The sequence below is a fragment of the Rhinoderma darwinii genome, chromosome 1 (assembly GCF_050947455.1).
Source record: "Rhinoderma darwinii isolate aRhiDar2 chromosome 1, aRhiDar2.hap1, whole genome shotgun sequence".
Classification (NCBI taxonomy): Eukaryota; Metazoa; Chordata; class Amphibia; order Anura; family Rhinodermatidae; genus Rhinoderma; species Rhinoderma darwinii.
In genome coordinates this window covers 201,882,004-202,026,182 of record NC_134687.1, presented here as the reverse complement: position 1 = coordinate 202,026,182, position 144,179 = coordinate 201,882,004, and the positions used below count along the sequence as shown (strand labels likewise).

At 43.8% G+C, this 144,179-nt stretch overlaps 1 protein-coding gene across 1 annotated transcript; it reads right to left on the bottom strand.

Moving 5' to 3' along the window:
* Positions 1-49,864: 49,864 nt before the first annotated feature.
* SDAD1 (SDA1 domain containing 1) lies at positions 49,865-122,091 on the bottom strand. The gene is made up of 22 exons (XM_075849806.1): positions 121,816-122,091; positions 109,517-109,621; positions 109,101-109,199; positions 107,143-107,253; positions 105,128-105,199; positions 104,945-105,045; positions 101,138-101,195; positions 90,935-91,006; positions 90,751-90,852; positions 86,088-86,157; positions 80,635-80,738; positions 80,079-80,136; positions 78,347-78,405; positions 63,497-63,573; positions 62,337-62,434; positions 61,770-61,846; positions 60,932-61,061; positions 60,753-60,844; positions 54,555-54,745; positions 54,177-54,264; positions 51,222-51,383; positions 49,865-50,172 (listed from the first exon to the last, which is right to left on the bottom strand). Exons 1-22 carry the CDS (start codon positions 121,903-121,905, stop codon positions 50,122-50,124), a joined length of 2,067 nt encoding a protein of 688 aa, XP_075705921.1. The 5' UTR covers positions 121,906-122,091; the 3' UTR covers positions 49,865-50,121.
* Positions 122,092-144,179: the final 22,088 nt, after the last annotated feature.

The window sequence follows — 144,179 nt, the reverse complement described above, 5'->3', positions numbered from 1 at the left end:
GTCGGCGAGAGAAGAACTGGAGGAAGGTGAACTGGACGTCTATCGTCGAGGTCAGGATGGTCCGGCTGACGGGAACACAGCGCCTGTGCAGCCCGGTGAGTGTATAACTCCATTATTGTCTTATCCAGCGATTTTTATGTCGGGTGTCGGCGGGGGGGCTGCTAGCATAGCATCGGGGGCCGGTAGTGGCGCGGGCGGACGCGACGGAGCGGGTATGGCAGAGTTAGTGGGTTGCTTACGGGAGCTGGTGGGGCGCCTGGATAGGGCCGCGGCGCCGGTAGTAACGGAAGTGTCCCCTGCGGTAGTTTGGGAAGGCCCCAGGGACGTGGGATCGTTGCAGGCGCGTCCTGTGGTGGCGGTTAGAGAGGCGGTCGCGGTGTCGGTGCAGACTGAGGCACAGAAGGACGGCGATCGAGTGCGCATGGACGATCGTGCTCGGGGGGAGGTGTATGTTTGTTTTGAGGGTCCGTTGGGGGCGCATTTAAAGCAGGAGGTGCGTGATCGGATCTGGAAAGATGAATATGTTGAAATTTTTTCTCTCTTGCCGCTGGCTAAATTCAATTTGGATAAGAGCAAGCGGGATGAGAGTAAAAAGGACGAGGAGGAACGGCGGCGGTATAGGCTTATCCCGCAGACGTTCGTTAATTGGTCGCAGGCGTTCGCCATATTGGCTAGTGTGATAGGGGAAAAGGCGCCGGAAAATTGTTCGGCGTTATTTTGTTATTTTGATGCTATTGGGGAGGCTCATAGGGCGTATGGGGGTCAGGCGTGGCTGCGATATGATGAGCAATTCCGTCAGCGGAAGGCGGTTCGGCCGGCGATTCGGTGGGACCAGAAGGATATTGCTCTCTGGTTACGGGTTACGGCTCCGGTTAGGCAGCCCTTTCCCGGGAGCGGTGGCCAGGGAGGCCAGTCTAGTCAGAGTGGACCAAGCGGCGGGGGAAAGGCGGGGTTTTGCTGGCAATTCAATGAAGGCCAGTGCAAGTTTGGGGCCACGTGCAAGTTCAAGCACGTGTGCTCCGAGTGTAATGGTGCATCACACGGGGCGGCAAAATGTCTGCGAAAAAAGAGGTCCGGGAACCAGCAGGGGGCTGGTCAAGGGGGTGTCGCCGGTGAGGGTGGAAAGGATGGCCCCTTATCTAAATGAGTATCCGGATAGGGCGGCAGCTAAGTTGCTTTATGAAGGGTTTAGTGTTGGTTTTGTTATTCCTCCGCCTCCTTATGAGGTTCCGGTTACGCGGAGAAATTTAAAATCGGCTTACTTGCATGCGGAAGTCGTGTCGGAAAAGTTGTTAAAAGAAGTTTCGTTGGGGCGCATGTCGGGGCCATTTGTGGAGTCGCCGGTGAAAGATTTAGTTGTGTCCCCTTTGGGTATTGTCCCTAAACGCGAGCCCGGAAAGTTTCGTTTGATTCAACATTTATCGTATCCCAAAGGTTCGTCGGTAAATGACGGGATTGATCACGAGTTGTGTTCCGTAGTTTATACCTCATTCGATAAGGCGGTGGGGTTAGTGCGGGCTGCGGGTCCGGGGGCGCTGCTAGCAAAAACCGACATCGAGGCGGCGTTCAGGTTGTTGCCGGTGCATCCAGAAAGCCAACGGCTGTTGGGTTGTTTTTGGAATGGGGCCTTTTACGTGGATCGGTGCCTTCCGATGGGGTGTTCTCTTTCTTGTGCATACTTCGAGGCGTTTAGTAGCTTCGTGGAGTGGGTAACGAGGGGAGTATCCGGGGTCGATTCGTTGATCCATTACCGGGGGGTTCGCCGGTTTGCGGTAACTTGCTTCATGCCCTGCAGAAGGTGGCGAGGGATTTTGGGATCCCTTTGGCGCCGGAAAAAACGGAGGGCCCGGTAGCGACGATTTGTTTCTTGGGAATCGAAATTGACTCGGTGGCAATGGAGTGTCGGCTCCCGGCGGATAAGTTGGGTGCTTTGAGGCTGGAGGTGCGACGGGCTTGTAGAAGGAAGAAAATGTCGCTGAGGGAGCTTCAGTCGCTGCTGGGGAAGTTGAATTTCGCCTGCCGGATTATGCCGATGGGGAGGGTGTTTGGTAGAAGGTTGGCGGCGGCAACGGCGGGAGTGCGGGCGCCGCATCATTTTGTGAGGCTCAAGGAGGAGCACCGAGCTGATCTTCAGGTTTGGGATGACTTCTTGGGCCAGTACAATGGTCGCTCGCTATGGATGGCCCCAGCGCAGGATACGAGTGATCTGAATATTTTCACGGATGCGGCTGGGGCGGGTGGCTTTGGAGCTTACGGGGGAGGTCCGTGGTGCGCAGGTCAATGGCTGGCTAGCTGGGTGTCCAGTGGATTGACGCGGAATCTGGCCCTGCTCGAGCTGTTTCCCATCGTGGTGGCGGCTACCATTTGGGGGGACAGGCTCAGGGATAAGAAGGTCCGTTTTTACTGCGACAACATGGGGGTGGTGCTTGCCATTAATAACATCACGGCGTCCTCTCCTCCGGTAGTTCAATTGTTGCGACATTTAGTGTTGGTGTGTTTGTCGTTGAACGCGTGGGTGGTGGCGGTGCATGTCCCGGGTGTACGGAATTGTGTTGCTGATGCTCTTTCTCGCTCGCAGTGGGACCGGTTTCGGCAATTGGCCCCGGGAGCGGAACGTCTCGGTTTGGCTTGTCCGGATCATCTATGGGATCTGGTATCGGTCCCGTAGAGCAGCTGTTACAAAGGTCTTTGGCGCGCACGACGTGGAGGGCTTATGCTGCTTGTTGGAGGCAGTGGGAGGAGTGGGTAAGAGAGTTGGGTGATGTCAATACGGATAGAGACAGGTTGGTGGCACTTTTGTATTGGTTAGGGGATGCCTGGGAGGGGGGGTTTTCAGTAGCGAAGGTGAACCGGTTTATATCCGCGGTGGCGTTTGGGCTTAAGTTGCGGGGCTTGCGGGATGTATCGAAGGAATTTCTGGTATCGCAGGCTTTGAAGGGGTTGCGCAGAGGTAGGGTGGAGGCGGATAGTAGAAGGCCGGTGTCGTTTGCTTTGCTGGGCTTGTTGGGCGGTTCATTGGCATCGGTATGTCGTTCTTCAGATGAAATGGATTTGTTTCGGTTGGCTTTCTCGTTGGCGTTCTTCGGAGCATTTAGAATAGGTGAGTTGGTGTCGCCAAGTACTAAACAGGCAGGGGGGCTGAGATCTGGGGAGGTGAGCCTTTTTGCAGATCGGTTGGAGGTATGGTTGCGTAGATCAAAAACTGACCAATTAGGGAAGGGAAAACTGATAGTTTTGTTCGCTCTCCCGGGGTCGGTCATGTGCCCAGTAGAGTGCATGCGGGGTTTTACAAAAAACAGGGGGTCTCCAGATTTGCCTTTGTTACGTCATGTGGACGGGTCGTTCTTGTCCAGGTTTCAGTTTGGAGCTGTTTTTAAAAAATGTTTGACGGCGGTTGGGGTTGCGGCAGGCTCATATTCATCTCATTCCTTCCGGATTGGCGCAGCAACGGAAGCAGGGCGCTGGGGGTTGGATGATGAGGGGGTGAGGCGTATTGGTCGTTGGGAGTCTAAAAGGTTTAAGTCCTATGTCCGCCCCCATATGTTGTAATTTTGTTGTTTATGCTTGCAAATGTTATATGGTGGTGCCTAACTGTGTTTTCCGTTTCAGATTCGCCTCCTTGTCTGGTGTGGTTGATGGGTCATTCGTACGTGCACTGGGGGGCTTTGAGGGCGGACGTCCGCCCGGATGGTCGCCAGTTGCGCATTCCGCGACAGGATGCGGTTGTGCATTGGCTGGGGTTTAGAGGTATGTCGTGGAACAGGGTGTTGGCGGAATTCCAGACATATGTGCGGCTTGATAGGGTTCCGGAGGTTTTAGTGTTGCACGTGGGTGGGAATGACTTAGGAGTCCGCCCTTTTCGTGAGTTGGTGCGGGATATCAAACATGATTTGTTGTGTTTGTGGGTATCTTATCCCAAGTTGGTGGTAGTGTGGTCGGACATAGTCCCAAGGAAGCATTGGCGGTTAGCTAGATCGGTGGAGAGAGTCAATAAGGCTCGGATAAAAGTTAACCGGGCGGTGTCCCGTTTTGTGGCGAAGAACGGGGGCATTTGCGTGAGGCATAGGGATTTGGAGTCAGGATTGGGGAATTTCTGGAGGAGTGACGGGGTTCATCTGACCGAGGTTGGCATTGATATTTGGAGCTTGGCTATAGCAGAAGGCATAGAAAGGGCGGTGGTGGTGTGGAGGAACTCACAGGCTTAAGGTGGTCAAGGCCTGTTTCGCGGTGGCGGGGGGAGTCCTTGAGGCCAGTCAGTACAAAATGGTGGGGGGGTCGCATCGGGGGTATGCATCCCCCAAAAAAGGTACATGGTTGAAGACTTCATCGGGTGTTATCCCTTTGAAGTGGTCTTCTGGTAGAAGGTATGTCACTTGAAGGCTTCATCGGGTGTTATCCCTTTGAAGTGGACTTCTAGTGGTCGGTATATCACTTGAGGGCTTCATCGGGTGTTATCCCCTTGAAGTGGACTTCTAGTGGTTGGAGCCATCTGCAGAGGTGAACGGTGCTTCCGAGCTGGTTTACGGCTGGAGGTAATTAGTGGTTTGCAGATGGCTAATTCGGTGTGTTCTTGAAAGGAACATCTGAAGGGGCTTCAAGGACTTCCTCTGCTCGGGTTAATGTTAACGTTTAATTGTTATTTATGATTCTGACCCATGTTGGGTCATGTGAATTATTAGGAGGAATTCTCTGGTGGATTCCTAACTAGTTATCCGAATGTTTCGGATTTAAATTGTTTTTATAAAACTGTGAAATTAATAAACGGCTGCTGTGGCCATTTCACATCCAACCTCGGTGTCATGTGTCGTTACTAAATGGGGGTGGGGGATAGTATGGTTTAAGGTTAACACACGACTCTACCTAGGCAGGTCAAGAAGAGGCTGGACGCAGCTGCAGGCTTAAGGGAAGCCGACATGACCGTCCTGGTAGGGAAAGGGTTAATGTTACGAGGTGAGGGAAAGTTGAAGGAGCTGAAGGAGGGACGGGGAGGAGTTAAGGGGGGCGGGGGGGGGGCCGTTACTGCGCTTCCCGCTGTTTCTCGGCATTGAGCCGGAAGCAGCGGGAGGAGTAACACACAGTAAGCAAAGCTCCCACCCTCCCACCCTTGTTTTGTTACTCCTTAGGTCTTATGTACGTCTGTCTATGAGCGTTGTGTTTTATTTTGTGTGCTTATTTAACATGTTTTTCTTTTTTCCGGAGTAGGTTCTGTTGTCATGGCAGCTGGCGGGGGGAGTCCTTGAGGCCAGTCAGTACAAAATGGTGGGGGGGTCGCATCGGGGGTATGCGTCCCCCAAAAAAGGTACATGGTTGAAGACTTCATCGGGTGTTATCCCTTTGAAGTGGTCTTCTGGTAGAAGGTATGTCACTTGAAGGCTTCATCGGGTGTTATCCCTTTGAAGTGGACTTCTAGTGGTCGGTATATCACTTGAGGGCTTCATCGGGTGTTATCCCCTTGAAGTGGACTTCTAGTGGTTGGAGCCATCTGCAGAGGTGAACGGTGCTTCCGAGCTGGTTTACGGCTGGAGGTAATTAGTGGTTTGCAGATGGCTAATTCGGTGTGTTCTTGAAAGGAACATCTGAAGGGGCTTCAAGGACTTCCTCTGCTCGGGTTAATGTTAACGTTTAATTGTTATTTATGATTCTGACCCATGTTGGGTCATGTGAATTATTAGGAGGAATTCTCTGGTGGATTCCTAACTAGTTATCCGAATGTTTCGGATTTAAATTGTTTTTATAAAACTGTGAAATTAATAAACGGCTGCTGTGGCCATTTCACATCCAACCTCGGTGTCATGTGTCGTTACTAAATGGGGGTGGGGGATAGTATGGTTTAAGGTTAACACACGACTCTACCTAGGCAGGTCAAAGCTATCCACTACACTATAGAAAGCTTCAGTCAATGCCTGTGAAACTGTAGTACTTGAGGGTTTATTGAATGACAGGCACTATTAGTCTCTCCTGTCTCTCTGCTGCGTGTGGGTGGTGACTGGTCAGAGACTCACAGTCAGACTGGCTGCCGCAGCTGCCACATTCAGTGTGCACTGTGAGTGACTGTGAGACTCACCAGTCACTGCCCTGATTGTAGCTTTCCCACGCTAATTAAGAACAGGAAAGCTACAAAGCCAGGAGTATACTGCAGGGGGGGGGGGGGGGGGTCGTTTTACTGACAGCAGAGGGCTCTATAGGGGGGAATCATCCCCCCACCATAGAGCCCTGACTAGTTACTATACTGGAAGTTTAGGGGGGTCTGAGCACTGGCGTAGCTATAGGGGTCGCAGCGGTCGCAATTGCGACCGGGCCCCGAAGCCAGGGGGGCCCACGGCCCCCCGCACCACATCAATAAAAAGTTACTATAGTAACTCGGGCCGCGGGCCCCTGTTACTATAGTAACATACTTTACTTACCTTCCTGGTTCCGGATCGCAGCGGAGGTCCTGATGTCAGGCGCTGTGCGCAGCGCATGACGTCACAGCGCTATGCCGTCGCGCACAGCATCGAGACTACAGAACTCCCACCGCGGCCGAAGAGGAAGGTAAGCTTAGCCCTGACTGGCGGGGTCCGACTCCCGGGACCCGCCAATCAGCTGTTTTGAAGGGGCCGCAGCACTCGTACGAGAGCTGCTCCCCTTCATTCCGGTCACACTGTGAATCGGTGTCGGCGATTCACAGTGTGAGCAAGTAGTGAAATGAAGGGGAAGCAGCTCTCGTACGAGTGCTGCGTCCCCTTCAAAACAGCTGATTTGCGGGTCCCGGGCGACACATCAGCTATTGATGGCCTATCCTGTGGATAGGCCATCAATGTTTAGGGACTGCACAACCCCTAAGCCTACGATGTAGCAGGCTTAGGGGGCCCATGAGACAGGATCACAGATTGTGTGATCCTGTCTGCTGGGCCCTTTATCTAAGCCAATCACATGGTAGGCTTAGATACATGGCCCATGTGTGATCCTGTCTGCTGGGCCCTGTATCTAAGCCTACCACACTAGGTTTAGATACAGGGCCCCAGCACACAGTAATCTTATACTGTATAAGATTACTGTCTGCTGGACCCTGTATCTAAGCCTACGTTGTGGTAGGCTTAGATACAGGGTCCCACAGACAGTATCACACATGGGCCCTGTATCTAAGCCTTAGGGTATGTGCACAGACACTAATTACGTCTGTAATTGACGGACGTATTTCGGCCGCAAGTCCCGGACCGAACACAGTGCAGGGAGCCGGGCTCCTAGCATCATACTTATGTACGACGCTAGGAGTCCCTGCCTCGCTGCAGGACAACTGTCCCGTAGTGTAATCATGTTTTCAGTACGGGACAGTTGTCCTGCTAGCATCGTACATAAGTGCGACGCTAGGAGCCCGGCTCCTTGCACTGTGTTCAGTCCGGTACTTGCGGCCGAAATACGTCCGTCAATTACGGACGTAATTAGTGTGTGTGCACATACCCTAACACATGTGTTACTAATCATTTTTTGTGTGTTTTCTTACAGGTTCGGTCGTTGGACTACGGCGGATTCCAGGACTACTTCGATGACAGCTTTTTTTTTTTATTAATAAAATGGTTAATGAGGGTTGTGTGTTTTTTTTTTTTATTTCAATAAAATATTTTTTCTATGTCTTTGTGTTTTTTTTTAAACTTTATTATCACCGCCTTAGTAATGGCCGCCGGCTGATTGACAGCATCCATTGCTAAGGCGGGGCTTAGTGTTAGCCGATGCAGAGGCTAACACTAACCCCCTTTATTACCCCGGCACCCAGGGGTGCTGGGAAGAGCCGGGTACGATCCAGTACTTGACCATTTGTAGTGATGGTCGGCCACTGGGGTGGTCGCAGGCTGGTATCAGGAGGGGAAAGGCCAGATACAGTGGCCCCTACTACCCTGGTGATGCTAGGCTGCTGCTGCTTTATTGTATCTGGCTGGTTATGAAAAATGGGGGGGACCCCACGTCATTTTAAAAAAAATAAAAAATTGGAAAGAACGATGTTGGGTCCCCCCCAATTTTCATAACCAGCCAGATACAACACAGCAGCAGCAGGAAGCATTACAAGGGTGGGAAGGGCCACTGTTTTTGGCCTTCCCCAGCCTAATACTACCAGCCTGCGGCCACCCCGGTGCCTGCCCGTCACTACAGATGGTCGGGTACTGGTTCGTACCCGGCTCTTCCCAGTACTCCTGGTGGCGGTGGGTACCGGGGTAATAATGGGGGTTAGTGTTGGCCTCTGCACCGGCTAACATTAAGCCCCGCCTTAGTAATGGAGGTTGTCAATCAGCCGGCGGCCATTACTAAGGCGGTGATAATAAAGTTTAAAAAGATACAAGCACATAGAAAAAATATTTTATTGAAATAAAAAAACAACCCTCATTAACCATTTTATTGAGAATAAAAAAAACGCCGTCATTGAAGTCCTCGTATCCGAAGTCCAACAACCGAACCTGTAAAAAAACACAAACACACAAAAATAATCAGTAACACATAAAGAAGCAAAATTATTATTCTTACCTTTCCTGGGTCCAGCGCTGGAGCCGCAATGTCAGCGAGCTGGGCCCTGTATCTAATACTATCATGTGTGATACAGTCTGCTGAGCTGTGTATCTAATCCAATCATGTGTGATACTGTCTGCTGGGCCCTGTATCTAATCGTATCTTGTGTGATACTGTCTGCTGGGCCCTATATCTAATCCGATCATGTGTGATACTGTCTGCTGAGCCACTGTATCTAATCCTATCATGTGTGATACTGCCTTCTGAGCCACTGTATCTAATCCTATCATGTGTGGTACTGTCTGCTGAGCCACTGTATCTAATCCTATCATGTGTGATACTGTCTGCTGGGCCACTGTATCTAATCCTATCATGTGTGATACTGCCTTCTGAGCCACTGTATCTAATCCTATCATGTGTGGTACTGTCTGCTGAGCCACTGTATCTAATCCTATCATGTGTGATACTGTCTGCTGGGCCACTGTATCTAATCCTATCATGTGTGATACTGCCTTCTGAGCCACTGTATCTAATCCTATCATGTGTGATACTGTCTGCTGAGCCAATGTATCTAATCCTATCCATAGTTTATAGGGTCGTAGTGCTATAGATATGCTATGCTGTCTCATATACACACTTTTTTTGGGGCGGACACATATGTATTGGAGCTATTTCCCTGACATTTTAAGCCCTGAGGGTATGTTCACACGGCAGCGTCTGTTATGGCTGAAATTACGGTGCTGTTTTCAGGAGAAAACAGCACCGTAATTTCAGCCGTAATGGCATGTGCAGGCGTCTTTTGCTGCTTCCATTACGGAAGTAATTGAAGCTGGTTTTCCATGGAGTCCATGGAAAACGGCTCTATTTACGTCTGAAGAAGTGACAGGCACTTTTTTTTTTTTTCTTATTCAAAATTTTTATTGAGTTTCAGAACACAAAATTTACAAAACATAGTGGAGGGAAGGCCTCCACACCTTAAATAAAAACAAACAAGGTCAGTGGACCAAAGCAAAAACAAACAAAACACCAAAAGGAAAATCAATAATGTGCAACACATCTCAACCTGAAAAAGAATGGTCGGTATACAACAGTAGCATGAGTAATCCTAGAGGCATAACAACAGAATGTACAGCGAGACCACTTAATTCAAACAGAGAAGAAGAGGCACATTACCCTAGACAGGGGAAGAGAAAGTATAGAAAAAGGCCCCAAGAGAGGGAGGGATAGGAGGGAGGGGAGAGGACAAGGGGATCCTGGACTCCAGTTCTGGCGTATTATGAATGAAAATCAGCAGCGCGCAAAAGCCATAGTACATTTCACAGGGGCATAGGCCGACTCAGGTTACCGCCGTGAGGTAGGAAGGAGAAGAAAGAAACACTATCCAAGGAGACCATGTAGACGTGTATTTTACCACAGCTGCCGGGGAGTGAGCCACCAAGTGTTCCATTCGCTGTATCAAGGCAACTTCCCGAAACCACTCATCTAATGTTGGGGGTATGGCCGTTTTCCACCTGCGCGGGATCACTGACTTTGCCGCCTGAAGGAGATGTCTAGTTAGGGAGCTTTTATAAACGTGTATTGGCATCGGGAACATGAATAAAAGTGCTGCTTCCGGAGAGTTGGGGACATAGACTCCAGTAACCTCCAATATTAATTTAAGCCCCGCATCCCAAAAACCCCTCAACAAGGGGCAACTCCACCAAACATGAGACATAGAACCTCCTACAGCACCACAACGCCAACAATTGTCAGGCACAGACGGATACCATTTATGAAGCGCAGCTGGGACCCTATACCATCTAGAGACAATTTTGTAACTAGTTTCCTGGGCCCTAATGGCTATAGAGGCTTTTTGTGAGAGGGAGAAACACCGCTTCCATTGTGCGTCAGTAAATGTAGTATGTAATTCTCTCTCCCAGGCCCCGCAGAAGGAGGGGAGTTGTTGGGAATGCTGTGAAAGGAGTAATTTATATATTGTGGATATGGTATGGGTAGGGGGCTGGGAGGAGACACATAGGCGCTCAAAGTCCGTCAACAACCTGTGAAGGTGTGCGCGTCGGTTAACTGTTCCATAAAAATGTTTTAACTGGGCATATTCATATATATGGCGAGTGAGGGGCACGGCATCGGGGCAGATGGAGGTTAGGGGGAGAAGAGAGGAAGCGGAGAGGACCTGAGCAAAATACATGGGGCCGGTGGGCGGCCTGCCTAGGAAGGAGCGACCAGCCTTACCAGCAGGAAAGGCTGGATTATCTGTGATAGGAGTTAAAGGACCCAGGGGGTCTATAAGCGAACTTCCAGGCCCTAAGGACCTCAACGCCATGAGGGTATGGTAAACAACAAAGGAGGCTTGAGTCGGTCTGTTCCCGGACAGGATCCACGGCAGGGACGATAGGGTACTGGGACATAATTGTTGAGCCAAACGGACCCATAGTTTTGATTCACGGTTATGAAAAAATCTAAAACACGTGCGTGAGTTGATGCCAGATAGTAGAGCCGACAATCCGGCAGACCAACCCCACCCGTACCCCTGGAACGAGTCAGCAGAGCCCGGCTCAGACGTGGACGACCAGTCGGCCAAATGAAGGAGCCGAAGCATCGCTGAAGCCGCAACCAATAGGAGGATGGAATAGAGATGGGGATCGTCTGCAGGAGATAAAGTAAGCGGGGGAGGAGAGACATCTTAATAATATTGATACGACCAAACCAGGAAAACTCAGTCTTATGCCAGGAATTAAGATCAGTGCGAAACTTGGCCAGTAGGGGGATAAAATTATTTGTAAACAATTGTGTAAGGTCCCCACTTATACGGGCACCCAAATATGTAATACCCCTGGAGGGCCATGAAAAGGGGAAATTACTTTGGAGAAGCGATACTAACGGGCCTGGAAGAGAAACATTCAACGCCTCAGACTTAGAGAAATTGATTTTGAAATTAGACCATGTTCCAAAACGAGACAACTCGGACATCAGTGAAGGAAGAGAGACATGAGGGTCTGTGAGATAGACCAATAGGTCATCAGCAAATGCCGAGCACTTGTATTCCTTCCCTCCAATGTTAATACCCTTAATATCCGTGTTGCTCCGAATGGAGGCCATGAGGTGTTCCATAACCAGGACATATAACAGGGGGGATAGGGGACAGCCCTGTCGTGTGCCATTGTAAATAGGGAAAGGTGCCGAGAGGGAGCCATTTATTTTTATTTGGGCCGAAGGCGTGCGATACAATGCCATAATTTTTGCCAAGAGAGAAGGTCCTATTCCCACATGCCGAAGGGTTTGGTAAAGGGCAGGCCACGATATTCTGTCAAATGCCTTTTCAGCATCCAGGGACAGGATCATGAGCGGGATTCGGTTAGTCTGGGCGTGGTGAATGATATCGAAAGTTTTAAGGGTGTTGTCACGGGCCTCCCGACCAGGCACAAACCCCACCTGGTCCGGGTGGATTAGTTCAGGCAGGTATTTATTCAATCTATTGGCGAGCAATTTAGCGTAAATTTTTAGGTCTACATTGAGCAAGGAGATGGGACGATAACTGGAGCATAATTGAGGGTCCTTACCCGGCTTAGGGATCACTACGACATGAGCCAAGGTGGAACTAGGAGGAAACAGGACCTCCGGGGAAATAGAGTTAAAAGCTAACAACAAAAGCGGTAGCAACCGGTCCGCCAACACCTTGTAGAACTTGGCAGTGTAGCCATCCGGGCCAGGACTCTTCCCCCCTGGAAGATCGGTTATAACCCTGAGGAGTTCCGAGGAAGTGAAGTCCGAATCAAGTTCCTCAGCTATCTCCCCAGACAACAGTGTGAAGGGGGATGAGAAAGAATCCCGGTCCGGCGGATGAGAGGGGGCGGGGGTGGGAGGGTCAAGGTTGTAAAGATCAGAGAAAAAGCTATGGAAGCACTCCGCTATCTCTGGGGTCGTGTGAACAACTTGGCCAGAAGGAGCCTTAGTATTTGGGATGTGTGACTGGGCAATTCTAGTTTTTACAGCTCTGGCCAACATACGTCCGCTCTTATTGCCAAACTCGTAGAATTTACTGCGACAGACTTGGAGAGCGCGCTGCTGGGCAGAGTCCAACAGCCGTCTGGCGTCCTGTCGGGCAACCTGTAACTCCCGTAAAATCGGAAGAGACAGCGCACGTTTGTGAGCCAGTTCCAGAGCGCTAATTTTTTGGAGAGCAATTTTAAGGGAGTGGGCCCTTTCTCTTTTAAGGCGTGCCCCGTGTTTTATGAGGACCCCCCTGAGAACGCATTTAAGGGCTTCCCAACGAACCAAGGGGGACGTGTCATCCTGGGCATGATCAAGTGTGAAATGTTCCACAGTTTGAAGCAAATCAGCATGGCACACCCCATCCAGGAGCAGGGACTCATTCAGTCTCCAAGTCCAGGGGCCTTTAGTGATGAAGGGGAGATGTAAAGTACAATATACCGGGGCATGGTCAGACCACAGGATACTGCCAATGGACGTAGAGGCTACCCAGGGGAGAGCATGTTGCTGAAGGAAAATGTAATCCAAGCGACTGTAGGTGCCATGCGGATGGGAGTAAAAACTATAATCCTTATCCGTGGGATGTTGAATGCGCCATGCATCACACAGTTGAAGTTGTAGGAGAGCTCGCCTCGCCCGCCTAATAGCACCGTATGCAACACTAGAATGACCAGTAGAATTATCCACCGTCGGATCCAGAGTAAGGTTAAAGTCTCCGCACAGCACCACAGTCCCCCGGACCACCGGAAGGGCGGTTTCTATAAGTTGAAGAATGAAGGGCACCTGACCCTGGTTAGGAGCATAAGCGTTAATCACCGTGAATTCCCTCCCACCAATATTAAGCACTAAGATGAGGTATCTCGCCTCGGGATCCACAACAAGATTGACAACCTGATGGGGGAGAGACTTGTGGAGGGCTATGGCAACTCCACACGATCTGGAAAGGGGATTATTACTGAAATGCCAAGTAGTGTAGTGTTTGTGCTTGATAGTAGGGGCATGTCCCTCCTTAAAATGTGTCTCCTGGAAGCATGCGATGTGTACCTTACGCTTGTGTAGATGGTGTAAGATTTGCGCCCGCTTTTCAGGAACATTCAGCCCCTTCACGTTGAAGGAGGCAATATTAAGGTCAGCCATGGATGCAGACTAAACGGCTCACTGAGGTATGCCGGGTAGCGCACGAAGGATCGGAGTCCAGGATCACCAGGAGGGAAGCAGAGGAGGGAAACAAGCTAGGAGTAAAGAACAGAGCATTAGAGAAAAACACAGACATAAAATCAAACAAAAAAGGCAGTACGAAAACAACTGCCGCACAAGCTAAGCGCACAATTGCGGAAGACCAAAAATTCGGTCCAAAACCTACAGGGGGAAGGTGACAACTACGCATAAGAGTTATCCGCACTCCCTAGCGTACAATAATATAAGTATTAACAGCTTAACATCATTTGCACACTTTAAATAACGAGAGAGGAAGACATTGGAAGGCATCTGAAGGTAATACTCAGAGCAACAAGCAATCTTGAAATCAGACATCAAGTAAGTAAGTAAAAGGAGGAATTCCAGGAGCGACAGTCCGGGTCATCATGCCGAACGGGCGGTCTCCATGGGTGGAGTAGGGTCACGTTCTTGTCGGCGTCTAGATCGTCTGCGAGGTCCACGCGGAGGACGACCCTCCGCCACAGCTAGGGGCCCAGAGAACGGGCGTCTCCCCCGCGATCCCCCACCAGCAGAGGATAACAACGAGGGCCACTCCGGTAATGCAACATGAGGAAGGTTCAAGTCCCGCAAGAAACCAGGCAGGTCGGCCGGGGATCGCACAGTATAGGTACGGCCCTCCTGTCGAACCATCAGGGCAAACGGGAAGCCCCACCTGTAGATGATGTCCCGGTTCCGGAGCACCTCCAGCAGGGGTTTGAGAGCAGCTCTTTGCGCCAGCGTGTGTCGAGATAAATCCGGCAAAATACGCAACTGCGTGCCTTGGTGGAGAATGATGGGCTGCCGTCGGATTTTTTGGAGGATAGAGTCCTTGATTGCGTAAAAATGGATTCGGCAGATGACATCCCTCGGCCGAGGATCATCAACACTTACAGGGCGGAGAGCTCTATGTGCCCGGTCGATCTCTATATGGGTATTCGGCGGACGGCCTAGTAAAGTATTGAAGATGGTGGAGAGAGTCGAAAACAGCTCAGACGCAGGAACAGATTCGGGCAATCCTCGAACACGTAGGTTGTTCCTCCTATTACGGTTTTCAATATCATCAAGGTGCTGCTGCAAAGTGAACAACTGAGCTGAGTGCTGCTGAATAGTGGATTGGATATCTGCAATAGTGGCATTATCAGCCACCCGGTCCTGCGTAAGAGTGTCCACCCTCGTAGAAAGTGAGGAAAGTTCAGCACGAAACTGTGTAAACCCCAGCTTGCATTCTTCAACGATCTGTCTGGCAAAGGACGTCATATCAGCCCTAGTAGGCAACAATTGAACAAGCTGGCGGATATCTGAGAGAGTCGCCGGCCGATTTTCACATATAGATCCAGACGACGGGTCAGTAAAACTTAATCCCCTACTGGCTGGGGTGTCCACTTCAGGCGACGGGAGTGGGTGCAATTGAGGACCTTGGCCACTTGCAGGTAGTGCAGGCATAGCCCCAGGGTGCTGGGGAGCTCCCATAGGCAGGGTCGAGGCTATGGTTGTTGGGGCATTGGGGAAGCTGTGCCATGCGGAGCCAGAGGACCAAGAGGGAGAGGCCCCCACCAGCCCAGGGTCCCTGGGTGGGAGGGGAAGATCTGGAGCTATCAGTCCCATAGCGTGTGAGGTGAGCTGGGTGATGGGAGGCTCAGGGCCTCGGTACTCACTGTGCCTCCTAGCTAGCTCCTCCAACTGCAGCACTGCAGGCAGGGCAGGTGTGGTGTCTCTCACTCCCGGGGATGGTAGTAGGCCGCTGTCGGGTCTCGGAAGGAGAGGGCCCGCAGGCCATGAGAGCAGTGACGGGGGAGGGTGGTGTCCCGGCATGCGCAGGCCCTCCGGAGAACGCCGGCCGCCATCTTGAGAGGCCACATGGTCCTGTGACAGGGGAACGGCGTCCGCCGCTACAGGGGCCCCTAATGCCTCCCAGCTAGACCGGGGATCTGGTGCCTCTGGGTCCGGTACCTTCTGCGTTGGCACACTCTCTTCCGGAGCAGCTGAAAGGAGGGCCGTGCTCTCCAGAGCAGGCCCGCATCCGCACGCCTCATGGTCCCGGCGGCCATCTTGGAGATCGGCAGGCGCTGTCGGCCGTGCCGCAGGATACATCACAGCCCGGGAAGGAGACAGAGGACCGGGGACCTTCAAGATCTGCACCTCAGAGGGTGAGTGGACGTGTCCTGCTGCCATCTCCGGCACCCCTGTGCACTGGTCCGTTGGGGATGGAGAGGTCGGGCGGCCATCTTGACCACCGGCCTCGGCCCGCGTCGCAGCCCGCAGCTGCATCTGGGGCTGTCGCCCAAAATAATCCCCGATATCGCGCTGGGGCGATGAGGGGCATGTAGGGGCTGCTGCCTTCGGTTTTTTTGAATTCTTCCCCATAGCTGGGAGCGGATGTCAGCCGATTTCGGGAACGCTAAGAGAGGAGCTGGAGAGAGCACGTCTTCACTCTCCCATAGCTGGCCACGCCCCCCGACAGGCACTTTTTTGACGCGGGTGTCTTTTTTACGCGCCGCCTTTTGACAGCGGCACGTAAAAAAAATGACCATCGGCACAGAACATCGTAAGACCCATTCAAATGAATGGGCAGATGTTTGCCGACGCTTTTGAGCCGCATTTTCGGACGTAATTCAATGCTAAAACGCCCGAATTACGACCGTAAATAGTGTGTGTGAACCCAGCCTTCGTGACGCCCCCGGCTGCTAGTGCTGCATTGTTGGGTCACTTAGGAGACCCAGCGATGCAGCTGAAAGCTGCGGACCGTCGGCCATGAGAAGTTTGCGGGGGGGGGGGGGCAGTAAGAATTTTTGCATCGGGGCCCATGAGCCTCTAGCTACGCCCCTGGGTCTGAGCATCTGACTGACTGCTCTAAAGTGGGGGCAGAATCCCCCCTATAGAGCTCTCTGCAGTAAGTCAGACAGTCAGACGCTTAGACCCTCCCCCACCCACACTAATCCTTCCATTATAGTGATGTGAGGGCTCTATGGGGTGGATTATTCCAGCCCCATAGAGCCCTCTGCTGTCGGTAAAATGCCCCCCCTTGCAGTATACTCACGTCCCGGTCCCAGCAAGGCAGGCACTTACCTCGTGGTGCTGGTGCTGCTCGTCGCTCCTCCTGCAGACTTGCTCCTCTCTGGCTGAATGTACTGTGTACAGCGTCAGAGAGGAGGAGGAGTATTACAGACGTTCGGCGCGTCTGCATGGCCCCTCCCCCCGGTCCAGTCCCAAGCTGAAAATGCCCCCCCCCCGTTTGGGTAGGTGGTGCCGCCTGAGGCCGTCGGCTCACCTGGCCTCATGGCAGGTTCGGCACTGGGGACAGCAGGCTAGTTCTTTTGAAGGTAGTGACACTGTTAAAGTGGGCAGCAGATTGAGGAGTTTGTGTTTTTAGAAAGTACAAATGATAAGGAGCCATCTAGGTGGCAAACCCTGCAGAGACGAGTGGTGGTCTAAAGAAGTCATCATGGTGATTTGGTTCAGATGGAGAAGAAAAGAGAGACTCCAAGCAGAGAACACTTCAGCTGTGATTCACTGAATGTCATTGTGTACTCTACCTCTGACTGCTTTGGATCAGTACCGTTGTCACTGTATGGTCTGCAGCGTAATGATCGGTAAAACCAGAACTCCTAGCATATATTTGCCATTGTTCAGGCCATTCTGGGAGCAATAGTTTTACACACCAGAGGTTACACTGACTTCATAATTTATCGCTCTACTGACCTTTGCTCTAGTACCATATTTATTACACTGCTTGTTTTTAGTACTGTATACACCATTCAGCCATAACATTAACCTGTTTCCACACCCTGACGTGTCATAGTTTTAACTAACTACCTTAACCACAACGTACAGTTTCGTCACAGGAAGTGGGCTCAGGAGCTGTCAATAGCAAATGCGGCATATAATTAGTTTAACAAAGGGGGAGGGGGGGCTCCCATTGTTACCCCATCATCACCTCCGCAAAATGATCGTGTGGTGCCAATGGTTGTCATGGCAGCCGGGGCCTAACAAAATTCTATTAAAAAATATGATTACTCCTGCAAAAAACAAAAACATACGCTACATCGACAGAAAAATAGAAAGTTATGTCTCTTGGAATGCGGTGATAAAAACAATATTTTTATTTGAAATGTGCTCTTTTACAAAAATAGTAAAACATCAAACGACTATACATATTTGGTATGATATAATCATACCGAGTCATAGAATAAAGATCACATGTTATTTATGCCGCACAATGAACGTAAAAAAACAAACCTGCATAGGGCTACATTAAAATAAAAATAAAAAGTTATGGCTCTTGGAATTTGCAGGAAGAAAAAATTGGTGGACCATAAACGGCGCTGCTGATAATAAAGGTAAAGCAGTTCCAGTGTTTTGAAATACAAAAATAAATAATTTATTGTAGAAGACTACGCGTTTCAACGCTGAACCAGCGGCTTCATCAGGCCAAGTGTGCAATACCATAAAACAGTCATCTTATATAGTCATTGTGGTCACATGCATAAGAGGTTTAAAAAAACTGCTAAGTCATAGGTCAAAGTTCAACTCTGACATCGCAAGGGATCATGGTGATCCAGCTGCAGTTCAGAAAAAAAACTTCACTCAATGCAACAGAGGAGTTCAGAAAAAGAACTTCACTCAATTCAATATAGACCACAATTTACATTTAAAATGTTAATACTTCAAACAAATAAAAGTGCAAATACACTAGATGAGATCATTAAGAGCCAAGAAGGTACATAGAGTATACAAAATAAAATAAAACTTATGCCTTGGATTGGGCACAAGGGCGTTGGTGGCCCAGTGGCAGAACTCTCGCGGTCACTCTCAACGGGCTTTATTCCGATGCAATTGCCTTTTTACGGCATTGCTTCGGAATAAAGTAGCGCCGCTGGGGGGAGGGTTAGCTCCCTGCTCTCACCTACTGGAGGTAGCTAAGGGGACCGCTGTTTGTGGTTCTCATACCGGCGACTGCCGTTACAATGTACACTACCGTTCAAAAGTTTGGGGTCCCCCAGACAATTTTGTGTTTTCCATGAAAACTCACACTTACATTTATCAAATGAGTTGCAAAATGACTAGAAAATATAGTCAAGACATTGACAAGGTTAGAAATAATGATTTTTATTTGAACTAATAATTTTCTCCTTCAAACTTTGCTTTCATCAAAGAATGCTCCATTTGCAGCAATTACAGCATTGCAGACCTTTGGCATTCTAGCTGTTAATTTGCTGAGGTAATCGGGAGAAATTTCACCCCATGCTTCCAGAAGCCCCTCCCACAAGTTGGATTGGCTTGATGGGCACTTCTTGCGTACCATACGGTCAAGCTGCTCCCACAACAGCTCTATTGGGTTTAGATCTGGTGACTGCGCTGGCCACTCCATTACAGATAGAATACCAGCTGCCCGCTTCTTCCCTAAATAGTTCTTGCATAATTTGGAAGTGTGCTTTGGGTCATTGTCCTGTTGTAGGATGAAATTGGCTCCAATCAAGCGCTGTCCACAGGGTATGGCAGGGTGTTGCAAAATGGAGTGATAGCCTTCCTTATTCAAAATCCCTTTTACCTTGTACAAATCTCCCACATTACCAGCACCAAAGCAACCCCAGACCATCACATTACCTCCACCATGCTTGACAGATGGCGTCAGGCACTCTTCCAGCATCTTTTCAGTTCTGCGTTTCACAAATGTTCTTCTTTGTGATCCAAACACCTCAGACTTCGATTCGTCTGTCCATAACACTTTTTTCCAATCTTCCTCTGTCCAATGTCTGTGTGCTTTTGCCCATATTAATCTTTTCCTTTTATTAGCCAGTCTCAGATATGGCTTTTTCTTTGCCACTCTGCCCTGAAGGCCAGCATCCCGGAGTCGCCTCTTCACTGTAGACGTTGACACTGGCGTTTTGCGGGTACTATTTAATGAAGCTGCCAGTTGAGGACCTGTTTGGCGTCTATTTCTCAAACTAGAGACTCTAATGTACTTGTCTTGTTGCTCCCACTTCTCTTTCTACTCTGGCTAGAGCCTGTTTGTGTTGTCCTCTGAAGGGAGTAGTACACACTGTTGTAGGAAATTTTCAGTTTCTTGGCAATTTCTCGCATGGAATAGCCATTTCTAAGAAGAATAGACTGTCGAGTTTCACATGAAAGCTCTCTTTTTCTAGCCATTTTGAGAGTTTAATCGAACCCACAAATGTAATGCTCCAGATTCTCAACTAGCTCAAAGGAAGGTCAGTTTTATAGCTCCTCTAAACAGCAAAACTGTTTACAGTGGTGCTAACATAATTGCACAAGGGTTTTCAAGTGTTTTCTAATCATCCATTAGCCTTCTAACACAGTTAGCAAACACAATGTACCATTAGAACACTGGAGTGATGGTTGCTGGAAATGGGCCTCTATACACCTATGTAGATATTGCATTAAAAACCAGACGTTTGCAGCTAGAATAGTCATTTACCACATTAACAATGTATAGAGTGTATTTCTGATTAATTTAATGTTATCTTCATTGAAAAAAACTGTGCTTTTATTTCAAAAATAAGGAAATTTCTAAGTGACCCTAAACTTTTGAACGGTAGTGTATATATATTTATTTATTTTATATATATATATATATATATATATATATATATATATATATATATATATATATATATAGTGGAAATTTGCTTACCAAAAATTATTACATTTTTATTTCCTGTAGTCCAAATGCAGCACTGGAGGGTTACGTTTATACGATCCCCAAATGAACAGAAGGTAATAGATTAATTAGCAATAATATTAAGCAGTTTGACTCCCTTTATAACCACCTGGAGACAAGGATCACACCTGTTTATTGCAGCAGTGAAAAAAATGTATGGGGGGGGGGGGGGATATAGCTGTGCTGTCTTTGGACTACAGGAAATAAAAATTTCTGGTAAGCAAATTTTTACTTTCCTGGACATCCTTCAGGCAGCACAGAAGGGACTTGAAAAGCAATACTTAGGGTCGGGTACTTAGATTCGCAGCTCTGGAAAGCACCACTCTACCAAAGGCTGAGTCGACCGCATTGCCCACCTCCAGCCGATAATGCCTAACAAAGGTATCTGGTGTGGACCAAATTGTGGCCTTGCATATCTGATCCAGGGAGATGTGTGCATACTCTGCCCACAAAGTAGAAGTTTTTCTAGTTGAGTGAGCCTTTATCTGCCTGGAGGCCTTCCAACCTGTAACAGTGAGAAATAGTGTTACGACTCCATCTAGCAAGAGTAGCTTTACTTGCCTTCTTGGGACCTTGAAATGGTAAAAACAAAGCTTCGGACTGCTTGAACTCTTTTACCATATGAAGGTAAGCCAAGACTGACCTCCTGACATCTAGTGCATGCAACTTAATTTGTTCTTCTGAAACTGGGTCTGCACAGAGTACAGGGAGATACATTTTCTTGATTCACAGCAAGCTGGGATGGAACCTTGGGTAGAATGCCGGGCATATTTCTTTAATACTAGACAGTCAGATAGATCTCTAAAGTAAGGTTCTCTTTAAGAAAATGCTTGTATCTCGCTAATTCTGTGAGATGACAATATTGCCACTAGGAATAAGGCTTTCCAAGGAAGGTGCTGAAGAGAAACTTCATGTAGTGGTTCAAATGGAGATGTTTCAGCACAATAGTCAAGTCCCAGGATGGAGAAGGTGAGTGGAATGGAGGTCTGAGTTTTTCAACAACTTTGTAGAAGCGTTGGATTAATAGATTATTAGATAATAGACCATTCAGAGAGGGATTGAAGGCCGTGAATTGTACCTTTAAGGTACTGAATTTTAGGCCTTTTTGCTGACCTTCCTGAAAAAACTGAAGAACAGCTGGTACAGATGTGGGACTGACGTTTTTGGATGAACACCAATCATAAAAAAATACTCCAAACACGGTTGTAGACCCTGATAGTATTAGGTCTTCTGGAAGCTGCCAAAGTATTGATGACCTCATCAGAATACCCGGCTCTTCTTAGGTTCCCCCTTTCAGCTTCCAGGTCGCGAGATGAAGCCTCTCTGGATTCGGATGGAGAAGATCGTTCTGAGATAAAAGGCCCCTCCTGAGGGGTAACTTCCAGTATTCCCCTTTCGCCATCTTTAGAAGTAGAGGGAACCATGCTCTCCTCGGCCAAAATTGGATAATCGCAATCACTGTGGTCCTCACCTGCCTGAATTTCTGCAGAACTCTCATTATTAGAGGGATAGGAGGAAAGATATAGATCATTCCCTGTAGCCAACTTATTGAGAGTGCATCCACTGCAAATGGGCGATCTGTGTTGCGGAGAGAACAAAAGATCGGAAGCTTGGAATTCTGTCTGGTAGCCATTAGATCCATTTGTGGCATACCCATTCTCTGAATTATCTGACTGAAGACTTGGGAATTGAGGGACCACTCTGATGGCCTGATCGCATGGCGACTGAGCCAGTCGGCTCTTGCATTCAGAGAACCCTTCAGGTGAACTGCAGAGATTTTGTATACCATCTTCTCTGCCCATAACATGAGAACACACTTTCTGGATAGTGCTGGACTTCTTGTGCCACTTTGTTTGTTGGGATAATAGACAACCGCTACATTGTCTGACCTGATAAGGACTTCCTTGCCCCTCAGAAGCTGTTGAAAATGCTGCAGGGCCCGTCGGACTGATCTCAATCCTTTGAGGTTGGACGGAAAATGTTCTTCCCAAGGATTCCACTTTTGTTGGACCCAGAGATCTTCTACAAGCGCACCCCAGCCCGACTTTGAGGCATCCGAGGTGAGGAATACCTGAGAATGAGCGCAGAGAGACCTGCCCTTCAAATGGTTGCATAGCCACCACATAAGGTCCTTTATTACAGACAGTTGGAGAAAGATGTTCTTGTCCAGAGCACGAGGGGATCGGGACCATTGACTCAGGATACACCCATTGAAGTTTTCTGATGTTTTCTGACGCCATCTATAGAGGAGGTAAGTATTCCCAATACTGACATAGCTATGCGAGTTGTCACCATTGTCTGAGAGATTAGAGATCTGACTCCTCTTTTGATACTGGAGGATCTCTCCTGGGACAGACAGAGTGTCATCAGTCTTATGATAAACCCCAGAAATTTCTTCCTGGTTGACGGGATCAGACATGACTTCTCCTTGTTCACCAGGAGTCCATGATCTTCTAGGATTTTTAAAATAATGATGCAAGAGGAGACGATCCCTGGACTGAGCCACTATCAACCAATGGTCCAGATAGGGTATGATAAAAATGTCTTGCAGCCTGAGACTGCCGTTAGGATGACCACTACTTTTGTGAATACCCTTAGCCCAAAGGGTAGACACTTGAACTGATAGTGTAGAGTGACACCTTTTCACTGAACAGCTATTCTCAAGAACTTCTTGTGGGGTTTGAGAATTGGGATGTGTAAGTAGGCGTCCTTCAAATCGATGGTGGCCATGAAGTCTCCTTCTAAGATGATGGCTATGGCTAATCTTATTGTCTCCATTTTGAATTTCTTTTTTACTATGTAAGTGTTGAGATATATCAAGTCTATTATCAGCCTCCATTTTCCACCGGGCTTTGGTACAGGAAAAATTCTTGAATACACGCCTTGTCCTTGTTCTAAAGCAGGAACTTTCTCTAGCGCACCCTTTGCAACAAACTCCTGAACCTGGAGGGGGACCACTGGATTGGTTGGCATGTACAGAAGGAATCAGTTTGGAGGATAAGAATTAGTTAAAGCGCATAGCCCCTCTGAATTATTGATGATACCCAGGCATCTGAAGATGTTGTGGACCATGCATGCGTGAATAGAGAAAGCCTTGCCCCCACTAGTGGGGAAGGCCTGGCATCAGGACTCATTGTTTTTGGGTGGACCCCCTAAAGATTATTTTATTATAAGCGGTCCGAGGTTGGTCCTTTTTGCCTCAAAAATTCCTTCTTCCTCCAGCCCTAAAACTTCGTCTATCTCTGGGAGATCCTCAAAATAGGGAGCGGAATGGCATTGAATTCTGTTTCTTTTTGGGTTTGGGAAAAGAGGAACCCTTATTGTCATTGAGGGCCTCAAGGATCTTGACCAGTTGTGGACCAAAAAGGCTATCTGGTTGAAAAGGAAGACCACAAAAATTCTGTTTAGCTGGAACATCACCGGACCAAAACTTAATCCATAACGCTCTACGGGAAGAGTTGATGGTGGCCAGATTTTTGGAAGCCTGCTTGAGAGAGTCTATGTGTGAGTCACAGAGAAATTCAGAGGCCATTTTCAGCATAGAAAGACTTTCTAGGATAGGATCCCTAGGGACCCCTTCCTGTAAGTCGGCCGAGAGTTGACTCAACCAGATCCTGAGAGCCCGGGCGACTGGAGGCAAGGGCTGTTTTACATACATTGGCAGTTACAACTTCTCTTGAGAAAAATGTCAACTTTTCTGTCTAAGGCGTCACTTTGAAGACATGATTCCTCAGATGGAAAAATAGATTTGTTAGCTAATTTTGCTACAGCAAAATACATTTTAGGTGGCAACTCCCATGCTTCGATAGACTTAGGATTTAGTTTGTAGATAGATTTGAATCTAATACCAAGATCAGTCTAATTATCTGACTTCTGCCAGCTTGTTTCCATCATAGCTGGATGTTGGGGTATATATCTTGCCTTAGCTCTAGGGAAATAATATAAGGCATCATTTTTTAGGCATTTTCTCTGTACTTTTGCTGGATTCAACATTTTTTTAACTGCTTTGAGCAGCTTACTAGAGCGTTCTCTGTTAAATAAATAGTAATCCTCTGGGTCTGTGGTAGAGCCATCAGACAAAACCTCTCCTTTTGAAAGCACCTGCACATGAGAAGCAGGCTGAGAGGGCCCAGAAGTAGATGCCTGCTCCAGCCTCCTACGCTTTAGATTATGAGTTTGAGAAACTTCAGAGAAAACCTGAGACAATTTTGTCTTGAACCAAGAAAATAATTGATTGGATTCAGGCTGAGCCACAGATTCCTCTGTAATAGACATGCAGTTGTCCCAATTATCACGTTCCCGGTCATCAGGTAGTGGCTGATGCATGATCTGTGCCTGCTCTTTCTCTGACTTTTCCTATGAGAGTGCATCCAGGATAAGGCAGACAAAAAACATGCGTCAGAAGCAGTGATAATAAAACAGCTCTAGCAGTTTAAGTGAGCAGCAGCACCTTACAACAAGATACACTGACAGACACTTGTACAGGGACTTACTTTAACCATGGATAGACTCTGCTGCCAGGGCTGTGTGCACTGAATATAGCACCAAACATACTTTTTAAACATGTTCCTTGAACAGATGTCCTGACACTGATTCCAGCCGCCGCCCTGTAACCAAATGAGCTGCAGCAAAGGAAAGCCTGGAACAGGCATACCTCCCAACCGTCCCGGTTTCTCACTGCTGTTCCGCCGTCCTGGGCGGTCTGCAAAATGTCCCGCTGGGCGCTGCAGCTGTATCAAAACAGCTGATCGCTGTTGACAGGCGCCCTTCATGCCAGACGACTGCAGCAGCGATCAAAAGAAGGCAGGAGTTTTGCGGCGGTGTTCTCACTGGGATTGATGCTGGCACGGGAGTGGACCAGTACAGTCACCTTACCTGTCATCTGACCTCACCGGTCAGGTGACAGGTCAGGTGACTGAACTGGTCCACTCCCGGGCCGGCATCGACACCAGTGAGAACACCGCCGCAAGACTCCTGCCTTCTTCTGACGGTGAGTGAAAGCAGAGCGGAGTAGCAGCAGTAGGGCCGGCTACCTCTTATAAGGGGGTTGTGTTTGGAGATATCTACAGGGGGGCTGTATCTGGAGCTATCTACAGGGGGGCTGTGTCTGGCGCTATAGACAGGGGGGGCTGTGTGGAGCAATCTACAGGGGGCTGTGTCTGGAGCTATCTACAGGGGGGCTGTATCTGGCGCTATGTACAGAGGAGCTGTATCTGGCGCTATGTACAGAGGGGCTGTGTGTGGCGCTATCTACAGGGGGGCTGTATCTGGAGCTATCTACAGGGGGGCTGTATCTGGAGCTATCTACAGGGGGGCTGTATCTGGAGCTATCTACAGGTGGGCTGTGTCTGACACTATGTACAGGGGGCTGTGTGGAGCAATCTACAGGGGGGCTGTATCTGGAGCTATCTACAGGGGGGGCTGTATCTGGAGCTATCTACAGGGGGACTGTATCTGGGGCTATCTACAGGGGGGCTATGTGTGGAGCTATCTACAGGGGGGCTGTGTGTGGAGCTATCTACAGGGGGCTGTGTCTGGCGCTATGCACAGGGGGGCTGTGTGGAGCAATCTACAGGAGGGTTGTATCTGGAGCTATCACAGTGGGGCTGTGTCTGGCGCTATGTACAGGGGGGCTGTATGGAGCAATCTACCGGGGGGGCCTGCATCTGGAGCTATCTACAGATGGGCTGTGTGTGGCACTATCTACAGGGGGCTGTGTGTGGCGCTATCTACAGAGGTGCTGTGTGTGGAGCTATCTACAGGGGGGCTGGGTCTGGCGCTATCTACAGGGGAGCTGTGTGTGGAGTAAACCAACAGAGGGGCTGTGTGTGGAGCTATCTACAGGGGGGCTGTATCTGGAGCTATCTACAGGTGGGCTGTGTCTGGCACTATGTACAGGGGGCTGTGTGGAGCAATTTACAGGGGGGCTGTATCTGGAGCTATCTACAGGGGGGCTGTGTGTGGAGCTATCTACATGGGGGCTATGTGTGGAGCTATCTACAGGGGGGCTGTATCTGGAGCTATGTACAGGGGGGCTGTGTCTGGCACTATGTACAGGGGGGCTGTGTGGAGCAATCTACAGGGGGGCTGTATCTGGAGCTATCTACAGGGAGGCTGTGTCTGGCGCTATAGACAGGGGGGGCTGTGTGGAGCAATCTACAGGGGGCTGTGTCTGGAGCTATCTACAGGGGGGGCTGTATCTAGAGCTATCTACAGGGGGGCTGTATCTGGCGCTATGTACAGAGGGGCTGTGTCTGGCGCTATCTACAGGGGGGCTGTGTGTGGAGCTGTCTACAGGGGGGCTGTATCTGGAGCTATCTACAGGGGGGCTGTATCTGGAGCTATCTACAAGGGGGCTGTACCTGGAGCTATCTACAGGTGGGCTGTGTCTGACACTATGTACAGGGGGGCTGTGTGGAGCAATCTACAGGGGGGCTGTATCTGGAGCTATCTACAGGGGGGGCTGTATCTGGAGCTATCTACAGGGGGGCTGTATCTGGGGCTATCTACAGGGGGGCTATGTGTGGAGCTATCTACAGGGGGGCTGTGTGTGGAGCTATCTACAGGGGGCTGTATCTGGAGCCATCTACAGGGGGGCTGTGTCTGGCGCTATGCACAGGGGGGCTGTGCAGAGCAATCTACAGGAGGGTTGTATCTGGAGCTATCACAGTGGGGCTGTGTCTGGCGCTATGTACAGGGGGGCTGTGTGGAGCCATCTACCGGGGGGGGGCTGCATCTGGAGCTATCTACAGGTGGGCTGTGTGTGGCACTATCTACAGGGGGCTGTGTGTGGCGCTATCTACAGAGGTGCTGTGTGTGGAGCTATCTACAGGAGGGCTGGGTCTGGCGCTATCTACAGGGGAGCTGTGTGTGGAGCAATCTACAGAGGGGCTGTGTGTGGAGCTATCTACAGGGGGGCTGTATCTAGAGCTATCTACAGGTGGGCTGTGTCTGGCACTATGTACAGGGGGCTGTGTGGAGCAATTTACAGGGGGGCTGTATCTGGAGCTATCTACAGGGGGGCTGTAATGGCAGGAAGGAGGTGAAGGGAAAGTGAGCCCTAATCTACCCACCGCCCTGTCCCTGCCTACTTGCAACGACCCGCCCTAGGCGACGAGGTACAACTGGGCGACGGTCCCTACGCTGGCTAAGTGCACAGGAAGACAAACAGGGAACACGCAAGGGAAGGGGCAGTAGCCACGGAACGCCACGAGGAAACGGGGCGGCGAACGAACAGTCAGGACCAGGACGAAGTGAGTACACCCGAGCGGGCACGGAGACAGAAGCAAGCCAGGGGCAAAGCAAAGCAGGTCAAGCAGAACTGCAGCAAGGCAGAAGCACGGCAGAAGCAGGCTGGAGCAAGCAGCAGTGGGGCCAGGAATCCAAAAGAATTACAAGCACTGAGGGAGAGCACAGGGCAGGTAATAAAGGGCAGGGGGCGGAGCTAACTCCGACAGACCAGGCCGCGATAGGCTCTCCCACTCCTGAGCCTGCCACCCTGGTTGGTGGGAGATGGTGTCAGTCGAACAGGTCTGGCCTCAGGTGTGGATTGATTAATCCCAGGAGTATAGCTAGATGAAGTACCTGGCAGATCCCTAACAGTACTCCCCCTTTTATGAGGGGCCACCGGACCCTTACTAAGGGGACCCGGTTTAGTGGGGAAGAGGAGGTGGAACCTCCTGATCAATACCCCAGCGTGAACATCACGGGCAGGTACCCAAGTCCTCTCCTCCGGCCCGTATCCTCTCCAATGGACCAGGTACTGGAGGGAGCCCTGGACCATCCTACTGTCCATAATCTTGGCCACCTCGAATTCCACCCCCTCAGGGGTGAGAACGGGAACAGGAGGTATCCTCGAGGGGGACCAGGACGGGGAGCAGCGTTTAAGGAGAGAGGCATGGAAGACGTCATGTATGCGAAAGGATGGGGGGAGCTCCAGACGGAAGGATACAGGGTTGAGGACTTCAATGATCTTATAAGGTCCAATAAATCGGGGAGCAAACTTCCTGGACGGGACCTTAAGGCGCAAGTTCCTGGACGACAACCAGACCAAATCCCCGACGACAAACCGGGGGTTAGCAGAACGTCTACTATCCGCCTGAGTCTTTTGTGCGCTCTGGGACGCCTCTAGGTTCTTCTGAACCTGGGCCCAGACAGTGCACAGTTCCCGATGAACCTCCTCTACCTCAGGATTATTGGAACAACCAGGGGAGACGGAGGAGAACCTTGGGTTAAACCCGAAATTACAGAAAAACGGGGAGACCCCTGACGAGTTACTGACCCGGTTATTCAGGGAAAATTCAGCAAGGGGAAGGAATGAGACCCAATCGAATTGACAGTCAGAGATGAAACACCTTAAATATTGTTCCAGGGATTGGTTGGTCCTTTCCGTTTGGCCATTAGTTTCGGGATGGAAGGCGGAGGAGAAGGACAGATCAATCTCCAACTTTTTACAAAAAGCTCTCCAAAATAAGGAAACAAATTGTACCCCTCTGTCAGAAACGATATTGACTGGGGCCCCATGGAGACGCAGGATGTGTTTCACAAACAAAGAAGCTAACGTCTTGGCGTTAGGTAGCTTCTTAAGGGGCACAAAGTGGCACATCTTGCTGAAGCGGTCGACTACCACCCACACCACCGACTTGCCCTGAGATGGAGGCAAATCAGTGATAAAATCCATGGAGATATGGGTCCAAGGTCTCTGGGGGATGGGCAAGGAACGTAGTAGGCCCGCAGGTCGGGACCTAGGGGTTTTGGACCTAGCGCAAACCTCACAAGCGGCGACGTAAGCCCTAACATCTTTAGGCAACCCAGGCCACCAATAGTTTCTGGTAATGAGGTGTTTGGTGCCCAAGATGCCAGGATGACCAGATAGAGCGGAGTCATGGTTTTCCCTGAGTACCCTCAGCCGGTATTGCAGGGGAACAAACAGTTTGTCCCCAGGGACGTTCCCGGGAGCTGCACCCTGATCAGCCGCGATATCAGAAGCTAAATCAGAATCCGTGGCAGAGACGATTATACCAGGGGGTAAAATACAAGCAGGATCCTTCTCGGAAGGAGGATTGGCCATGAAACTACGTGACAGAGCGTCAGCCTTAATATTCTTGGACCCAGCCCTATAGGTAACCAAGAAATTAAATCTGGTAAAGAATAGTGCCCACCGAGCTTGTCTAGGATTAAGCCTCCGGGCCGATTCTAGGAAAACCAGATTCTTGTGATCCGTAAGGACCGTTACCTGGTGTCTGGCCCCCTCCAGGAAGTGCCGCCACTCCTCAAAAGCCCATTTAATGGCTAGAAGTTCGCGGTTGCCAATATCATAGTTACTCTCCGTGGGCGAAAACTTCCTAGAGAAGTAAGCACAGGGGCGGAGATGGGTGAGGGAGCTGGTACCCTGGGACAAGACGGCCCCCACTCCCACCTCGGAAGCGTCAACCTCCACAATAAATGGCTCCTCTTGGTTGGGCTGAATCAGCACGGGGGCCGAGATAAAGCACTTCTTGAGAGTCTCAAAGGCCTGGACGGCCTCAGGGGGCCAATGGAGGACATCGGCACCCTTGCGGGTAAGGTCCGTAAGAGGCTTAGCGACGACCGAGAAGTTGGCAATAAATCTCCTGTAATAGTTGGCGAACCCTAAAAAACACTGTAGCGCCTTAAGGGAGGCAGGTTGGACCCATTCCGCCACAGCTTGAACCTTGGCAGGGTCCATGCGGAATTCATGAGGAGTGAGGATTTGCCCTAAAAATGGTATCTCCTGTACCCCAAAGACACATTTTTCAGTCTTAGCAAACAGATTATTCTCCCGAAGGACCTGGAGCACCTTCCTGACATGCTCCACGTGGGAGGACCAGTCCTTGGAAAACACCAGTATGTCATCAAGGTACACTACAAGAAAATTACCCAGGTAATCTCTCAGGATTTCATTAATAAAATTCTGGAAGACAGCAGGGGCATTACACAACCCAAAGGGCATGACCAGGTATTCGAAATGACCCTCGGGTGTGTTGAACGCAGTTTTCCACTCATCCCCCTCTTTGATGCGGATAAGGTTATATGCCCCCCGTAGATCGAACTTAGAAAACCATTGGGCTCCCTGAACCTGATTGAAAAGATCCGGAATCAAAGGAAGTGGGTACTGGTTCCTTACGGTGACCTTATTCAGGTTACGATAAGACCACCATCCTTCTTCCCCACGAAGAAGAAGCCAGCACCTACAGGAGAAGTCGAGGGGCGAATGAAACCCTTGGCCAGGCATTCTTGGATATACACCCTCATCGCTTCACGTTCAGGACATGAAAGATTAAATATCCTACCCTTAGGAAGCTTGGCACCAGGCACCAAATCGATAGCGCAATCGTAATCTCTATGGGGGGGCAACACCTCGGAGGCCTCCTTAGAAAACACATCGGCGAAGTCCTGAACAAACTCAGGAAGCGTGTTTACCTCCTCACGGGGAGAAATAGAGTTAACAGAAAGACATGACATAAGACATTCATTACCCCATTTGGTGAGATCCCCAGTATTCCAATCAAACGTGGGATTATGCAGCTGCAACCAGGGAAGACCTAATACCAGATCAGACGATAACCCCTGCATCACCAGTACAGAGCACTGCTCCAAATGCATGGAGCCAACCAGGAGTTCAAAAACAGGAGTATGCTGAGTAAAATAACCATTAGCAAGGGGAGTGGAGTCGATTCCTACTACAGGGATAGGATAAGGTAAATCAATACAAGGCATCTTTAGAGACATAGCAAATTCCACAGACATGATATTAGCAGATGAGCCAGAATCCACGAAAGCACTGCCCGTGGCAGACCGGCCAGCAAACGAGACCTGAAAGGGAAGCAAAATTTTATTGCGTTTCACATTAACGGGAAATACCTGTGCGCCCAAGTGACCTCCCCGATGATCACTTAGGCGCGGAAGTTTTCCGGCTTCTTATTCTTGCGCCTGGGACAGGTGTTCAGTAGATGCTTGTCGTCCCCACAGTAGAAGCAGAGACCATTCATTCTGCGAAACTCCCTACGTTGTCGAGGGGACATGGAGGCCCCGAGTTGCATAGGTACCTCCGAGTCCTCCGTGGAGGGGCGAGGAGACAGGACCTCGGGGGGGATCGCAGAAAAGTCAGAGGGGAGCACACTGAAGCGTTCTAGCTGACGTTCCCTGAGACGTCGGTCAAGTCGTACTGCTAGGGCCATAACCTGGTCAAGGGAGTCAGGCGAGGGGTAGCTAACCAGCAGATCCTTCAGGGCGTCAGATAATCCTAACCTAAACTGGCACCTTAGGGCCGGATCGTTCCACTGAGAAGCTACGCACCACTTCCTAAAATCAGAACAGTATTCCTCCACCGGTCTCCTACCCTGACGTAAGGTCACCAGCTGACTCTCGGCTAAAGCAGTCCTGTCAGTCTCGTCGTAAATGAGTCCGAGGGCAGAGAAAAAACGATCAACAGACGAAAGTTCAGGGGCGTCAGGAGCCAAGGAGAAGGCCCACTCTTGGGGCCCTTCCTGGAGTCGGGATATGATGATACCCACCCGCTGGTTCTCGGAACCTGAGGAGTGGGGCTTTAGGCGGAAATACAGTCTGCAACTCTCCCGGAAGGAGAGAAACGTCTTACGGTCCCCTGAGAACCGGTCAGGTAACTTGAGGTCGGGTTCTAGAGGTGAGGTGAGGGGTACTACTAAAGCAGCGTCACCCTGATTGACCCTTTGGGCCAGGGCCTGGACCTGTAGGGAGAGGCCCTGCATCTGCTGGGTCAGGGTCTCAAGGGGGTCCATGATAGCGTCAACGTAGGAGAAATGGTAGACTAGGTAAGGGCTTGTAATTATGTAATGGCAGGAAGGAGGTGAAGGGAAAGTGAGCCCTAATCTACCCACCGCCCTGTCCCTGCCTACTTGCAACGACCCGCCCTAGGCGACGAGGTACAACTGGGCGACGGTCCCTACGCTGGCTAAGTGCACAGGAAGACAAACAGGGAACACGCAAGGGAAGGGGCAGTAGCCACGGAACGCCACGAGGAAACGGGGCGGCGAACGAACAGTCAGGACCAGGACGAAGTGAGTACACCCGAGCGGGCACGGAGACAGAAGCAAGCCAGGGGCAAAGCAAAGCAGGTCAAGCAGAACTGCAGCAAGGCAGAAGCACGGCAGAAGCAGGCTGGAGCAAGCAGCAGTGGGGCCAGGAATCCAAAAGAATTACAAGCACTGAGGGAGAGCACAGGGCAGGTAATAAAGGGCAGGGGGCGGAGCTAACTCCGACAGACCAGGCCGCGATAGGCTCTCCCACTCCTGAGCCTGCCACCCTGGTTGGTGGGAGATGGTGTCAGTCGAACAGGTCTGGCCTCAGGTGTGGATTGATTAATCCCAGGAGTATAGCTAGATGAAGTACCTGGCAGATCCCTAACAGGGGCTGTGTGTGGAGCTATCTACATGGGGGCTATGTGTGGAGCTATCTACAGGGGGGCTGTATCTGGAGCTATGTACAGGGGGGCTGTGTCTGGCGCTATGTACAGGGGGGCTGTGTGGAGCTATCTACAGGGGGGCTGTGTGTGGAGCTATCTACAGGGGGGCTGTGTGTGGAGCTATCTACAGGGGGCTGTATCTGGAGCTATGTACAGGGGGGCTGTGTCTGGCACTATGTACAGGGGGGCTGTGTGGAGCAATTTACAGGGGGCTGTATCTGGAGCTATCTACAGGGGGCTATGTGTGTAGCTATTTACAGGGGGCTGTATCTGGAGCTATCTACAGAGGGGCTGTGTTGGGGCTCTGGTGGATGATTTTTCCATTGACCGGTAGCAGAGTTACACAACTGAAAAAAAAAAATCTCCATCATGTAACTCTGCTACCTGTCAATTGAAAAGTCATCAACCACAGGGTCTCCCTCTTGACTTTCATTGTTTTCAAGGGAAAACTGCTCCTGATTTTCAGACGTTTTTCGCGGCATTTTTTACGGCCGTCTTTGGAGCTGTTTTCATTGGAGTCTATGAGAAAACGGCTCCAAAAATGTCCCAAGAAGTGTCCTGCACTTCTTTTGACGAGCCGACATTTTACGCGCCGTATTTTGACAGCGACGCGCAAAATGACAGCTCGTCTGCACAGAACATCGTAAGACCCATTGCAAGCAATGGGCAGATGTTTGTCGACGTATTGGAGCCATCCTTTCAGGCGTAATTCGAGGCGTAAAACGCCTCTATTACGTCTGAAAAGAGGTCGTGTGAGCATACCCTTAATGTTATGCCCAAGATAGGAAAAGTAACATAAAGACGATACAACCTGATCCATAATATCTGTGATATCCAGACAGTCTAGAGATCCACAGTGACAATGTGCGCTTGTTATTTGCAGAAGGTTTTGGCCGTGATTTGATGTGTTGATGCGGGATATTGGGCGTGGTTAGGGGGTGTGGCTTAAAGTGTCCCTCTTTTCCGAATTCAAAAGTTGGGAGGTATGGAACAGGCAAACATAGCAGCAGAGCATATAACCCAGGAGGGGTGAAAATAATTCTTGCCTTAAGCCTCATGCACACGGCCGTGCCCATAATCACGGCCCGTGATTGCAGGCACGGCCAGCCGCCGACGGCCGCAGGCCGCCTTTTTGTGCTGTGCACGGCCCGTAAAAAACGAAAAGTAGGGCATGCTCCATAATTCCTGGCACAGTTCTATGGCACGGACCAATCAGTGTCATACACTTTTCCCCATTCATTTACACAGCACATAGTGATATAGCTATATCGCTATGTGCAACCACAGTGTCCTGACAATTAATATACATTACCTCCAGCCAGGACGTGATGTGCATTCAGAATCCTGACACTTCGCTAATACAATCCCAACACTACAGCACAGCAAGCGTAATCTCATTTTAAATGACAGGTTACAGCGTAATCTCGTGAGATTACACTTGCCTTTCTGTAAATCTCACAGAAACGCTACAGATACAGAAGTGTCAGGATTCTGAATAGACATCACGTCCTGGCTGGAGGTAATGTATAGTCATTGTCAGGACACTGCAGTAACGTTATAGTGTGTTTATGTGGCTGCACATAGCGATATAGCTATATCACTATGTGCTGTGTAAATGAATGGAGAGAAGTGTATAACGCTGATTGGTCAGCGTCATACACTCCTCTGTACAACGCCCACTTGGCCAAAAAGTAAAACACGTCCAGTTGTTCATTAAGAAACTCATTAGCATAAAATGAATATAGGTCATAACTCCGTCAAAAATGATCGTTTTTCTAAATAAAAAACACTGCTGTACATTACTACATTACAGCGCCGATCACATTATGTACAAGATAGGCCACTTATAATGTGGAGACAGAGCCTCTTTTAACATCTTACATGTCTTAACAAATTACGTCAGAAATTACGGAGCTGTTTTCACGCGAAAACAGCTCTTGAATTTCGGACGTTTTTGCAAGTACTCGCGTTTTTCGCGGTGTCCATTACGGACGTAATTGGAGCGGTTTTTCAATGGAGTCAATGAAAAACGGCTCCAAAAACACCCAAAGAAGTGACATGCACTTCTTTGACTCGGGCGAATTTTTACGCGCCGTCTTTTGACAACCACGCGTAAAATGACACCTCGTCTGAACAGAACATCGTAAAACCCATTGCAAGCAATGGGCAGATGTTTGCAGACGTAATGGAGCCGTCTTTTCAGGCGTATTTCGAGGTGTAAAACGCCCTAATTACGTCTGAAAATAGGCCGTGTGAACATACCCTAAGAGTTGATCTATCACCAGATGAGCATTTATTTTAACAATTGACAAAGGTTGGGTTCCCATCAAGTGCCAACAAATTTAAACCAAAGACTTATCAATTGATCAATTCCAGGCACAGCCTGAATACAACGTGCTTGTCATGAACTGAAGGCAGTGTTACAATTCTAAGCAGAAATCCAAAAATATACCTGATGTAGAAAATAATAACACCAAGTAGGCACAAAAAAATAAAATATGTAAATCTTTATTATCCTATACGGGAAAAGTTACCCACAAAAAACATACATTTAAAATACAAAAAACTAAAAACACCCCAGATGGGAATGTGCCTCAAGTCCCACGGAAATGACCATATGTTATGACAGAATAATAGCATGAGACATATCAGAAAAATAGCCAGTATTCCCTATACTCAAATATTCAACTAGGACGGCAGGATATGAATCTATATAAATGCAGAAAGTACATCACTAGTCATTTACCTGGAGTGGACATATCGGAGAGACACACACCGATCTAAGGACCAACTCGACGCGCGTTTCGCTTCCTTCGTCAGGAGGTGAGGTATGCCTGATATTTCCCCTCTTAAATACACCTCCAAATGAGGTGATGTGCAGCGGCGCATAGCAGGCCACGCCAATCCCCAAGCGTCAGACCATCCGCGTCACGGCCGGAAGTTCGTACCTGGAAACCAGGACTCGTTCTCAGACCCAGAGACAACTTCCGGTCCGACGCATGAGAGATCACGTGACCCGCATGCGCACCCATCAAGTACCCAACAGGTGAAGTAGGAGGCATACTGTCATAAGGGGAAAGTGTCCTAAGTCATTCCGATCCCTGGAACTATACTAATGCTATCTATAATGCACATACACATGAAGACAGAACCGGAAAATTACGACGATATCATAAATACATTTAACATTATTAAATCAAACAAACAATTATTAAATAAATAAATTATTTAGATAAATAAACATGGCTGACCACAATTACCCTAATTATATATTGATTCACAACAAATATATAAAGAAAATATATAAATATAAATATATATAAAAATCACTTATAATGTATCGCGCACATAATAATAGATGTGATAAAACGCAACATCCAAATCCAACATAAATTGTCATGTGTATTCAACCCTAAAAAATATATATAATAATTAAGAGGACCAAAAAACGGACCAGACCCTAAATTGAATAAAATATAAAGTGCACAATGGTAAGTAATTGGATTCATAGATGCTGATCCCAAACGAAACCCGCAACAGAAATTATTCACGGGTACCGATCAGGATGAGCAGCATGGATCCAAAAATAAAGTGAAATTAACATACACTACGTTACATACACATAATTCAATAATATATAATATATTTAAAGAATTAATAATATAATGACAAACACATATACATACTTATACATACATATCCCCCACAGTGATAACCGTCAATATTACATATACATATATATCAAATTCAGCTCAAAAATTTAATATAAATAAACCCATAAATTTATACAGAGTAATTATCAAAAAATTAATAAATAAATATCCAATCAGTGTAGATACACATAAAAAACTATTTTAGTGTCAAAATTTATTCTGTGACAAAGTTTATTATTAAATAGTATACAAATATATTCCACATCTCATACATACATATAAATATACAATTAATATGACCACTCATACTTATATAAAATCATACACATGTATACTTCATACAGATACAGCCATGTATTATATTCAAGTCTTCGCCTCTTCCAGCTTATATGATCATCAGTGCTAGTCCATATATAGCAGTTTCATTCTCAGTATCACTCTCGACAAGGATCCATTATATAGACACTAACAGCAAAATTAAAAACAGCATTAGTCTTACATATAGTAATTTACAAAAAGGATGCAAAACTTTGTGATTCGTTCAAACCCCTAGGGGACATGGTGTCCAATGTGACAATCCATTTCATTTCCTTTCTCATTAGATTCTTCCCAATATCCCCACCGCGGTTCCCAGGATAGATCCGGTCAATGCCCTTAACCTTCAAGAGTCTCCAATTGCTATCATGAAAATCTTTGAAGTGCCTTGCAAGAGGCTTACTCCTATCACCAAAAAGAGAATCATCGGAACCATCGTGTCTATATTGAATACCTTTAATGTCCCTAATGTGTTCCATTATCCGAATTTTTAGGTCCCTTGAGGTCATTCCTATATATATCTTGTTACAAGGACAACGTGCGTGGTAGATGACGTTCCTAGTATTGCAATTGATAAAGTGTACAATTTTATACACTTTAGTGCAATCTGAGCCGGAAAATGAATCAGTTCTCTCCATATTTTGACAGGCTCCACATCTACCACATGACACGTTGCCCCATTTGGGCCCCCTTGATCCGAAAAGATACTTGTTAGATGTGGAGGGAACATAATGACTCCTAACCAATATGTCACGAAGGTTAGGACTACGCCGCGGTGTCATAGCCGGACCAGGGGTAATGATTCTAGACAGACGCTTATCTGTTTTTAGAATCGACCAATGTCTATTAAAGATCCCTCGCATGATGTTCCATTGCTTATTATACCCTGATATGTATCTTACCACATTATCCGCATCTTTTCTTCCCTTCACTTGAGATTTTAGTAGGTCGGTTCTAGTCTTTGTTTTGGCATACTCATATCCACGTTTCACGTCTGATTCTTGTTAGCCTCTATTGAGAAATCTGTTCATCAGATCCTTGGATCGATGCTCAAACCCATCTTCAGTGGAGCAAATCCTCCTAGCCCGAAGAAATTGTCCCCTAGGGATAGCCCTAATGATGTGTTTGGGGTGGGAGGAGTCAGCTGTTAAGTAAGAATTCACAGAAGTGGTTTTTCTAAAAATATCGGTGTAGAGCTTACCGTCAGCTTCCACCTTTATCCTTAGGTCCAAAAAATCAATTTCAGTCTTACTGTACTTGCTCACGAGTTTGATTCCCATATCATTGATGTTCAGATGGTTTAGAAATAGGTTGAACTCATCTTCAGTCCCCTGCCAAATGAACAAGACATCATCGATAAAACGTCTCCATGATACCACTTGCCACTCGTTATCATTTGTTGTCAAGGACCTTTCCCAAAATCCCATAAACAAATTTGCATAGGATGGGGCACAAGTTGCCCCCATCGCAGTGCCTCGATTTTGTACGTAGAATTTGTCCTTAAAAACAAAGAAATTGTGTCTCAGTACATAATCTAGCAATTCTAAAATGAGCTCAACCATTTCATGTGCCAGATTACCTGACTGTAGAAAAAACCTGCAAGCACGCAAACCATGATCATGATGTATTGATGTATACAAGGACTCAACATCACTTGTGACCAAGTACATATCTGATTCCAATCTCAGGCCCTCAAAGGATACAAGAATATTGGTTGAATCCCGTATATACGATGGAAGGGTTTCCACATGGGGTCTGAGATAAAAATCAATAAATCTACAAGTCATCTCACAGATCCCACCGATACCCGAAATAATCGGTCTGCCAGGAGGGCATGTTACATTTTTATGTACCTTAGGCAAAAGGTAAAGAGTAGGTACTTTAGGTTCTTTAACAGTTAAACTCTCAAGAACCTCCCGTGTAATAATGCCCCTGTCCACTGCTTTCCTCAGAATAGTATCGAATTTCGAACTAAATAGAGTCATTGGGTTGTGATCTAAAACCCTATAAGTATCTCTATCATAAAGTTGTCGCCCAACCTCTTTTTCGTACATATCACATGGCCACACCACGACATTTCCACCCTTATCCGCTGGTTTAAATATGACATCTTTCATCTGTTTCAATTCCCTGAGTGCCTCCCTCACACAAGGTGCCAAATTGTCACCAAAATTATTGGAGATAGATCTCAAATCCTCAGTTACCAATCTAACAAAAATGTCAACCTGCGGACAAAGGGAAAAGGGTGGAAATGTCGTGGATTTCTTACGGGCACATGGGGGAAGTTTAGATGTACTAATCGATTCAACAGAACCCTCCTCCCTTAATTCCTCCAATGCTCTAAGAGTCTCCCTTTCAGTATCATCACATGGTGTAAATTCACCCGTATTGGAAAAATATCATTTAAGCATAAGTTTACGGGCAAAAAGATGTAAATCTTTAACCGCTTCGAAAAGATCAACGTTAGCAGACGGTGAAAAGGTCAAACCTCTACTTAAGACAGAAATCTGTGCATCTGAGAGGTGGATATATTAATAGATAAATTACTAGATAAATTAATTACCTTTAATGTTTCCGTACTTTCGTTTGGTTCTCTCTGGGACCTTAATTTTTCTTTTTGTAATAATTTTCGGGTATGCATTCGAGATCGATCCATTTCCTCTTGATTTATTGAGGTTACACGTTTGTCTAATAAACGTTCCCCTACATTGCTTCTGGTAGATGAGACCGAAGATGATCGCGATGAGGACACAGGCCTCCCTAATCTTTGCCATTTATAGGCAGTATTAGACTGGTAGTCTGCAAGATCTCTTTTGAATTTTCTAGCTTTATCAGCTTGAACCTCACTCTCCCACTTTTTGAAATCTTTATCCAGTTCACTTTCGAATTCTTTAAGTGATTTCTCACTCAATTCTTTCTTTAATTTGTCGTTTAATTCCTCAATTTCCACTTCAGTGACCTCCAAGGTCTTCTTATCTAGACCAATATGAAGTTCCAGGAAATTCTTAGAGCAATTCTTACATGACTCCTCCCACTTACTCCTAAAGGTTGTATTATCAACCGGAAAGGAGGGGAACAATTGGACCCTTAAACCACAGGGAATAATATCCTGTTGTAAATAATTATCAAGAGAGGCTTTGTTCCACCACACTCGAGTTCTTTTTTTCAAAAGATATTTCAAAGACACTTTAATCTCCTTCACATCAGTATTTGCATCCTCATAGGGTAACTCAGTACCATCAAAAACATTAGCTAGTTGTGTGACCCATGTTCGGTCGCGTAATTTATAATCCATATAAGAATTTTTATCTGCTACAAAATACAAAAAAAAAAAAAATATATACAAAAAATACAAAAAATACAAAATTATCAACAGAATATGTACTTAGAGCATATATCAAACCATCAGGTATGACAAAGATAATCAGAAATCCAAAAATATACCTGATGTAGAAAATAATAACACCAAGTAGGCACAAAAAAATAAAATATGTAAATCTTTATTATCCCATACGGGAAAAGTTACCCACAAAAAACATACATTTAAAATACAAAAAACTAAAAACACCCCAGATGGGAATGTGCCTCAAGTCCCACGTAAATGACCATATGTTATGACAGAATAATAGCATGAGACATATCAGAAAAATAGCCAGTATTCCCTGTACTCAAATATTCAACTAGGACGGCATGATATGAATCTATATAAATGCAGAAAGTACATCACTAGTCATTTACCTGGAGTGGACATATCGGAGAGACACACACCGATCTAAGGACCACCTCGACGTGCATTTCGCTTCCTTCGTCAGGAGGTGAGGTATGCCTGATATTTCCCCTCTTAAATACACCTCCAAATGAGGTGATGTGCAGCGGGCATAGCAGGCCACGCCAATCCCCAAGCGTCAGACCATCCGCGTCACGGCCAGAAGTTCGTACCTGGAACCAGGTATATGGTGTATTTAAGAGGGGAAATATCAGGCATACCTCACCTCCTGATGAAGGAAGCGAAACGCGCGTCGAGGTGGTCCTTAGATCGGTGTGTGTCTCTCCGATATGTCCACTCCAGGTAAATGACTAGTGATGTACTTTCTGCATTTATATAGATTCATATCCTGCCGTCCTAGTTGAATATTTGAGTATAGGGAATACTGGCTATTTTTCTGATATGTCTCATGCTATTATTCTGTCATAACATATGGTCATATCCGTGGGACTTGAGGCACATTCCCATCTGGGGTGTTTTTAGTTTTTTGTATTTTAAATGTATGTTTTTTGTGGGTAACTTTTCCCGTATGGGATAATAAAGATTTACATATTTTATTTTTTTGTGCCTACTTGGTGTTATTATTTTCTACATCAGGTATATTTTTGGATTTCTGATTATCTTTGTCATACCTGATGGTTTGATATATGCTCTAAGTACATATTCTGTTGATAATTACAATTCTAAGCAGCCTTGCAGACAAGCAGAGGAAGAATACTTAGAGGCGGAGTATTTGTGGCAGAATAATAAAACCCCACTAATCCGCCTACGAGGGAACTCGCCCCAGGCTCACAGTACAAAGTGCTGTGTACAGCCCGGTGTCTGACAGATGAGAAGCACCATACCAAGTACTGCTGACATCAATCAGTGCAGTAGCATCCAAGTGTTCGTAGCGGGAGACAATTAAGTTACCGGGAGGTGGCTTCTAATAAATCCCCTGCTGGACACCATGTACAGTCTGACTCCACAACTGTGTGGTTTGCCGTACGGGTGATAGTCAGTGAAGTACAGAAGAGGATGATGATGTACAGGACTTGTCAATGCACTAATCGGACCCAAACCTGGGGGGAAATACTGAGATTGGTGATAGCATGATATTGGTGATAGCATTATTTTATTAGTTGAGGCCCTATTGTTTATATTGTTTGAGGTTTATAATCATAATGTATGTAAATATGCCACAGTACTGCAAACTACAAAGTTTTAAAGTGTTTTATTATGTGGAGGTATGAGGTGAAGGTCACTGGTTGTTGTAACTCATAAGTAAGAAGTACATGGCAGCAATGACAACCCTGAAGTTATGTGACATTACTCGTGGGTATCTTTAGGTTTGGGAAAAAAAATGCTGCCCACCACCTGTTCTATCCATAGTGGTAAAAGTTCTGTTAATAAAATCCCAAAGTATTAGAAACTAACCAACATACAATAGTATTAGATTATTTGACAGCCTCCCAAGGGGGCAAGTGCCAAGTAGTTGGCCCAGCATGTTGCCATTATATAGACCCTTCTGTATCATGCAGGTCAAGCATGACATAGAGCAAGCTAAGAAAATAAAGGAGGAGTTCAGGAAAGCCAATTCCAAAGATGATTGGAACCTGGAGTGGCCAATTGGTTGTCATGTTTCAACCCCTCTTAGTGGTTTAAGGCTGTTGGGGGATGGATAATGGGGTTGCTCCAGAGTGTCCTGCAGGTTGTTTTATTATGTATCACATATTTGCTTCTGCTCCTCATATTTTGAGGCCTGCCAAAACTTTTGCAATGCTTCGCAGCAAAGGCTAAAATTATTATTAATGAACTGGGTATGGTGAGGAATTTTGTTGACATGCCCAGGGGATGAGGTGAAAAGGTTAGGAAAGTCCTCAAGGGGGATAAGCCCTCCTTTAAGTACCTGGCTTGGATACAAAATATCATTAAAATAAACAAATGTTGGGAAATGCGAAAGTGAGCAAAATAGGTTTGTCTGACTCCATTTGGAAAGTGTAATTATGTGACTCCATCTTGTATGAAGAATCCATTTTGTGTTTTGAAGAATCGTCTGTTTCTCTGTAAAATGAATTTCATGCTGGGATTGTCTGGACATTCATCAGTTTAAACGTTCTTAGCTATGTTTATCATTCTTTATCTGGGTCTGCTAGGAGAATGTACGTATTGGCCTTGCAGCAAGGTTGTTATGACTCTAGTCTTACTCATTATTTCTTGTGATAAGTTCCTGTCTTACAGTAAGTTTCCATAAGATGCCTTTCTTGCTCGTGATTGGCTGAGCTAAAGCCAACATCCCATTGTACGTGATTGGCTGAACTAGAGCCAATGTCCCATTTGTAAGTGATTGGCTGAGCTCAAGCCTACTCCCCTTTGATACTATTGTAATTGCATTTTATCTGTTATGGCTATGGGGTATGTGGACCCACTAGGCCACTCTGCCGTAGCGGAGTAGCAGCTGGCCAAACAACAGTCAATAATAGTCTCTAGGACAAGAGTACCTGGATAGAGGATTAGGCAGACACTTGGCGTAGCAGACCTTTGATGTAGCAGTTGTTTGATGTAGCAGACGTTTGGTGTAGCAGACACTTGGCACAGATGATACTCAACTCCGATACTAGACTTTGCACTAGAACAAACACAATTACTGGATACGTGATACGGGAACACAGGATACAGGATACAGGATACAACTAAGGGACCATTTGCAATAACAAACATGGGCAGATGAAATAACGCTCAGGCAAGGAGGAAGTGGGCAGAGTCCTTTTTATTGTTCCTGGTATGCTGGGCTAGGATGAGGAAGATTTTCCTGGGGCACTCTTTGCACAGCAGCAGCCGAGGGCAGTATTGTGTGCCGGTGTCTCTGAGGAGGGAGACGCCGGCAAGAGCTCAAAGGTCTGTGGTCATGGCCGTTGGTGTGTAAGTAATGCCGGCAGTCTGCGACCGCGGCCATTACACTATCAATAAAGCAGTGAAGGATTTGCGTGTCTCTGTCTTAATTCTCTCCGATATAACTAATGGATTTTGATCTGGATAAGTGACTGAAGGGTGTGAGTTGACACACTCATCAAACATTCAGTCTAATATATTTGGCCGGGATTACGTCAACAGTGTGCAACATTTCAGTTTCATTCTACATACTCAGGGTATGCTAGAGTGGTCAGTGTTTTGGTACATCAGAATGTTAAACTTCAGAAAATTAAGGAACGTATTGATCCATTGGGAAGATATGTTTTCTTGTTATGTCAGCTAGAAGGTCAGCACAGTCTCCTGGCATTCCTATATATATGTCCTCCTTTTAATCCTGAAGTGTTGATACATTTCCATCAATTCTTGTTGGGGCATAACAGTATTCCAATTTATGTATTTGGGGACTTTAATTGTGTAATGGAGGAGAGGGATAGGTGAAGAATGCTGGAACAGTTCCAGGGGAAACAAAGAAAGCCACCATGCAAAATAATGCAGGAGTTTGGTTGGGTGGATGCGTGGCACCATTTGCATGGGGAGAATAACGAGTATAAACGTGTTTAAGCACGACTCAATGTTTTTTCTAGCATTGATATGTTGATGGTAAATTTATTCAGCATCTCAAGGGTACGTCCGGTCACACATGGTCTGAGAAGTGTGTCTGATCATGTACCAATGTGCGCAGATCTGGATTTTTTTGGAGGCTTGAGAAAACAAGAATTTAAATGTAGCCCTTATTGGTTGAAACTGTTGGAGGCTCGTTACAATATCAGGGAGGAGGTGGTGTTAGACGTAAGGATAGTTTGGGATGCGGCTAAGGCATACATTTGCCGAATATTATTTAGAGAAATTTGTAGGCTCAAAAATAAGTTTGGAGTCATGCCTCATGCACATGACAGTGTGCGCCAGCCAGGTCCTGTCCGTGGAAAGATAGGACACAGAAGTGCAAAAGGTAACACCAGGAGGTTCTTGTAGATATTTGGGGGTTTATTTTTCAGCTGACCCCAGGTTATACACGAATTTGACCGTTATTATTTATTTATTTATTTCAGTTACTTATACCATCAGAGGAGCGTTGCTCCTATGATGGAAAGTATTAAAAGCAAAATTGGTACATGGACCAGACATACACTTTCAAAGGCAGACAGAATAGGATTACTAAAGATGGTATTGCTCCCGCAAATAATGTATATTCTCAACAATTCCCCAGTGTGGCTTGGGGATAAAATATTTTAAAAAATAGATAAACACAATAGCTTGAACAGCACAGTCCAACAAAATGAAACAAAACGTGTATACAGGTGCAAGAATGCCTGTGACTGCAAATTTATGCAGCACACAAGAAAATGGCGACAGCACACTGTGAACACTAATGCCAACTAGGCCACTAAATATAAAAATAAATATGCATTACTGCTAAATCTACTTACAATAGGGAGGTTCTTAGCGTGCATTTTGAGCAAATTGTGTGAGCCCACCTGCCATGACAAGGCGACCTCTATGCCCTGGTTGATTTTAAGCAGTTTAATTCTGGTTCCTACCATCCCCGGGAATATGTAGGTTTAGTCCCAATGCTGGGGGTATGTGCAGCGTAAGTTCCCACCTCATAGAGGTTGCCTTGTCATGGCAGGTGAGCTCACACTATTGGATCACAATGTGCGCTAAGAACCTCCCCATTGTAAGTAGATTTAGCAGTAATGCAGATTTCTTTATATTTAGTGGCTTAAGGTGGCATTAGCTTGCAGTGTGCTGTCGCCATTTTCTTGTGTGCTGTTAAAAAATAGATTGATCAGTGAGTGGATATGGAAGAGGGTTCATATTAAGTTGAAAATCATGACACTCAGAAGAAAAGGGGGAGGGGGATTGGATATACCTTATTTGTTTCATTATTTTCTGGCTGCACATTTGTCTTCCCTAATAAAATGGAAAAATATAGATTTTTTTGAACGCGCAAGTTAAAGAACAGGATGGAGTGGCACAAAGTGTTTTTGATGTTTTAGTAAAATGGCTCCTAAAAATTCACTGATGGGATTATTGGGGAGGATTTGGAATACTAAAAAGATAGTTGGAGTGGAAGGACCCTTGGATATTACACCGATATTTTTTTATGTTTCTCTTCCAGAGGTTGTAAAAGTGCCAGATCCAGCTTATTGGGTTGCCAAGGTGTTAACAAAAATAGCACAATTTTGTGATGGAGGTGTATTCAAAACGTATGCAGTTTTAAAAAGAGAAAATACACAAATTTGTGCTTTGAGATATTTGGCTAATGGGCACAAGGTGACAATTTTTGATAAATAACCGTTGGTATTATTCAGCACGGTTGTTATAAAAGATTGGCTGTAGCGAAACCACAGCCTGTAATAGTTGTTTAAGGGGAGAAGGCGAATTAGAACACAAATGGTGGGACTGTGATACAGTCAGGAGATATTGGGATAAGGTTTTTGAGAGAATACAAAAAGTTGTTTGATGTACAGATAGTAGACAGATACAAATTCACAATTTGGGAGATATGGTAAATACGAGTAATACGAAAAAATAAGTGGTTTACAAATTGGTATTTGCTGCCCGACTAATCATAGTAAGGGGTTGGCTATCAAACAAAAGGACCTAAGATAAAAGGAATGAATATGGAATTTCTTAAGATATGAGAAATGGATAAATAAGAACAGGAAACAAGATATAAGATTGAGTGAATACATTGAGGAGTGGTTCAAATACTGGAGTACTTACGGATTTATGCATAAGTGGATAGGGCTTTACTATTATGTAAGAGGAAAGAGAGGAAAGGGGAGGAGGGTTGGTGTTTTTTTTCCTCTTTCTTTCTTTCTTTCTATCATGGTTTGGCTAATTTGGGAGGGTACTAATGAAACATGCTTTCGTTTTGTATTTTATTTAATGTAGGTTATATTTTTAAAATAAACAATGATCCTAAACCTCAATTTATTATTGATCCTAGTCGTATTTTGTTAGTGGCACCTGCAGAAGTTATTAACATTCCCTCCAGAAAGACTTCTGTTACACTTCGCACGACCGTGTCCGTAATCACGGTCCATGATTACAGGAACGGCCGGCCGGCCGCAGTCACCCGCATTCGTAAAATAAAAAAAAATAGGACATGTCCTATTTTTTACGGATTTCTACAGCCCGGATAGATAGATATAGATATATATATATATATATAGGGAGGTGTCTGTCGGCTGTAGAAATGATGAAATCTACGGTTGTGTGCACGGGACTTTAGCCTACGAAAGCAAATTCTTCATTGGGGGTCATGTTTCCGAGTTCTCTGGACATCTAGGACTCAGGAAAACACTTGATCTTATATCTCATCATTACTGGTGGCCCTCTATGTCCCGGGACTTTAAAGACTTTTGCGCTGCATGCACAGTCTGCACTCAAAATTAAGTCTACCAACGACCCACTGGGTTACTTCATCCCTTACTTACCAGTACCAGATTCCCCTTTTGACACATATAGCTATGGCCTTTATTACGGACTTACCCTCTTCTTCAGATTGTTCTGTGATTTGAGTTGGTGTTGAGTGTTTCTCGAAGATGGCTCACTTCATTCACCCTACAGGTCTACCTTCAGCAAAATATCTGGCTGCTCTTTATCAAAAACATTTTCCGCTTACACAGACTACCTAAACATATTGTATCTGACAGAAGTGCAGTTCACTTCTAAATTTTGGTGAGCACTTTGCAGCTTAGTAGTGAAGTTTGAGTCTTCTTCTGCTTATCATCCTCAATCCAATGGACAAGTGGAGCGGATCTACCAGGTTTTGGAAAACTCTCAAATATATTTTCTCCCCTGCAAGATGCTTGGACCAATTTCCTTCCATGGGCAGAATTAGCCTATAATAAATCATACTGAGGGAATCTACACAATCCTTTTCTTTCTTACTAGTCTACGGGCAACATCTGAAATGTTCCTCTACCAGTCCCAACATTATCTGAAGTCTCAGAAGCTAATCTGTTTTATGCTCACTTCCTACGCATTGGGCAGGAGGCTATTGTTAAAGCTGTAAGTCGCTACATGAAAAACACAGTCAATTTGGTCCTGGTGACAAAGCCCGGCTGTCTTCTAACCAATTTAATTTAAAAACTCCACGCTTTAAACTTGCACCCCTCTTTCTGGGCCCCTGTGTCATCTTGAGACCAATCAATACGGTCTCAAACTTTGTCTACCTTGCTCATTAAAAATTCCCAATTCCTTTTTCTATATCAATTCTCAAGCCATTGATTTGGAATGGCTACTCTAAATGCCTCCTTCCTCTACTCCAGACACAGAGTACAAGGTTAATGAGATTCTGGATGCTAAAAGGGTTAGAGGTAAACTCATGTTCTTGATAGATTGGAAGGGAGGAGAGATCTTGAAAACCCTCATGCTCCATCTTTCCTCAGGGACTTTTATCGTAAGTATCCTCTCAAGTCTAAAACGTGGGGGCGTAAGGGAGGGTACTATTACGATGTCGGCTGGGGGCTTCGTACTTACCTTTCCCCGGCATCTTGGTCCTAGTTGCCATTCGCTTCCTTCTTCGGCATCTGCCGGAGCGCTCCACTTGTCCTAGTGTGGCTGCGCCGGCCCTTGTATTCTTAAAAGGGCCAGCGCGCACAAATTCTCTAATTGTCACCTGAACCTGTATTTAAACGCTGCATGCTCTGGTACCCATTGCCAAGGCAATTAGGTTCCTAGCGTTCCTTGCAGTCTTGTCTTCTGATTTCCTGTGTACTGACCTTTGCCAGTTATTGACCATCCGTGCCTGCCACGATCTATTGCTACGTTCATTGTTCGGAATCACTGGCGCCTGCCCAGACCCATTGCTTCATCTACCACGCTGCCTATGCCAACGGCAGCCATCAAGGGAGACTACTCTGGGGGTAGCGACCTGGGGGTTCCCCCACAGCAAAGTCCACATCCCTGTACAGGGGTTAAAAGGTGAGGAACGAGGGTTCCCCTAGACTTTGCTTCCTGGAGAAGCCCCAAGTCAAATTCGTTTGTGACAAGGAGCATTCACACTGTCCCTTGCTGACCCTATTTCAGCCCAATACTAGGGCTGTCATTACAGGTCATGTTTTTTTTTTTTTTTATGGTGGTGAACAATCATGGAGATTTTATCTAGATTTTTTCATATATGTTACATGGTATTCTGTCACCTTGAAGGCAGCAGCAGCTTATCTCATGATGGCCATATTGGTAATATGAGAAGACTGCTATCATGTATCTGTAATTTTTACTATTTTCATCTAAGTTACAATGGAGGTGTCTGGTCAGTAGTAATTTGCTTGATACTGTTATTGGGCCCTTGGATACCGAATTTGCACGTGTAGATCCCTTAACCTGGATTTGGTAAGGGCAATAAAGAAAGATGCGACGCTGGTGCTATTGTAACTCTCTGGAGGTAAAATTGTTTCTCTGAGATGGTAGCATGTTTATTTTGAAATAAAGACCAATAACTTTAGGAATGTCTGGGGAATAAAGAGGTCTGCATTTTTTTCGGGAACTGTGTAGATGTTGTTATCTGGCACCGCTTGCTGGTAGGGAAGTCTTTAGAGTTGACTTTCACGTTATGGTGTTCACGATTTATTTAGTTACTTCTAACCAGTGCCTCCATGGTGAATTGGTGTTGTGAAGTTTGCCACCAATCTCCTCCTGTGTACCAGAGTACTATGTAATATCGAACAGTGGTTTGAAACTAGTTATTTTTTTTCGGATTCTGTACTAACTGGATGATCAGGTCCTAGGCTATGGTTTGATGCTATTCACAGTAAGTGAGAAAAAGGATTAGTAAACACATCAATTTTGGAGATGGAGGCAATGCTGAAGGGGAGGAGGCGGCCTTTATTTAACACATAAAAATTCAGGTGTCGTGTTCAAAAGTCTAATCCAGTAAATTTCCCATAGCTCGCTATATTTTTGTCCAGATTCTTCACGCACCCACATCTTACCAATAAAACGGTAGTAGCATATTCCCTAATATTTAAAGAGTTATTTGAAAAAAAACTTCGGTCTTATGTGTATGGCTACCTCGACTTCTTACCGGTGTGGTCTCATTAGGATATCACATACCAGAAGCCCAGTCTACAGCCGAGAGAGAAGGGGGTGTTTCACCTGCATCAGATTTCAGCTCTAGTGCAGACACCATAACTGCAGATCATATAGTAACTGCAGATCATATAGTAACTGCATACCCTGAACCATCAATATTCTATTACCTGTGACAGTGAGGAATACATGTAAAAGGGTCAAATAAAGTCCAGTTTAGGCTGAAAATAATCATAGGGTAAGCAGACGACACCATCTATCTAGCTCCTAGAGCTACATAAGCAAAAAAGTGTCTGCAGCGGCTTTGGGAAAACAAATGAGGCCCCACAAAGAATGATTGCAAAACTTGTATTTTGGAGAAATATTCACTCCATAACGGAATTATTCAATCCATTTATTTTTCTTAGCAAAGTCCACAAGCAGATCTCTTCCAAAAGCCATTAGTCATATTTTTTTGGAGGTTTTTCAGTGTTCTCCAACAGATTTTAACAATATACATATACAGAAGTCTTGGGCCAGTGTAGTCCACGAGTAACAAAACTGTGTGCACAAGAATGACTAAATTACATTGAGACAAGAGAAAATCCTTTCATTTCATAAGCCGTTTCCGTTTCTTCAGAAGTGAATCTCGCAGAGCAATCTGAGGGAAGAAAACAAAACAGATGTTAAGAAAAACGAATGAGGCAAGACAATATAACTTTTGGCAAGTTAGAAACGTAAAGAGGATCTGTCACTAGTTTAGTAATGCCCTATCTCCCAGCTAATCTAATAGGCGCTGTCACACTGATAATGCTGGTGAGAATTGTGTCCCAAAACATTATTTTAAAAGTTATGAGCTTTTTCCTAAATATGTAAATGAGCCTTTATTAGACAAGTGGGAGGTAACAGCAGCGATTCTCCTGAGGTGGAGCTTCCTCACAGCCTCTGACACTGTTCTATCAGAATGAAGCTTCTTCACACAGTATGTGAGACTGAGGCTGCAGGGAAGGTGGATCACTTCAAACAGCCATATCTCAGGCTGTGGACCACCTAGAACAGTGGCGGAATATGAACGAGAAGATTCTAATCTTTCATATGACACCAGGATCGCAGTTCTAACTGTGACATAACTGGAGATATCGCCACTTGAATACACAGTCGGGAATGGAAGCTATATACTATATGATAACGCTGTGTCGCTGGGCAGGGAATGGGGAGAAGCTGTATGCTGATTGGACAGCGTTATACAGAAAACATCACACTGCCCAGAGTGAAAAGAAAGAGTCACCTCCTATTTGGCTATTAGAGCCACATCAGCATATTTAGAAAAATGCTCATAACTTTGCAAATAATAAACTAATACCACACTGTAGTTCTCAGCAGCAAAGCACCTATTAGATAAATTAGGAGATAGGGAATTAATAAACTGGTGCCTCTTTAAGTTGGCCACACACATTAGATAAAAGTCTATGGCAGTGACCGAAAATCAATAGCGTATAGGGGTAGCTTGACTGTTCCCCCTGTGTCTGCAATAATCCTTTGTTCCCCCAGGAGATGTGGTGTCTGGCATTGGCTTATTCCCCTTTTGCTATTGAAATTAACACACATGCTCAAATCCAAATGAAGAACGTATGTTTGGGGGGTGCCACGAGAGATAGCCGTCAGCTGCACGCTGAGGGGTATGGGCTGCATGAAAGTTATCGCCATTACCTGCTTATCTCTGAACGAACGCTTGTTTTTGGATCGGACGTTCTGGCTATATCTCATCATCATAAAGCTTTTATTCTTTTTCTTTTCCTTGTTGGTGGTGCTGGCATGAGGATTCATTTTCGTTTTTTTCCTCACAAATTCTTTTCGGTCTGTTTTACCAGCCTATTAAATGAAATGCATTGTGGAGTGAGAATCAGTCAGTCAAACATACAAGGTCATTATTATGTAAAAATGTTTAATAAAAAGGCTGATCAAGTCATCTGTGAGGGGCACTTTAGTGCAGAGCTAAAGAACATGCAAAGTCAAATGTCATGGGTATAATACAAAGCAATAAAGAAAAAAAAACAACCAAAATTATGTAATCTTGTGTTTAGACAAGATTGGTTATCAACATTTTTCTCAGTTGGTAAAATATTGTGTTACACTGTGCTACTTCTTTTTGCTGTGTGTGTCTAAGAAAGGGTCTTCTTTGGCCCCATGCACACGACCGTAAATTCGGCCGTCATTACGAACCATAATTATGGCCCCATTCTGTTCTATTCGCCTTAACGTATCGCTACGGATGGGTGTCCGCGCCATAGAACTGTGTCGGGAATTATGGAGCATGTCCATTTTTTCGTGTTTTACGGGCTGTGCTCCCATACTTTGTATGGGAGCACGGCCCAAAAATGTGGGTGACCATCAGCAGCCGGCCGAGCCCACAATCGCGAGCCGTGATTACGGGCACGGCCGTGTGCATGGGAAATTAGCAACATAATTACAAGGCAATTTTTTAACATTCTACAACGGCTCCTGTACAAGACAGCCAGAGACAAAACAGAAAAAAACAAAAACCGTAATAGTATACAAAGGTCTTCAGTGTATATGTACACATGCACTGTTTCAGGCAGTTGTGGAAAAATTGAAGTGATGATACGGCCCCCACAGAGCGCTGATATCAACACAGAGTCTGTCTGGGATGACATGAAGAAGCAGAAGGATTTGAAGAAGCCTACATCCGCAGAAGATCTGTGGTTAGTTCTCCAAAAACTGTGTGCAAGTGTTTATAGAAGAATTGATATGGTTTTAAAGGCAAAAGGGTGGTCACATGAAATGATTTCTTCTCTGTTGATTTTTTTATCATGTAACAAAATGCCAAGTGAATGAACGCTTCTTTTTTAAAGCAAAAGTTAAGTGGAATTGCAGCACTCCAGCAGGTTTAGTGGAAGAAATGGACTTTATTCACTTTGCAGCGTTTCAGCTCACTCAATAGAGCCTTTTTCAAGCTTGAAAAAGGCTCAATTGAGTGAGGTGAAATATTTCAAAGGTGAATAAAGTCCATTTCTTCCACTAAACCAGACAGTCTTCTTAATATATCCATCTCTCTCCTTGGTATAGAACAAAAGGCAATAGTAGAGGACAAGTAACAGCACCAGGACTTCAATGATGGAGAGATGTTGGTTTATTCCCCACAAAGTAAACAGAATGAGCAACGTTCGGTTCACACAGAGCTTGAGAAAGGTTCAGTTCAGGTGTAAATTAGTTATATATATATATATATATATATATATATATATATATATATATATATATATATATATAATAAGAAAAAGAGTAAAGCAGCACAGCAACAGCAGTGAGTGCAGGCCTCCTAGGTTGAGGCTAGGAACCCTTGTTAATGAAATCCAAAAAAATGAAGAGGCAGCACTCCAAGGAAATTGGTGAAAAAAAGTGGTGTGTTTATTCACCCCAGGCAGGCAACGTTTCGATCCGCCTCTATGGGATCTTTGTCAAATATACATATACATACACACACACACACACACCATGTTCGCCAACTACATTTGAAAAAAAAAATAAAAAAATGTATATATATATATATATATATATATATATATATATATATATATATATATATATATATATATATAATTTCCTTGGAGTGCTGCCTCTTCATTTTTTTGGAATATATATATATATATATATATATATATATATATATATATATATATATATATATATATATATATATATATATATATATATATATATATATATATATATATATATAAGAGGCAGCACTCCAAGGAAATTATATATACACACATTTATTTTTTCAAATGTAGTTAGCGAACATGGTGTGTATATATATATATTCCAAAAAAATTAATATATATATATATATATATATATATATATATATATATATATACACACATATACACACACATACATACATACACACACCATGTTCGCTAACTACATTTGAAAATAAATAAATATATATATATATATATATATATATAATTTCCTTGGGAGTGCTGCCTCTTCATTTTTTGGGAATATATATATATATATATATATATATATATATATATATATATATATATTCCCAAAAAAATGAAGAGGCAGCACTCCAAGGAAATAATATATATATAAATTTTTTATTTTTTTTTCAAATGTAGTTAGCGAACATGGTGTGAACAGAGCCTTACTTATGCAATGTAACAAGTGCTGTAATACACACGTTATAATACCCCTTGAGAAAGCTACACGCGAAACGCGCGTCGGGGCGCTACCTTATCCACTGGGTCATACCACTCACTACACTACGGAAATATGGGTAAGCAGAATATGGAGGTTGTGTTAGGTCATTTAACTTTCTTTACACTGTCTATGCTCATTCAGTGTAGACTCTAACTTCACTGCCTGTTCTATCTGACACATACTCTCCATTTTGGGCATACCTTGCTAAATTTTGGATTAATGTTAGCTGTCTTTGTAGACTATTTTGTCCACCCATATTTGTAACATACTGTGTCATATTGTGATCCAGTTATAAAGACCCGTTTTAGATTCTCATGTTTTTTTGATTTGTAATAAAGAATATCTATTTTTCAACTTTTGATATCCATTGACTCTTTGTTTCTCTTGTTCATACACGTTATAATACGGCAACATAATAATAAAACTCACCATTACGGTTGCAAGCCTTGTTTCTTTATCAGACTTGGGCTTTTTGTGTAGATGTTCAATATCTCGGAGTGACAGCAGTTCCCCGTTGCTAGAAATAAGAGATGCATATATAGTCAATAAGTGCAATACAAAAATCTGCCCTACATTTATATGAACACCCTGTTGGTTTCTCTCCAGAAGATACCTTAGGACATGAATTGGATATAAGCCAACCAGACACACCCAGAGGTCGGCCTTCTACCAATCAAGTATTTACAGCATATAAAAGGGATACGCTACAAGAAATTTTTTAATACTGTTTAAGCTATTTTTTTAGGCTAGAACAGAATACAAAATCAGTACATTATTAGTCAGGATATGACAAAAGACAATACAAACCTATTTTCCTCATCACTATCTATTTCAATATTCTTCCTCTTCTCTGCTTTTCCAGGTGCAGACTTAATTTCTTTCGCCAACTGCGCAACACGGATTTTCTTGAATTCTTCTTGCGTGAGGAGCCTGCTAATGCTGACAGCTGCAGCCTTTGCATTTCGCTCATCTTCTGGCATTGCTCGAAGCTTTTCAGCCTATAAAAATCATAAAACACTTAATTTAACCCCTACAGGACTGAACCTGTTTTGGCCTCGAAGACGAAGTGTTAATTTATGTGGTAATAACTCTGGAATGCTTTTACCTATCCAAGCGATTGTGAGAATGTTTTCTCATGACATATTGTACTTTATGTTAGTGGAAAAATTTGGTCGATAAATTCGGCATTTGTGAAAAACACCAACATTGAGAAAACTTGCAAAAATTAGCATTTTTCTAAATTTAAATGTATCTGCTTGTAAAACAGGTAGTTGTACCACACATAATCGTTACTAGTTAACATTTTCCATATGTCTACTTTATGTTCGCATCGTTTTTTAAACATCCTTTTATTTTTCTAGGACATTACACAGCTTCAAACTTTAGCAGCAATTTCTCAAATTTTCAAGAAAATTTCAAAAGGCTATTTTTTAGGGACCAGTTAAGTTCTGAAGTGATTTTGAGGGGTGCAGTTTTCAAAATAATATCTAAGGCTCTCAAAGTATTCAAAACAGCATTCAGAAAGTTTCTTAATCCTTTAAGCGTTTCACAGGGATTAAAGCAGTGGTGAAATTTACAAATGTCTTTTTTTTTTGCCGAAATTCATTTGTAATACATTTTCTTTCTGTAACACAGAAGGTTTTACCAGAGAAACGCAACTCAATATTTATTGCCCAGATTCTGTCGTTTTTAGAAGTATCCCACATGTGGCCCTATTGTGGTAATGGACTGAAGCACAGGCCTCAGTAGTAAAGGAGCACCTAGAGGATACTGGGGCCTCCTATTTTTAGAATATATTTTAGGCACTGTCAGGTTTGAAGAGGTCTGGTGGTTCCAAAAGAGTGGAAACCCCCCAAAAGTGACCCCATTTTGGAAACTATACCCCTAGATAAGTTCTTTGAGGGGTGTAGTTCGCATCTTGACCCCACAGGTTTTTTGCTAAATTTAATGGAATTAGACTGTGAACATGAAAATCTACTTCTGAAAAAACGTAGACATTTTTATTTTTTAGAAGCAGTAAAGAACAAAAAAAACCACTAAAATTTATAAAGCAATTTCTCCCGATTACAGCAATACCCCATATGAGGTAATAAAGCTGTTTGGACCCACGGCATGGCTCAGAAGGGAAGGAGCGCCATTTGAATTTGAGCGCAGATTTTGTTGGAATCTTTTTTGTGTGTGAAGTTGCCCTGGAGGGACCCAGACAGTGTAACCCCCCCAAAACTTTCCCCATTTTGGAAATTAGAATTAGGCCGTGAAAAGGAATATCAACATTTCTTCCACTAAAATGTTGAATTTTCTCATTTTTATAAAGGATAAAAAGCAATTTCTCCAGATTACGGCAATACACCACATGTAGTCAAATGTTCTTCCATTAGAAATTAACCCTTTCAGGACTGATCCATTTTTGCTTTTCACTCCCAGCCTTCAAAGAGGCATAACTTTTTTATTTTTCCATCAATAGAGTGGTGAGAGGGCTTATTTTTTGTGGGAGGCGTTGGAGTTTCCATATAATGTAGTGGTAAACAGAAAAAAAATGTGTGTTCTGAAACTGGAAAAAACGGATTCCCCATTGTTTATTGGGTTTCGTTTTTACGGCTTTCACTGTGTAGTAAAAATGAAAAACTTACATTTATTCTGTGACTCAATACAATTACGGCGATACCAAATTTATATATATTTTTTTATATATTTTACTACTTTTACAAAATAAATTGTATTTGTTAAAAAAAAAAAATAGTTTGTTCATGTTATGCTTTGAAAAAAAAAAAATACAAATTAAAAAAAAAAAAAAATGAAAACCAGCATGGATTCATGAAAAACAGGCCTACATGCCTAACCAACAGGCTCAGTTTCTTCAGGTGAGTGCAAATCTTGAGGAACATGTATGTACGTAAGTAAAGAAGTGGTTAAGGGACCGAAAACAAAGTTGTTATAAATGGTACTTACTCAAATTGGGCAGAAGTTAGGAGTGGGGTACCACAAGGATCTGTATTAGGCCCAATTCTTTTTAATCTCTTTATTAATGACCTTGTGGATGGGATTGATAGCAAGGTGTCAGTTTTTGTGACAATACACTACTTAGTAGGACACTTATAACTCAGTTTGATTATGAAATATTACAGAAAAACCTAGATTAGCTGGGAGCATGGGTAAAAGCATGTCGGATGAATTTTAATGTTGATAAGTGTAAAGTAATGCACTTAGGCCGCAATAATAGTATCAATGCATACACATTAAATGTAATAACGGGGATAACTGAGCAAAATAAGGACCTGGGTATTCTGGTTATAAAGAAGCTAATATGCTCACAGAACCAAACAAATATAGTGGCTTTGGCAGGCCAAAAGTATAGTCTGTGATTATGTAGTCTAAAAACGTGATTATAAATAAGCTAAGCAGTAGTACTCAATGTCAAGCAGCAGCTTCAAAAGCAAATAGGATTTTATGGCGTATAAAGAGATAAAAGACGGATTCAAATATAATAAATCCCTTGTGAGGCCACAACTTGAATAGGGAGTTCAGTTTGGGCTCCAAATTGTGAAAAGGGCAACTGAATTACTAAAAAAGGGATGGGAGGCATTTCTTACAATGAAAAGCTAAAAAAAATAGGATTTGTTCAGCTTGAAAAAACCAAAAAACACCAATTAGGTGATCTTTTATTAACATATAGAAGTATAAGTGCAATTAATACAAACAACTAGTACATAATCAGCTTTTTCAGAAGGACTTTACAACGGACCAGGGGACATTCTTTGTTTGTGGAAGAAAGACGTTTCAAACATCAATAAAGGGAAGGGTTCTTTACAGTTAGAGTATTCAAACTAAGGAATGCCCTACCCAAAGAAGTAGTAATGAAAGATAGGTGAGCATTAAAAAAAAAAAGAAAAAAAAAAGGACTAAATGTTTATTTATTGACAAATGGCATGGAGGGGTTTTAACTAATACAGTAATGAAAAAGGAGTACGGTAATTGACTGTGAAAGGTTGAACTTGATGGACCTGTCTTTTTTTCAACCTATTTAACTATCTAACCGTGCTCTTGGGCAGCAGGAGAGGAACTGTGGTGCCATGGATGTGAAGAAAGGCATATATCATCAATGGAATAAACAAGAGGAAGGACCACGATAGGTAGGGGGTCCACACTGTGTGGATTAGGAGGGGTGCAGGGAAATCAGAAAAAAAAGAAATAAAATTGTGGCCACTAGCTCAGCAGAATACAGCCTAGTAGGCCATAATGAAGCCTGGGGGCCTCAATTAGTGATCCCAAGCTGCATGGAGATGGGACGTTCAGACTAGGGAGTAGGGGCATAGCATAGTAAGGCCTGTGATGTATGGGCATCAAAGGAAGAGGGGAAGCTTTGCGCCTTATGGAGATGGTTGTCTAGTAGGCTGCAATAGAACCGGGTCTATAGTAGTTCCGTGGCCTGCCCATGTAATGGCTCTTATAAAGGCGGGGATGAAAGAACAAAAATGAAATAAATAAGACTGGCTGTAGCAGTAAGGGGTTAAACAGAGCTCCAAAACCCCTGCATAGACAGATTTAAAAGAAAACCATAATGGCTACCTGCAGATGCCAAGGCAAGCTTAGGAGTTTATTGTATACTGTGTTATTATAGAATTCAATGTAGAACAGTGTGCTCCCTCTAGTGGTGGTCACAGGTAAACTGAATGGCATCAACCATGGCTGTTCTCCTTTGCCTCCCATGCAGGGCCGTATTTTCCACTAGGCACTGGGGGTGCAGTGCCTAGAGTGTCCAGCAGGAGGGGGCTGCCGAAGGATCGTTTTTTTTTTCCTAAAAATTGACGTTTGTGACCTGACCGCCTGAAGTGCATGTGAGATTTTTTGCCATAACTAGTGCCACAGAGCCCCCTGTAGGAAGTGCCACAGAGCCTGTTGTAGATAACACCCCCCCCCCTGTAGATGCGGAATCCCTCTGGCCAGAGATTCCGCTTCAGGGGGTGTCCCTGACGTCACTGTGATATCAGGGACTCCTCCTGAAGCTGAATCCCCGGTCAGAGCATTGAAGACGCTCTGGCCAGGGATTCCACTCCAGGAGAAGCCCCTGACGTCACTATCCATATATGAACAGTGACATCAGGGGCTCCTCTTGAAGCGGAATCCCCGACCAGAGCGTTGCTGACACTGGCTGGGTATTTGGCTCTCAAGATGGAGCCCCTGACTTCATTGTCCATGTATGGATAGAGACATCAGGGGCTCCCTCTAGGTGTAGAATCCCCAGCCAGAAGGACGCCACTCCTACAAGGGGGCCATGTGGCACTATCTACAGACTCTATCAACATCTGCTTTTGCTGTCCGAATTGCCAGAGAAAATCTGCCAAAACTGCTGTACACTGTTCAATGGTTGTGAGGACATGGTAGCAAGTAAAAAATAGCAGAGAAAAAGCCGGAAGCCAATGCAAAGAAGCAGAGGGATCAGACAAAGCTCTCTATACTCTGAAAGCACGAGAAAATGGTGACTGGGCGATCATTTGACCTCTCTGTGGGTGTTTTTAGTGGGTTGGGACCCAAAAATGTTTACAAATTAAATTCATCCGGACAACGAAAAAACAGATGCAAAATGGGTCACAATCGGCCGTTAAAAACCGAAACATGGCCCGGAGTGGAAACGGAACAGATGCAAAACGGCTGAGAAAAATCAGACCATAACGGTCGCTTTTATCGGCCAACACCCGGACCCTGACGTATGAATAGAAGAGCTGTGGGGAACGGACGACAGAAGAGGAGGGCACCGCACCAGGTCAGGTATGTATAAATATAATGTGTAATGTAATGTACTTCAATTGTATCCGCGTCCATAGGAAGCGGATACAATTGAAAGCGCCGTTGAGGCAAGGGAACCATCAGTTTCCAACCTTATCATTCGGCGCTTTTCTTGTGGCGGCGCGATTACATCATTGCGTATGCGTAGTCTGTGTTACAGCAGCACACGTTTCAGTGTAACAAGCGTGATCCCGCTCGTTTAACCCTATTAAAGACCACAGTCAATAGCGACCGTGGCATTTAAATGACTAGAAAAAGGGGGGGGGGCAACCCCCTGTAACGTTTCAACACACTCCCACCGTGACGCGATCATGGGGTGCCGTTGGCATGGCAGCTTGGACGCTTCATAGGAGCGTGTCAGTATCATGATGTACTGAAATACATTGGTATTGCAGTATATCATGCAAGCGATCCAAGTTGGATCACTGGTTCAAGGAAAAATTAACACAACTGGTATCGACGCGTCCATAAAGGTCTGAACTATTACAATATATCATTATTTAGTCCGCATGGTGAACGCCGTAAAAATCTCAACACACCAGATTTGCTATTTTTTGGTTACTTCATCTCCTACAAAAAAAATGTAATAAAAATTGATCAAAAAAATCTCATGTACACGAAAAACGGTACCAATAGAAAACGACAGCTCGCCCCACAAAAATAAGCCCTCATACCGCTTAAATGACGGAAAAATAAATAAAAGTTTCTGGTGCTCAGAATATGGCGACAAAACTCACATTTTATCTTTAAAAGTCAGTTTTTTCCTTGTAAAAGTATTAAAACATAAAATAAAGCGATATAAATTTGCTATCACCGTAATCGTATTGACCCACAGAATAAAGTTAACATGCCGTTTTTACTGCCTGGTGAACGCTGTAAAAAAAAAAAAAAAAAAAAAAACCCTCCCCAAAACATTGAGCAATCACTGTTCTATTCTATTCCACCCCGCAAATAATATTTTTCCAGTTTCCCACTACATTATATGGTACAATAAATGGTGCTGTGAAAATCTACAACTCGTCCCGCAAAAAATAAGCCCTCATATGGCAATATTAATGGAAAAAAAAAAGTTATGGCTTTTGGAAGGTGGTGAGTAAAAAACGAAAGTGAAAATCCGAAAAATGGCTGCGGCGGGAAAGGGTTAAACAGTTAGTTATCAATTTAAATTACCTTGTTCCAGCCTTAAAATGAGGAAGTATTAAACCATATTTTAATACTTACAACTTCCTTTTGCTCCTCATCAGAAGAGTGATGGACATCAATCCACTCCCCATCTTCGTCATCATCACTGAGACTTGCACTTTCCCAGCCATCTGAGAACAGAACATATCCTACATTAATACATTTGTAGGCAAAACTCTCAAATTTGTGTCACTTGTTATTTTGTGTTTTCCACTTACCATCTTCCCCTGCCTCTTCTGTCGCATTATTTTCAACTTCCAAAACCTCAGCTCCAGGAATATAGTCTTTTGCAACCAACTCTCCATATGCATGAATTTTTGCCTCTGTAGAGGCTTCTGTTGGTTTTCCCTGTGTAGAGGAATTGGTTGCTTAGAATTTTAACGACGCACGTACTACACAAAAACAGCATTTTACATTATTCAAGCTAGCTCGACCAAGACTTATACATGAAAGGCTTCGTTCACATCTGCGCTAAGGCTCCGTTCCGACTTTCCGTCTGAGCGGAGCTCTGACAGACACAAATGGAAACCATAGGTTTCGATCAGCAATAGCGTAGTCGACTACGGTATGGATTCCGTCAAAACAACGGAACCCTTGCACAACGGAGACAAACGGGAACCATTGGCACCGGGTCCGTCAGCCTTTGAAATCAACGGAGATGGAAACGGAAACCTATGGTTTCCGTTTGCGTCTGTCAGGGCTCCGTTCCGACGAAAAGCTCAGACGAAACGGAGCCCTAACACAGATGTGAACGAAGCCTAAGCAGTAAAAATGCTCAGTAGACGACAAATAAGCAATTCTAACATATAATGTAACATATGAAGATGCAGATAAAGGAAACAATTAGTTACATTGGTTATTGATAATTTAGTTACTAAGAAGTACCATGCTAAATATAGCCATAGTTAAAGTTGAAAATTTTACACAACCTGACAAGATCAAAGGATTGAATTATATTGTTAATGTAAACTGGAATCACCTAAGAAAACAGACCATAAACTCTCTCGCCATGGAAAGGTCTATGTAAAAACACAAATAAAGCAGATTAAAACTCACCCGAAATCTCTTTTGCAACATTTGAGGGTTTAAATTACGGAAGAGCTGTATCAGTGCTCTGGCGGACATAGAAACATCTAATTGAGAGACAAGAAAAAACATTTCAGGTTAACAATTTATTCAGGTCTGATTACTTTAATAGAAATGCACGAAAAAAAACAAAAAAAAACCATTAGGTCCACTTAGGGGCTGCAAAACCTTAAAGAGGTATCCAGGTAAAATGTTCAAAGAATAAACTCTTCATGACTCATTTTCCCACATTTACCATAGAGTCGTGCATACTCTGGAGTCCCCAGTACTGGTGATTTGTGATGGTCCTATTATTATCATCATCATAATCATCATCAATGGCCAAGGAAAAACTTGTGTGAACAGCAGCTGAAGCAACACAGCATTTTACTATAGTAGATGTCACTTCTAGGGATGGGGTGTCACAGAGGGCAGGAATTACTTACAAAATGCTGTTATTTTGGAATATTATTTTAAAAAGCCTAATGTATTTCATCTTCAAGCTTCATATTTAAAAAGTTGAATAGTTGCTTAAGATTTTTTTAAAAAATTACTCACTTTTATCCTTGTGGGTTTTATACTGTGATAGATCCTGTAAGAGTTCCTCTTTCATTGCCAAAGGACACCGAGCAGTTAGCTCTTTTATGGCATTTATTCTACAAAGTCAAATACGTAGGACATGAAGAGATTACAAAAGGAAAGTACACATCAAAATACAACAAAAGCGTTCTTAGAACAGAGATTTGTCTGTAACCCACAGAAAAGCACGTCAGCTGACAGTCGAAATGTTTAAAGGGGTTGTACCAGAATCGACAGTCATCACCTATCCACAGGATAAGTGATAATTGTATCATCACTGAGACCCCAATCGATCGCAAGAATGGAGGTCCCAAAAGCTCTGTTCCTCTTCACTGTTCGACCGTAGTGAACATGAAAGCCGACGCTCCATTCAAGCTCCTCCTCACAGCGAGGGGAGGTAGGTGCAGTCAGGAGTAAGTGAGCACGAGAACTACATTCTCACATGATCGGTCGGGGTCCTGCAGTGGGGCCCTTAGTAATCAGACAATCACCTATTCTATGGATAGCCGATAATTGTCTGTTCTGGTACAAGCCCTGAACCCTTAATCGATAAGACAATGAAAATAATGAGGAGCAGGGGACACCCCTATCTCAGAACTCTCTAAAAAGAGATATACAAGGGTAAGGCCACACGGATCGCCAATGATCCGGCGGCAATGCGGCCAGCAGCTGTACTGGTACCATGTTTGCAGTGGCTGTCAAATAGCCTGTTAATGGCCATGCGTTGTTGTGGGTAAATCGGCCCTTAACCTGCCATACAGGGTGTATTCATTAATGGCCGCATGATTTTGCAGGTAAAAGGGCCGTTTTACTCGCCAAAAAGCGTGGCCATTAACAAGAAATTTGACAACCGCGCCGAACATGGTGCCGGCACGGCTGTTAGCTGCATCGTCCATGCCGCTCCGTGTAGCCTTACCCTAAAAATGTTTCTTTCTAAACTAGACAACTTCTTTAAATAGAAATTCCTTAACGGTTATTGGGAATCCTGCCATTAGTATTCATTAAGAGCATTGTGAATACAAAAGTAGATTTGCAAGGAAACTAATTTCCCACCGTTTCAATATATCAATGGGCAACAGGCTGTCATACAATAGTATGCATCTATTCATCGAATTGCGAGATTACAATAGCTCACTTACCCAACAGTCATCACCTCTCCTGAATTTCTGTCAGTAACGAAGTTATTAACAATGGTCGTCAGCACAGATTGAGCAATCTATAACAACAAAGCTCAGAAATGAGAACACAGCATGTCATTATGATAAACAACGCCCAAATAGTTAAACTATTAGGTTACGAACACACAGCGCGTGTTCAGGGAATTCAGACCGTTTTTTCGGCAGAATTTCCAATGCGTAAAGCACCGCCGGAAAAATAAAAACGCTCACACTTTCCTCCTCCCTCGCCTCTGCGCGTAATCTGGCCTTCTGGGTTGACGCTGCAGTCGTCACATGAGATGAAACGTCACATGAGATGAAACGTCACACCGTGTTTCGGTTTAAGCACCCCGTTGAATTCAATGTGTTAAACCCGCAGCACAAGAGCAGCGAATCCACAGCATTAACGAACATGCTGCAGTAAAAGAAACCAGCTGATGCTCTGCCTGGGGACACCCGTACAACTGCCGATGTCACTGTCCATATATAGACAGTGATGTTGGGAGCAATACTGGAGTCCCCAGGCAGAGCATCAGCTGATGCTCTGCTCGGGAACTCCAGCTATAGGAAACCCCTGAAGTCACTCACCAAATGTCGGGAGCAGTGCTCGATTCCCAAGCAAAGCACTAGCTGATGCTCTACTCGGGGACTCCAGCAAAAAGGCAGTGTGACAGACCCTTGTGGTCATGCCATCGAGATAACCCGCTGACATGAACAGCACAGGAAGCAAGCCCTCAGTCATATGGGGACGTGTCGGCACGACATCAATATTAGAAAAGCTAAAGGAATTCCGGGAACAACTCACCGGGATTGAACGGCACCATTTAGTACCGAATTTTTAATTAAAGTACATTAGTAAGTGACTTCTTGTTACATAAAAAGATGACATTTTTGCAAGTTTTTGGTCCCTGGATAACCCCTTTAAATGCAAGTTTCCATGTTGCCATCAATAAGTTTTGGCTTGCGAATGTATTTCACCCCTTGGGTGTTTTTCCTGTTTTGATGCATTGAGATTAAATTAAAATGGATTTTAGGGGGTTTATACCATTTGATTTACACAACATGCTGACTACTTTGAAGGTGCAAATATTTATTTTACTGTAACACAAACAAAAATTAAGACAAAAAACAGAACTTTATTTATGAATTTATGAATGTCAATACATTGTGGAGTAAGCTTTTGCTGCAATTACAGGTAGAAGTCTCTAGGGGCATATCTCTTAGCTAGAAACTAGGATTTTTGCCCATTCTCCCAGGTAAATCTGCTCCAACTACAAGTAAGGGCTTTGACTAGGTCATTCCAAGACATTTAAAGGTTTCCCCTTCGGCTCAATGCATACAATACGTATTACGTGCGGTAATACATACCAGCATAGTCAATGAGTTTCAAGGAAATCTCATGTACACACTGCAGTATTTTTCGGCATGTAAATTGACCGGTGCATATTTTTTAATCCGCAGCATGTGATTTTCTCTTGCGTTTCTGCTTGCGAATTGTATCTGGCTAGTTCGGAGGAAAACCGCACCAAAACCCGCAAAACATTAAAAAAAACTCACCGCAAAACACTCGATCTGGTGCGGTTTTTACCTGCGATTTGCCTGTGTTTTGCCACGATTTTGGTGCGTATTTTCCTTAGCAAAATACGCAACGTGTGCACACTCCAGTGTAGCATTGGCTGTCTGTTTACGATTCATTGTCCTGCTAGAAGGTAAACATCCATCCCAGTCTCTAATCTCTGGCATACAAACAAGTTTTCCGCAATAATTGTCCTGTATTTACGGCTATTCATCTTTCCTTCAATCCCGAACAGTTTTTCAGTCCTTGCCAATGAAAAGCATGCTCACAACATGATGCTGCTGCCACCACCATGCTTCACTGTGGGAATGGTGTTCTTGTGGTGATGGCAATTTAGGGGTTATATGTTACACCCAGCCAGACATCCTATGTCACGGATTGGTATGCATTAGTGCTCTGTTCCATTTATGATATGCAGTTTACTTGGATATGGATATGTTCTAACCAGTATTACCCAGTGTCCTGGTTTCTTTTGGTTCAGGCATTTTTCTTTATTTTATACTGGATACTGTATATGCACCTTTTTTCTGTGTCTTACACCTTGTTCACTCATTTTAACTGTATTTGCTATATATTGTATTTTGACATTCCACTATTAAAGTCAGATTTAGATTACTACTTGGGCATGTTATCCCTTTTTTCGGATACTATTGTAGTTTTTCATGCATGCAGATGAAGGCCAACAATTGCTGACTAGTTAAGAGCTTATTATCTTTGATAAGGCTGTGGAAGAGGAGTTGACCAAGTGGGAGAAAAGTATCCAAGATCTCAAAATCAAGTAGCTCCAGAGAGATCGGAGTGATTTTAAAGCAGTGTTTCATTGGCGGAACAAACGAGAAAGAAACAGCTCCTTGTCCCGCTCTGTATCTACAACGTCTTTGGCATTAGAAGAGGGATGTTTTTTTTTTTTTAGGCAAATAGCAGGCCTCCGGAGATGGAGTTTGAAGGTTGTAAGCGGGATCTCCATCTACCAAAAGGAAGACCAGAGGGTCCTTCAACAAGGACAAGCGGACCAGGAGGCTCTAAAGGTAAATCAACCTCTCTCAACACTCCTTTACTGTTTCCCAGTTGGAGGTTTTACAGAGAGGTCTTTACTTTTCCCCTACATGCAATTTAGATTTATTTACGTCTATTAAAGATCTGGCCCTTTTTTCTCGAAAATTACTATTTAAAAACATTTTAATTGACCGGCCGTCATGCATCCATCCTTCTCACCATCTAAGATTCAAGTATTGTCTGATTTGGTTTCTCTTTTGAATGAACAGGAGGAACACACTGATCCCACACTTCCTATGCATTTGTGACGCCGCTCGCAACATTTTCCTCCTTTATGTCTATAACACCATCTCTGATCAGAGAGGTACCTCCAATTTAAACTGGTCCCAGGGACAGGAGATTAAAGAACTTAAAAGCCTCAAGGATGTGGTTATCAAACCCGCTGATAAGGGGGGGGGATGTTGTGATCTGGCCGACACAGATGTATGAGAAGGGGGCCTCCCGCCAATTCAACATGTCTGTATGCTATCAGAGACTAAGACACTACGAGTCAGTTTAACCCCTTAGTGACCACCAATACGCCTTTTGACGGCGGTCACTAATGGGCCTTGGGCTAGGCCGCCGCCTTTTCACGGCGGCCCAGTCGAAGCCCTGCACGGGTGTGCTGTGCAGGCTGGAGCTCGGCTGTCTGATGACAGCCGGGCTCCTGCTCGAACGACCACGATCGAAAATTACTTAGATCGTGCCCATTTAACCCCTTAAATGCCACGGTCAATGGCAACCGCGCCATTTATCTTGTTTACAGAGAGAGTGAGCTCCCTCTCTCACCCATCGGCAACCCGCAAATGCAACCGCGGGCCTCCGAAGGGGTGCCATGGCAGCCAGGGGCCTGATAAAAGCTCCCAGTTCTGCAGTGGGCATATGCCTATTAATAGATTGGTATACGGTCAGTGTAAATCTGACAGACAAAGCATTATAGCAGCGATCTAAAGATCGCATAGTAAAGTCCCCTAGTGGGACTAAAAACATAAGTAATGTGAAATAAAAAAAATAATAAAAATTACAGTAAAAAAATGAATCAATTTTATTCCATAAAAAGTGGTTTTATTCAGTAAAAAAAAAAAAGTGTAAAAAAATAAAAAGTACATATATGGTATTGCCGCGACCGTAATGACTCAAATAAACTTAATATATGTAATTTAAACCGCAAGGTGAACACCGTAATAAAAACAACGCCAAAAACAATGGCGAAATTGCTATTTTTTCCATTGCCCCCCAAAAGTCATAATAAAAGTTAATCAATAAGTCAAATAAGTTAACCAATCAAAACTACATCTCGTCCGGCAAAAAACAAGCCCTCATATAAACTACATTGACTGAAAAATAAAAAAAATTATGGCTCTTGGAAAGCGACTAATTTTAGTTCAACAGTGTTTTTATTGTGCAAAAATTCGTAAAACATAAAAAAAACCTATACACATGTGGTATCATGGTAATCGTACCGACGAAAAGAATAAAAGGTAACATGTTATTTACGTCGCACAGTGAACAGTGTGAATTTAAAACGCATAGAACAATGGCGGAATTTCAGGTTTTTTTTCTATTCCCTTGGAAAAAAGTGAATAAACGTAAACCAAAAAAATTATATGTACCCCAAAATGGTGCCATTAAAAAGTACACCTAATCCAATACACAAAAAAAATAATTTACTCATATAGCCATCTCGACAGAAAAAGAAAAACAGTTATAGCTCTTTGAATGAGGCTATAGAAAAATTAGAAAAAAATAAAAATAAAATCGCTTGGTCATTAGGGCCTAAAATAGGCTGTCACTAAGGGGTTAAACGTGAATTCGACTATTTACTCCAGCGAGCATTTAGTACGCGTATTATTAATGCTAATCTTTGAGGGTCTAACAGTTGAACATCCAATCAAACCGACTTTTTATCTTTTACCCAAAGTCCATAAGAACACCAGCAACCTCCCTGGATGTCCTATTGTTTCAAGGATAGGTGGGTTACGTGAAGAAGTTTGTAGCTTTATTGATTTTGATTTACAGAAATGTGTTGAAACAGTGCCATCTTTCATCAAAGATACTACAGATATGTGGAGACGGCTGAATGGCCTTCAACTGGAGGAGGATATGATTTTGGTTACGTGTGACGTAAAGTCCTTATATACAGGGTGGGCCATTTATATGGATACACCTAAATAAAATGGGAATGGTTGGTGATATTAACTTCCTGTTTGTGGCACATTAGTATATGGGAGGGGGGAAACTTTTCAAGCTGGGTGTTGACCATGGCGGCCATTTTTAAGTCGGCCATTTTGTATCCAACTTTAGTTTTTTCAATGGGAAGAGGGTCATGTGACACATCAAACTTATCGAGAATTTCACAAGAAAAACAATGGTGTGCTTGGTTTTAACGTTACTTTATTCTTTCATGAGTTATTTACAAGTTTCTGACCACTTATAAAATGTGTTCAAAGTGCTGCCCATTGTGTTGGATTGTCAATGCAACCCTGTTCTCCCACTCTTCACACACGGATATCACCAACCATTCCCATTTTATTTAGGTGTATCCATATAAATGGCCCACCCTGTACATCAATATGTCATGACCATGGAGCACGCGTATAGAGGTATTTTTTTGGGTAGTGACAGGTCTTGATTCGGAACTCATTGATTTTATACTTTGACTGCTGAATTTTGCATGGACTCATAATTCTTTTACTTTTAAGGATCATCTCTTCCTACAGATCCAGGGGGGGGCTATGTGCGCTAACTTCGTGTGCCAACTTATTCCTGGGGCTGTGGGAGAGAGAAGTGGTCCATCATACACCTGGCCACGATGCGGTACTCCAAAGGTCAAGATATATCGATGATATTTTATTTGGCAGGGCTCCCCTTTATGTTTAGGGTCTTTTCTCCTGTGACTTAATCATAATGAACTTAAATATTAAACTGACTTGGAAGTATAGTACCACCAATATTGAGTTCTTGGACATATCTTGTCAAAGATAATCATGGATACAGCTCTACTGATGTTTATAGGAAGAAGACCTCCACCAACTCGCTCCTCAATGCCAGTACTTCTCACTATCCCCAAGTCAAAAAGGCCATTCCTACTGGCCAGTTTTTGCGCATGTGAAGGATCTGCTCCAATTTGTGAAATTTCAATAAACAAGCTGTTGATCCGACACAAAAGGTTTCTCGACCGAGGGTACAATCGCAAAACCATCAGACAAGATTATAGGAGAGCGAAAAACACGTCACGCAACGATCTTCTGGTGAGTAAGCCAAGAAACAAGACATCGAATGATATTGTACGGTTTATCACTCCATTTAGTTCTAATTGGATGGAGGTACGGGATATCCTTAGAAAGCATTGGTCAGTATTACTGACCGACAAGGATCTGTCTAGCTGTTTGCCTAAATCGCCTTCTATTACCTGGCGTAGATCTAGAAATTTGAGGGATATTCTAACCCCTATTGAGAGAATTCATCCCTTTGGCAGCCGTGGCCCCCCTTGGCAACCGTGCGGCCTGCAGATATATTCTGCGTACCTCTGATTTCGGTAATTCATCCAGAGATCATATTTACAAGATAGTCCATCATATTTCCTGTAAAACAGGGGCCGTTCTTTATTTTGCCACCTGCCCTTGTGGTCCTATTTATGTTGGCATGACATCTAGGCCTTTTAAGATACGCGTCTTAGAACATGTAAGTAAGATCGTGGCGGCAGCTAATGTCAAAGACCTAGAGAAACTACAGGCTATTCTACATCACTTTCACGACTGTCACTCATGCACTCCGGCTGGATTCAGAGTTCGGGGTATTGACAAGGTCAGCCAAGGGTGGAGAGGGGGTGATATCAGACAGGTACTGCTGAGAAGGGAAACTAAGTGGATCATCTTGCTTAATACCATTTGGCTTTAATGAAGCTGTTAGTTTTAAGCCATTTATGTGATATATTTTGTGTACATTTTATTTTCTTCCAGGGTATTTTTTGTTTTAATTGTGTTTGCGCAAAAAAAATACATTTGTGTATCTGCTTTGGTGTCCTATTTGTTTTTAATTTTTCTCTTTCTTTAGTCTAGGCTCTTGTTCCATTGGGTTAGAATGTGGTTGAGAATACCTTCTGAGCATGTGTCGATCGGGATCTCCATGAAGTACTACTGGCAACATGTTCGCTGCTATCATGATTGTTTTTCAATTTAGCTGTATCTTACGATCGTTTGGGTATATTTGTGCTATACATATGCTTTCTTTATATTGAGCATTCGAAATTAATTAATATGTATTGTGATGACCTTTTGTGTCATTTTGTATTGCGGGATTTGATTACATATATTCTTTTGATATGCTAGTTTGGAATAATTTTGTAAAACTTTTTTCACTCCACTCACGTTCATATATTCCTTTAGATGCCGAGTCATGTGGCATTTCTCCATCGTCATGATAGATGGCCTTTTGTTACGGACACCCATAATTTTGCCACTACATTACACGATTTCTTTACATTTAGGTTTTTCTTGTCACTTCATTTTATATAAATTATTCTTATAATTGTATATATGTCTAATTTTCACACATTATCCATGTAGTTTATATTGCTACCTGGTAGCCCCTATTCACTATTACTGCGGTGTGCCTATATAGATTTTTTTAAAAAATTTTTCTTTTTAGATTTGAATGTTTGTCTGCTTTGATCATTTATTGGTCTTGTGACTCATGTGGTATGTATGTCTGTATACTAATATATATATACATATATAAAAATTTAGTCCAACTATCATATGGCAGCTGACATGTTTGTGTGATATATATGTATTTGTATTACTATTTTTGTCTTATATACTTATGGTAATAGCATATGGCATTTTAGTATACTTTTAACTTCTATGATATCCCTATTTTGATATTTATATTTTGAGATTACATCTCTGTTTTGGTATTTTTCGGATACCATTTTGTCTCGGTGGTGTCGTTCTTCGCTCCATCTTCCCCTCTGGTGCCTCTCTATGTTCATTTTCCCTAGCTGGCGTGGACCGCGCATGCATTGATCTGGCCGCATCCCTCTGTGCTGCTTTGTATCAGTGTTGTCTTGACTACGGACCAGTGGCATATCATGTCATCACATTCGGTCACCACGCTGATCGCAGCGCTCAAGAGATGTCGGCGTGCTCATCATGGCAGGCGCTTCCAGCTATTCCGGATATTTTCATTACAGATGCACCATTTGTTTCATATAAATACCCTGGTTGTTTTTAACCTCACTAGCCTCTTGACGAAGCTGTAGGCGAAATGCGCATCAATGTTCGCTCTGCCACAAAGACCCCCAACGCGCATTTTGCTGTGAGCGCTTCCTCACAGCAAAACGCGCATTGGGGTCTTTGTGGCAGAGCAAACAGTTCAAAAAGCTTTTTTTGCTGTTCTGGGTAAGGCTGCCTCTTGACTGATATTTGCATGCACTGACACTTTCTCGTTTCCCCTTTCACCAGTCGAAAATGTTTACAGGGTAGTAGATGTAATCAGTATGGAACCCCTTTGGGTCTGAAATAGATTTTGTGGTTACCCCGTACAGCCTTTCTATTTTTACATGTTATCCAGCAATTTCCATGTTTCGCTCCATAACACCACATTGTCTGTACTAGAGTCTTGTCTTTATATGTTTTTTAATACAATGTTTGCCGAATTTGTGTAATAAAATGGTTATATTCTTATATACTTTTGGCTATATGCTCTATTTCTTTTTTGTATGGTTTACATAGTTATGGAGCTGCCTGCAGGGTAAACCATGGGGGGGGGGGGGGGGGGGGGTGTTGGCATAAAAAACATCACCCAGCCTTTAACATAACGGCTTTTGGAGTTTACATATTGATTTGGATACTGTATATGCACCTTTTTTCTGTGTCTTACAGTTAAAATGAGAGAAAAAGGTGTATTTGTAATATATTGTATTTTGACATTCCGCTATTAAAAAGTCAGGTTATCCTCCTTTTTTCGGATACTATTGTAGGTTTTCATGGATGTAGATGAAGGGCCCTCATATGTTGTGCGAGTCGTTTTTATGGTTGTGCAAGTGTTAAAATTGTACCACACAACGTTTCCCATGATGGCCAAAAAGTAACATATTAGTCTCATCTAACTAGAGATCTTTTTTTCATGTGTTTGGGGTGTCTGCCACATGCTGTTTGGCGAACTAAATACGTGTTTGCTTAGGTTTTTGTTTAAGCAATGGCTTTTTTCTGGAAGCTCATAAAGCCCCACTCTTTGTAGTGTATGGCTTATAGTGGACCTATAGACACCTACTTCTATCTCCGTTGTGGATCTTTGAAAGTCCTTCAGTGTTATCGTTGGTGCCTTTGTTGAATATCTGACTAACCCTGTAGCGACATCTCACGTAGTTACGTCGCTGCCGCCAAGGGGGTTAGTGCAACGCCGCGTAACTGTATGCGACAGAGCAGGCTCAGAAGCCTAGGCCAACGCCATCACCAGTCTCTCTCAGCTGTATATTACAGCCGACTCTGCTGTAATGGCAGGGACAGGAGCTAGATAGATGCCACCGCCAAAAGCAATGCTGCTAGGTGTTTTTTATCCGATCGGCACCTTCTGACCCATTCGCGGGTTGGCGAAAGTTGCTATAGCAACCAGAGGCCTAACAATGGAATCCCGGTCTCCCAAGTATGGAAGCCTATTATAGGCTTGCTGACAGTGTAAAACGGACAGCTCTAATACATTGCACTACCATTCCTAATATATGGGGGGCGTGTGTGTGTGTGTGTGTGTGTGTGTGTGTATATACACACACGATTTGCGGCTCAGACGGCCGCGGAGTGTTAACCGCGAGCCGCAGCAAATTGCGGGCCGTGCACATGGCCACGTGCATTAATTTCTATGAGCCTGGACTGCAAAACACGGCCGTAATAAGACATGCCCATTCTTTTTGCGGTCCAGGCTCCTGGGCCATGCACGGACCGTTGAAACCACGGTGGTGTGCATGGGCACATTGGAATGATTAATGCTGCAAAAATATGTTTGTGTGCATGGGACCTTACAGTGTGCTTAAACAGCAGTTTATGTAGAAATATAGGTAATTACCGTACCCTGAAGGACTTGCTTAAAAGTTTGAGGTATTTGTCTTCAGTGGAACAAACCAGGCACAACATATTGTGCACTAAAATGGCTTATCAGTGGAAAATTGCAATTTTCACTTTGCGGAGCATACATTTCTGGTAAAAAAACACCTGTGAGATCAAAATGCTCACTACACCCTTTGATAAATGCATTGAGGGGTGTCATTTCCAAAATGGGGTCACTTCTCTGGGGGTTGTTTCACTATTTGACCGCAGAGCCCTGCAATTTTGGGCCAATGCTGCGTAAATCGCCAAAATGGGCCTCATATGTGCACTCTTTAATGTATGTCCAGGAAAAAAATGTTGTGCCACATGTAGAGTGTTTCTAAAGCCAGGAAACATAGCCTAATAATTAGGGAGCGGTAGTTTCATAGTGGCATGACATGGGTAACACATATTGGGCACTGAAATTGCATCTGTGTAAAAATTTTATTTTTTCTTCTTTGCACCATCTGCTAAGCATTAATTGCCAATAAAAATACCTGTGTGGTGAAAATGCTCACTACACCCTTTGAAAAAAATGCCTTGGTGTGTAGTTTCCAAAATGGGGGTCACTACTTGTGAGTTTATTTTACTATTTGACTACAGAGTACTGCAATTGTGGGCAGAGTTGGGAGTAAGTATGATAGCTCCTCGATTATTCACCCTAATCTCTTGAATGTGTTAAGGTTCATGTGAAGACTGGAAGGGTTGCCTTTTCTGGAGCGGGGCCTTCATCAAGAGAAATCTAGGTAAGGGATAACAGCGACCGCCCTGCTGCGGAGAAGCAATATGAGAATTGTCACGGCCTTGAAGACCTGTGGCAAGCCCAAAGGGGAGGGCATTAAACTGGAAATGTTGAGAATCACCCGCGAAACAAAAAAAGAAGCACTGGTGAGTTCTAGCAAAAGGGATATGGTGGTATGCATCGCTGGAACTAAGGTACTCTCCCCTCTTCCATTAATGCGACCACTTGACCGCAGGGATTCCATGCAAACTCTCCGAACGCGCATGAAGAAGTTTAACTCTGCAACTCTAGGATCTGTTGGACTACTCAGTCTTTTTTGGGGACTAAAGAGATTTGAGTCAAACGCACGAAAACATTTTGATTGAGGAACTGGAATGATACTGGGAGGAGATTAGAACAGCCTGGGAGAAAGTAAAAGCGTGAACTTGGGCGTGACGCAGAGTCGACAGAAATAAACCGACCTGGGGAAGGGTCGATAACTATCTTGTATCCTGTCAACACCACCCTACAAACCCAAGTGTCGTCCACATCAGTGAGCCAAGTCTCCTGGAAAGAAGTCGCCCCCAACTCGGACAGACGATACGATTGGGAAGACACATTCAGGCTGAAGAGGTCTTGGAAGAGAAGAAGGACTTCTGGACCCGGGGGCGCTTTTGCCAAACAGGTTTAGGCTTGTAAGATGGGCTTCTGAAGTCACTAGGGCGGCTCAAACTCGTCTGGTCTTTGTGTAGAGAATAAACTCTGAGAAGGAAAGGACAGAAACCTCAGAGCGGAGAGAGGGCTGCGGACGCCTCAGTCTGTTCAAATACAAAAGGGAACTTTTACTGCCAGTAGCTTCAAAATGTATTTAATCTTTTTTTCAAAAAAAGAAGTCTGCCCCCAACAAAAGGAAGGTGAAGAGCTATTTTGGAAGGCTGAAACGCCAGCCGAGATTAAAGCCAAAGAGCGTTGAACAGCTATTAAACTAGCAGATGCACGGGCTGACTCAAGGGAGACCTCTAACATTTTGAAGCGTGAATAACCTGAGAACCGAGATCAGCTATATTCTGCTGCAATGCTCCTTCCAGGGTACCTCGGTGAAGTCGTTTCGCTAAGGCCAAACAGGCCTCGCTTACCCAGGCAGACGCAAAAGCTAGACGCAAAGTAGAACTTGTGGCCACAAATGCAAACATGGTGTGGAAAATCAGCAATTTGTCAAGAGGGTCACCAAGTAATGCTGCATCTGACAGAGGGATAGTGGTACTCATTGACAACCGTGAGTTAGGCGGATCTAGAGGGAGAAAAAAAACATTTTAAAAATAAATCCTCCTGGAAAGGAGACTGTGTATTCATACATTTTGAAATAGCCAGTAACCTGTAAGGATGCTTTCATTCTTTGGATAGGATCTCCTCAAATTCGCTATGGTTTAGCCTTTAGCGTGGGGATTATCATTTACTTTAGTGCTGTTCTGATTCGGATGCCGTACTTCACACGAACCTGTCCATTTTATGCGTATAAAAAAAATTCCGCATTTTTCTTGCGTTACAGTTCCGTGACACGTCCATGTACGGTGCCCGTCTGCGTTTTATACGCGTGTGTGCCATCCGTATGTCACATGTTTTTTACGTCAGCAAAAAAACTGAAAGGTGTTTCTTTTTCTCATCATTTCTTTAGCAACTGTTGCGTGAATCACAGTCAGCACCCGCATGACGTGAGTGTGCTGTCCGTGATGTTCACGCACCCTTTGACTTCAATTGGTGCGTGATGCACAAAAAATGCACAAGGATAGGACATGCAGCGAGTTTAACTGAGAGGAGACATGCTCCGTGAAACACACTGAATGTCTGAATGGCCCCATTAAATTGCATAGGTCAGTGTGACGTCCGTTGTTTTAACGCACGTAACACGGACGTGAAATACGCTTGTGTAAATAAGGCCTGAATCAGATTCACCAGAAGAAAAAGACTGATCCTGATTAACTTAATAGGGGTTTCTTGGAAGGAACCTTAAGAGGAGCAGGACTTGTCCCTGGCACTTCTGTGCCTCTTATATGACCTACCATGAGAGGCAGATTGCGTATTATCCAAAAGGACAGGCATTAATTTCGGCTCTGTTTGGGACAGCAAACGCTCCAAAGACAACCATGGCTTGGAAGAGTCTGGAAAGAACCCCTAAGGCCTGAGCAAAAGACTTTGCCTAATCAGGGGGTGCAACATCAAAAGGGGTCCCGGATGCAGACTGAAGTAGGCTGGCCACATGTGAACTTATGATATCTGCCACAGTTCTAGCATACAGCCATGCCTACCTGTGCCGGCTGCCGGATGGAATCCTCCCAAGACAAAAACATGTCATAAGGGAAAGAGACAACTAGAAGTGTCAGAGGGAAAGCTTCACATATTAAAAAAAGTGACCCCATTAAAAAAAAAAAAAATCAGCCCTAGGCGTTGCCTACTGTACAACCCCTGGTGCGGTGTACCGCCTTGCATAAGGCTGGAAGAGACGGAGGACTCAAAGAGCAGCTTGAAAATGGCCCTGGAGCAAAAGCGGTTTGTCAGGCAGAATTGCTTCTGAAATGATGCCGGCACCCGGAATCTGGAAAAAAAAATGCTGCTGGAAGAGGAAAGGACTGGCCCTATAGAACCCCACGTTTTGGAGCAGCTGCAGAAAACTTCCCACAATGCATCACGGGAACCCGTGAAATAAGGCCAAATTAGTAAACGGACTGACAAAAGGGAGGGACGAATAGCTGTGGTATACGGCCCAGGCCTGTAGCAGGCCGGGGAATAAGTTATAAAACCAAACCGGACCTGCCGCTCTGGCGGAACAGGCTACCCATTGCAGCACTTGTTCCATCACTGCCAGAAAAGCAGTATATGGCCCCAGCACGGGTTCCCTGGAAGTTTGCCCCTGAAAAGAAGTTCCCATCCACAGTGGAAATCTTGCCAGCTATCCCCAATTACTTAGGTCTCATTGATTATAGGGTCTTTGCTTTGCCAATAAAGATTTTTGCCCCCTGTTTAGATAAGGTCTCCATGGGGGTTGGGTGGGTACCATACATACCCTCCGGAGTCTTCAGGTGTGCACAGGGTCAACTCTTGAATCTATAGTAGGGTTACTGGCCCTAAAAAGTGTTGTCCAGGCATTCTTATTGATGGCCTTGCCTTAGGAGAGGTCATCAATATCAGATCGGTGGGGGTCTGGCTCCTGGCACCTCCACCAACACATTCAGAGCACCGTAAACCTCCCGTAGCAGCGGTGCCTGGAACTGCAGATCCAGTCCCATTCAAGTGAATGGTACTGAGCTGCAACCCCAAACAGAGCCACTATGGAAGTGTACAGCGCTGTGCCTGGTAAACTCTGAAGAGACGATTGCCCGGCCCCTTCAGTCAGCTGATCGTGGGGTGCCGGAAGTCGGACCCCTAACAATCTGATTTTGATGGCCTATCCTAACGATCCTGATGAGCCAACAATAAAATATGCCCGGACAACCCTTTTTAACTTATGGTCTGCATCCACAGGTAAAGTGCCCGGCGGTGAGGAAAATTCAGTGAAGAGAACCGTCTAGTTTCCTGGCACCCACAGGGGGTTGACTAGGCTGGAAACCAAGATAGTATATGTGTTAAGAGTATGGCGTGCCTAGGTGGAGCAAAGACTTTTCTTACCTAGTGTCAGACTCTTAATGTCCCCCAATTATATCAACAAGAAATATACATATAAGCAGCACTTTGGTAAAAACGAGAAGGGGCGCCAGCGAACCGGACCTTGATTCAGGGTCTTTGTAATATATAAAGCATTTTCACTATTGGATACACTTTTTTGTAAAATATATAGGTGTATTTTATTAAATTATAATTTATTACTGAATTGTAACAAAGGATATATATATATATATAGGATATGACTTCTCACGTTGCTTAGAAAAGGCACTGCGAGGCCGTGAAACTGTTTGGACACGGCTGAACAAAAAAATCCCGTAAAAATTCAGTGATTTTTTTCTTTTAGAGAGTGTTGCAAGCTTCCTTTATTGTGTATATACCGACACACACACACACACACACACACACACACACACACGTTTTAAGGTATGTGCACACGCTTACTAAAAAACATCAGAAAATACGGAGCTGTATTATGGAAATACGGAGCTCCTGATTTTCAGACGTTTTTTAAGCAACTCGCGTTTTTCAAGGCTGCTCCAAAACCGGCTCAAGAAGTGACATGCACTTCTTTTTTGCGGGCGTTTTTTTTTTTTTTTACGTGGCCATATTTCCCATTGAAATCACTGGGCAGATGTTTGGATGCTTCCGATTATTTGAGTTGCTAATATAGAGTATTAGTTCCAAAATGTTGTGTCCCTGGAAAACCCATTTAATATGAAAATGTACGAACAGTCATGAGAAAAATCAGAACTTACCTCTGGAGGCACCAGGTGATGAGTAGCTTGAGCAGCAAACAAGAGAATCTTGGTTACTTCTAATTAATAGAAATTTAGTAATTAGAGTAGAAATTAGTATATGTATACCAGTAATTGTATTGTAGACAGTAGCTAGTTTATATCTTTAACACCCTTAAGCCACCTGAACATAACTGAACGTCATGGTTTAGCCTACATTAAGTTGCTATGATGTAGTTATCTCAAGGTGATCGCAGGGGCACAAACGTTGTGCCCGAGCAATCACAGCAGGAGCCCGGTGTTCAATCACTGACAGCCGGGCTTCCACTGCAACGGCGGGATCAGAGTTTACCCCTTAAATGTCAGTCAATAGCAACCACAGCATTTAAGTGGTTTGACAGAGGGAGCTTCCTCCCTCTCAACCATGGGCTATGGCAGCCGGGGGGCTTAAAGAGGCTCTGTCACCAGATTTTGCAACCCCTATCTGCTATTGCAGCAGATAGGCGCTGCAATGTAGATTACAGTAACGTTTTTATTTTTAAAAAACGAGCATTTTTGGCCAAGTTATGACCATTTTTGTAGTTATGCAAATGAGGCTTGCAAAAGTCCAAGTGGGTGTGTTTAAAAGTAAAAGTCCAAGTGGGCGTGTATTATGTGCGTACATCGGGGCGTGTTTACTACTTTTACTAGCTGGGCGCTCTGAAGAAGTAACATCCTCTTCTCTTCAGAACGTCCAGCTTCTGACAGTGCAGACCTGTGACGTCACTCACAGGTCCTGCATCGTGACGGCCACATCGGCACCAGAGGCTACAGTTGATTCTGCAGCAGCATCAGCGTTTGCAGGTAAGTCGATCTTACATCCAACCCCATAGAGAATGCGAACGGGAGCCGTTCCATTCTCAGAAGCATACGGCGTCTGTGTGGGAACGGCACATGCGCCGCTCCCACACAGATCAAAACGAAGCTCGTTCGTAGAACGAAATCCGGCGCCATTTTCATGTGGACCGGAAGCCGCTGCCGGACAGTAAGAGGACGTCCTCCGGCCACGGCTTCCGGCCATATGTTCAATGAAGCGAAGGCGCAAGGAGCGTAGACCAGCGGAGGCGGCAGGTAATTTATGTTCGTGTGTATTATGTTCGTGTGATACTGTCTGCTGAGCCCTGTATCTAATCCTCCTACACTGTGCAGTAACTCAGAAAATGGCGGCACACAGTGTAGGAGGTTTGAAGACCTTCAAACCCTTCCCTTCTTCTGGTTAGTGCCACTAGAGGAGAGTGTGTCCACCCCAAATTTGCAGCATAAATCAATGAGGTTGCTTTACCAGTGACCATGCTGCAATTTTGGGAACTGCTCCCTCTAGTGCCCAGCACATGGAAATGTTATAAATTAGAATCTAATTTATAATATTTCCTGACTTGTGAAAAAATTAAAACAATGATTAATAAGAATTGTTTAAATGAAAAAAATAAATTATATATATATATATATATAAATATATTTCTAGCGACATTCCCTTTAAGCCGGCGTCGTATACATACAGTCGGCGGTCTTCAACCGGTTAATCAAAAGTTATATGTACCCCAAAATGGTATAAAAAGATGAATAAGCAGAAACTAATGACTCATGACATGCAATCTAGTAGCAGCAAACTAATCTACATGCAACCATTTTACAATAAAACTTGCAGAACTTGTTTTGGAGAATAACGAAAGGTAACCGTATATAAGCCCATCACAAGCAGAGGGAGACTTACCTCTTTGGTGAGGCTGAAGAAACCTTTGTATAAACGGGTAGAAGTTAAAAAGAAATAGCTGTAAGAAAGTAATGTTCACAATCAGAATATGCCACCAGAAGGAATGACTTTATATTATTAATCCCCCTCCAAGCTCTACAAAAACACAATCAAAGCTACGCATTTCATTGTATGGAGGAGCAGCTATTCTAGTTAGCCGTACTTTTGCAGAGTTTGAGCAAACAGATTCACAACTTGTCACTAGCCTGTGCTTGACCCAATTACTCCAAACAGAAGTGCAGATGTGTGTATGTGCGTGAAGGTAGGTAGGTATACTGTAGGTTTAGAGCGTGTGCAGTTGTGTTGTTCCGCTTTGCGAGTGGGGAAAACTCACACATGGCATGTCTGCTATATTTGTTGTGAGAGTGGCAGGAAAATATTTTCCTGTAATTTTTATGCAAAAACAAAAGTGTGTGTGTGTGTGTGTGTGTGTGTGTGTGTGTGTGTGTGTGTGTGTGTGTGTGTAGCATAACATTAGGAAAACGTTAATTCTTTACATGTAATAATCGCCACTTACTTCATGGATGCCAACAAGCCTTGAGATCAGGTCCATAAGCATCATCTTGACTTCAAATCTTTCTTTGGATTTCTCCAACTCCTTTAAAAGTTTTTCTGCAAATTCTGAAGGAATATTGAAGCATATGTATAAATCATAAAGGGGTCAAATGTTTTTCTCATCTTCATTTTTTCATCATTAATAAGACATTTTGCAATAAAAAAATATATCTGCTTATTTGGGCTCAGCACCAGGAAATGCGTAGGGCTCTGCTCACAAATGTTGTGAGCCTCCGTAGGGGTTCCAACAAAAGGTTTCTGTCATTTTTCGTGGCAAGAATAAAGCATGCAGTGCTATTCTTGCTGTCAAGACAAGTGAAACCTTCATGACACCCCAACGAACTTCATTAGAAATGAATGGGGTCAGCCAGGCCCCACTAGGATCTGTTATATGACAACCGGCACAGCGTCATTATTTCCGTTATAAACTGAGGACATGGTGATAGAGTGAACAAAGCCTAAGCTTAAAAGGGACAGGGTCATGATGATTTATTTTTTTTATTAATTTGTGTGTTTTTATTTAATAAAATATTATATTGACTTTATTTTTTCACACAATGTTTTTTTTTTTTTTATTAACACTTGCCATGATTTCATCTGTGTATGTGTCTCTTAAAAGGGAATGTGACGCTAGAAAAAAATGTATATTTTTTTTAGTTAAACAATTAGTGTGTAGGTGATTAAACATTGTTCTAATTTTTTTAACGAGTCAGGAAATATTATAAATTAGATTCTAATTTATAATATTTCCCAGTATGGTCACTAGATGGAGCAATTCCCAAAATTGCAGCATTGCATGTGGTAAAGCAACCACATTGCTTTATGCTGCAAAATTTGAGAAAACTCACTCGCTCTAGTGAGCTCTCAGAATCCCCCCTCCCTTATCCTGGCTAGTGCCGGGAGAAACAAGGGGATTGAACGGTCAAACCTCCTACACTGTGTGTCGCCATTTTTTGAGCTAACACACAGTGTAGTAGGTTTACATACACTAGTAAACACACAGTAAAACACTTACAGAAATAACTTACCTGCTCCAGCCGCCGCCGCTCCGTCTGCTACCTCCCGCTCCAAGTGCACAAGTCCGGAAGCCGCGACCGGAAGTAGTAATCTTACTGTCCGGCCGCGACTTCCGGTCCACAGGAAAATGGCGCCGGACGTCGCACAGTTCAACTTGGAACGCGCCGTTCCCACACAGTTCAACTTGGCATGCGCCGTTCCCACACAGACGGCGTACAGCATAGTGGATGGAACGGGCCCCGTTCGCATTCACTATGGGACTGTATGTGCCGTATTCCATGTCTGTATGTGTCGTTAATCGACACATACAGAAATGGGAAAAAAAATGGCAGCCCCCATAGGGAAGAAAAAGTAAAAAAATAAAAAAATGTAAAACACAAACACACAAATAAATATAAACGTTTTTAATAAAACACTAAAATCAAACTGATGTAAAAAAATTTTTTTTTCGTGACACTGTTCCTTTAACGACACATACACAGATGGAATACGCCAGCTAAAGTGCATAGGACACAATGAACGGCAGCCGTTCATCGCATCTGCCTCTGTACTGCGCAAGCGCAGTACAGAGCGACCCAGCAGAGAAGCTGGTTTGTAGGGAGACAGCAGGCGCCATTATGAAGACCAGCTGCACTGCAGGTAAGGTGTGCGCATGTGTCTCAATCGCTCAGAGCCGTTGGTATGGGCGCCGCTGATCCTTCATAGCCGCTTAGCTGTTTTGGAGAAACACAAACACGGCTCGCTTTCCCATTGATGTAAATAGGAAGCTTAATCAAGCGTTTGACACTTTTTTTGCGTGTGCTTTTTGGCACATACTTAGGACTCCCATTGACTATGGGAACATTTGGCACGTTTTACGTGCAAAGGAATTGACTCGACACTATTTACAACACTCGTTTTTTGTTTTTTTTTAAAAGTGCGTTGTATGTACTAACAGAGCACTTTCCCAATTATGTAAATGAAAAGCATAACCAAGCGTTTTTCGATGCAGTTTTTTGGCACGTAAAATGTGCAAAAAAAAAACAAAAAAAAAAAAAACATGCCACCGTGTGAATCTGTCAACTGAAAAGTCATTCACTTCACTTTCATTATTCTTGTGTTATGTCCATACACAATTTCAAAAACGCCTGAAAATACGGAGCTGTTTTCAAGGTAAAACTGCTCCTGATTTTCAAAAGTTTTTTTTTTTTTTTAGCAACTCCACGTCGGAACAGAACGCTGTATTTCCCATTGAAATCAATGGGCAGATGTTTGGAGGCGTTCTGCTTCCCATTTGTCGGCCGTTTACAGCCCGAAGATAAGCTGTGTGAACATACCTTTAGGTTGTGTGTACACGTAGTGTTTTCAGCCGTTTTTCGGGCCGTGTAAAAAAAAAAAAAAAAAAAAAAAAAAAAATCAGACGGCCGTTTTCCACCTCATTTTAAAAAAAAAAAAAAAGACGGCACGTAAAAAGACCCCCACGAAAAATAAGTGCATGTCACTTCTTGGGACGTGTTTGGAGCGGTTTTTCATTGACTATAGAAAAACAGCTCCAAAAACTGCAGTTTGTTTTTTTTTTTAACAGTTTTTCCAAAAGTAACGCCATAAAACCAGAAAAAAAAAAGAAAAAGAAAGAGAAACCCTTACACAACGATAATTGTTAAATGCCTCCAGTTGGATTTTTAACTGTCGTTACATGTATTGCCGCTACAACTTAAAACGGAGTGCACATCACAAAATAAAAATAGTTTGATATCGTAAATACTTAAGACTATGTTTGAAAGGAATTTTTTTTAATAAAAATGGTCAGTGTTTTGTGCAACTTTCTAGTTCGTTTTTATTAAAAATTATTTTTACTTTTTGAGATACAGCTGCTCTGTATTCTGAATATAGAGCAGCATATCTTATGCTGAATCCTGCACCCGTCAGGTCCACAGGACTGACTCGCTCAGTGTCGGCTGATCTGGTGTGTCACTGATAAGCAGCATGCACCTGTTATCCAAGTTCATAACATATTTGCCGTAGACTACAGGTGGAACCTGCGTGCCAGACACGAAGGATCCGCTGACACTGAACTAGTCAGTCCTGGGGACCTGACGGATTCAGGTCTTAGCTCACGATAGTGTTGCTCTGCAGGATACAGAGCAGCTGTATCTGAAAATGATTTTTTAAAAATAAATAAAAACGAATTATAAAGTGGCACAAAACATACCGATTCACCTTTTTATTAAAATAAAAAAAGATCCCTTTCAAAAGGCGTAAATAGCCTTTAAATAGGACAGGTCAGCTGTCCTGGTGTGCCTGTTTTAGTAAATACTTGTATACTGTTTAGTGTAATACTTGTATTCCAAGAAATATCAGCTCAAGCATCTTTTCTACATTGTTACATTCCTCGGTTTTTGTCCTAGAAATGTATGAATAAGTTGACAACTGGGTGTTACCGCTTGTGGGTGTGTCACACCACAGACGGACAGTGGATAATCCGTGCCGAACACAGCGAGACTGTAGGGACCTGCCTCTTTGACAAGGAAAATTTTAACATCCATTTGTCAATGTTAATACATTACTTGGAGAGTCCAAACGGCAAATCAGGATGTGCATAATGAATTGGGTGACGTTTGTGAGGTCACTTAAAGGCCCGGGAAAGGGAATCCACCCATTCCAGTTGGGACCCTTCAGCACTAGGTGTGGGCAATACTGGGGGTGGCGGGGGCCACTAGTGCTTGGTTTGGAGCCTGGCATGCATCGCACAAAGGAATAGTTTGGCCACATTTGGAGCAAGCATAGTGAGTGACAATGGTTGCTTGTCAGGAGGATTTTCCTCATGCATTACATGGCAGTAGAGGGGTCACCACGTTCCACTGTAGAAACTAGGGAGATCGGGGTGACGAGTCCACTCAGGTACTGCAAAAGGGCAAAGCAGAAATAGTCTTTAAAGAAGGGTGGCACAGGCGCCCAGTTTTAAATAGGTTGTGATAGGTATATAGCTTCCTAACCGCAATCAAACTGGCTGAGGTGAAGGAGGGGGGGACACAAAAAAAAAAAAAAAAAAAAAGGAAGAGGTGCTCAAGGGCAGGTCCGACCCAATTTAAGCGAGTGTGGTGCAATCCTAGAACAAACAGTAGCAGCAGTGCTTAGAAGAAGGCTCCTGTGTCACCAGCTTGACTATGACGGAGAGCAGAAAAATGAAGACCCACTCTTCCGCACCATGATTGGATGCAGGCAGTCATGTGGCGACTGTGCACAAATTGCTGGAAAGACCTGAACAAACAGGACCCTGCCCCCTAGATGCAGGAGAAGAGAGGGGGAAAATGGCAGCCGGGAAGGACTACTTGCATCCTGAGAAGCGCCGAGGAGATGGTAAAAGGCAGCTCATGGTGCATATGCGCAAGAAAATCTGCCAGGAGCACGACATGCACACTTCTTGCATAGTACGGTAGATGGGAAAGGGGGACATAGGAGAATGTGTAACACTAAGCCACCGTAAAGTCAGCTTCACTCCCGATGCAGGAGACTAGCAGGGATATCTGATAAATGAAATCGCAAAGACAGAAGTACCAGCAGCAGTGTCTGCTTTCTACGGACACTAAACGAAGACTGAATTAGCTCAGTGACTGTAGGAGGTGGTAGATTCTGTAGGAAGGGTCAACACTTTTTATTCTTAGTGTCACGACTCTATTCTTGTCAAAATCATAAACCCATGGTCTGCGTCCCGTAATGAAAAGAGCGGGAAAACTTCACCCTACCCAAATAGGCTGACATCTGTCAAGATGACAAACCACTTGAGGAAAACAAAAACCTAGTCTTCAGCATGACGGCCGACGAGGTCTCCCGCCAGCGCAACTCCTGGAGAATACGAGAGGCAGAGGAATCAAATTTTCCAGTAAATCCAGGGACTTGTCTGAGTGCAGGAGGATTGCCCCCCCCTGAAGGATAGTTCTGCATATGAAACAGTGTCGAAGGTCTACATCAACCTGTCCAGCACCCCTGCAGACAAAATCTGCCAGGAGTGGTGTTCCAAAGAAAGAGAGCCACCCTGGCTCGTATAGTCTTGATCTTGTCCACCGGTAGTTGGACCTTTACTGTCCCGGTGTTAAAGATCATTCCCAGAAACTCCATTTGCGGAGTTGGGACAAAGGAGGATTTCTCCTTGTTAAATGATCCACCCTAATCTCTACAACGTGTCCAAAGTAATATTGAGGCTGGAAAGGTTGTCTTTTCTTAAAGAGGATCTGTCACCAGTTTATAAATGTGTGTGGATTGTGATCTTGATTATACAGAACTACAGTAGAATTAAGAACTTGTCAGAACAGATTTTAAAATGGCAATTATTTTAACACACAGAGATATATATATATATATATATATATATATATATATATATAATCTCCTTTGTAGTAATGATTAAACAGATATTACCTTGTGGGTCATGCACCAGATGAATCGCAGAAAAGTTGTATACCTCTGGCCTTTTCTTCTTTTTATGTTTCTGTGCAATTCAGAGACACATTGGCATATTACAATAAGATATATAGGTCATGAACATCTAGTATTATCAAAGTACATAGTCTTTTGATGACTCAGGTTTTCACAGTTCAGAATGATTATCACAAAAGTTCAGGTTACATTTAGCTACACTTTTGAATATTTTCATTTCATAGGCTATTTAAGAGTACTGCATAATAATTGAGTATAACTATATTAGTGTGTCCAGGGCAGCCTTCTTGAATGAACCCATACTCTGGCCAATTTATACTGAATAGATATATAATATACACTACATGGACAAAAGTACTGGGACACACCTAGGGAAGGGCAATTAATCAGAAAAAAATTAAATTCAGCACAGATAACCAACATCTTACGCATTTTCTCGTTTTTCCCCGGTTTTAACTATCTGTGTCCTCAGGACACAGTTGAATCCTGTAGTAAAGCAGGGGAACGTCTGTTCCCCTGCTCTACTATGCACTGTATAACGCTGACCGCTCAGTGCAGACAGGCGTGATGACGTCACTGCGTTGCGCCTGTTTTGGCTGAGCCGTCAGTGTCTCAGCACGCATGTATTCAGAGTCCACTGGACTTCTCCCATGTACTGGCATTTCAGGAGGCTTATTGGTCCAGCGTTTAGCCTCAGTGCCTGCCCCAATTGTATGTACACGGATGATGGGGGTCCCTGTATATTACCCCCATCATTCCTGTATATAACCCCAATCATCCCTGTATGACCCCCACTAACCATGTATATACCATTGGAACAGGCACTATCCACTCGCTGTGGCGCGTGGGCATTGAGGTTAAACAAGAAGTAAATGGGGCGGGTATTGAGGACACTGCACCAATAGGATGCCTGAAACGTCGGTATATGGCAGAAGCCCAGCGGAATATGAAATTATACGCGGAGCCACAAAGACCGGAGAAGCAGAGAGATCTCCTCCACTAGTCGTTGGAACGGGGATACGCAAGTATGTATTTTATTATTTTTGTTAGGCACTATTGGGGCATTATACTGCGTGGAGGGCAGCTATGGAACATTATACTGTGTGAGGGGCGGTGTCAGGGGGTACATTATATACAGTAGTGTACAGCCTGTTTAGGGGGGGGATCTATATTAATTCAATGGCGTGGAATGCAAATAGGGGGTGTGGCATGCAAAAATGGGTGTGGCCTAAAAATCTTTCATTAATCATAATCGAGGTTACATGTTCAATTAATCGTGAATTTTATTTAGGTCATAACAGCCCTGCCCAGGACATACCTCTTAAATAATTGAACTCAGGCGTTTCATTCAGTCCCATTGTAACAGGTAAGGTGTATAAACCTAGCCATACAGTCTGCCTGTACAAACATTTGTGAAAGAATGGGTCATTCTAAAGAGCTCACTGAATTAGAGCAGGGTACTGTAATAGGAGGACACCAACATTTCTTCCCTCCTAAATATTCCATGATCAACCGTGAGTGGTATTATTTCAAAGTGGAAGCATTTAGGAATCACAGCAACTCAGCCACAAAGTGCTAGACCACGTAAAGTTAGAGAGTGGAGTCGTCCAGTGCTGAGGCACATAGTCCATAAAAGCCACCAATGCTCTGCTGCCAATAACTGGAGTGTTTCAAATCTCCTCTGGCATTAACTTTAGCACTTGAACGAAGCGCCAGGAAATTCATGGCATGGGTTTCCAGCTGCATGCAGGCCTTACATGACCAAGCACAATGCCAAGTGTTGGATGGAGTGGTGTAAAGCACACCGTCACTGGACTCTGGAGCCATGTTCGGTGGAGCGACGAATCACACTTCTCTATCTGGCAGTCTGATAGATAAATCTGGGTTTGGCGAACGTTCTGTTGATAACTGGAAAGTTTGGTGGAGGAGGAATAAGGCTATGGGGTCGTTTTTTTATTTTAAAAGGTTGGCCTAGGCCCCTTAGATGGAGTGAAGGAAAATGTTAATGCTTCAGCACACCAAGACATTTTGGACAATTATATTCTTCCGACTTTGTGGAACAGTTTGGGGAAGGCCCTTTTCTGTTTCAGCATGACTGTGCCCTAGTGCACTAAGAGAGGGCCATAAAAGGCATGGTTGGACGAGTTTGGTGTGGAAGAACTTGACTGGCCCCCACAGAGCCCTGAACTCAACCCCCTCAAACACCTTTGGGATGAACTAGAACAGAGATTACAAGTTAGGCCCTGTCACCCATCAGTGTCTGACATCACAATTGGTGATTGGTTTTGGGCGCTATGTCGCATTTGCAGAGCCCCTGAGGTACCAGTACAGGGGAAACCCCTTAAAAGATGACTCCATTCTGGAAAATACACCCCTCAGGGCATTAGAATTACTCAGTGAAAATTAAGAATATTTTTTTTACCAAAAATATGTAGTTTTAGCACCCAATTTAAATTGAGTAACAAATCGTGTGATTTTTTTTTTTCTCCAGAGTACGGCAATACTACATATGTGGCCCTAAAATGCTGTTTGGGCACATGGCAGAGCTCAAATTCGAAGGAGTTCCATTTGTCTTTTAGAGCACAGATTTTGCTCGATTAGTACCTAAGGGAGCTCTGCAAATGCGACATGGCACCCGAACACCAGAGTACAGTGAAAAACCAAAAAAAGCGACCATTTTGTTAACTACACCCATCAAAGTTTAAGGGGGCGTAGTGAGCATTTTGACTCCACAGGGTTCTTGTTTTTTTTATTAGAAATTTAACGCACAGTGGATGGTGCAAAGTGAAAATTGAAATTTTCCACTGACATGCCATTGTGTGGGAGGTCTTGTTTTTTATGGGACAGGCTGTAGTTTTTATTGGTACAATTTTGGGGTACATGTGACTGATCACCTTTTATTCTGTTTTTGGAGGGTTGGTGACCAAAACACAGCGACTAGGAATAGTTTTTGATTTGTTATTTTTACGGTGTTCACTGCGCGGGAAAAATTATTATACTTCTGTTGTTTGGGTCAATACAAACGAGGCGATACCAAATACGTGTACTTTTTTTTTTTTAATGTTTTCAGTTTTTTCCTATAATAAACGGCTTATTATGGGGAAAAAAGGCAGTTATTTTTTTTTTAACTTAAAACTTATTTTTATACTTTTGTACAACATTGTTAACTTTTTTTTGTCCCTCTAGGGGCAAAAAAGCCCTGATCACTATTCTAATACACTGCACTACCTACATAGTGCAGTGTATTAGAGCAGTCAGCCATACACTTCTAGCAAGCCTACTAGGCTTTGCCTCCGGGCGGGGCCTAATAGGCTTCCCAACTTGGCAGACCAGGAGGCCATTGTTAGGCATACAGTTGCCATAGCAACCACCTATCACCGCTGCAATTGCGTCGCAGGGGTGCTGATAGGCTAGAAACCACCTAGATGCAGCGATCACAGGGGTGCCGATCTAACAACCTAGATGCAGCGATCAGTTTTGATCACCGCATCTAAGGGGTTAATCGGTCAGGTCGTAGGCTAGCTCTGGTACTGACTGTTAGCTCTATGTTGCAGCGGTCACCCTACAATGACAGCCGCGGCTGATGGCGCAGGCTCAGCTTCTTCTTGGCCCCGACAGTAAGGGCTTGGCAGGGCAGTAGGCCATTGTTAGGCATTCGGTTGCCACAGCAACCATTGGCACCCCCGCGATTTTGTTGCGATAGGCTAGAACTCACCTAGATGCAGCGATCGCTTTTGATCGATGCATCTAAGGGGTTAATCGGCCGCATCAAGGACTAGCTCCGGTCCTGGCCTTACAGCAGGGTGTCAGCTGCAATATACAGCTGACACCCGCTCGTGATTGCGCTGGCCCATCACAATCGCGTACAGTTCCATGGGAAAGTACTAAGACACTAGCGCTCCCGACGTAACGATACGTGACTGATCAGGATGGAGTTAAAGATAGAATTTTTTCTTAGAGACCATATATGACAGGTCAGTGTTTTCACAGAATTTGCTCTAATTTTATAATAATCATTAGTATTAGAGGCATTTATAATGAAACCTAAGACATTTTAAATGTGTCAAACATCATTCAAGTTAATTCTTGCTTTTATTTAATGGAAAATGTATCTCAAGCAAGGGTGTTAAATCTGCCATAGTGTAACAACGCTTGAAATAAATCAAAAAGGGTAAAAGGAATACTCGAGTTTGAGATTTACCATTTCTTTTTTCCGCTCTTATTTTTAAAGGTGAAACTTGCGTGAAAAAAAAAATTGATTTCTCCTTTCTGGCGGATTAATGACAGTTGTTACAAGCGGTGGCAAACGTTGATATATTTCATAACAAAAATGTTTAATGGTGTTAAATATAGATCCTCATACTTGTGGAACATCAGAATTCATCACTTATTAATGGCAACTGGAAAAATTCCTGACAATCTGTTCAAGTTTAAAGGGGTTATCCAAGTTGTTAAAAAAAAATTAAGACTTTAATAGCGTTCATTTCTCTCACAAAAGTCAGTCCTCAATTTCATTTTTTTTTGCCGCTAATTTCCTCATTTGCGGCGCCGCTTACATGCGCTGCTGCCAATAAATGGGCGGTCCCACAGAGTAAATGAAAGTGGGAAACCCACAAAACCCCATGAATATCTATTGCATATATACCTTCAAGACTTTCATGGCTTTCTCCAGTTTCTTCTTGCTTTTTGTATTCTTTTTCCCAGTGGCGTATCTCACCATTAAGTCTCTTGCAGTTGGTCCTTCATCCTTTAATTGAAATTAGCAATAAATTTAATTCTGAAAAAAATTATACGTGCAATCCTAAAATATTTATCCTGACAGGACTAACCTCTGACTCCGAGTCACTGTCTTTTTTTGCATCATCCTTTCCTAGGAAGAATTGCAAAGCAGCGACCAGGATCTGCAAAGAAATCAAACTGATTAAATGGACACTTCGGGTACTTTTACACTGGCCAATATTGGCCGTAAAAACGAGCACCAATCAACGAGACAGCTAGTTGATCGGTGCTAGTTTGCTCCTTTCATAAGGAGCTACGTAAATCGGTCTTACAATCGCTCGTCCCCTAACATTTCTATCATGTCGGCAGCACAACTCCCCATGTACACAGGGAAATGTGCTGTTCGACAACTACGTATTGCTGCATAAGCGATACGACCATACGATGAACAAGCATTTGCAGCGTTGCCCTGTTTACGAACGCTAGTTTGCCCGATAATTGGCCCGTGTAAATTATTATGTCCTGGAAGGCAACAGAGGTCCCAAATGTAGTACACTAGCTTCAACTTATCAATATATATGTACCCCTATATCAAAAACTGTATAATCATAGGAAATGTCCATAAAAATTTGGTCCAGATGACTGAATACACCTGAAACTGCGATGTCAATCTCCTCTCAATAGAAGTGAGCGACGAGGATTGGGGCAAGTCAAGAAGCGCTTAACGTCTGCTGTGTAAACGAGTCCTGTTGGTATGTATGCGTGTATGGCTGAATAGGTGAGGTGTGCCTGTGATTTAGGATACAATCATCTCGGTTGGTAGTCAGTCTGTTCCTGTCAAGTTTTACTCTCCTGCAAAGAATGGAAATCTATGACATCTTGTAATATCTCCTGAATTGTGGGGTAATGGCATCCTAGCCAACCATTGTATTTGATTGTATATTGTTATTCGCATTTGCTTGTATGCTTTATGTTGTTGTTGGGAAAAAGCATAAATTAAAAAAACGGTTAAAAAAAAATGGCCCGTGTAGAAGGGCCCTCACTTTCCAAACAACTTATGGTAATCTAATACCGGATATATATCAACGTAGTTATGTACATACAATTAAAGTTTAGAGGCCAGAGGAGAGGACTACCGGAAGTATGGTTGTGTCCCTTCACAGCTTGCCCATAGAAGTCTATGGAGAGGGCAAGAGGGAGCAGGGAGAAAGACAAACACACTGCCTATAAGAGTATCTTCTCCTTCTCTCCTCTCCATAGCCACATACATAGACGTGCTGCAGCTTTTGTTAAGTGTTATAGGTCACCTCAGAACGGGATTCACAGCTACACTGCTCATTAGAGCTGTATAATGTCCTCCATGTTGCTTCTATACATGTGATACATAGAAGAGATGATCCTGCTCTCCTATGTCTGTGTGTGCAGAAGACATGATAGCAGTTAGGCTCCACCCACTACCTCAGACAACAGAGTTAGAGATAGTCTGCAGAGGGGAAAACTGCAGAATACAAGTCATATAATGGCCAGAAATAAAGATATTCCTCATGTTACACAGATATGGCAGCTAATTATGAAGTTACCTGAAAAGTTAGGTATGTGATCATGAATGCATGTAACTGCCAATCAAAATGCAAAAATACAGTCACTGAATGTTCAAGTGTACATTAATGGTGAATAACCATTAATATACACTTTATGGCCAAAACTATGTGGACATCCCTCCTAATTATAGAGTTCGGGCGTTTCAGCCAAACACATTGCAAACAAGTGAATTAAAATCAAGCATTCAGCCATGAAATCCCCATAGACAAATATTGGTAGTAGAATGGGCACTTTAACTTGTATTATAATGTAAGAAGTCTAGACAGCTCCTGGGAGAGGTTACTCACCACCCCCAACTCCTTCTTGGTCAGACAGAATATAAAATGATTCCCTCTACCGTGCGAACTGCGCACATCGAGAGGAAGTTAGATACGAGAGTATACATAGAGTGTATAAAAAAAATGAACATGAAAATTTGTCACATTTAAAAAAAATATATATACACATATAATAATCACACATTGCTTGTTCATATGTGAAAAAAATTTTTTGGGACAAAGGACGAGTGTCGCGGAAATTTTTTTTTTTATATCAATTTGCTTTTAGTGTTTTATTAAAAAAAAAAATATTTGTGTGTTTGTGTTTTACTTTTTTTTATTTTTTCACTTTTTCTTGTCCATGGGGGCTGCCATTTTTTTTTTCCATCTCTTTATGTGTCGATTAACGACACATACAGACATGGAATACGGCACATACAGTCCCATAGTGAATGCGAACGGGGCCCGTTCCATCCACTATGCTGTACGCCGTCTGTGTGGGAACGGCGCATGCGCCGCTCCCACACAGTCCAAATTGAAGATTACTACTTCCGGTCGCAGCTTCCGGACTTGTGCACTTGGAGCGGAGGTAGCAGACTGAGCGGACGGACCGGAGGGAGCGGCGGCGGCAGGAGCAGGTAAGTTATTTCTGTGTATGTACGTGTTTTAGTGTGTGATTACTACTGTATGTAAACCTACTACACTGTGTGTTAGCTCAAAAAAAGGCGACACAGTGTAGGAGGTTTGACTGTTCAATCCCCTCCTTTCTCCTGGCACTAGCCAGGATAAAGGAGGGGGGATTTTGTGAGCTCACTAGAGCGAGTGAGTATTCTCAAATTTTGCAGCATAAAGCAATGTGGTTGCTTTACCACATGCAATGCTGCAATTTTGGGAATTGCTCCATCTAGTGACCAGCACTGGGAAATTTTATAAATTAGAATCTAATTTATAATATTTCCTGACTCGTGAAAAAATAAAAAAAATTAGGACAATGTTTAATCACTTATACACTGTTTAAAGAGGCTCTGTCACCAGATTTTCAAACCCCTATCTCGTATTGCAGCAGATCGGCGCTGCAATGTAGATTACAGTAACGTTTTTTTTTTTTCAAAAACAAGCATTTTTGGCCAAGTTATGAGCATTTTTATATTTATGCAAATGAGCCTTTCTTAAGTACAACTGGGCGTGTTTAAAGTTAAGTACAACTGGGCGTGTATTGTGTGTGTACATCTGGGCGTTTTTACTTGTTTTACTAGCTGGGCGTTGTGAATAGAAGTGTATGATGCTGACGAATCAGCATCATCCACTTCTCTTCGTTAAAACCCAGCTTCTGGCAGTGCACAGACACACAGCGTGTTCTCGAGAGATCACGCCGTGACGTCACTTCCTGCCCCAGGTCCTGCATCGTGTCGGACGAGCGAGGACACATCGGCACCAGAGGCTACATCGACTTACCTGCAAACGCCGATGCTGCTGCAGAATCAACTGTAGCCTCTGTCGCCTGGTGCCGATGTGTCCTCGCTGGTCCGACACGATGCAGGACCTGGGGCAGGAAGTGACGTCACAGCGTGATCTCTCGAGAACACGCTGTGTGTCTGTGCACTGCCAGAAGTTGGGCGTTAGAGAAGTGGATGATGCTGATTCGTCAGCATCATACACTTCTATTCACAACGCCCAGCTAGTAAAACAAGTAAAAACGCCCAGATCTACATACACAATACACGCCCAGTTGTACAGAAAGGCTCATTTGCATAAATATAAAAATGCTCATAACTTGGCCAAAAATGCTCGTTTTTGAAAAAAACAAAAACGTTACTGTAATCTACATTGCAGTGCCGATCTGCTGCAATACGAGATAGGGGTTTGAAAATCTGGTGACAGAGCCTCTTTAACCCCTTCCATAACCTGGACGTACTATTAGGTCATGGCAGCTGTATCGTTCGCGCTCCATGACCTAATACTACGTCTCGGGAGTAACGGCCGTTTCGGCCGTCCTGCCGACACATGCAGGAGCTGTGAAAGCTGCTGTCTCGTACAGCAGCTGTCACAGCTCCTACAGCGGGGACCGATCGCTGTGTCCCCGCTTATTAACCCCTTAAAAGCCGCGTTCTATAGAGATCGCGGCTTTTTAGGGGTTAAGCTGCCATCGCCGGCCTGCTACACGATAGCGGACGGCGATGGTGACTATGGCAACCGGACACCAAACAACGGCGTCCGGCTATGCCATAGACGGAAGCCTAGTGGGTCCCGACAACGTCGGGACCCACTATGCTTGCTGTCAGTGAGTAGCCGACAGTTCTAATACACTGCACTACGCATGTAGTGCAGTGTATTAGAATAGCGATCAGGGCCTCCTGCCCTCAAGTCCCCTAGTGGGACAAAGTAATAAAGTGTAAAAATAAAAAAATAAAAGTTTTAAAAGTATTAGGCCTCATTCACACGGCAGGGTTTCCCGGCCGGGTGCCGGCCGTTCATAAATCGGCCGGCACCCGGCTGCAGTAGGAATAATAGACCCCTAATGGGGCTATTCACACGACCGATTTTTTGACGGCCGGAAAATCCGGCCGTCAAAAAATAGGACATGCTCTATCTTTGCCCGGACACCCGGCCGCCCGGCTCCCATAGAAGTCTATGGGGCCGGGTAATACACGGCCATCACCGGGATGTGTCCCGAGTGACGGCCGGGTTTCCCGGCGCTTGCGCTCTCTCTCCTCCTCCTCACAGCGCAGAGTGCATGTGAGGAGGAGGAGTTGATGCCATTCTGACGAATGGCATCGCTGTACACTGTGTTGCAGGGCCGGGGTGTACAGCAGGTGGAGGGAGCGCTGCGCTGGCTCCCTTCCCCTGCTTGTTAAAAGCACCCTGGCCCGGTGACACCTTCGATGGCGCCGCTAGTAGCAGCAGCTGCTGCTGCTGCGGCTGCTACTACTGTAGCGACGCCACTATAGCAGAGCGGGGAGGTATCTCCCCGCTCTGCTATGTGCTAGCCGCACTTTAGCTCCTTGAAGGAGCGGAATCCCCGTGTTTTCGGGGATTCCGCTCCTGGACAGAGCGCTTGATGTCTCTGTCCATATCTGGGCAGTGACATCAGGGGAAACTCCTGAAGCGGAATCCCCGAACACATGGGGATTCCCCTTCAGGAGCTGCCGCTGATGTCACTGTCCGGATCTGCCCGGCCCGGCACGGATGCATAACTTTATGCAAACCGGCCGGGCAAAATGGCCGATTTTACCGGCCGACACTCGGGCTCGGGAACGACCCGGTCGTGTGAATCCCGCCTTAAAAGTAAAAATCCCCCCTTTTCCCTTGTCATTTATTATTAATAAAAATATATAAACAAACAAATAAACTATACATAATTGGTATCGCCTGAACTACAAAATTATTTCGTTATTTATCCCGCACGGTGAACGCCGTAAAAGAAAATAATAATAAACCGTACCAGAATCACAATTGTTTGGTCACTTCACCTCCCAAAAAAATGGAATAAAGAGATCAAAAAGTCGCATGTACCGAAAAATGGTACTGATCGAAACTACAGTTCGTTACGCAAAAAATAAGTCCTCGCACGGCTTTATTGATGGAAAAATAAAAAAGTTCTGGCTCTTAGAATAAGGTAACACAAAAAGTGAATGATTTTTTACAAAACTTATTTTATTGTGCAAACGCCATAAGACATAAAAAAAAAAAAAACTATAAACATCTGGTATCGCCGTAATCGTATCGCCCCGCAGAATAAAGTGAATATGTCATTTATAGCGCACGGTGAACGCTGTAAAAAAAATTGAATAAAAAAACAATTGTAGAATTGCTGTTTTTTAGTCACCTTGCCACCTAAAAATAGAATAAAAACTGATCAAAAAGCTGCATGCACCCCAAGAAAACTACAATGGATTCCTCAAGGGGTCTAGTTTCCAAATTGGGGTCACTTTTGGGGGGTTTCCACTGTTTTGGCACCACAAGACCTCTTCAAACCGGCCATGGTGCCTAATAAAAAAAAGAGGCCTTAAAATCCACTAGGTGCTCCTTTGCTTCGGAGGCTGGTGCTTCAGTCCATTACCGCACTAGGGCCACATGTGGGATATTTCTCAAAACTGCAGAATCTGGGCAATAAGTATTAAGTTGCGTTTCTCTGATAAATCCTTTTGTGTTATAAAAAAAATGGTATAAAGAGGATTTTCTGACAAAAAAAAAATGTCAATTTCACCTCTACTTTGCTCTAAATTTCTGTGAAACACCTAAAGGGTTCATAAACTTTCTAAATGCTGTTGTGAATACTTTGAGGGGTCTAGCTTCTAAAATGGTGATAGGGGTTTCTAATATATGGGCCCCTCAAAGCAACTTCAGAACTGAACTGTAACCTAAAAAAATAAATAAATGAGGCAATACTTTGCTTCTTACATTATACTGATAATGAGCCGTGCCCACCCCGAGATGACCCCAGTTTTGACCATTTGTATAAACGGAGACCCCTATTAGACCGTTTCAGTGCCCGGTTTTCCCAAGCATACACCCCCGAGAAGTGTATTTCTATTGATGAGTCCTTGGTACATTTTAAAGGGAGGGTTCAATTCCGCGAGTACTTGCCGGGTAAGAGGGCAAGGTATGGCGTGAAGATGTACAAGCTGTGCGAGAGTGCATCAGGGTATACCTACAGATTTAGGATATATGAAGGAAAGGCCAGCCCCAAACCAGACTGCATCCTGGACTACAATAGGTACATGGGAGGGATGGACTTGTCAGATCAAATCCTGAAGCCCTACAGCGCCATGCTGTGAGGTATAAGAAGCTGGCCGGGCACATCATACAGATGGCTTTGTACAATGTGTACGTGCTACGTCGATGTGCAGGCCAGACGGGAACTTTCCTGGAATTTCAAGAGGCGATTATCAAGAACCTAATCTTTAGGGACCAAGAAGGGGGGGGGGCACCCAGTACTTCTGGAAGCGGGGCCACACGCATCGTACCAGGGCAACACTTTCCAGGAGAAGTTCCCCAAACTGGCAAGAAGGGAAAAAGTCAAAAGAGGTGCAAAGTCTGCTATAAGAGGGGGATAAGGGATGACACAATATATCAATGTGACACGTGTCCCGAATAACCAGAGCTCTGTATGAAAGTGTTTTAAAATTTATCATACATCCCTTGGTTTATAATTTACCCCAATTTTACTTACCCTGATGCTCTCCGCACAGCTTATCCCCCCTCGTCTTTCCCCTCTGGGCCCTGCTGTGTGCCCAGGCAGCTGATAACAGCCACATGTAGGGTATTGCCATACCCGGGAGAACCCACATTACAGTTTATGGGGTGGAGGTCTCCGGTCAAAATGCTCACTACACCTCTAGATGAATGCCTTAAGGGTGTAGTTTTTAAAACGGGGTCACTTCTTGGGGGTTTCAACTGTACTGGTACCTCAGGGGCTTCTGCATACATGACTTCGCACTAGAAAATCCCCAGTAGGCCAAATGGTGGTCCTTTCCTTCTGAGCCCTCCCATGGGCCCAAACGGAAGTTTTTCACCACAAATGGGGTATTGCAGCACTCAGAACAAATTGCGCAACAGAATGGGGTATTTTGTTTCTTGTGGCAATAAGAAATTTTCTGCCAAAACTACATATTATTCGAAAAAAATAAAATTTTGTTTTAATTCCCAGCCCAATTCAAATAAGTTCTGTGAAAAAACTATGGGGTCAAAATGGTCACAACACCCATAAATGAATTCCTTGAGGGGTGTAGTTTCCAAAATGGGGTCACTTCTGGTGGGTTTCCATTGCTTTGATACCTCTGAGGCTGTGCAAATGCGACAGGGCACCCGAAAACCAATCCAGCAAAATCTCGACTCCAACAAACACATAGCGCTCCTTTCCTTCTGAGCCCTCCCATGGGCCCAAACGGCAGTTTATCACCACAAATGGGGTATTGCCGCACTAAGGACAAATTGGGCAACAAAATGGGGTATTTTGTTCCCTGTGAAAATAAGAAATTTTGATCACAAATGACATCTTATTGGAAAAAATGACATTTTTTTCATTTCACAGCCCAATTCAAATACGTGCTGTGAAAAAAATGTGCGGTCAAAATGGTAACAACAACCATAAATGAATTCCTTGAGGGGTGTAGTTTCCAAAATGGGGTCACTATTGGGGGATTCCTACTGTTTTGACACCTCAACACCTCTTCAAACCTGGCATGCTGCCTAAAATATATTCTAATAAAAAAAAGAGGACTCAAAATGCACTAGGTTCTTTCGTTGCTTCTAGGGCTTGTGTTTTATTCCACGAGCGCAGTAGAGCCACATGTGGGACATTTCTAAAAACTGCAGAATCTGGACAATACATATTTAGTAGTGTTTCTCTGGTAAAACCTTCTGTGTTACAGACAAAAAATGTAATAAAATTGAAATTCAGCAAGAAAAATGAAATTTGCAAATTTCACCTCCACTTTGCTTTAATTCCTGTGAAATGCCTGAAGGGTTAAAAAACTTTCTAAATGCTGTTTTGAATACTTTGAGGGGTTTAGTTTTTAAAATGGGGTGTTTTATCAGGGTTTTCTAATACATAGGCCCCTCAAAGCCACTTCAGAACTGAAGAGGTACCTTAAAAAAAAGGCTTTTGAAATGTTCTTAAAAATATGAGAAATTGCTGTTTATGTTCTAAGCCTTGTAACGTCCAAGAAAAATAAAAGAATGTTCAAAAAACGATGCCAATCTAAAGTAGACATATGGGAAATGTGAACTAGTAACTATTTTGAGTGGTATAACCGTCTGTTTTACAAGCAGATGCATTTCAATTCTGAAAAATGCAATTTTTAAAAAAAATTCTCTACATTTTGCAATTTTTCACCAATAAACACTGAATATATTGACCAAATTTTACCACGAACATAAAGCCCAATGTGTCACGAGAAAACAATCTCAGAATTGCTTGGGTAGGTTTAAGCATTCCGACGTTATTACCACATAAAGTGAAATATGTCAGATTTGAAAAATGGGCTCTGAGCCTTAAAGGAACAGTGTCATCACAAAAAATTTTTTCATATGTTCAAGATGTTAGTGCTTTATTAAAAACGTTTATATTTATTTGTGTGTTTGTGTTTTACTTTTTCTTATTTTTACACTTTTTCTTCCCTATGGGGGCTGCCATTTTTTGTTCCATTTCTGTGTGTGTCGATTAACGACACATACAGACATGGAATACGGCAGCCACAGTCCCATAGGGACTGCGAACGGCTCCCGTCCCATTCACTTGTGTGTACGGCGTCTGTGTGGGAACTGCGCATGCGCCGCTCCCACACAGTCCAATTTGAAATTGGCGCCGTCCGGCGCCATTTTCCTGTGGACCGGAAGTCGCGGCCGGAGAGTAATATTACTACTTCCGGTCGCGGCTTCCGGACTTGTGCACTTGGACCAGCGGCAGCAGACGGAGCGGACGGGCCGGAGGGAGCCGCGGCGGCAGGAGCAGATAAGAGATTTCAATGTATGTTCGTGTTTGTGTGTGTTTACTACTGTATGTAAACCTACTACACTGTGTTAGCTCAAAAAATGGCGACACACAGTGTAGGAGGTTACACCGTTCAAACCCCTCGTTTATCCCGGCACTAGCCAGGATAAAGGAGGAGGGGATGCTGAGAGCTCACTAGAGCGAGGGCTTTTTACCCAATTTTGCAGCAGAAAAGCTATGTGGTTGCTTTACCACATGCTTTTGGGAATGGCTCCATCTAGTGACCAGAAATGGTAAATACTATAAATTTGAATCCAATTTATAATATTTCCTGACTCGTGAAAAAAATAAAAAAAATTTGAACAATGTTTAATCACCCACACACTAAATGTTTAATTTAAAAAAAAAACAAAACATGTTTTTCTGGCAACACATTGCCTTTAAGGCCAAAACAAGGCTGCGTCCTTCAGGGGTTAACTAAAAAAAAATTTCTACTGACACATTCCCTTTAAGTGATTATCCATCTTAGAATACCATTGTTTTTTTTATCTCTACAGGTCCAAAATTGAGGCGTTGTTAAAACTGCAAAAAAAAAAACCACACATCGAAAACACAATTAAAGAGACTCTGTCACCACATTATAAGTACCCTATATCCTACATAAGGAGATCGGCGCTGTAATGTAGGTGACAGCAGTGCTTTTTATTTAAAAAAACGATCTGTTTTCACCACTATTAGCGATTTTAGATTTCTGCTAATGAGTTTCTTAATGCCCAAATGGGTGTTTTTACTTTAGACCAAGTGGGCGTTGTACAGAGGAGTGTGACGCTGACCAAAAATGGATTTTCTGACAAAAACAAGAAATTTGTAAATTTCACCTCTACTAAAAGCCTTCCCAAGTTATTACCACATATAACCCAGAAGGCACACGTCAGATTTGAAAAAAAAAATAAAAAATCGGCTGCATCCACAAGGCCAAAACAGGTTCAGTCCTGAAGGGGTTAAGTTTATAAACTCACCTTTGCGACTTTAGAAAAACAAGCGGTTGTTATTACATTTACTGTTTTAGCATCATTCCTGTTGCAGAAAAAAAAAAAAAAAAAGTTAGACTTAAGAAAATCACCAGATTAAATATAATACATATATTGGATATGACAACACATATGATAAGTAGTCTGCAAGTGACAGAAGGTAGAAAAAAAAACAAAAAAAAAAGTCTGTTACGGTCATCTTTCTTTCTTTCTTCAGGTTATCATCCTCCCCACTCACATTATGTAGATTTAAGGCTTCGTTCACATCTGCGCTAGGGTCCCGTTCCGACGATCCGTCTGAGCTTTCCATCAGAACGGGACACTGACTGACACAAACTGAAACCAAAGGTTTCCCGTCACCATTGATTTCAATGGTAACGGGTCCGGTGCCAATGGTTTCAGTTTGTCTCAGTTGTGCAAGGGTTCCGTCGTTTTGACTGAATAAATAGCGCAGTCGACTACACTATTGATTCTGTCAAAACTACTGAATCCTTGCACAACTGAGAAAAGTAAATCATTGGCACCGGATCACTCACCATTCAAATCTACCTTTGGTTTCCGTTTGTGTCAGTCAGGGTCCCATTCCGACGGAAAGCTCAGACGGAACAGGACCCTAGCGCAGATGTGAACGAAGCCTGAAAGGGAAGCATGGTGGGTCAGTGGTAAGCAGTATGTCTCACAGCGCTGGGGTCCTGGGTTCAAATCCAATCAAGGACATCTGCATGGAGTTTGTATGTTCTCCCCGTGTTTGCGTGCGTTTCCCCCGAGTACTCCGGTTTCCTCCCACACTACAAAAACATACCAATAGGGAATTTAGATTGTAAGCCCCAATGGGGCTGTGGTTGTGGGTATTTGCTAGTTTATTGTAGGCCATCCCCTGCTGCCGATTTTGAGCATTGTGATGGTAGTTTAGTGTCCCTTTTATTTAAATTTTACTTATATAGCGCCAACATATTACGCAGCGCTGCACAGAGCTCCTCTATTACTGCCCCCATTGGGGCGCAATCTAAATTCCCTATTGGTATGTTTTTAGGGTGTGGGAGGAAACCGCAGTACACGGAGGAAACCTACGCAAACTCGGGGAGAACATACAAACTCCATGCAGATGTTGTCCTTGGTTGGATTTGAACCCAGGACCCCAGCGCTGCAAGACACTAGTGCTAACCACTGAGCCAGGACAGTATGCAAGGACCTCTGTACATGGCTGCAGAATATGTTGGCGCTATAAAAGTAGAATAAATAAAAAGGGACACTACACGACCATCAAAATGTTCAAAAATTGGCAGCAGGGGGTGGCATAAGATAATAAACTAGAAAATACCCACAACCTGAAACGCCTCATGCTCCAGTGCGAAGTTACTACAGCGGTCACGTATACTGTTCCCATGCCACTGTAGCCAATCGCAAACTAACACATACCTAAGACTCTCTACATTATTATTTAATAATAGCCTATGCAATATACAGGAGTGCTTCTTTAAAGAGGCTCTGTCACCACATTATAAGTGCCCTATCTCCTACATAATGTGATCGGCGTTGTAATGTAGGTGACAGTAATGCTTTTTATTTAGAAAACTATCAATTTTGAAGTTATGACCTATTTTAGATTCATGCGAATGACTTTAATGCCCAACTGGGCGTTTCTTAGCTTTTGACCAAATGGGCGTTATGAAGAGAAGTGTATGAAGCTGACCAATCAGTGTCATACACTTCTCTCCATTCATGCACTCAGCACATCGTGATCTTGCAAGATCTCGATGTGCTGTCACTTAGTCACACATTAACGTTACTGAAGTGTCTGGAGAGTGAATAGACATCACCTCCAGCCAGGACGCGATGTCTATTCAAAATCCCGACACTTCGGGAATGTTTGTGTGTCACTTACTCACACAGCACATCGAGATCATGCTGTGCTGTGATTTACAGCGTTATATCGTGTGAATCCAGGCTTAAAGAGGCTCTGTCACCACATTATAAGTGCCCTATCTCCTACATAAGGAGATGGGCGCTATAATGTAGGTGACAGCAGTGCTTTTTATTCAAATAAACGATCTATTTTTACCACTTTATTAGCGTTTTTAGATTTATGCTAATGAGTTGCTTAATGCCCAACTGGGCGTATTTTAACTTTAGACTAAGTGGGCGTTGTACAGGGGAGTGTATGACGCTGACCAATCAGCGTCATGCACTCCTCTCCATTCATTTACACAGCGCATAGGGATCCTGTTAGATCCTTATGTGCTGTCTTATACTAACACATTAACAATATTGAAATGTTTAGACAGTGAATAGACATTCCACGGGATGTCTATTCACAATCTCTGCACTTCGTTACTGTTTCTGTGGTAGTTACAGCAGAGGAAGCGTGATCTCGTTGTAACCTGTCATTTGCCGCTTAATCTAACGTCCTCTGCTGTAACTACCACAGACAGAGTAACGAAGTGCAGAGATTGTGAATAGACATCCCGTGGAATGTCTATTCACTGTCTAAACACTTCAGTATCGTTAATATGTCAGAATAAGACAGCACATACTGATCTAGCAGGATCCCTATGCGCTGAGTAAATGAATGAAGAGGAGTGTAGGACGCCGATTGGTCAGCGTCATACACTCCTCAGCACAACGCCCACTTGGTCTAAAGTAAAAATACGCCCACTTGGGCATTAAGCAACTCATTAGCATAAATCTAAAAACGCTAGTAAAGTGGTAAAAATAGATAGTTTATTTGAATAAAAAGCACTGCTGTCACCTACATTATAGCGCCCATCTCCTTATCTAGGAGATAGGGCACTTATAATGTGGTGACAGAGTCTCTTTAATGTCATTTAAAACCCCATCGTGGGGCTGGTACTGCGCAGGGTCCTGCTCAGGTTTCAGACACTATAATGTAATCTCACCCCAAAGTGCCCGCTCAGCACTTTCTGCCTGGCCCTGCTGCAATTTAGACTGCTCTCGTCTGCAATGTCGGAGACCGGCTGAAGTGGTGACGGGCATAGAGGAACGTTAGTGCACGCATTGCATAAGTAATTATAGATTCTGTTAATCTGTTCCCTGCCAGGGGAACAGAAGTTATAATCAATTAGACATGCAAATCGAAAATTGGCCAAAGTGTGGAAAAAATAAAAAAATCTAGATTTTATTTTTTGGCAAAGGGAGAGCACACACTTTTACCATAACCAATTCTGCATACAGATACAATTACAGGTTGCAAAATAGAAAATATATCTAAGAAATCTCCAGAATTGCAAAGCCTACTATAGACCAGGCCTAAAGGCTTATGTACTCAATTGAATTTTTATTTTATTTATTTTTTAAACAATGGCTGTTTTTGTTTATTAAAACAGTGTATGAGTGTTTTGAGCAAAATGTGTAATTATTTTTATTAAAAATTATTTTTACTCTGATACAGCTGCTATTTACCCTGGATACGCAGCAGCTATCAGAAAAATAGTCAAGAAAAAATAGCCACTGAAATACAGGAGTTTGTTTTTTTGCAAGAATGTATTTTTTTAAGCACATTTTTGAAGGGTTTTTAGAAATGCCATTGGGTAAAATGAGCCTTTTAATGCAGCGGCTTAAAAAAAAAAAAAGCCTCGCATTTGCTACACACCGTATTTTCCCGTTGAAATCAATTGGAAGCTGTTTGCAGGCGTATTTTGAGTGTATTTCGGAGAATACTACAAGTGTTTTACGCTCCGAAATACACTTGAAAATATGCCGTGTGAAGATGGTCTAAAGACTTTCTCTCATGCCATGCAGGTCCACACACCCCTTGAAACGGTTGGTTTCACTTACCAGATATTTCTTCTGTATAGCTCAATCATGACATCCAATGACATCTTAGCTGCTACGGAACTGTTGTCTCTAAGCATTGTATACATAAAGTTCTGCAGAGTCTAGAAAATACAAGAAAGTAACTATCGGACACGGTTTTTCGCAGGGTATTATTAGTCAGATACAAAAGAAAATGCTACTTACTGTGTTCACTTTGTTGTTTTTATGCTTCGCATTTATATTTTTGATGTCAGTCACAATGTGAGTATACAACGTCTATAAAAGAATGAAAAAAAAGTGTTACAGAAGTTGACACTCTAATAGGGCCCCATATAACATACCAGGACCGTTCACGTGCAAGATTCCAAGGTGCTCTGCACACTACAGGTCCTTAACATCATTTCAGCAAAATCAAAAGGGCTGCGTGTAACTGGGCTCTGCAGAAGAAGTTGCTAAAACAACACCCCCCCCCCCCCTCCCTCAGACATCAGTTCCTGCTCTACTGCTACTGGCTGATGCTCACATCCTTCCTGCTCTGTTCACCCACTGCAGGAACTCTGCATATAATACTGAGCGCTCTTAGGCTGCAATCACTCCTGCGTCTAGGCTTTCAGTTGTTCTGCTCAGGGTAAGACCAGGAAAAACTGGAAGCGACTGTTCCGTTGCACCACCAGCAGCCGACGAAACCAATTGACTTTAATGTGTTCCATCCGCTTTACATCGGGTTGTCCGGTTTTACCGGAAATGCTGCGCTATTGTTTCCAGTAATCTCGGCTGGGTCTGCGACGGAGGCCCCTAACGGAAACCCTTACACAGATGTGAACAGAGCCTTATACATTTTTACGGCTTCCTACTGGATCTTGACCAAAAGGCATAGAGAATTACCTGAAAGAGTTCTCACTACTACCAGTATTCTGTGCAGGGTGAAAGACCAAGCGATTTTATTTTTCCCATTTTATATTTTTCATAGTCGCATTCCAAGACACAACTTTTTTTCTGTAGACATAACCGTGTGACGGCACCGTTCTGGGGTACATCATATCGTATTGATTAACTTGATAAAACAGAAATTCCACCATTCTTTTTTGCGTCTTAAATGCACACCATTTGCCATGTGGTATAAATAACTTTATCCTGCGGGTCGTTACAATTCCAGAATTATATAGTTTTTTGTGTTTTATTACTTGTGCACGATAAAAACACCATTTTAAAAAAAGTATATGTTTTTGTGTCGCCATATTCTAAGAGCCATAAAACGTTTATTTTTCCGTTGACGTAGCTGTATGAAGGCTTATTTTTTGTGGGAAGACTTGTTTTCATTGGTACCATTTTGCGGTACATAAACTTTTTGATCACTTTTTATTGCGTTTTTGTAAGGCTGGATGAATAGAGAACAGCAATTCTGGCCTTGTTTTTATTTTAGTTAGTACAGCGTTCACCGTGCAGGTTAAATAACGTGATCGTTGTATAGAACGGAGCTATACTAATTATGCGTAACTTTCTAAAAAAAAAAAAAATTTGCTTTTTTTCCATAATAAAACAAAAATTGTAAGGAAAAAAAATGTGTTTTAATTTATTTTTTTTACTTCGGAGTTAATTTTTTTGAATTATAAACGTTATTGATCTATTAACTTTTTCTTCGAACTACACTATGCAATAGTTGTATCGCTTTTATATAACACTGCAATACTTCTGTAACGTGTATTATTCCTGTCACTGTAAAATTGACAGGCGTTCTATTAGGCTCTAGCAGGGCCTAATTGGCATACACTGTTGGCAGACCTAAGGACCTTTGTTAGGCCACCCACTGTCATGGAAACCATTGGCACCCTGCGATCACGTCGCAGGGTTGCCGATGGGGTGAGGGAGGAAGTCCCCTTTTTCTGAAACCACTTAAAAGCTGCCCGTGCCACTCTTATTACAATGCGCCGTAAAAAAAGGCATATTTTTTTGTTTATAGCTTTTTTTTTTAACAAACATTTAAAAAAAAAATATAAATTCATAGCTCTAAGTTTTTTAATTTGCAAATTACTTCTAAAAGCGTTAAGGATATATATATATATATTTTACACTTGATCATGTGATTCCGCTGCCTCAATTCAATATAAAGCGTTCACCTGCTAAATTGCAGGAGCTCTAAACCCGTACTGTACATTTACAATGGTGCGAGTACACTTGCCGAGCATTGTCCTAATTCAGATCATTAAATATTTCATTACCTTCCTTAGAAGTTTATCTTGACATCTCAGAAGCTCAAAGAAAAGTTCAAGAAGTACTGAAGGGCTTATTAATTCCTTGTTTCTCAGCAGGATTAGAGCTTTGCATAAAGTCTGGAAAACAAATAGCAAATTAATCAATACGTACAAAGAAACACTTTTAAAACGGATACAACCAGAAATTATCTTACATCTCTTGCACACGACTGAGTTCGGGCCGTAAAAAAGGTGAACGGGTTTTCTGGCATTAGACATTTATGATGCTAGGAGTCCCTGTCTCCCCACGGAACTGCTGTTCCGTGCTGTATCCTTTTGTTCAGTACGAAACAGCAGTTCCATGAGGAGGCAGAGACTCCTAGCACCATAAATGTCTATGATGACAGGAGTCCCGTTCGCCTGTACCGCGGTCGGGGCGGCCGACAGACAGTTTTTCACGGCCCGAACTCGGTCGTGTGCAAGAGGTGTTATAATAACAATGCCATCTATTAAGAACAACCATCAGATCTACACCCTTATCTGAATTTTACCTTAAAGCGAAATGCTATGCGGTTTCTCTAATATCTCTGACCAGGTATTCTCCATTAATGTCCAGTATCAAGGCTGCATGTAGTTAGAAGCAGCAACTAAATGTTTGCAGAGTAAAATAGGTGTTCATTTTTCTATGTACCACACAGAACTACAGTATATGATGGATTGTAGATCCACTTTTGCAAGACCTGCCATGATAGACCATGCAATAGAGAGCCATCTTAAAGTGGGTCTTCGGGACTGTTACATTGATGGCCTGTTTTTAAAATAGTAAGAGGGAGAAGAGCATACGGCGCTCCTCTAAGGTAATACCGTTGTACAGCACTTTGTGAGAGATATTTTCAACTCACTTGGTCACGTTGTGCTAGGAAAGGCACAACGCTACTGCTTGGCGTTCGTGTCGGTTGCACCGTTTCTCAGGATGCCGGCTGCCACCCGCTGCTATCCCTCGGGTAGTATAACTTGTTCCCAGGGAGAACGAATCATTAGGAGAAGGCAGGAAACAAATTTCAGCTTTACGACACACAGACGGTCATCAATATCAGATCGAAGAGGGTTGGACTCCCTGCATCCCCACCGACATGTACTGGAGGGGCCATAGCGACATACGCTAAGGCCTCTTCACAGTTTACCAGGAACAGCGTTGTTCACTTCTGTAGCGACTGGGTTTGCAGTTTCGGTCTTCTTCAATTCGGGCTGGGCTGTGGAGAGGAAAGGCCCCGCCAGTCTGCTCATCGGTGGGGGTGCTGGGAGTCGGACTCCCACCGATTTGATATCGATGACCTATCCGAAGTATAGGCCCTCAATATAAAACTTCTGGAGAACCACTTTAAAACCCGGTATCATGCCAACTGAGGGATTACAGGTTTCTGTAAAAGCAAACTTGCCTCACCGTTCTGTATTAACCCAGACCTGGGTTATTTACAACCATTCTTTACCCCCAATAGGATTAGTGGAGAGCACTATGGCTTGTTCCTTGTAATGCAAACACATGCACCTATCTACCAAAGTATGCATTCCAACAAATCACATGATTGGCCCCTTCTCATATCCAGTACTGGGAAGTCTACTCTTTAGCTATTCTGTTGCTCCGGCCATGGTTTCATGACTGACTGTAGGCATTCAGCTTCTTTTTTTCAGTGATATGAACTGTATTAGCCTTCGTATGTTCACTGCAGACTACCTAGTATTTTCTAGTTTCCACAACATTGAACAAAATTTGTGGAAGCCGTTGATTTATGGTACTAAGTGCGGGTATTTTTCTACTACAATACAAAATAAAAACGTAAAATGATCCGTTTTGTACCAGACTCTCTCTGACAGATTTAAAACTAAGAACATTCTCTATCTGGCATTACCCTGGTAAAATTGGCTGAAAAGGGAGCAATTAAGCAGCAGAAACTAGAACGTAGAAAAAAATATATAAAAATTACCATTCGGAGATCTGAATCCATGACTGTGTGTTGTGAAGACAGGATAGATTTCATCTGCTCTGGGAAATCCTGAAGGTGCTCTGGATAACAGTGCGCAGTCTGGAAAACACAAAATGCAAAACAGTATCATCAAGATCAGTTTTACACGGATGTCATGGGGAGACATTTTAGCAAATGCATTATGGCAGCAAAAACTTATATTCCACAGTGGTTCTACTCAACAGAATTTAGATCACTAGCGTATTCTACGGTGATCTGAGTTTTCAGTAAAACCCCAGTGGTTCGAGTATCAGGCCGCAGTATGGACGCGTGATGCCAGCCTTAAACATAAATCCTACAAAAACAACATTACTCATCTAGCGATATATCAAACAGCTCAGTAGGCCAGTCCCAAAATAGTTTATAAAGATTCTTACCTGTGCCATAAACATGACCAAAGTAGCCAAATCCTTGTTAGGTCGATTAGGTTGCAGCTTGAAAACCTCAATAACGGACTGATAGTGTTTGTACTGCTGTAAAAACTGTAATAAAACAAGACTATATTAGTATTTAACATGATATAAAAGCACACCCAACCCATGTAAACGATTATGTTTGGTAACGGAATAAATATAACAATCATTAGGAGTGTTCGAATTACCCTGGAGACCATGAATAAGAGACTTTGTCACCACATTATAAGTGGCCTATCTCCTACATAAGGAAATGGGCGCTGTAATGTAGGGGACAGCAGTGTTTTTTATTTAAAAAAAACAATCTATTTTCACGTTATTAGCGATTTTAGCTTTATGCTAGTTTCTTAATGGACAACTGGGCTGTTTTTACTTTAGACCAAGTGGGCATTGTACAGAGGAGTGTATGACGCTGACCAATCAGTGACCAATCAGCGGCATACACTCCTCTCCATTCATTTCCTCAGCGCATAGTGATCCTGCTAGATCAGTATGTGCTGTCTTATACACATACACATTAACGTTACTCAAGTGTCCTGACAGTGAATAGACATTCCTTCCAGTCAGGACGGGATGTCTATTCACAATCCCGACACTAACAAGCGTTATCTCACTGTAACCTGTCACTTACAGCGTGATCTCGCGAGATCACGCTTGCTCTGCTGTAAGTACCACAGAAACGTTAACGAAGTGTCAGGATTGTGAATAGACATCCCGTCCTGGCTGGAAGGAATGTCTATTCAAGGTCTAAACACTTGAGTAACGTTAATGTGTATGTGTATGTGTATAAGACAGCACATAGTGAACAACGCAGTGTCACTATGCGCTGACTAAATGAATGGAGAGAAGTGTATGCCGCTGATTGGTCAGTGTACAACGCCCACTTGGTCAATAGTAAAACATGCCCAGTGTTCCATTAAGTAATTAGCATAAAGCTAAAAACGCTAATAACGTGGTAAAGAGATTGTTTTTCTAAATAAAAAGCACTGCTGTCACCTACATTATAGCGCCCATCTCCTTATGTAGGAGATAGGGCACTTATAATGTGGTGACAGAGCCTCTTTAATGTAGTCTGCTTTACAGTCTAACATCAGTTCACTGAAAGAATACAGAATATTTTGCTGGGCAGAATACATGTGAGGAATTTGCAAAATTTCATGCAGCCCAGCCTGTTTTTATTGAATTGCCACTACATTAATATTAGGGAATTACTATTGCTGCAAAGCTCTTATATAAGTTGTAAAGCCATTAAAAAGGAGAAAGTAACAGCATCCACACTTCAAATATCAGAAGGATCATTAACCCCTTCAGGACTGAGCCTGTTTTGGCCTTCAGGACGAAGCAGATTTTTCAAATCTGACACGTGTCACTTTATGTGGTAATAACTCCGGAATGTTTTACCTATCCAAGCGATTCTGAGATTGTTTTCTCGTGACATATTGTACTTTATGTTAGGGAAAAAATGTGGTCGAAAAATTAAATATTTATTTGTAAAAAACACCAAGATTTAGAGAAAATTAGCAAAAATGTGCATTTTTCTAAATTTAAATGTATCTACTTGTAAAACAGATAGTAATACCACACAAAAAAGTTACTAGTTTATATTTCCCATATATCTACTTTATGTTTGCATCATTTTTTGAACATTTTTTATTTTTCTAGGACGTTACAAGGCTTAGAACTTTAGTAGCAATTTCTCATATTTTCAAGAAAATTTCAAAAGCCTATTTTTTTCAGGGACCAGTTCAGTTCTGAAGTGGCTATGAGGGCCCTATATATTAGAAAGTCCCCATAAATCACCCCATTTTGAAAACTGCACCCCTCAAAGTATTCAAAACAGCATTCAGAAAGTGTTTTAACCCTTTAGGCGTTTCACAGGAATTAAAGCAAAGTAGTAGTAGTTTTTTTTTTTCGAAAATTCATTTGTAATATTTTTTCTGTACCACAGAAGGTTTTACCCAAGAAATGCAACTCAATATTTATTGCCCAGATTCTGCAGTTTTTAGAAATATCCCACATGTGGTCCTAGTGCGGTAATGGACTGAAAACACTGGCCTCAGAAGCAAAAGTAGCACCTAGTGGATTTTGGGGCCTCCTTTTTTTAGAATATATTTTAGGCACCATGTAAGGTTTGAATAGGTCTTGTGGTACCAAAACAGTAAAGACCCCCCCCCCCAAAAGTGACCCATTTTGGAAACTATACCCCTCAAGGAATTTATCTATGGGTATAGTTAGCATTTTGAACCCACAGTTTTTTTGCTAAATTTATTTGAATTAGTATGTGAAGATGAAAATCTACTTTTTTTGTGAAAAAACTTAGAAATTTTAAATTTTTACAAGGACTAAAGTAGAAAAAAAAAACACAACAACAACATATGTAAAGCAATTTCTTCCGATTATAGCAATACCCCATATGTGGTAATAAACTGCTGTTTGGACCCACAGCAGGGCTCAGAAGAGAAGGAGCACCATTTGGATTTCTGATTTTGCTGGAATAGTTTTCAGTGCTGTGTCGCGTTTGCAATGCACTGGAGGGATGAAAACTGTGGAAACCCCCCCCCCCAATAGCGACCCCATTTTGGAAACTACACCCCTCAAGGAATTTTTCTAGGGGTAAAGTTAGCATTTTGACCTCACAGTTGTTTTGTTGAATTCATTGGTATTAGTCTGTAAAAGGTAAAAATCTACTTTTTTTCTGTAAGAACTTAGACATTTTTAATTTTTACAAGGAATAAAGGAGAAAAAGCACCCCAACATTTGTAAGACAATTTCTCCTGATTATGTAAATACCCCATATGTGGTAATAAACTGCTGTTTGGACCCACACCGGGGCTTAGAAGGGAAGGAGCGCTATTTGGCTTTTGGAAGGAAAAGGAAGGCCGATCCGGTTTCTGACATTCCAGGCAAAATTTCCAAGTTGGGTGATGATGCGAGGGTGTCAGTCTCAGAAATGGAAGCCCTAGTGGATACTGATCTCCCTAACAGCCGGGAGAACAGCCCAGCTAGTAGTCGGCGGGATGGTAATGCAGGTAAGCCAAGACAATTGATAGTCGTAGGGGATTCTATAATCAGGAAGACGGATAGAATAATTTGTCGCCAAGACCACCTCAACCGAATGGTTTGCTGTCTCCCTGGTGCCAGGGTTCGGCATGTGGTGGAACGGGTGGACAAATTGCTGGGAGGGGCTGGTGATGATCCAGCTGTCGTGGTCCATGTCGGTACCAACGACAGAATAAATGGTAGGTGGAGGAGCCTTAAGAATAATTTTAAAGAACTAGGCTACAAGCTGAAGGGAAGGCCCTCCAAAGTAGTATTCTCAGGAATACTGCCTGTGCCATGCGCATCACAGGAAAGACAGCGGGAGCTCAGGGAGTTAAATGCATGGCTGAAGTCTTGGTGTAGAGGAGAAGGATTTGGGTTCCTAGAGCACTGGGCTGACTTTTCATTGGGGTACAAACTGTATTCTGCATATGATTTGCACCTAAATGGAAGGGGGTCCGCTGTGCTGGGGGAGAGAATTCTAGCTGGGGTGGCGGAGTATTTAAACTAGGGCTGAGGAGGGAGGTCAATGTAGAAAAAAAGGGGTAGCCAGGTTAGAGAGGGGTCAGACTATATTGGTGGGGGGAGAAACAGAATGTGGGGAGAGGACTAGACAACAAGATAAGGAGATCCTTTCGTTACAAAACATCAGTGTAAATAAAAAGGCCCGATTAATGTCAAATCACATTTCTGATAATAAAAGTGAAAAACTGACAGGCAAGTTAAAGTGTATGTTCACAAATGCCAGAAGTCTAGCAAGCAAAATGGGGGAGCTGGAGGCCTTGATACTGGAAGAAAATATAGATATAGTTGGTGTTGCTGAAACATGGCTGGACTCTTCACATGACGGGGCTGTAAATCTACAGGGTTTTACACTTTTTCGGAAAGACAGGACAAATAGGAAAGGTGGTGGTGTATGTCTGTATGTGAGAAATCATATGAAGGCGAGTGTGAAAGAGACAATAGTGGGTGAAGACTGTGAGGAGGTTGAAACCTTGTGGGTGGAACTAGAAAGGGAGGTAAACACTGAAAAAATTACTTTTGGTGTAATCTATAGACCCACCAATATAACTGAGGAGATGGAAGTTCAGCTATATAAATAGATGGAGCGGGCTGCACAGGCGGGTACAGTAGTGATAATGGGAGATATTAATTACCGGGATATTAATTGGTGTCATGGTTCGGCTTCAACTGCAAAGGGGAGACATTTCCTCAACCTGTTGCAGGAAAATTTTATGGGCCAGTTTGTGGAAGACCCGACTAGAGGTGAAGCTCTGTTGGATCTGGTCATTTCTAATAATGCAGATCTTGTTGGGAATGTCAATGTTCGTGAAAACCTCGGTAACAGTGATCATAATATAGTTACATTTTACCTATACTGTAAAAAACAAACGCAGGCTGGGAGGGCAAAAACATTTAATTTTAAGAAAGCCAATTTCCCCAGGATGAGGGCTGCAATTCAGGATATGGACTGGGAAGAACTAATGTCAAATAATGGAACAAATGATAAATGGGAGATTTTCAAATCTACTTTGAGTTATTATAGTGCAAAATTTATTCCTATAGGTAACAAGTATAAACGACTCAAATTAAACCCCACATGGCTTACACCTTCTGTGAAAGGGGCAATACATGAAAAAAAAAGGGCATTTAAAAAATACAAATCTGAGGGTACAGCTGTAGCCTTTGTAAAATATAAAGAGCTTAATAAAATCTGTAAAAATGTAATAAAATTAGCAAAAATACAAAATGAAAGGCAGGTGGCCAAGGATAGTAAAACAAATCCCAAAAAATTCTTCAAGTATATAAATGCAAAAAAGCCAAGGTCTGAACATGTAGGACCCCTAGATAATGGTAATGGGGAGTTGGTCACAGGGGATCAAGAGAAGGCAGAGTTACTAAATGGGTTCTTTAGCTCTGTACGTACAACTGAAGAAAGAGCAGCTGATGTAGCCGCTGCCAGTGCTGTTAATATATCAGTTGATATACTGAATTGGATGAATGTAGAGATGGTCCAAGCTAAATTAAATAAAATAAATGTGCACAAGGCCCCGGGACCAGATGGGTTACACCCTAGAATTCTTAAAGAGCTTAGTTCAGTTATTTCTGTCCCCCTTTTCATAATATTCAGAGAATCTCTAGTGACTGGTATAGTGCCAAGGGACTGGCGCAGCGCAAATGTGGTGCCTATTTTCAAAAAGGGCTCTAGGTCTTCCCCGGGTAATTATAGACCAGTAAGCTTAAAGGGAATGTGTTGCCAGAAAAACATGTTTTTTTTTTAAAAATTAAACATTTAGTGTGTGGGTGATTAAACATTGTTCAAATTTTTTTTATTTTTTTCGCGAGTCAGGAAATATTATAAATTATTTCAAATTTAAAATACTACCCATTTTTGGTCACTAGATGGAGCTAGTTCCCAAAATTGCAGCATTGCAACATTGGGTTAAAAGCCCTCGCTCTAGTGAGCTCTCAGCTTCCCCCCCTCCTTTATCCTGGCTAGTGGCGGGATAAACGAGGGGTTTGAACGGTGTAACCTCCTACACTGTGTGTCGCCATTTTTTGAGCTAACACACAGCGTAGTAGGTTTACATACAGTAGTAAACACACAAACACGAACATACATTGAAAGCTCTTACCTGCTCCTGCCGCCGCGGCTCCCTCCGGCCCGTCCGCTCCGTTTGCTGCCGCTGGTCCAAGTGCACAAATCCGGAAGCCGCGACCGGAAGTAGTAATATTACTGTCCGGCCGCGACTTCCGGTCCACAGGAAAATGGCGCCGGACGGCGCCAATTTCGAATTGGACTGTGTGGGAGCGGCGCATGCGCAGTTCCCACACAGACGCCGTACACGGAAGTCAATGGGACGGGAGCCGTTCACAGTCCCTATGGGACTGTGGCTGCCGTATTCCATGTCTGTATGTGTCGTTAATCGACAGACAGAAATGGAACAAAAAATGGCAGCCCCCATAGGGAAGAAAAAGTGTAAAAATAAGAAAAAGTAAAACACAAACACACAAATGAATATAAACGTTTTTAATAAAGCACTAACATCTTTAACATATAAAAAAATAATTTGTGATGACACTGTTCCTTTAACATCCATCGTGGGGAAAATGTTTGAGGGGCTATTGAGGGACTATATACAGGATTATGTGACAATAAATAGCATTATAAGTGACAGCCAGCACGGTTTTACTAAGGACAGAAGTTGTCAAACTAACCTAATCTGTTTTTATGAAGAGGTGAGCAGAAGTCTAGACAGAGGGGCCGCTGTGGATTTAGTGTTTTTGGACTTTGCAAAGGCATTTGACACGGTCCCCCATAGACGCCTAATGGGTAAATTAAGGACTATAGGTTTAGAAAATATAGTTTGTAATTGGATTGAGAATTGGCTTAAGGACCGTATCCAGAGAGTTGTGGTCAATGATTCCTTCTCTGAATGGTCACCGGTTATAAGTGGTGTACCCCAGGGTTCAGTGCTGGGACCACTATTATTCAACTTATTTATTAATGATATAGAGGATGGGATTAATAGCACTATTTCTATTTTTGCAGATGACACCAAGCTATGTAATATAGTTCAGTCTATGGAAGATGTTCATGAATTGCAGGCAGATTTAAACAAACTAAGTGTTTGGGCGTCCACTTGGCAGATGAAGTTTAATGTAGATAAATGTAAAGTTATGCATCTGGGTACCAACAACCTGCATGCATCATATGTCCTAGGGGGAGGTACACTAAATAACAGCATGCAGTGTCAATCAGCTGCTTCAAAGGCCAGCAGGATATTGTCGTGTATTAAAAGAGGCATGGACTCACGGGACAGGGATGTAATATTGCCACTTTACAAAGCATTAGTGAGGCCTCATCTAGAATATGCAGTTCAGTTCTGGGCTCCAGTTCATAGAAAGGATGCCCTGGAGTTGGAAAAAATACAAAGAAGAGCAACGAAGCTAATTAGGGGCATGGAGAATTTAAGTTATGAGGAAAGATTGAAAGAATTAAACCTATTTAGCCTTGAAAAAAGACGACTAAGGGGGGACATGATTAACTTATATAAATATATGAATGGCACATACAAAAAATATGGTGAAATCCTGTTCCTTGTAAAACCCCCTCAAAAAACAAGGGGGCACTCCCTCCGTCTGGAGAAAAAAAGGTTCAAGCTGCAGAGGCGACAAGGCTTCTTTACCGTGAGAACTGTGAATCTATGGAATAGCCTACCGCAGGAGCTGGTCACAGCAGGGACAGTAGATGGCTTTAAAAAAGGGTTAGGTAATTTCCTAGAACAAAAAAATATTAGCTCCTATGTGTAGAAATTTTTCCTTCCCTTTTCCCTTCCCTTGGTTGAACTTGATGGACATGTGTCTTTTTTCAGCCGTACTAACTATGTAACTATGTAACTCAAATTTCGCTGGAATAGTTTTTGGGTGTCATGCCGAATTTGCAAAGCCACTGAGAGACCGAAACAGTGGAAGCCCCCCAAAAGTAACCCCATTTGGGAAACTACACCACTTAAGGAATCTATCTAGGGGTATAGTGGGCATTTAAGCCCCACACGTCTTTTGCAGAATTTATTGGAATTAGGCCGTGAAAATTAATATCAACATTATTTCCACTAAAATGTTGCATTTTTTCAATTTCACAAAGGATAAAGGAGAAAATGCACCCCAACATTTGTAAAGCAATTTCTCCCGAGTACGGCAATACCCCACATGTGATCATAAATGTTTTTTTCATTAGAAAGTAATTAACCCTTTCCGAACTGATCCATGTTTTGCTTTTTTCTTTTCCGTTTTTCCTACCCGCTTTCCGAAAGACACAACTTTTTTATTTTTCCGTCAATAGAGTGGTGTGAGGGCTTATTTTTTGCGGGACGAGCTGTAGTTTTTATTGGTACATAAGACCTTTTGAGCACTTTTTATTACATTTTTTGGTAGAGCCAAGGTGACCAAAAAAAACTGAGATTTTGCCGTTTAAAATTCTTTATTTTTCACGGCGTTCACCGTGCAAGTTCAATAATGGTATATTGTAATAGCTTGGACTTTTACGGATGCAGCGATACCAATTTTGTGTATTTTTTTTTTTTTACATTACTTTAGAGAAAAAATGTGAAAAGGGTTTATTTTTGGACTTTAAATACTTATTATTAGTGGAAAAAATTAAATAACTATTTACTTTGGTTTTTACATATTTTATTAGTCCCCCTAGGAGACTTGAACCAGCAATCGTTAGATCACTGGTAGAATACACTGCAATACTAATGTATTGCAGTATATTGTCATTTTTACAGGCTCCTGTAACAGTGTGATCGCTGATTCTGTCTGTTAGTCCCGGGTATTAGCTGTAATACACAGCTGACACCCGCAGCGTATGGCGCGGGCTTAGCGGGTGAGATGCTCCATATATCACCCCCCACACCACGACATGCTATTAAGTCAGGGTTTAATGCGAAGCAGATGGTGCAGAGTGAAAATTAAAATTTTCCACTGATGTGCCATTTTAGTGCACTATATGTTGTGTCTAGTTTGTGCCACAAATACCTCATAAAATATTAACCAGGTTCTCCCGAGTATGGCGATGCCATATCGGTGGACGTAAACAGCAGTTTGGGCACGCTGTAGGGCTCAGAAGAGAGGGCGCGCCATTTGGCTTTTGGAGCGCAGATTTTGCTTGGTAGTAGCTCTGGCGTTTTGCTGGTATTTCAGTTTATAATGTGGGGGTACATGTAGGCTGGGCAGAGTATATCGGCATAATAAGAGGGTATAATAATGGGGTAAATAAATAATAATCCGCAGATATGTGGCCAGTGTTGCACTTATAAATGGCGCCCGATCTCATCTGATTTTGGAACATTCTGCACATTTTGCATCACCATAATCTGGGAGCCGGAACTTTTTTATTTTTTCACCGCCGGAGCTGCGTGAGGGCTTATTTGTTGCGGGACAATCTGTAGATTTCATTGGTACCATTTTGGGGTACATGCGATTTTGTTGATCACTTTTTATTCCATTTTTCAGCAAGCAAGGTGACCAAAAACCAGCAATTCTGACAATGATTTTTATTTATTTTTTACGGCATTTACCCTGGGCTATAAATGACCGTTCTATTTTATTCTGCGGGTCGGTACGATTACGGCGATACCAGATGTATATAGGTATTTTTATGTTTTGCAGCGTTTGTGCAGTAAAATAACTTATTTATAAAATAAATTATTTTTTTTGTCACTATATTCTGAGAGCCATAAGTTTTTTATTTTTCAGTCAAAAAAGCTGTGTAAGGGCTTGTTTTTTTGCGGGACGGGTTGTAGTTTGTATCGGTACAATTTTGGCGTACATGCGACTTTTTGTTGTATATTTTGGGAGGGATGGTGACCAAAAAAGTGATTCTGGCATTGTTTTTCGTTTATTGTTTTTTGCTGTGTTCACCGTGCGGGAAAAATAATATTATAGTTTTATAGTTGGGGTCGTTACGAACGCGGTGATACCAAATATGTCTACTTTTTTTTTTACGTGTTCATTTTTTTCCTATAATAAGACTTATTATAGGAAAAAAAAGCAGTTCTTGTTTATATCACTTCTAACTTTTATTTTTACACTTTTTTTAAAAACATTTTTATTCTTTTTTTTTACTTTTTACACTTGTCCCACTAGGGGACACTTAGACTTGCAGCTTTGATCGCTGCTAGAGTACATTACACTAACTACGTAGTGTAATGCATTCCAACTGTCATTGTGACGTAACAGTCACACTGACAGGAAGCCCACGACGACCACCCTCCGGGTGGTCCTCATAGGCTTCTGTACATGGCAGCCCGGAAGCCATTGTCTTGCGTCCGGTTGCCATGGGTACTATCGCCAGCCCCCGTGATTTCACGTGGGGGCTGCCGATCGGCGCTAAACACCTTAATTGTGGCGTTCAAAATCGAACGCCGCAATTAAGGGGTTAACTGCCGAAATCAGCGGCGATGGGCCGCTGATCAGCAACAGGGAATGCAGGGCAGACACCCTGCACAGTTAACCGCCGCTGCGGTGTAGCGCCGCGCGGCGGTTAACTGTCAAAGCACAGACGTAACTGCACGTCAAGGTGCGCGAACTTACTGCACACATGGACGTGCAGTAACGTCAAGGTGCGGGAAGGGGTTAAAGGGGATATCTGGTTTCAGCAAATTAATTTATTTTTTTTGTATGATAAAGTTGTTGTGCAGTTGTCAAATATAATTTCTGTAATAATTCTTCAAAGTTTTTAAGATCTCTGCTTGCTGTTATTTAGTAGGATAATGTATTGTTTACGGTCAGTGGATAAAATTCTGTCTATGATCATGTGATGTACACACAGGTGCTGGGATCGTTACAGTAGGTGTATCACAGCCCCTGCGTGTCTATCACATGACCACAAACAGAATTGTATCCACTGGAAGTAAACAATGAACGTTCGTCTTTAACTCGTGACCACCAATAGGCCTTTTCACGGCGGCAACTAATAGACTTTACTCTGATGCATACGCCTTTTCACGGCGCTGCATCAGAATACATAAAGCAGGGAGCCGTTAAATCTCCCTGCTCTCAGCTACCAGAGGTGGGGGCATCCCTGCTCAAACGGACGAGATCGATATCAGCATCGATCTCGCCCGTGTAACCCCTCGGATGCAGCGCTCAATAGCGAGCGCTGCATCCGAGTGGATTTGGAGAAGGGGGGGGGGGAGCTCCCTCTCTCACCCCACCAGTATCCTGTGATAAGATGGCAGGATGTTGGTGGTTTCTATGGCAGCCAGGGGGTGTAGTAAAGGCCCCCAGGTCTGCTACTAGTTATGCCGGAGGCATGGCCTAGCAGATGCCGGTCCGCTTTACACGGACAGGCAGTAATACACTGCAATACAGAAGTATTGTCATGCTGTAGATTTAAATTCTGCACCGCAGGTCAATTAACATTTTTACGCTGCAGTTTTTTTCCGCAGCGTGGGCATGTGATTTTCAAAATTTCACTTTGCTGCTACTGTAAATGCTGCGGAGTTCCGGCACAACATTCCATTGCAGAAATTCGGCAGCGTTTACTATACGTGGGAACCCCGGCCTTAGGCTTAATTCAGACGAGCGTGTTTCGCTCAGTGATATACGGTCCGTGTGTCGGCCTCATTTCCCGCACCGAACACACTGCAGGGAGCCGGGCTCCTAGAATCATAGTTATCTATGACGCAAGGAGTCCCTGCCTCGCTGCGGGACAACTGTCCCGTACTGTAATCATGTTTTCAGTACGGGACAGTAGTTCCACGGAGAGGCAGGGACTCCCAGCCTCATACATAACTATGATGCTAGGAGCTGGGCTCCCTGCAGTGTGTTCGGTGCGGGAAATGCAGCCGACGTACAAACCGTATATCACGGACCTAACACGCTCGTGTGAATTAGGCCTTAGTGTGTAGAATTAGAACAAGCTTTATGTACACCTGTGGATTTCCAACAGTTTTTACTGTGGAAACGCTCTACAAACCCAAACACGCAACACCTCCGGACAGAATACGCAGCTTTTATTGACATGCTGCGGATTTGAAAAATCGCACTTTAGAGCACTTTTCCACAATTTATTTCTGCAGCGTGGGCGTGAGATCTGCAAAATCTCATCCACTAGTTACTATTGTAAATACACACAGATTTCTGTTGCGGAACGCGTGGGAACCCAGCCTTACACCAGTTGCATACGATCGATCGGACACTCGGGCCGTTTTTCACTGCATCCGATAGCCTTCACGGACCCATTCACTTTAATGGGTGAATCGAGTCTGTGAAAATTGACCCGATTCTCTGATCCGTGGAAAGATAGGACATGTCCTATCTTGCCACGGATCACTGACAGGACTCAGCCGGCCACACGGTAGTGTGCATGAGGCATTAGGCTATGTTCACACAGGTCAGATACGCTGCAGAAAACTCAGCGTATCCACTCATGGAAATCCAGCCGAATATTTTGACTGGGCTTTAATTTATTTTTTTTACCTGCGGAATGTGCTGTATATACTTAGCGTAAATTCCACAAACAATGGCATTTGTAGCAGAATTTCACTTCCACACTTGAAAATCTGCACCTCACCCTGATTTTTGTTCTGAAAACGTTCAGCATCGTGTAAATGAGATTATGTGCTCATCCCATATATATTTGTACAGTAATTTGCTGAAATACAGCCACTGGCACAAAACTTGCCAGGCTACCCGCGTTGATGCCAGCCTCTTACCTCCTCGGTGTATGAGGACGGGTCTCTCTTTATCAAGTTTTGCAGCTGCGGAAGGTTGGTCGGTAGTTTGTTATTATTTCTCCCGGACATGATGGCGGATTCGTGGAAGACTTTTCCGAACCACCAGCAGACACTTCCTATACTCTCGACTGTACTATGGCCGCTATACAGCCTGCTGGGCAATAGGTTTCACTAACTAGCACACGTGTATACGTATATGGAGGCGACCATCTTGAATTTCCTAGCCCGTCAGTGCTGCGCGCTACGTCAGAACGGCGTCTCGAACAGGACAAAACTATGAAAGGCGAACGTGGCGCCATCTAGTGCTTTCAGAGGATGTTATAGCAGTTACAGCCATGTAATTGCAGTACGTGTACATGGTGGAGCAGATTCGTGACTATGGGATGAGTTTTGGCACCATGGCTCATAGTAACGTTTTTTTTAATATTTACAAATTGTTATAAAACTGGCAAAAATTCTCTCACTTGTCATACATGTGCTCCACTTTTGTTAAAATCGTGAGCTCCAGTACCCCAAGTGTAGGTGTAATTACATTAAAAGTCTTTATTACCAAACTTTAGCTCCTAACTTCTGATTTACTAATCAATGGACGATGCTGAAGTTGGTTTCTTTATTCGCCCAGTTTCTTATTCAGAGCTGAAGTTTGTTTCTTATTCAGCAGTTTCTTATTCACATTTTCCGTTTTTTTTTTTTTTTTATAAACATATTAAAGTAAAAACTTATGTTAATAATAAAATACGTTGCACTAAGAAGCCCAGAAGCTGCACAGAAGTGAAAACACTGGCTGTGTTCACACAGAGTTTTTTGCAGGAGGAAAATTCCTCCTGCAAAAACTGCTCCAGTAGGTTTTTGCACAGTGGTTTGACAAAAACTCGTCAAAACACTCGTCAAGGTTTTTTTTTCCTCTTTCTGACTCATTGAAATGGGGTTTTGGAGGCAGAAACCGCCTCAAGATGGGTCATGACGCTTCTTTTTACCGCAATGCGTTTTTTTTACTCGCGGTAAAAAAACTCGTCCAACTCCCATTGAAATCAATGGGAGGCATTATCGGGCAGTTTTTGAGGAGTTTTTTGGAGCGGTTTCCGCGTCAAAAAACTCGTCAGAAAACTCAGTGTGAACAGGGCCTAAAGGAATGGTGTCGCAAATTTTTTTTTTTTATATATATCTATTTGCTTTTAGTGTTTTATTAAAATTAATTTTATTTATTTGTGTGTTTGTGTTTTACGTTTTTTTTTTCTAACTTTCTTCTGTATGGGGGCTGCCATTTTTTTTTTCATCTCTGTATGTGTCGATTAACGACACATACAGAGATGGAATACGACACATACATCCCCATAGAGAATGCGAACGGGAGCCGTTCCATTCACTATGGTGTACGCCGTCTGTGTGGCGGCGCAAGCGCCGCTCCCACACAGTCCAAATGGAAGGTCTTCGGCCGAGCGACATCCGGCGCCATTTTCTTGTGGACCGGAAGCCGCGGCCAGACAGTAAGATGACTACTTCCGGTCGCGGCTTCCGGACATGTGATTAGAAGCAAGCACTAGGAGCGGACGGACCGGAGGGAGCGGCGGCGGCAGGAGCAGGTAAGTTATGTTTGTGTATGTTCGTGTTTTACTGTGTGATTACCACTGTATGTAAGCCTACTACACTGTGTTAGCTCAAAAAATGGCGGCACACAGTGTAGGAGGTTTGAACATTCAACCCCCTCCTTTCTCCTGGCACTAGCCAGGAGAAAGGAGGGGGCATTGTTTGAGCACACTAGAGCGAGTGTGTCTTCTCCAATTTTGCAGCATAAAGCAATGAGGTTGCTTTACCACATGCCAATGCTGCAATTTTGGGAATTGCTCCCTCTAGTGACCAGCACAGGGAAATGTTATAAATTAGAATCTAATTTATAATATTGCCTGACTTGTGAAAAAATTAAAAAAATGACAACAATGTCTAATCATGTATATACTAACTGTTTAACTAAAAAAAATAAAAATAAAAATTCTAGCGACACATTACCTTTAAAACAGCCTAAAAACAGAAAGTGTTGGCACAAAGATGGGCATCAAAGTGGGCAATACAAAATGTGATTTATAGGGTTAAATGACTTTGGGCTATTGATCTTACACTGCCAACATAAAGAGAGGGATGCCCCGCATCAAAATCAGTCGAGATCAGCCTTGCCTGAACAGGTTCTGGGCATGAAAGCTGGCATCAAAGTGGGTAGACAGACACGTTTTCCAGATTTGAGGAAGTCACTGGTATTTTTAAAGGGTTAAATGACTTTGAGCTACACAATTCACACAGCCAACATACAGCGAGAAATGACACGCATCAAAATCAGTTGAGATCAGCCTGGCCTGAACAGGTTCTGGGATTCAAAGCTGGCATCAAAGTGGGCAAATTGACAACTTTTCCAGATTTGAATAAGTAACTGATGTTTTTAAAGGATTAAATGACTTTGGGCCACTGATCTCACACTGACAACATACAACCCCCTGTATGCAGCGCAAAACCCTCTGTAGATAGCGCCACCTAAGCTCCGTCCAGTTTCGGAATCCCTCGCCAGCGCACTGAGGGAGCCCCGGCTGTAGTTAGTGCCACCCCTCCCTGCAGACAGCGGGGGGCTGTAGATAGCAACGCACCCCCCCCCCCCCCACTGTAGATAGCGCCACCTGAACTGACTCTAGGAGCGGATTCCGCTGATTCAGATTGCACTGGCCGGGGATTCCGCTTCTAGAGAGAGCCCCTGACGTCACTGTCCATTTGGACAGTGACGTTAGTGGCTCTCTCTAGGAGCAGAATCCCCGGCCGACACTCTGGCAAGGGATTCCGCTACCGGAGAAGCCCCAGGTGTCACTATCTATATATGGACAATGACGTCAGCGGCTCTCTCTAGGAGCGGAATCCCCGGTGTCAGATTGCTCTGTGCCGGTAATTCCGCTACTGGTGAAGCCCCTGGTGTCACTATCTATATATGGACAATAACGTCAGCGGCTCTCTCTAGGAGCGGAATCCCCGGTGTCAAATCGCTCTGTGTCGGGGATTCCACTTCTGTAGAAGCTCCTGGTGTCACTATCGATATATGGACAGTGACGTCAGGGGTTACTCCTGGAGCGGAATCCCCGCTCTGGCAGGGGATTCTGCTTTTAGAGTTAACCCCTGACGTCACTGTCCATATATGGACAGAGACATCAGGGGCTTCCTGTAGGTGCGGAATCTTCAGCCAGAGGGATTCCGCTCCTACAGGGAGCTACAGTGGTGCTATTTACAGGGAGGGGGTGCCATTTACAGGGGGGCGGGGGGTGGCGCTATCTGCAGCGGGAATATTGCTAAATACAGGAGGGATGTTGCTATCTAGAGGGGGGTGGCGCTATATACAGAGGATGTGGTGCTATATACAGGTGGTGTGGCACTATCTACATGGGTGCTGTGGCATTATATTGGCACTAGCAACGGGATACTGGCGCTATCTACATGGGCACTGTGTGTGGCACTATGTGGGCATTATCTACAGGGAGAACTGTGGCACTATATGGGCACTGTGGCACTATTTACAGTGGGCACTATCTATGTGGGCACTGGCACTATGTGGGCAATGTGGCACTATCTACAGTGGTATTGCATCACTACATGGGCACTGTGGTGTTTTCAGGGGGTTGGGACAAAAAACCCTAATAAATAAAATTCATCCATTTTTTTAACGTCAATGAAAAATGGATGGCAAATGCGGTTAAAAATGGTCAGACGCCCGGGAAATGGATTCAAATTTTGAGACATTGATATAAAACAGCCATGAAAAACTGACAGTTGATTCGTTGTTGACTGCCATTTTTTCACAGTTGTGTGTATATAGTCTTATAGCCCTCTTCACTCTCCCCTCATAGCGAACCAGGGTGATGGAGAGAGCAAAGGGCTAATTGGTATAGAGCTGTACAGTGTATGTATGTATGTATGTATGTGTATATATATATATATATATATATATATATATATATATAAATTAAAAAAAAGTGTTGTTTTTTTAAAAAAAAATTGTGATTTGTCTGCTCATAATAAAAATTAAAAACATTGAATTAATTAAACTAATCTAGAAAATGAAAGAATGGTGGAATACAAAGTAAAAATAGTTGTGATATTGAAAGCGGTTCCAAAAATATTATCGTTTAACCCCTTTAGGACACAGCCTGTTTTGGCCTTGTGGACACAGATGATTTTTTTCAAATCTGACATGTGTCATTTTATGTGGTAATAACTCCGGAACGCTTTTACCTATCCAAGCGATTCTGAGATTGTTTTCTCATGACATATTGTACTTTATGTTAGTGAAAAAATGTGGTCGATAAATTCAATATTTATTTGTGAAAAACTTCAAGTTTTAGCAAAAATTTGCAAAAATTACCATTTTTCAAAATTTTAATGTGTTTGCTTGTAAAACAGATAGTAATACCACACAAAATAGTTACTAGTTAACATCCCACATATGTCTACTTTATGTTTGCATAATTTTTTTTCACGTAATTTTATTTTCTTAGGACGTTACAAGGCTTAGAACTTTAGCAGCAATTTCTCATATTTTCAAGAAAATTTCAATAGGCCATTTTTTCAGGGACCAGTTCAGTTCTGAAGTGGTTTTGAGGGCCTTCTATATTAGAAAGTCCCCATAAATCACCCCATTTTGAAAACTGCAACCCTCAAGGTATTCAAAACCACATTCAGAAAGTATTTTAACCCTTTAGGCGTTTCACAGGAATTAAGGCAAAGTAGAGGTGAAATTTACAAATATCATTTTTTGTGCCGAAATTCATTTGTAATAAAAAAAAAATCTGTAACACAGAAGGTTTTACCAGAGAAACGCAACTCAATATGTATTACCCAGATTCTGCAGATTTTAGAAATATCCAACATGTGGCCCTAGTGTCCTAATGGACCGAAGCACAGGTCTCAGAAGCAAAGGAGCACCCAGTGGATTTTGGGGCCTCCTTTTTTTAGAATATACTCAGGTTTGAGGAGGTCTTGTGGGACCTAAACAGTCGAAACTCCCCAAAAGTGACCCCATTTTGGAAACTACACCCCTCAAGGCATTTTTCTAGGTGTATAGTTAGCATTTTGACCCCACAGTTTTTTTGCAGAATTTAGTGGAATTAGTCTGTGAAGATGAAAATAACCTATTTTTCTGTGGAAACATAGAATTTTTTCATTTTTACAAGGAATAAAGGAGAAAAAGGACCCCAACATTTGTAAAGCAATTTCTCCCGATTACGGCAATACCCCATATGTGGTCGTAAACTGATATTTGGACCCACAGCAAGGCTCAGGAGGGAAGGAGCGCCTTTTGGATTTTGGAGCGCAGATTTTGCTGTATTGCTTTTCAGTGCCGTGTCGGGTTTGCAACGCCCCGGAGCAACCAAAACAGTGGAAACCCCCCAAAAGTGACCTTAGGCCTCATGCACACGACCGTTTTTTTGTGGCCTCAATTCCCCCGAAAATCCACGTGAGAATTGCGGCCCCATTCTTTTCTATGGGGCCGTGCACACGACCGTAGTTTTTGCTGTCCGTGCAAGGCCCGGGAGCCCGGACCGCAGAAAGAACGGGCATGTCTTATTGAAAACAATGGCCGCGGCCATGTGCATGTCCCACGATTTGCGGGCGGCCTGCGGCTGACAGTCCGCTGACAGTCCGCAGCCGGCCGACCCGAAAATCACGGCCGTGCACACGGCTACGGTCGTGTGCATGAGGCCTTATTTTGGAAACTACACCCCTCAAGGAATTTTTCTAGGGGTATAGTGAGCATTTTGACCCCACAGGATCTTTTTTAGAGCGAAGGTGACCAAAAAACAACGATTTTGGCGCTTTAAATTCTTTATTTCTTACAGCGTTCACCGTGCGCAATAAATTACGTTTTACTTTATTCTGCGGGTCGGTACGATTACGCCGATACCATATGTGTATAGTTTTTTTTTACGTTTTGCAGTGTTTGCACAATAAAATTACTCTTCTATAAAATAATATTGTAAAGGATCTGCCAGGCACAGCTTCGGGGTTAACGCCCATAGATAATCAGTCTGCACCTGCTTCTATGTCTGTGAGACTGACTCCATCTTCCACCACTCAGGGTGGCAGGCTTAGGAGTGGGAGAACCTATCACAGCCTGGCCAGACGGAGCTAGCTCCCGCCCTCTGTCTATTTATACCTGCCTTTCCTGTTTCTCCTTTGCTTGTGATTCTTTTCGTTTGGTTTCCTGGCCCTGCTGCAGCTTCTTGTACTATTGTCCTTGCTTCATATTGACCCCGGCTTGCTGACTACTCTCCTGCTCTGCGTTTGGTACCTCGTACACTCCTGGTTTGACTCGGCTTGTTTACTTCTCTTGTTGCTCACGGTGTTGCCGTGGGCAACTGCCCCTTTCTCCCCCTAGCTCTGTGTACCCTTGTCTGTTTGTCTGTCGTGCACTTATTGAGCGTAGGGACCGTCGCCCAGTTGTACCCCGTCGCCTAGGGCGGGTCGTTGCAAGTAGGCAGGGACTGAGTGGCGGGTAGATTAGGGCTCACTTGTCTGTCTTCCCACCCCCCGTCATTACAAATATATTTTCTGAGACACGCTATTCTGAGCCGTAACATTTTAGTCAAAAAAGCTGTGGGAGGTCTTGTTTTTTGCGGTACGGGATGTAGTTTTTATTGGTACTATTTTGGGGTAAATGCGACTTTTTGGTCACTTTTTATTCTATATCTTGGGAGGGGTGGTGACCAAAAAATAGCGATGCTAACATAGTTTTCCGTTTATTTTGTTTGCGGCGTTCACCGTGCGGAAAAATTAACATAGTTTCATAGTTTGGGTCGTTACGAACACGGTTATACCAAATATGTGTACTTTTTTTTTTAACGGTTTCATTTTTTACCTATAATAAATGACTTTTTATAGGAAAACAAAAACTTATTTTTACACTTTTATAAAACATTTTTATTAACTTTTTTTTACTTTTTACAGTTTATTTTTTTGTTTAACTTTTCTTTTACTTTTTACACTTTATTTTTTTGACCTGCAGCTCTGATCGCTGCTAGAATACATTACACTACCTAGGTATTGTAATGTATTCCAACTGTCAGTGTGACGTCACAGTCACTCTGACAGTTGGTCTACGAGGATCAGCAGAGGCTGATCCTCATAGGCTGACATACATGGCAGACCCGGGGTCCGTTGTCTGGCCCCCGGGTGCCATCAGAAGCCCCATCGATTGCATGGGGGCTGCTGATGCACTACAAACCCGCTACATGCGGAGATCGCAATCGAGCCCCGCATGTAACGGGTTAATTGCCGAAATCAGCGGCGATGAGCCACTGATCGGCAACAGTGGAGTGTCAGCTGTCGGGGACAGCTGATCTCCAAGTTCCCGATGCACACCTTGTGGCCGACAGTGTGCATCGGGAACGACACAGTGACTTCCTGTCACTCTGACAGGAAGCCTATCAGGACCAGCCGAAGGTTGGTCCTGATGGGCTTCCGTCCATGGCCGACACGGAAGCCATTGTTTGGCTTCCGTTTGCCATACTAACTATTGGCAAACCCCGCGATTTCGGACCGGGGTCTGCCGATATGTTAGAAACCCACAAAATTCGGCGATTGCAACCGATCGCCGAATTTAAGGGGTTAATTCGCCGAAATCAGCGGCAAAGGACCGCTGGTCGGCAAGAGTGGAGTGTCAGCTGTCGGCGACAGCTGACTTCCCAGTGTACACTGTCGCCGACAGTGTGCACCGGGGAAAAACTCAGTAACTGTACGTCCTCGTGCGGGAAGTAACCTCCCGCAGCGACGTACAGTTACTTCCTCGTGCGGGTAGGGGTTAAAGACGTTCATATCAAAAATGGATAATTTGACCTGGACACAGGGGTATCAATGACCCTTGGTCATGAAAGGGTTAAAGAGGATCTGTCACCAGCTCTAAGTATCTAAATGCCATATCTAATCTGATATTCTGGCATTTTGTTGTTAAAGAGGCTCTGTCACCACATTATAAGTGCCCTATATTGTACATGATGTGATCGGCGCTGTAATGTAGATTACAGCAGTGTTTTTTATTTAGAAAAACAATCATTTTTTACTGAGTTATGACCTATATTAGCTTTATGCTAATGAATTTCTCAATGGACAACTGGGCGTGTTTTACTTTTTGACCAAGTGGGCGTTGTACAGAGGAGTGTATGACGCTAAACAATCAGTGACCAATCAGCGTCATACACTTCTCCCCATTCATTTACACCGCACTAGCGATATGTGCAGCCACATACACAAACACTAACATTACTGCAGTGTCCTGACAATGAATATACATTACCTCCAGCCAGGACGTCATGTGTATTCAGAATCCTGACCACTTCTCTGCACTTCTCTGTGAGTTACAGCATAGCAGGCGTAGTCTCGCGAGATTACGCTGTAAACTGTCATTTACAGCGAGATCTCACTGTGCTGTGGTCTCACAGAGACGCTACAGAAGTGGTCATGATTCTGAATACACATCACGTCGTGGCTGGAGGTAATGTATATTCATTGTCAGGACACTGCAGTGACGTTATAGTGTGTTTATGAGGCAGCACATAGCGATATAGCTATATCGCTATCTGCAGTGTAAATGAATGGAGAGAAGTGTATGACGCTGATTGGTCAGCGTCATACACTTCTCTCCACAACGCCCACTTGGTCAAAAAGTAAAACACGCCCAGTTGTCCATTGAGAAACTCATTAGCATAAAGCTAAAATAGGTCATAACTCCGTCAAAAATGATTGTTTTTCTAAATAAAAAACACTGCTGTAATCTACATTACAGCGCCGATCACATCATGTACAAGATAGGCCACTTATAATGTGGTGACAGAGCCTCTTTAAAAATACCAGTTACTTCTTCAAATCTGGAAAACGTGTCCATCTACCCACTTTAATGCCAGCTTTCATGCCCAGAACCTGTTCGGGCCAGGCTGATTTCGACTGATTTTGATGCGGGCATCCCTCTCTGTATGTTGGCAGTGTAAGATCAGTGGCCCAATGTCATTTAACACTATAAATCACACTTTGTATTGCCCACTTTGATGCCCATCTTTGTGCCAGCACTCCCTTTTTAGGCTGTTTTAAAGTGTTTTTCACTTCTGGGCAGCTTAGTGCAACGTATTTTATTATTAACATAAGTTTTTACTTTAATATGTTAAAAAAACAATCTAAAATACTGAAAATGCGAATAAGAAACTGCTGAATAAGAAACAAACTTCAGCTCTGAATAAGAAACTGGACGAATAAGAAACCAACTTCAGCATGGTAATAAATGTCCATTCTTACATCTTTGATGGAAATACATTTTTCACTTAATAAAGAGGTTGTCGGGAATAAAAAAAAATGGGCCAATTGTGTGTGTGTGGAGGGGGGTGCCATAAAATAATAAAAGCAGCAGGGTGTCTCTCTTTACTGCTCTGTTGCGATGATGTTACATTGACAGACCTGATCGCCGTCGCCACCGCTGAGGCCAGTGATTAGCTGAAGCCGTCACATGTGTCAGACCGGCAGGGAGCACCGGATTTGTGGGGTCTAACAAGTAAGTAATGCTTATTTTATTATTTTATGGCATTTGCCGACAAACAATCCCTTTAGGATTGATTCACATGGCCGTGTTCGGTCCCTGATATACGGACCTTATGTTGGTTGTATTTCCTGGACCGACCACAGTTCAGGGAGCCGGGCTCCTAGCATCAGTTATCTATGATGCTTGGAGGCCCTACCTCCCCACGGGAATACTATCCAGTGCTAAAAAGTTGATTACTGTACAGGACAGTATTTCCGCGGAGAGGCAGGGACTCCAAGCATCATAGATACTTATGGGGCTAGGAGCCAAGCTCCCTTAACTATGGTCAACTAACGGTCCATATATCACGGATCGAACAGGGCATTGTGAATCCGGCCTTAGGGTTTCTACACATAGCATTTTGTGGCATTTTTTTCTGGTGTTTTGCTGCAGAAAAAAACGCTGCGACTGGAAGTTAATGGTGGAATATTGAACGCACTACAAACATTGCATTTTTTTAGGTGCCATTATTTCTCATTGGTGTTTTTTGCAAATCGACGAAAAGTGTGGCGCTTTTTCATGCAGTTAGTGGTGTTTTTCACCCATAGCCCTCCATAGGTTTATTTTTCTACTTAAAAAAAAAAAAAAAAGCATGTGTCAATGTGTGCCGCTTTTTCATGCAGTTAGTGGTGTTTTTCACCCATAGCCCTCCATAGGTTTATTTTTGTACTTTAAAAAAAAAAAAAGCATGTGTCAATGTGTGTAGCTTTTTTTATAACGTTTTTTGCAGTGTTTTTTCAGAATAAATCATGTGTTGCAAAGAGGAATCTCTGAATCACATGTTTTTTGAATCACTTGATTTGCAATATGAAAAACGCAATTTAAAAAAAACCCTGCAGCTAGTAAAATACACTGTGGGGAAAAATGCCACAAAAAAACAAAACCCTAAGGGCAGGATCTCGCACACCGTTTTGATGCAGTTTTTGTGCCAGTTTGTACTTTTCCTTTCTTTTGGATCCATCTCTAGCTTTGACTAAAAAAACTGAGCCAAAAACTGCTTCTAAATTATGTGTGTGATCCTGGCCTAGCAAAAGGCATTTTTTTTAGATATGTTTTTTTTTCCCCAAAAAAAGCCACACAAAAAGGGTGTGTAAAGGAAGCCCTAAAGACATGGCCTATTTTGCGCCTTCAGGGAGCAATAGGTTTTTTTGTTTTTACATAACCACATTCTGAGAGCCTTTTCTATGTTTTTTGATGACGTAGCTGTGTGAGGGCTTGTTTTTTGTGGGACAAGTTGAATTTTTAATGATCCTCAATTTGAAGTACATACATGCCTCTTTACCATCCAGGATCCAGCAGGATAGTCCAGGATTCTGGGCAATGTTTCGCTGTCTCCCGGTCGGCCCGGAGGTATGTCCCCGTTTCAACTGTATCTGTGACCTCAAGACGCAGATATAGTTCAAGCCAATAGTGGAACAGGGAACCGTGAGCTCCCTGCTCCACCATTCACACTGTGACACCTGCAGTAAGTGGCTTGGCCACACACCGCATAAACCGGAGAACACTTGCAGAGGAATTCCCTCCATTAGGTGTGTGAACTGGGCTAGGTGAGTATTTATTATATTATTTTTAGAAGGCACGATGGAGGCATTATACTAGGTGTGGGAATCTATGGAGGCATTATACTTTGGGGAGGCATTATGGGGCATTATACTGTGGGGAGGCACTATAGGGGCATTATACTGTGTGGGGAGCACTATGGGGCAAAATACTGTCTGGGGAGGCACTATGGGGACATTATACTGTGTGAGAGTGGGCACCATGGATGCATTATACTGTGGGGAGGCACTATAGGGCATTATAATGTATGGGGCATTATACTGTGGGGAGGCACTATGGGGGCATTTTACTCTGTGTGTGTGTGTGTGTGTGTGTGTGTAGGGAACACTATGGGGCATTATACTGTGTGTGGAGGCACTATGGGGGCATTTTACTGTGTAAGGATCACTATGGGGGCATTATTCTGTGTGTGTGGAGGCACCAGTTGTGGATAATTCCTTATTTGTGTGGGGCACTATTGAGGCATTCTACTGTGTTGGGGCACTTTGGGGGCATTATACTGTGTGTAGGTGGGGCACTATGGGGCATTATTATGTGGGGAGGTACTATTGTGCATTATACTGTATGGGGACATTATACTGCATTTGGGGAGGCACTATGGGGGCATTTTACTGTGTGTAGGGAGCACTATGGGGGCATTACACTGTGTGGAGGCACTATGGGGCATAATTCTTTATTTCTGTGGGGCACTATGAAGACATTATACTGTGGGTGGCACTATTGGTGCATTATACTGTGAGAGAGGCACTATAGGGGCATCATCCTGTGTGTGGGGCACTATATGGGCTTAATACTTTGTGTGTGGCACTTTGGGGGCATTATACTGTGGGGGGGCACTATGGGGCATTATACTGTGGGGAGGTACTATGGGACATCATACTGTGTGTGGGGACACTATGGGGGCATTGTCACGATGCGGGGTGTGGACCAACTAGGCCGTACCGCGTAGCGGGATGGCAGCTGGCCAAACATGTATAGTATAGAGTCTATAGTCCAGAAAGAGTACCTGTGGCAACTCGGACAGTAGCAAGCCAGGCTCGGCTGGGACTTTGTGGTAGAGAAAGGTAGAAAAAACACAAAGCGCACAATAGTGCATGACACTGTGATGGTACACGTGTGAACAAGGTGTTAGATAGTGCTCACCTGGTGCAGTTATGCTGGGAGCATAACATCCAGTGTAGTAGATTCCAGACAGGTAGCCTCCACGATGTATTGGTGGCAGGATCCAATTGCAGCATAGAACCCGATTTGAGAACTTGGAAAGCAAAGTCTCAATGATGAATGGAGGGATAAAAGCAAAAATGCAAAAAACGGGCGTTTTCCATGCGCTACTGATCAGTATGGTTACCCATACACGTAAAACCAAAATCCTCAAAGATACCAGGGATTTTATTGGTACAATGGTAAATATAAAACACAACTGTTTAACAGTGAACAGTTTCGAAACCGAACCGGTTTCTTCCTCAGGTAGTATATAAATAGATGGGTGGGGTGCCAGTTAAATAACCTAGTGAAAGGTCAGTTAGAGGCAAGAACTACCGGGTCGGTTCAGAGATAAAAGACCAACCCAAATTACATTATGTCTTTACCAACCAGACAACTTCTAACTATTATAAATAATTGTTTTTCATTGGACATATATATACATATATGTTTCATATATATATATTTTTTATTTTTGTTTTATCAGTCGGGACCTTGTGGTAGGTAGACGTCAGGCTTGGCGTAACAGAACAGGCGTGGAATACAGCACAACACGACAACAGCTCAGCACGGTACTTGACCAGGATAGCACGGGAAACAGGATACAGGAACAGGGAACACTTGGGAACTGGAAGACACTAGGAGACCATTTGCAGGACAAACTTTGGGTAGCAAACAACGCTCAGGCAAAGAACAAGAAGCCCTTTTTATAGTCCAGTAGCATTCTGGGCTTGATTGCAGACTTCCTGCAATTATGCGCGCACTGGCCCTTTAAGACCATGCACACACGGGCGTGCGCACCCTCCGGGAGACCGTCTCGATACCAGGAAGTGAGTGTCGGCGCCTCACAGGGGGACGACACTGCAGGGAACCCACATGTCCATGGCCGCATCCGTCGAGGGGTAAGTCAGAACGACGGGTCTTGGCCATAGACGTTACAGGCATACTACTGTGTGGGGCACTTTGGGGGCATTATATTGTGTGTGGTTGTGGGGCACTATTTGGCATTACGTACTATGGGACGATATACTGTGTGGACGTACCATAGGGCATTATACTGTGTTGGGGCACTATGGGGGCATTATACTGTGTGGGGAGGCACTATGGGACATTTTACTGTGCAGGGGGCACTATGGAGGCATACTGTGTGTGGGGCACTATATGGGCATAATGCTGTGTGGGGCATTTTGGGGGCATTTTACTGTGTGTAGGGAACACTATGGGGCATTATACTGTGTGTGGAGGCACTATGGGGTAATTTTACTGTGTGTAGGGAGCACTATGGGGGCATTATACTGTGTGTGGAGGCACTATAGGGGCATAATTCCTTATTTGTGCGGGGCACTATGAAGACATTATACTGCGGGGAGCACTATTGGGACGTTATACTGTGCACGGGGCACTATGGAGGCATCATACTGTGTGGGGCACTTTGGGGGCATTATACTGTGTGTGGTTGTGGGACACTATGGGGCATTATACTGTGGGGAGGTACTATGGGACATTATAATGTGGGGAGGTACCATAGGGCATTATACTGCATGGGGGCACTATGGGGACAATTTACTGTGTGTAGGGAGCACTATTGGGCAATATACTGTGTGGGGAGGCATTATGGGGGCATTTTACTGTGTGTAGGGAGCATTATGGGGGCATTATACTGTGTGTGTGGAGGCACTATGGGGGCATAATTCCTTATTTGTGTGAGGCACTGTGAAGACATTATACCGTTGGGAGCACTATTGGGGCATTCTACTGTGCACGGGGCACTATGGAGGCATCATACTGTGTGTGGGGCACTATATGGGTATAATACTGTGTGGGGCACTTTGGGGGCATTATACTGTGTGTGTGTCACTATGGGGCCTTATACTGTAGGGAGGTACTATGGGACGTTATACTGTGGGGAGGTATTATACTGTGTGTGGGCACTATGGGTGCATTATACTGTGCAGGGGGCACTATGGACACATCATACTGTGTGTGGGGCACTATATGGGCATAATGCCGTGTGGGGCACTTTGGGGGCATTATACTGTGTGAGGTTGTGGGGCACTATGGGGCATTATACTGTGGGGCGAAACTATTGGAGGTTATACTGTGGGGAGGTACCATAGGGCATTATACTGTGTGGGGGCACTATGGGGGCATTATACTGTGTGCGGAGGCACTATGGGGACATTTTACTGTGTGTAGGGAACACTATGGGGCAATAATCTGTGTGGGGAGGCACTATAGAGGCATTTTACTGTGTGTAAGGAGCACTATGGAGGAATTATACTGTGGAGGCACTAAGGGGGCATAATTCCTTATTTGTGTGGGGCACTATGAAGACATTATACTGTGGGGGCATCATACTGTGTGTGGGGCGCTATGAGGGCATTATACTGTGTGTGTGTGTGTGTGTGGGGCACTATAGGTCATTATGCCGTGTGTGGGACGCTATGGCATTATACTGTGTCGAGACACTCTGTGAGCATTATACTGTGAATGGGGGCACTGTGTAGGGGCACTATGGGGCATTCTACTGTGGGGAGGGACTGGGGGCATGATACTGTGTGGGGAGGCACTGAGGGCATGATAATGTGTGTGCAGGCACAATGGAGGCATGATACTGTGTGGGTGGGCACTATGAGGACATGATACTGTGTGTGGGGGCTCACAGACATGCAGCCCTGGGGACCTTTGTTAGGTCTCCGGATGCCATGGAAAGCCATTGGTAACCCCCTTTTGCATCCACTTTATTATAGAATACATTAAAAATTTATGATCCTAAAGCAATAACTATAGCAAGAAAAAGTATACAGCCTACTCCAAAAATACAGCAATGGATAACTGCTATATGTTATAGATGTTAAAAGAGTAATCCCAGCAGACATTTAAGGCATATCCACAAGATATGGGACCCAGCTCTAGGATCTGCACCTATATCAAGAACGTTGGTCACTCAACCCCCATCTCGCCAGGTGCAGTGGCCCCTGGCTTCAGAATTTAGACGGGGACTAGAGGAGAGTGTGCCGCGCATGCATGTGACTCTCTCTATACTTTTCAAAGGGAGGTACGTAAACAAGGGCTGATTGGGAGCTTAAAGAGGCTCTGTCACCACATTATAAGTGGCCTATATTGTACATGATGTGATCGGCGCTGTAATGTAGATTACAGCAGTGTTTTTTATTTATAAAAACGATCATTTTTTACGGAGTTATGACCTATATTAGCTTTATGCTAATGAGTTCCTCAATGGACAACTGGGCGTGTTTTACTATATGACCAAGTGGGCGTTGTACAGAGGAGTGTATGATGCTGACCAATCAGTGACCAATCAGCGTCATACACTTCTCTCCATTCATTTACATTGCAGATAGCGATATAGCTATATCGCTATTTGCAGTCACATAAACACACTATAACGTTACTGCAGTGTCATGACAATGAATATACATTACCTCCAGCCAGGACGTGAAGTGTATTCATTCTCCTGACCACTTCTGTAGCGTCTGTGTGATTTACAGCACAGCGAGATCTCGCTGTGAATGACAGTTTACAGCGTAATCTCGCGGGACTACGTCTGCTGTGCTGTAAATCACAGAGACGCTACAGAAGTGGTCAGGAGAATGAATACACGTCACGTCCTGGCTGGAGGTAATGTATATTCATTGTCATGACACATGAGTAGCGTTATAGTGTGTTTATGTGACTGCAAATAGCGATATAGCTATATCGCTATCTGCAGTGTAAATGAATGGAGAGAAGTGTATGACGCTGATTGGTCACTGATTGGTCAGCATCATACACTCCTCTGTAAAACGCCCACTTGGTCATATAGTAAAACATGCCCAGTTGTCCATTAAGAAAGTCATTAGCATAAAGCTAATATAGGTCATAACTCCGTCAAAAATTATCGTCTTTATAAATAAAAAACACTGCTGTAATCTGCATTACAGCGCCGATCACATGTACAAGATAGGCCACTTATAATGTGGTGACAGAGCCTCTTTAAAGTGGCCCCGGAAAAAAAATGAAAAAGTGGCCCCATGTTGTGGGTGGGGCCAGCACAAATAGGTGGAGTCAGCAAACCGTTAGCTGTAGCCACATTGGTGACAGATCTAAGGGTATGTTCACACGGCCTATTTTCGGCCATTTTTCGCGAAAAAGAAGTGCAGGACACTTCCTGGGTTTTTGGAGCCGTTTTCCATAGACTATTGAAAAAAGCTCCAAAAACGTCCGTAAAAAACGCAGCGAAAATCGCGAGTGGCACAAAAAACGTCTGAAAATCAGGAGCCGTATTTTGAGCCGTTTTTAACTCTGCGTGTGAACATACCCTCATAATGCAGGCTTATTATTATTGTCAGCATTGGGCTGTGTTCACATCTGCATTGGACGCTCTTTGGCGGCTTTCACACCACAGTATTTCTATTAATATAATGTATGTGCTGATAAAGCTCACAGTAGATGCATTAAACGGTTTAAAAAAACGTATGTCTATGCTGTCCGTCCTCCACAGGCACCCATGTTATAAAAAACACATACATATGCATGGAATAGCACAGCCTTTAAAGCTATTCCACACAGCAAAAAAAAAAAAGTGTTGGGTGTATGGGGGTCTATGGATCCATTTATCATAGGCGTCAGGAGCTTTCCCACCACATACAGTAAACTGATATAAATACCATGGTGTGAAAGAAGCCTTAGAGTATGTTCACACGCAGTGACCAAAAAACGTCTGAAAATACGGAGCTGTTTTCAGGCGAAAACAGCTCCTGATTTTCAGACGTTTTTGTAGCAACTCGCGTTTTTCGCGGTGTATTTTACGGCCGTTACTGGAGCTGTTTTTCAATCGAGTCAATGAAAAACGGCTCAAAAAATGTCAGAAGAAGTGACATGCACTTCTTTTTCGCGGGCGTCTTTTTACGTGCCGTATTTTGACAGCGACGCGTAAAATTACACCTCGTGGGAACAGAACACCGTAAAACCCATTGCAAGGAATGGGCAGATGTCTGTAGGCATATTAGGGGCGTTTTTTCAGGCGTAATTTGAGGCGTAAAACACCCGAATTACGTCTTAAAACACTGCGTGTGAACATACCCTTAGAAGCTTCCACTGCAGGTAAAAAAAAATAGTCTTTGTGTCCAGTAAAATGTTGGGGAGCAAATGGTAGGGGTACTACGTGGAACGGAAAGTGGCAGGGGGGGGTCTCATGGGGTGCAGGGGTCACTGAAGAGGATTTTGAGCCTTTATTTTTGGTGGGGGCACAGATGGTAGCAGAGGCTCTGTGCGAGGAGGGGAGATAAGCATAGGTTAAGTGGGGGGCCAGGGGGAGAGTGTAGATGAAAGCTGGTCCCTATTTACTTGATGCTGCCCTAGGCACTTTAAGTGATGAAGCCCCCTATGGGTCAGTTCACACAGAGTTTTTTGCCGCAGAAAAGGTGTTGGAAAACGCGCCAAAAAACTTCTGAAAGTGCCTCCCATTTATTTCAATGGGAGGCGGAGGCGTTTTTTTCCCACGAGCGGAAAAACCGTCTCGCGGGAAAAAGAAGCGACATGCCCTATCTTCAGGCATTTACGTCTCTGACCTTCCATTGACATCAATGGGAGGCAGAGAAAGCATATTTCGTGGCGTTTTTGCCCATCGGCGCTCAATGGCCGCGGGTGAAAAAACGCGGCAAACGGCTTGCAGGCAGATCAAAATCTGCCTCAAAATTCCAAATAGAATTTTGAGCCAGAATTTTCTGCCTGCAAAAAACTATGTGAACATAGCCTATAACTCCTGAAGTTACAGAAACTCTGACATTGCGGCTCCAGCGCTGGACCCAGGAAACGTAAGCATAATAATTTCTTTGCTTTTTTATGTGTTACTAATTATTTCTTTTTGTGCTGTGTTTTTTTTTACAGTTTTTAGATTGTATTTTTTAGGTTACGTTGTTACTTTGGATTCGAGGACTACTTCGATTCCGCAATTTTTTTTCTCAATAAAATTGTTAACGAGAGTTGTGTCTGTTTTTTATTTCAATAAAATATTTTTTTTAATGTCTGTTTTTTTTTAAACAAATTTATAGCGTCATTTATGATTTTTACGCTGTTATAAAAGAAAAACTTTATTTCAATTATTAATGTGAGGCACGAGAAATTATGAATTTTGAACCTCTATGTGCCTCACATTAATAGTAATTAACCACATCATGTACATGTGAGGAACATGATGGGGTTAATTACTATAAATGTCAGGCACATAGAGGTTCAAAATTCATCACACCACATGCCTCACATCAGAAAATGGAAGAACATACCCTGTGACCGTGACAGAACGCTCAGGCCATGGAACCTGCTGGCCAGCCTAAGACCGCAGTCAAGAAGATACAGTCGGAGATGCATGACCTTCGCACATGCCAGGATCAACTCCTTGAGGCTGTAAATTCTATCATGGTCCGTCTGGATCTACTCACTGTTCTACCTCCGGTTCTTCCTCCTGAGGCTGTTGCTGTACCACTGCCCGTTGCTCCTCCTGTTTGCTCTGGATCCACAGTTCCTCTACCTCTTCCTCCTCGCTATGACGGAGATCCCAGAGCATGTAGAGGATTTATTAACCAATGCACGGTTCATTTTAGGGTACGGGCTCATCTCTTCCCCTCCGAGGAGGCCAAAATAGTATTTATCATCTCCCTTCTTGCTGGCAAGGCCCTCGCATGGGCGAACCCAATCTTGGAGCAACAAGGACGTGTATCCTCGGACCTAGCCACTCTGTTGACACTCAAGCAAGAGGGTTCCACAGTAGGGGAGTATGCTATCTCCTTCCGTACCCTAGCAATCAAGCTGGCATGGAAAAATGAGGCACTGGTGGCGACCTTCTGGCAGGGACTGTCTTCTCACATCAAGGACGAACTGGCGGCCCGCGACCTTCCTTCTACCTTGGATGTCCTCATCCTGTTAGCCACTCAAGTTGACATGAGAATCCGGGATGCGCACTCAAGAGGTTCGACAGGAGAGCACTATTGCCTTTCCCTAGTGCGCTACCTGAAGAACCCATGCAGGTAGACAGAGTTCGGTGAACAAGAGAAGCAGCGCGTACGCTCCTCTGGACTATGTATGTATTGTGGCCTTAAGGGTCATTTTGTGCGCCAATACCCACAGAAACCGGGAAACTCCAGTACCTAGGGTTGGTTGGAGAGACAACTCTAGGTGGGACGTCTCCAAACTTTAAAACCTCTTCCAAATTATCGATTCCTGTGGCCATCGTCTTCGGAGAGACTTCACATCCCTCCTCCGCCTATCTTGACTCCGAAGCAGCTGCTAATTTCATCCAGCAGGATCTAGTGGATCGTTTACATCAACCCACAGTTCTTCTGGAAAGACCCCTGGCTATTGCCTCTGTGAATGGTCTACCATTGCCCGATCCGATTGTGTTCATCACGGAGCCGTTGACACTACGGGTCAGAGCTCTTCACTCGGAGCAGATCGCCTTCGTTGTACTACCTAAGGCTATCAATCCTATCCTGCTGGGTCTGCCATGGCTTCGCCTACAAGCCCCGGTTCTTGACTGGAGTTCCGGAGAGATTCTTCAATGGGGTTCCAGATGCCATAGCCTATCACAAGTTCGTCCTGTTATGCCCCCTCTGCCTCAGTCACTCTCCGATCTACCATCTCAGTATGCCAGTTTTGCGGATGTCTTCTGCAAGTGGAAGGCTGAGACGTTGCCTCCACATCGGAATTATGACTGTCCCATTGAACTGGTTCCAAATGCTTCTCTTCCCCGTGGATGGGTATATCCTCTCTCCTTGCCAGAGACTTTATCCATGTCAGCCTATGTCAAGGAGAATTTGGAGAGGGGTTTTACACGAAAATCTTCCTCCCCGGCTGGGGCCGGCTTCTTCTTCGTTAAGAGAGACGGATCTCTTCGACCTTGCATTGACTACCATGGTCTCAACCAGATCACGGTCAAGAACAAATACCCGTTGCCACTTATATCCGAGCTGTTTGATCGCATACGAGGAGCCAAAAAAAATTCTAAGCTAGACCTGCGGGTGGCTTATAACCTAATACGGATTCGCCGGGGTGACGAATGGAAGACGGCATTTAACACCCGTGACGGGCACTACTAATACCTAGTGATGCCCTTCGGACTGTGTAACGCTCCCGCAGTCTTTCAGGAATTCGTCAATGATATCTTCCAAGAGCTCCTCTATATGTGTGTTGTAGTTTATCTCGATGATATTTGGATTTTCTCCCCAGATCTGATGACGCATCGGAGGCATGTCCGTCAGGTTCTTCAGCAACTAAGGGAGAATCGCTTATATGCCAAGTTGGAGAAGTGCGTCTTTGAAAAGAGGTTTTTGCCCTTTCTTAGCTGTATCATCTTGGATCAAGGTCTTAAGATGGATCCTGAGAAACTAAAGTCTGTCCTGGAATGGCCACGTCCTCAAGGCCTGAGGGCCATACAGCGGTTCCTGGGATTCGCCAATCTCTACCGGCAGTTTATTCCAAACTTATCATCTCTGACGGCTGCCATCTCTACCCTTACCAAGAAGGGTGTGAACCACAAGGTGTGGACTCCAGAGGCAGAGTCCACGTTTATTAGCCTCAAGAAAGCCTTCACTTCAGCCTCGATCCTCCATCATCCTGACGTGTCCCTGCATTTCTCATTGGAGGTGGACGCTTCCTGTGTTGGTGCAGGTGCACTTCTGTTCCAAAGGAGCTCCAAAGGAAAGGCAGTAGTATGTGGCTATTACTCGAGACTTTTTTCTTCTGCAGAGCGCAATTACTCAATTGGGGATCGGGAGCTACTGGCCATCAAATTGGCTCTGGAGGAGTGCAGACATCTTCTAGACCCGTCCTGCATTGTCACTGCTAATCTTCTGCAGGTTAGAGACATCCCTCCTGGGAGGACTTTTGTTCAGTTGGTAGACAGGAGAAGAATTCTCCGCTGGGGACACGGTTCTAAACTAGCTGGGCACGCTGGTGTTCCTAAAACCCGAGACCTGATTGCTTCGTCACTTCTGGTGGCCCACGCTACCTAAAGATGTTCTGGACTTTGTCTCTTCTTGCACCATGTGTGCTTCTAACAAAGTTACTCACTCCAAGCCTGCCAGCCTGCTTCAACCTGCCTGTACCCAATGCCCCCTGGCAGCACATTGCGATGGACTTTGTCACAGACCTTCCTCCCTCAGCAGGATGCAACACTGTCTGGGTGGTGGTGGACCGGTTCTCGAAGATGGCACATTTTATCCCGCTGGCCGGCCTACCTTCTGCGCCCCGACTGGCGAGTCTCTTCATTCAGCACATCTTTCGCTTGCATGGCTTGCCCCTTCACATTGTGTCCGACCGGGGGGGTTCAATTTACCTGAAAGTTCTGGAGAGCCCTCTGTAAACTCCTGGATGTGAGATTGGACTTTTCCTCAGCTTATCTCCCCCAGTCCAATGGGCAAGTCGAGAGGATCAACCAGATCATGAAGAATTATCTCCGCCACTTCATCTCTTTACAGCACGATAACTGGGTACAGCTTCCATGGGCCGAGTTCTCGTTCAACAACCACACAAGTGAGTCCACCACTTCCACTTCGTTTTATATTGTGTACAGTCAACATCCTAGAGTCCCTCTTCCTGTGTCGACTACATCTCAGGTACCCGCTGCTGACTTTGCATTTGGGGACTTTCTGCAAATCTGGCAACAGACCCAGTCCTCTATTTTGCTGGCAGTCGATTGCATGAAGCGAATAGTGGATACAAAGAGAAGAGAGCCGCCTCAGTATCTTCCGAGTATCAAAGTATGGCTGTCCTCTCGGAACATTAGTTTGAAGGTGCCTTCATACAAGTTTGCTCCCAGGTTCCTTGGTCCTTTTGAAATTCTCCAAAAGATAAACCTTGTCTCCTATAAGCTGTGGCTGCCTCCTACCCTCAGAATCCCCAACTCCTTTCATGTGTCCCTCCTGAAACCTGTGGTCCTGAACTGCTACAGCAAGACTTCCAGTTCCACAGTTGCTCCTAGCGGTTCTTCTGA

Coding starts and splice junctions, on each gene's coding strand:
- SDAD1 (XM_075849806.1), bottom strand. CDS start 121,905: ATGTCCGGGAGAAATAATAACAAACTACCGACCAACCTTCCGCAGCTG. Junction 80,739..86,087: donor TCTGGTGCATGACCCACAAG/GTAATATCTGTT, acceptor ATATTCCTTCAG/AATTTGCAGAAAAACTTTTA. Junction 61,847..62,336: donor TAAAACCCACAAGGATAAAA/GTGAGTAATTTT, acceptor TCTCTCAATTAG/ATGTTTCTATGTCCGCCAGA.